General features: G+C 37.3%; 1 protein-coding gene, 1 long non-coding RNA gene and 1 pseudogene across 4 annotated transcripts; 2 read left to right on the forward strand and 1 right to left on the reverse strand.

Annotated features, from left to right (window-relative positions):
- Positions 1-3,150: 3,150 nt before the first annotated feature.
- On the reverse strand, positions 3,151-12,929 carry SETMAR (SET domain without mariner transposase fusion). Its single transcript, NM_001276488.1, is given in 2 exon segments — positions 3,151-3,939; positions 12,744-12,929. Coding segments are annotated over 2 exon segments (957 nt in total). The 5' UTR covers positions 12,912-12,929.
- Positions 12,716-120,828, forward strand: LOC102152638. 3 transcript variants are annotated; one of them, XR_005374675.1, is made up of 5 exons: positions 12,716-13,125; positions 56,946-57,037; positions 88,471-88,624; positions 94,277-94,379; positions 116,566-120,828. It is a non-coding gene; the product is annotated as an uncharacterized LOC102152638 (long non-coding RNA). The 3 variants fall into 3 exon arrangements; XR_005374676.1 differs by lacking the exon at positions 116,566-120,828 and adding an exon at positions 94,542-95,018; XR_005374674.1 differs by lacking the exons at positions 94,277-94,379; positions 116,566-120,828 and adding an exon at positions 89,809-89,869 and having other exon boundaries at positions 12,723-13,125.
- Positions 120,829-127,479: 6,651 nt separating this feature from the next.
- On the forward strand, positions 127,480-128,261 carry LOC476550 (annotated as a pseudogene).
- The last annotated feature ends 15,918 nt before the right edge of the window (positions 128,262-144,179 follow it).

A 144,179-nucleotide genomic window follows, 5' to 3' on the forward strand; every position in this document is an offset into this window, starting at 1 on the left:
GTGCCAGGTTTTTGGCTATTATGAATAATGCCACTAAGAACATTTGTGCACAAGCTCTTCTGTGGACATGTTTTCTTTTCTCTTGGGTCTACACCTAGGAATGGAGTTACTGGAACATGTGGTAACTTTATATCTCATATTTTAAGGAAGTAACCCAAAGGCTTTACAAAATAGTTGTGTAATTTTACAAGTCCCCCAGCAATATATGAAGGTTCCAAATGCTCCACATCTTTGTTAACACTTGTAATGATCTTAATGCTGCTGAGTAATTGTGCTAAATCCTTCACAAGTGTTAACTCATTTGATCTTCCCAATATTGCTCTATTCAGAAAAGGGAATTTAGACTTAGGGTAGTTCAGTGACTTGCTCAACACTAATAAATTTCAGTGCCAAAGCTGTAATTAGAAATATGCTACACAAATAAAACACTTTGAACACTCAAGGGAATGAAAACAATTTGGGCAAATTCCACCTCCCTCCCCTTTTTAAGAAGACTGTGTTTAAAATCTGTCTATCCAAGTTTGTCTATCAATGTCCTGAATCCACTCCTGCCTTATGCTGCCCAGCTAACTGGTACTGAGACCTCATATTGAGAACAAGAGGGAGAAAGAATCTTTTCGGTTAAAGAAAAATTTTTCATTTAGCCACTGATAATTTGTAAACATTAATGAGGAATTTTAAAAAATCATCAAAAAAAAAAAAAGAAATTTGGAAAGCTGTATTCTCCAAGTATGATCTTTATTATTCTTGGGCCAAAATCGTTTCCAAGATACACATTTCCACATTCTTTTTTTAAAGATTTTGTTTATTTATTCATGAGAGACACAGACAGAGAGAGAGAAGCAGAGACATAGGCAGAGGGAGAAGCAGGCTCCTTGCAGGGAGCTTGACGTGGGACACAATCCCGGGTCCCCAGGATCACACCCTGGGCCAAAGGCGGCGCTAAACCGCTGAGCCACCTGGGCTGCCCCCACATTTCCACATTCTTAATGAAGTCAGTGGAAATTGACTTCAAAGCCAATTTTTATGTTTTAATTTCATGAAGATATATGCCACCTTTTAAACTTCGAGTTTGCAGTACTTTTTAGTTGTAAAGTTTATATATATTTTAAGATAATAAAAAAATATATATCTTTTAATGTTTGTTCTCAAAAACAGAAGTGTCACCATTTGTAGAAACAAGGCAAGAAAGTAAATGCAGTTAACTCAGTGTTTAGAAAAGACCTGGAATAGACTATGTGGACTCTTATGTTAGGAATCTGATTTCCAGGGCTATGTGCTGTTTAAGAATAAACTTGTGCATGAGTACAGAAAATTCCCAGGGTCCGTGTTCAGTGAGTTCTGTCTCTGGCAGAGGCACCAAGAGAAAGATGCTGCTTATGTCTCTGAAGATTGTCCTCTGGGAGTATCTCTGATACTCAACAGAGAAAGGGCTAAAGGAAGTAGGAAAGAGTATCTATAGAATTAAACAGTGAGCCAAACATTTTCCTTCTATTTCCTTACTGCTTCTGAAGTACCTTGGTTATCAGAAGTGCTTATGGGGAGAAGAAAGTCCATCTTGAAATGAGTGATACAAGCTGCTTTGCCACAAGCAGGACTCCTTCAGAGAAAGCAAAGTTCTAGAGGAAGGTTTGCAGGGAGAAATGATTAGATTGGAGGAAAAATTTGTTCTGTGTTTGACATCACACATTTGTAGTGTAGGACATTTTATGAGCACTCTCTATTCTTTATTTGCACAGAACCATTTCTGAAAATAATATAATTCAAACATGCAAACCCTAATATACTTCTTATTTAATAGCTTATTGAGATAAAATTCCTATGCCATACATTTCACTCATTTAAAGTATATAACAACTGTCTTACTTATGATATCATATAAAAGTGATGTTATGTATAATGTGGATCCCTTTAACTTATAAAGTGTTAGGGCCTCCTGGTGGTAGGGTTTAAATGCAGTAGAGCAGAAATTAATGAACTTATTAAATACTATAGGACCCAAATAGTTATTTTAGCTTTCAAAATATCTGATAAATCTCCATATTGTTTTTCTAATATCCTTGCTTTAAGGAAGGAAGTTAAAGATGTTTGCCTCTCTAGAAGTTTAAATGGAACTATAAAACTTCCATCCCCTCTTGTAGTGTTGATAGGGTTATTTTTTTTGTTATTAATACATGGAGAAGGGAAGTTGTTTATAAAGTTTTGAAGCACAATTTCACAATATTTGGAATATAGCCAGTATAGAGTAAAAATTTTATAATGTGTTTCCTCTAAGACTTTTTTTGGTTAGGTATATGGAAGTTAGTGCCATGGTTATATTTTTCACTACTCATGGTAGTTATTAGGGTTTTAGCAGGTGATAGTCAACCATGCCCTTTTCCTTGATTTATGTCTCTAAGCAAATGAGAAATAAGATGCATGAGTCAGACAGAAATGAAAATATCAGCTTTATTACTGATAAAATTGATGGGAAAGCAAGGCTTCGGTATGTAGCCACAAGGGTTTCCTTGGATCATTAGAATGAGGTTTGGTGCTAGTGCTAGAAAACTGAAACTAACCGTGGCTTAAATGAGGGAGAGACTCTCACCTAAAAGTCCAGAGGAGTGAGAGAGTTTCAGAGTATCTGGCAGAAAAGGCTCCTTTCCTATTTGTTCATTAGCTATGTATGGCCTCCTTTTCTAGGGTCATTCCGGGGTCTAGGGTGGATGTCCCCGCTCCAGCTAAATGCATGCATTCTAGCCAACAGGAAGAAAGAGTGGGATAAGGAAAAACGTCTCCATTTAAAGACACATCTTTTTTTTGCTTCTATCTCACTAGCTAAAACGTAGTCATTTAGCCACATCTAACTAGCAAAAGTACCGAACTAAAAATTAAGAATGCTACTATAGAAGGGAAGAAGGAGTGTTGTTAGACAATTTATAGTCTTTGCCATTTTCCTGAGTTAAACTTCTGCAGCCAGACACAGGCAGAGCCAGACCACCACTGGTCTCCCCTGTAGCGAAGCACAAGTGCTTAGCACAGAGCAGACTTCCCCCCAGGCTAAACTGCTTCTGAGAGAGGATCAAGGAAGGGGCTGAGCTGGACATGCCCAGTTCCTTCTGATTCTTGCCCACTGAGAGAGATCTAACGTGTTTCTCCTGTTTTTTACTCCTAACTGATGTTTGGCTTTTCTAAGGGGCAGTACAGTGAACTGTCGTAAGGCAGGAAAGCCGCACATGATTTGGCACCACAATAACAACATTTTCTTATTTTCCCATGATCTAGCCTTTCTTTGTCTTCACTGTCCATTAGATTAAGAAATCTTCCTGAATAATCATAAGAGAGTTCTTCTTCTGGCAAAATATCTTTGGCTGCAAAAAGTGCCAACTTTGGTACCATTGAGTCAATTCGGACAGGAATCATCAACAGGTTTGGCTCGCAAGAATGGTTAAGAAATCTTCCAATATTTCCTATGCAGGAAGGATCAACAAATGTTTCTATTACCTGCCCATTGTAAACATGTTCTCTAATGGCTATAATGTAATTTGGGTCCTGTATTGTTTGTAACTGAATTCTTCTCTGTACTTCAGAATATCCCAAAACCTCACCAGCATATTCACAGACAAACCGTCCTTTTGGTATAAATTCCAAGGTACGAAGTCCCCAGCCTTTCTTATCCGTCTTGAACACCTGGAGTTGGAACTGCAGACCCTGCTGGACTACTCTGTTCCTGCAGTGATCACTGCACTGGCATAGGACGTTGCATTCAAAAACTGGCTTTGCACACTTTCCTTCTGATCCTATATCTATAAGGCACGAATTATCATCATAGTTCTCCCCATGACGGAGACAGGAGCAAGTACCAGGGAGGCAGGGAGTTTTGAGGCAAATGCATCCGGGAAAGGTTATTTGTGTAGGATCAACGTCTGTTCCAGGTCCAGCTACATGGTCAGGAGTATACTGCAAAAAATAGAAATGCTCTAAGTTAGCATGGCATGTCATGTATTTCATATATATCTTTCTCTTGTTTCTTTTAAAAGATTTTTATTTATTTATTTGACAGAGAGAGAGAGAGGAAGCACAAGCAGGAGGTGCAGCAGGCAGGAGAGGGAGAAGCAGACTCCCCACTGAACAGGGAACCTGACCCACCAGGGCTCAATCTTAGGACCCTGGGATAACGACCCAAGCCGAAGGCAGCTGCCTAACTTACTGAGTCACCCAGACACCCCACATTTCAAGCAGCTTTTGGATGAGACACTTCCCAATTCCAACATATAAAAAAATAGATTAAAACAAAACTGACAACATATACTAAGATATTGTTTGAAACATATCTCTTCAATTTAAAAAATAAGATTAATTTTTGGATTTAAAATTCTGTGGTTTCATTTTAGGTATGGAGTAACTAAAAGAAAAAATATATGTTTTTCTCTTATCAAAAATTGAAGGGTTTAGAACTCATTTTTTTCCCCTCTTAGCTTTGGATATCAGAAAGATCAGTGCTGAATTTAGTTTTTAAAGCAGTTAAGTATTTTATTCTTGGCACTTGATCTTTTTACATTTATCTGACAATATAAATGCATATATGTATTTTATTGTGAGTCACTGCAGATGCTTTTTGGGGAGAAGAAAGTCACGAATGATAAATAAATTAATGAAAAATGCTTTTGGAAGAGTCTTCCACTGATTTTTCTTAGGAATTCCCAATTTAATGATGGTCTAAATTCCTAAATACTCTTTGATGTTTAAAAAAGACACTATTACTTTATAGTTTTATTTGAGTCTTCATAAAATTAAAAATAGGCATTGGCCAAGAAATTGCATCCAAAAATCATATTTGTTATATAGATACTAATAAATGTAGATGTATTATATATATATATACAGAAATGTTTTTACTAAATGATAAAGAGATAATATAGAAAAGTTTCTCATATTACAGAAAAAGAAAGTCTCAAGTCCAAAATCTCTATGTAAGACCTGATCTCTAGTTATTTCCTTACTAGCATAATGAAGCATATTTCCAAACCTTGAAGATGAAAGTATCTCTTATGAGCCCAGCATATTTCTTTATGTATAGAATAATTCTTGCTTATATGGAATGTAACTCATTTATTTATAACTGCTATTAGTGTTCTTGGAACCAATTTCAGTGTGGTGGTGGTAGTGGTGGGAGTTTCCCCACACCTCTAACAAGCAATGCTTCAGACACCAGGTGGGTATCCTACAACTCAACTCCATTCTGCCACTATCCAATAGCATCACATTCCACAGTTCAAGGGGTCAGTCCTAAGACTGCTCCCCACCCCCTCAGACACCAGTTGTAAGCTCAGGTTGTCAACTGTGCTTCTGACTGAAGGGCTACATATCAAAGGTTCCCATGACCTCCTCCTTGGACTTCAGACACCAGTCATAAGTCCAGGTTATTATTTGAACTTGTGGCTGACAAGCTGTAAATCAGAGGTTCTTAAAATCCCCTCCTTGTATTTGATTAATTTGCTAGAATAGCTCACAGAACTCACAGAGAAAAATCCTATGTACTAGATACCAGTTTATTATAAAAGGAACTCAGGAACAGCCAGATGGGAGAGATGCTTAGAGCAAGGTATGGGGAAAGGGAGAAAAACTTTCATGGGTTCTCCAGGCAAGCCACCCTCCCAGCACCTTCAGGTGTTCACCAACCCAGAAGCTCTCCAAATTCTGTTTTCTTAGGTTTTTATGGAGGCTTCATAACATAACCATGATTGATCAAATCACTGGCTATTACTGGCAAATGATTCAACCTCTAGCCCCTCTCCCAGTTGGAGGTCAGGGGTGAGGGTACTGAAAGTTGCAACACTCTAATCATATGGTTGGCTCCACAGCCAACCAGCTGGTTGGCAGCCAGCTGTCATCTTCAGGTGTTTTTCCAAAACTCGCCTCATTAATATAACAACAGATACCTTTTTGAGGCTCTCATTACTTGGTAAATAACAAGGGTTTTAGGAGCTCTGTGCCAGAAATGGAGGCAAAGAGCAAATACATATTTTTTAAAAATCACAATATCACACCTGCTTTGTTCCAACAAGGATTTTTTTAAAAAAAGATTTTATTTATTTATTCAAGAGTGACACAGAGAGAGGCAGAGACATAGGCGGAGGGAGAAGCAGGCTGCCTGCAGGGAACATGATGCAGCACTGGATCCTAGGGCCCCTGGGATCACGACCTGAGCCTAAGGCAGATGTTCAACCATGGAGCCACCCAGGTACCCCTCCAAAAAGGATTTAATGAGACATACAAGGAATTAAGATAAATGAACAATACATAAATATAAGGTGAAGGGAAAAAGAAGAGCTAGTTGAGTGAGCTTTGACATACACAGTATGTAGCAGAAATAAACTGGACGTTTGGTTTTGCCTAAGCACAGCCTCTTCAAAGAGGGAAATACAAATAGATGTATGGCTTGCATTATCCATAAGAAATAATCTCACAGTTCAGAAGAAGCATTGACTTTTTCTGATATAGACTGGAGAGAAATTTCACAATGTGTCTGTCTATACCATTCTTTTCCAGAAAACAGTTTCATGGTCTGTTTTTCATTCTGACTCTCAATAAAGGCTTTTTGGCATGCTGCCACAGCACAATCAGTAGCAGTAGTACTGCAAGGGACCAGCCGCACAGGCCTTAATTCATGGATAGATTTTAGAGTATCTAGAAGGATATCTGGGCCGTGTATGTCAGTCAATCATGCACTAATATTGCGTCTCTGGGCCAAGCTTTGGAGAAAGTATTAAACAACATGTAGTTACACTACCTGTGGAGGCCTCGGTGGAGCTATCCAGTTAGGCTCAAAACCCTGTATTTTAAAAAAACGTTAAGCTGGGGTAAGGATTGACATCCTCTTGTGAAAGATGAGGAGGATGATGAGTGGGAGTACCTGCGGGGGAAGGCCAACACGCTGCTTAAAAAGTGATTTGGGGGTGGGAGAGCGGAAATAGCTTCTCTTGTTTGTGTCATTTCTTACAGCTTTAGCTTAGTGGAGATGTCCTAAAGGGATAAAGAATGGCTTAGAAAAAGATGCCCTATCAGTCAAATTCAATGACTGCTGTCTTATACAGAATCTACTTCCAGCTTTTAAGAGTCAAGGTTGAAATGTAAATGGTTACTGAGACATTTTAAAATGTACTTGTAAAATGAAGATTTTATCATCTCTTTGTTAAACTTTTCATGAAGAATTCTTTTAAACTGATTTCTTCTTAAAGGCGCACATATTTTTGATGTACTGTATAAATCACTATACTGTAAAGTGATTTTTTTTTTTTTTTGGACACAGATAACTCCTTTTGTAATCAAGCCTGACTTACTGTAGTCTTCTAACCAGAAGAACATATTATTCTTTGTTGAACTTATTTGGATATGGATAGGTTTGAAAAAATATTGTTATTTGCTTATTCTTATTAATATATTTTTAAAAGACCCTGGAGAATCTAGTGATACAGTTTTTTTAAAATTCGGGAATTTAAACTTGATGCACAATCTAAGGTCTTTTAGAAACACAGATTATAAAGGGCATCTAATTCCAAATGACACCTTCCAAAGGATAAGAGAGACCTTTGGATAAACTTCCTGTTTAAAGAGAATATTTGTTTTCCCTTGATGGATGTAATCCTTAACCCTGATACCGATACTTAATCACAAATCATTTTTTCTCCATAGATCTTCATTTTCTCCTCCATAAACAGTAAAATACTATTCCAAAAAGATATTTCAAAAAAAACAAAACAAAAACAAACCAAAACAAAACAAAAAAACAAAAAGATATTTCACCTGATTTAGAAAAATGGCTATACTAGAGAATAATCTTTTGAAACCTGTGTTCTACATTAACATACGATTATGTAATTATTCATCTTTTCAGGTATCTAACTATGTATAGGAAAACCGCTTTTAGAAATAATCTGATGTCATTGACCTGATACTCTATTCAAATATTTATGTGCCAGGGCGCCTAGGTGGCTCAGTGGTTGAGCATCCCTTTGGCTCGGGTCCTGATCCCGGGGTCCTGGGATAGAGTCCTGCATGGGGCTCCCGACAGAGAGCCTGCTTCTCTCTCTGTCTATGTCTCTGCCTCTTTCATGAATAAATAAATAAAATCTTAAAAAAATAATATGCCATGCAAATTGTTAACTTTTGAGAATCTGAAAGCTAATGTTAAGTATGTTACAAACTGGGAGTCAGCTGACATGAGCTTAAATGCTCCCAATTTGTAACTCTTTCCATAGTCTGTCCTCTACTTCCTGGAGCAAAGCCCAGGGCCAAATTGGTCCAAAAAAGGTTATTACCCTGAGGGTTTTTTGCTTACCCTAAACCCAGGAGAGATCAAAGCTTGGGGAATGAGACCATAAGAGGACATATTTTTACCTATCCAACATTCCTTTTCTTCTGATAAAAGCACCCTGACTCCTCCCAGGGGAACCGTTCCCACTCCTGTCTCATTGGTTTGGATGAGGATCCAGTTTGGGCTGGTACCGCGACTTGGCTAATCAGGTCATTTCTTGCTCCTTTCAACAGTGTTTGGTTCATGGGTCGGCACAGTACTTAAGACATATCAATGAAAAAAAAATTCTGAGACTTCTGCTCAAACTATCAGGAAGAGACATTCTCATTCCACATGTCCACCTGGCATTCTCCAGTTCTACCTCACACATAAGACCTACTGAGTAGTGTAGCCAACCAGAGGAAAGGGGAACAGGGGTGCGAAAGGTAGAGGTGGTAAAAGAAGTATCTGATGACACCACTAGAGTTCTTAGATCCAGATATTCCTATAGTTAGCACTCTTGGACTTTGCTGTTATGAGGCAATTCCTTCCCTTTTTTGCTTGACTTAGTTTGTGTTGGTCTATTTCTTACAAATGACTTGATTGATATGCCCACAGTGAAGGCTGACAGTGATTCCAGAAAATAGCTGGAAAACTGAGTCAAAGATATTCATGGCTAATGAGAATTCAGGTCTCCAGTTGGGAGATGAGGCTAAGGCAAAGTGTGCAGGAGGCCAGATAGGCCTGTGACAGGCCTGAACACCAGACAACCAATGGAGAACTTCTGAATGTAGAACATGGAATGTCCTAAAGGAAACACATACAGAACCAGGCTCTTATTAGCATTGTGACTTAGGGCAAGTTACCTTCTAAATTTTGGGTTTGCATCTATAAAACAGGAGTAATACCTGTATCTGCCCTTGTTCCCCAGGTATTATTAAATTTAAAAACTAACACTGTCCTCAATGCCAGGCACCTTATACTTTTAAAATAGTAGCTTCCTTAAATGCTTCTAGATACTATTTCTAGATTTTATATTTAAAACATCATATATTTCTGGCACATTATTTAACTGCTCTAAATATTTCCTTTCTATCTCACAGGTGGCTGTGAAGGAAAAAAATGAGACATTCCACGTAAAAAGCTTACTCTAGTGACTGGCCCATTAAGTGTTCAATATGAATTATGTAGGCTTTCTGGTAGGGTGGTGAAAACAAAGATTATGACGTTAAACTTTGCAGGTTCAAACATAGTTAAACCAAAATTTTGTCTAGGAGATAATTTTTTATATTTTTGTTTTCCATTACTTATCCATCTTAAGGAGGGGGAAACTTAGAATTGACCCAGCACAGACTTCTTTCATTCATCCACAAATACTGCCTCCTTTATTGCTTGTTAGATGCATGTGCTGGGATTTAGAAATAGTCAGAAAAATACAAAGAAGACACTGAGAGTGGGATTTTTATCTTTTTTTTTTTTTTTTTGTATAATAAAAATTTCTTCTTGGTATGTATCAAAATGCAAACACTGATCATGCAAGAGTTGGGAATAAATGCAAAATGACCAGTGACACACAATATAAGAGAAACCAGATCTTAGAAGAACTGGTCAGAGATTTTAAGTTTTTTGACAGAAAACTTATTTATTTTTTTTATTTTTTTTATTTTTTAAATAAACCATGGTCACTTGAGAAGCCAAAATGGAAACCAGGAGACAGCATGTTGAAAAGGAAAATGAGCTCTGTGGCTATTCTCATACACAGATTTTTTCTCTTTTGTGAACTAGACCTGCGCTTATTAATAGCATGAATTTTGGGATCTAAATTTTAGGTATAGACTGTATGGCTCTCTGGTTGATTACATGTGTAAGTCTTATCTAACAAATACATGTCTCAAGCAAATGGTCATGTGGTTTGGTTGGGACATGGTAATGAGGGTTGGGTTACTTTTCATAGTACTGGATACTGAGCAGCTGGCTTAGGAAATATCTTTTGATAGCTTGATTGCAGCTCTTGATAATTTCTTATTGAAAGTCTGACTTTTCTAAGTCACATTCTATATTGAAGTCCCAGAAACTTAAGTACGACACCACATAATATTTTGGGCTTAAAACCTAGGCCTTGATTCTGAATCTAAAGGAAGTGCTGTGAAAATCTTCATTCCTTTTTTGGTTGTTCTAAAACACCCGCTACATGAATCTTTGTACTTGGCCTCTACCCCATGGGTTTGTTTTTGCTCCAAGCAGCTATTAAGAGCCTGTGAGCCAGATAATTCTTGTCAAGGCCAAGTTGAAATCTTAAGATATATGTTTGAAACTGGTTTCAGAAACCTGAAAAAAGGCTAGATTCAACTCTCCGTTCAAGAAAATCAATTAGTTTATTTTCTACGTGGCTTTCAACACAGATGGCATTATGATAGGCTTGTTTCAGTGTGAACATGTGAATGTTCTTTTTGCCTTTTCACACAGTACTCAAAAGCAAACTAGACACAGAGTTATTTTTACCTTGAGTTTTGCAGGCCTTAATTCTTATGTGTGTACATGCCTGTGAAGGCAGAGCTTGGAGTAAGCAAGCAGTTTTGACCTTTCATAAGACAAGTTTTGTGCTCCATGAATATAGGAAAGCAAACTAGTTAAAGACACTTTTAGGTTTTTCATAAATGTTTCAAGTATGTTTTATCTTCTTGGTAAGACTATATAAACTCCTTGAGGAAGGACCTTAACTTCTTTCTGTAACTCTAACTCTACCCAGGGCTATGCATATAGCCACACAGCTAGAATACTGTGGGACTGAGGCTTGGTCTCCAGATTTTCATTTATGCCTATCAACTGTAGGTATAAGTATCAATCATACGGCTTCCTCTCTCCTTTCTTAACCCCCCCTCCCCCAGCCCCTGGCCATAGCAACCAAGTGCTTTCTATAGGATCCTGTAAGCTCAAAGGCACGGTTGTCACCATTTTATCTTCCAGGTCTAGCTTAATGCCTAGCACGTTATATACGCTCAATTACTTGCTGAATAAAGAAAACATTTACAGTGTTTCTGACCAGATATTCAGCAATGTTTGGTCTTGAATAAGCTTTTAGGGATTAGTGTTTAATAGGGTACTAGCCAATTGTATTATTAACCATAAAACTGCCCTAAAGTAGTTTGAGGAAAAATAACCTTTCCTGACATTAATATTCTGCTTTACTCTTTGAAAACTGCTACCGAGTCTACTTTTTATTTGATCTTCACAACAACCCTAGGAAGAAGGAGGGACATACAGGGCTTGGTATTGACCGTATATGTGACAAAGGTCATGCATTTTTAATTATTTTCATTTTGCAGATGAACAAACTCAGACTGCAAGAAATAGCCCGAGATGGCTCCACCCTGAACCTAGCTCTCCTACCTCCAAGCGCTTCTTCCACTCCAACATAATTGTTTTCTTGGTCATATTTCGAAGGCAAAGAGTAGGCCAAGGTCAGAGGGGTGGGAAAGGTAGAGCAGAAAGGGTGTTGATGTGGTAATAGTAGCGAACATTTATTGAGTTGTTTAGTAAACTAGGAAGTGTGTTTTACTTGTAATTCTCAAAGCAATCCAGGAGGTACTATTATTTTCACCATAGGCTGGGGGTGAGGGGTGGGGTGGGGTATGATTCCAAGGCTTAGCTGAGGCGAGTTTACATTTGGCCAAGACCTCACAGCATGAGGGAGACTCAGCAAAGTCTCACTCTAGGGACTAAGTTTATAAGCCTAGTGAATGGAGATGCATTAAGAGGGCCCACGCCTTATCTTCCACACGAGACCACAGAGGAAAATGATTTGCCCCCGACTCCTAGATGAGTTCAGGGGCCAGAGCCAAGAAGAAGAAGAAACAAAACAAAACAAAACAAAACAAACAAACAAAAAAAAGCCGGGTTCTCAGGGCTCTTTCCCAGGGTCCTCACAAAACACCGGGTTCTGCCCTTCAGGAAACTGCCAGTCTGTGGGGAGCAAAGAGGAATACTCTTGCTAAGGTCATTAGGGAGCGTTAAGAGAACAAGACTCAAATCTGTGCTTTGAAGAGAGCCATTCCTGCAGGTAACAGCTCTGCCAACAGAGTAAGAAAAAGAGGAAAAAAAAAAAAAAAAAAGTCGAGGAGCGCCTGGATGGCTCAGGCTGCCTTTGGCCCAGGGTATGGAGGGATCGAGTCCCGCATGGGGCTTCTCCCTCTGCCTGTGTCTCTGTCTCTCTTTGTGTCTCTCGTGAATAAATAAATCAAATCATTAAAAAAAAAAAAAAAGTCGAGAATAGGGAGACAACCTGAGGTATCAGAGGCGCCCACAGAACTACGGCCAGGCCGGGGAGCAACGCGCTCGAGCCCCCAGCTCCGCCCCCCACGTGGACCGGCGCCAGTCCCACCCCGCTGGCTGCGCGCGCAGCACGCGCGGCGGGTAAGGCTCGCCCCCTAGAGAAGGGCGCCGGCGCCGGCCGCGCCCCGCCCCCTACCTGGAAGGGCTCTGGCTCCGTCCCCGGGGGCCACGCGCTCACAGGCACGTTCTCCAAGCCGCGCGCGACATCCAGGCGCTCGCTCGGGGCCTCAGGCTCCTCCTCAGACGCTGCCATCCCGCATGGCATGGCCACCGCTCCACAGCTTTCGCGGGCATTTCGCGCCATCTCGACGCGCCTGCCACCCTGGGGCACGCGGAGGATGCTGGGAGCCGCGGTCCCGCAGCCCCGTCGCCTCATGGGAGTCGTAGTTTTTCTCTCACCTTTCCCGAGTGGCCTGTGAGGGTGTCTCCTCCTCCCTCGACCCTCAGCCTCCCTTGCCTTTTGGTCTGGCTCGCTCTCTTGGGCCAGATGCACAACAAATAACACAAAGCTTTGGAAGGTACGGACGTAGCTTTTGAAATACAAAATGAAGTGCGTTGATTTTTCTTGTGAGCCTCCCAGGGAGGGCTTGGGAGGGGGGAGGTCGCTTTGTCAGGTGTCTGAGGCCCGCGGAGACTGCTGGGGTGAGGGTGGGGGAGCAGGGTTCTGAAGTGCTGGGACTTGCGTGGAAGTTGGGTGGCGCGCGCTAGGGTTTGAGCTCAGGCGGCAGAGTGGCGGTGCAGGGCGCCCTGAGGCAGGTGTGGGGGCGCCCACTCCCGGTGTTCTCGGTTTCCCAGAAAAAAAAAACCCAAAAAACGGCGCCAACAAGGGATTCTGATAACCTCGAAATTGGTGAATCCGGGGAACATTTTCAAAGCTCTCTGACCCGATGGTCCTGCCGCCTCTGCCTGAGACGCCGCGTCCTTGAGCTTCGGCGGCGCCTGCCCGGCCCGCGCTGCCCCCTGGCGACCGTCCTGCGCCCTCCTGACTGCGGGGTCGCTGGGCGGCCCTCAGCTTTCTGCCCCAGGCCCTGTCCTCGCCTCACCTGGGCTTCCTCAGCAATCACCTCTCCCGCCGCGGCTTCCAGTACTGTTCCTACGTATCCAGGCTTCTGCTTCCTGCTCAGACGTTCGGGACATCCAGGAACCTGGCTCAGGTCGTGGAGATGCAACCGGTGACTGGACGTTTCTGCTTTCTGTCTTACAGACGCCGCGAGCTCGCAATGACCCGAGTTGACTAATTCTTCTGCAAGTCTTCCTTTTCTCCTTTAAAACAAACTGGGGGAGTAATTTGTCCATGATCGCCAGTTACTAGAGGAACAAACCAAAGCACTTCCCTATATTTCTTCCTCGCCCGAGACCTCCATAGCTATGAGTTTCCTGGCCAAACATTGATTCTACTTTGGTGGTGTTTCACGTTTTCATTTCTTTTTACTTAGTCTGAGGCTCTGGTTTCTTTCTTGGATTCTTTTTTTTTTTTCTTTCTTTTTTTTAAAAATTTATTTATTCATGAGAGACACACAGAGAGAGGCAGAGACACAGGCAGAGGGAGAAGCAGGCTCCATGCAGGGACTCGATCCCAGGTCTCCAGGGTCACGCCCTGAGCCAAAGGCAGACGCCCAACTGCTGAGCCACGCAGGCGTCCCTCTTTCTTGGATTCTTGAAGTTATTTTTTTCAAGTCTGACATTCTCCCAAATCACCTTTGTGCTGCTTCTGTAGTCTTTGAGGGTGCACATCCCATTGTTACATTTTGTTTAAAATCCCGTGTTTACATTGCGCAGTGTTATGTTTTCCAATTTGGGGAATGTGGCCATGAAGAAGACATGATGCCTCAGGAGAGCTCCTTTCCAGCGAACAAATAATTACATACACCTAGAAATTAGTAAGAACTATAAGAATGTTAGGAATAAAGAATTATAGGAGCAATAAGAACCACTCTCCTGTACTTGAGATTGTCATGCTGTTTTCTTTTTCTTTCTTGCTTGCTCTTTCTTGGTAGTTTTGTCTGCCTTTCGGAATGGTATTTTGAAGCATACATTTTATTTTTTTTCCTGAAGTTGTCAGTGAATGTGCTTCCCGAATAAGATACTCAGTTCATGTCAGCCCTTCAGTTTAATTTGTTTTTAATCTTGCTAGCAAAGGATCCAAAAGTATTTTATATAGTGTGAGATTAAAATAATGAGAGGATGTTTGCAGGCTGATATACCCAGTCTTGAGAGTGCCAAGCAGTCAGTCTTTCATCTTTTCCAGGTCTAAAAACTTATCTTATTTTCTCTAGACACCTGCTTTTCACTGCTAGGGACCTGGATCTTCAAAATTTGTTTTGAAAAATATTATAGCTAGATGGTGAAAAAAAATGTATTTCTGGACATTAATGAGTTGCCCACACATTGACTGCCATGAATAAGCCTTGGGCCTGAATATTACATTGATTATTCAAATTTCTTATGGCTTTTTTTTATTGGTAGAAGAATTAATCTAATCAGTAATAAAAATGTGCAATATGGTAAAACTCTAATATTCTGTAGGTTAAATGATCTTTGGCTAAAGTATGGCTATATGACCTTCCCATTTTTTTAAACAAAAATAGACTAATTGAGATGGTTCTCTCTCTCTCTCTCTCTCTCTCTCTCTCTGTTTTCCCCAGAGCTTTTATGAGGTTCTGCATGATTTTGTACTGAGAAGCCATTCCTTTATCACAGTGTTACTAGCATTATCTGAGCTTAATCTGGGATATACTTTATAGCTAGTGATCAAAGGCCTAAAGTAAGCAGAAGTTCTATATTTGTTGGTGCTTATGACAGCATGAATAGAATAGTTTGGAAATCTTGGCACAAGTTATAACTATCACTACTAGATTTTGAGTAGCACTGGATCTCATATCAAATAAGATTATGTGAATGAAATCATTTTGATGAGAACGAAGCATAGTAGTTGATACTTCTGGGGTTTCTGCCCAACTCATAGACTCCTCGCCTTCTGAGAAGATCCCTCCCAACCCTGCAAATAGCCCATCTCATGGGGTGGGCTTGCCGATAGTCATATTTATATTACACAACTCCTAAGCCTTGACTCATGCTTTTTTTTTTTTTTTAAGATTTTATTTGTTTATTCATGAGAGACACAGAGACAGCAGCAGAGACATAGGCAGAGGGAAAAGCAGGCTCCATGCAGGGAGCCCAATATGGGACTCAATCCCGGGTCTCCAGGATCACACCCTGGGCTGAAGGCAGACTGCTGAGTCACCCAGGCATCCCTGCTTTTCACTTCTTGGTGCATACTTGATTGAAGAAGGCCACTTAGATTTTCTTTATGAACGGTTGAGACCAAAACCCAGCTAACTCTATGTATAATTTGGGAACAAGAGGTAGCTTTATTTGGTATATTGATGGAGAGGCAGAGATAAGTCAGTCTTCCAAGACAAAAAAACAAGGCAGATAAGTGAGAAGGAGAGAGGACTTTTCAGTTCTTGACTCCTGGTCATTTCTGGTTCTGATTCCTTTTTAATTCACATAACATATTTGTATTCCTATAACAAATTCTTTTAGGTTTAGGTTAAGTCAGTGTCTGTTACTGTAGTCAAAGAATTTAGCCAGTGAAAATGGTGTATTATTATTACCATTATTATTCCTAGAAGGTGTGGGCTGGATGATCATCTACTCTGTTCTGTACAGCTGCTAGTTGGTATCTGAATTTTTGTTTATTTTATAAGTTGGTAAGTTGTGTCTTTTATTTTTAACACTTTGCCTTTCTGATGTGTTTTACACTAAAGAATGCCTCCCTAAGATAATATGAATAGAAATTTGCAGCAAACAATAGTAAAAAACCATAACATTTATATCTGGTAGGAGGGATAATAATAAGTGTCCAGTATTGTAAAAAGCAGAATAGAAAGAGATTTGTTCAGAAAATGTGTCTTTTTAGTAGCTGAAATTTTATGTCAAAAGTGGATGGCATGTGGACCATTTTGCAGTAAGAAAAAATATGACTATATTAAAATAACTTGAGAGTGGTAGTTTACAAAATTATGATCCTGTGATATCTGTGCCTTTTAAAAGACAGTAGCTTATGTTTTTGTGTTTATACTGCTAGTAAATATATGGCTTCAGCAGAATGAAAGTCTTGCATCATGTGCTATATTATCATTGCATTGTAGTATAATGAAATCCATAATTTACCTTGTTGATATGATAACAAAAAGCATCAAGATATAATCACAATCAGAATATTATTATTGTAAGTACTTTAGTTGTAAATACCCAGGATTGATGATTATAGAATAATAGCTCATAATAGTATACAATCAAGTGGGGATTGTTTGATAATATATAAAGAGGTGAAACAAGAGAATTATATATTTATTTAACCTGAAAGGTCACCAACAGGGAATTAATTTCAGTTGTCAAAGACATATGATCAAATTCATTACCAGCTGTATTCAAATACTTTTACCAAGGCTGTGAGAACAGACTTGCTGTGTTTGCATCTTATTTGCAATAACCTTTCAAGAAGTTGGGTTCACACATTTTCCTTTTGACTTGGGAAGGTAGCTTTACGTATTACCTAGGATACCACCCATAAGCAGGACGTCATGATTTTTAAAAAGTTCTAGATCTCCTTTCGGCTCATTTATAATAAGGTCCATTGGCCAGCTTCTTCTATATGCAGTTTTGAAAACAAAGATGTGGATCTTTTGAAGTAGTGCTGCAAATGTCTTGTTGCTAAGAAATCTATCTAGAATGTTTAGGCCCACGTTTACAAAGGTCTACAAGATAATTTCTACCAGTTACTCTCAAGTAACATCTGACACCAGGATTTTTCTTAGGAATTATGTTAAATTTCAGCTTATAATTCTACATTGCTGCAACTTTCTAAACCTCTTTCAGCATTTTCGCTCTGGTAGTTTCCCAGCTCTAGTTCTGGTTATTTGGAAGGAGAAGGGAAATGAAACCAAAGAAAGAAAAAGACAAATACAAGTAATTTTATTCAAATGCCCAAATTAACTTGATTAAAGTTACTCTGGAAAAATGTTGATAATTTATACTTATGTTTAGATATTCCAACTAGGAAAAAATTATTGTGAAATGAATTTTACAGAGGAAAAAGCTGTTTTCTTTTTCATTATCTTAGTAAATGTTAACGTGTTAAAATCAACGTCATTGCTGTGAGTAGTAGATTTTTAGGTATAAATTGAGGAATACTGTGGGTATTATTTTTCTCCAAAAAGACCTTCCTCAGTGTCTGCAAGGCCTGAAATCCTCATCATTAGTACTCCTATCTGTGGTAAGCACTGCCCTGCTGTGCTCTTGTAGAACTCCAGTATTCTTGGGAGTGAAAAAAAGTGACAAACACATATATAGTTTTAGCATATTGTTTTCCTTCCTGATATGGAGATATCTTGGGCATCCTGAGAACTTAGAAGAATTAGTGAGGAGAAGGAGAAAATGCCAGACAGATTAAATGAACATTTATTGAGCACTTACTACATTCTCTAACAATGTCGAAAAATTTCTGTGGTGATGAACATGTTCTGTAACTATGCTGTTCAGTATTGGAGACGCCATCCACATGTGACTACTGATTACTTGGAATAAGGCTAGTGTGATGGAAGTACTGAATTTTAAATTATTTATTTAGTTTTAATGATTTAAATTTGATTTAAATAGCCACATATAGTTAATGTCTACTGTATTGGACATCACATTTCTAGATTCTATACTACACATTATACATTTCTTTTTTAATCTTCACAATAACTCCATGATGTAGGCAATATTCACTCTCTTGAACAAAATCCGGGAACTGAAGTTCAAATAAATGAAGTGATTTTTTTTTGGTGTATCCTGTGTGTATGAGTGATACAGTAGGATTTGGGCCTGAGTCTGAAACTGCCTCTCTGAAAACAAAGTGTCTTATTATTTGTGTTGCCAAATCTTAGCCATCCTCAGAGACTGCCTTTCTTCCAGCTGCTGTGAAGGAAGTAAAAGATTATAAATCATGAAATTAAGAAATATGTACAGTATTTCATCTTATTAGAAAGTAAAGCTGACCCTTATACAACATGGGTCTGAATTGCACGGATCCACTTATATGTGGATCTTGTACAGTACAATGTACAGTAAAATGTAGTCTCATTTTTTCAATAGCATTTTCTTTTCTGTAGTTTGTTATAAGAATACAGGATAAAATACATATAACATACAAAATATGTTAATTGAATGTTTATGTTATCAGTAAGTCTTCCAGTCAACAGTAGGCTATTAGTAGTCAAGTTTTGGGGGAGTCACAAGTTATACGTGGATCTTCAGTTGTGTGAGGGGTCAGCACCCCTAGCCTCCACGTTAAGTGTCTCTGTAGTGAGGGGAACTATGTAACTTAGAGATTCTTTTATTAAGGGTTGAAAAAAGTTTTATTTTAAGGGCTGTTGCCCTTGGGCTTTGATAAATCAAATTAATTAGTCTGCCTCAAAAGAAATTTTGATCTTCCTGCTGCATATTCTAGTCCTGGACCCTGACTACTGAGAATAGTCTGTTGTGCCACTGAGGTCTCTGCCTTGTGACAGTCAACTGTTATTACCGCAAATTTACTAGCCTGAGTTGCCTGAGCGAAGGGGCTGAATAATAGAAATCTATTGCATATATGATTTTGTCTCTCTCTGGGTAATAATAAAAATGCAGAGAATATCATCACCTTATGAATGGCTGTAGAAGTGATTTCTAGTTCTATTTTCTTATCTTTTAGACATTTTTAATAGATTAATGGCAGCAACAGATTGCTCTATTCCTATGCCACTCAGCAGAAGCAAAATAGGTGGCTTTTTGAAGTTTTGAACTGTTTGGCTTCAGAAAGGAAGGCAAGAAGATTATTATTATTTAAACAATTTTTTGAAAAATCTATTCATGAGAGACACACACTCACACAGAGGCAGAGACACAGGCAGAGGGAGAAACAGGCTCCATGCAGGGAGCCCGATGAGGGACTCGATCCCCGGACCCTAGGATCATGCCCCAGGCCAAAGGCAGAAGCTAAACTGCTAAGCTACCCAGGGATCCCCAAGAAGATTATTTTTATGGGAGATCAAACTTTCTTTGTAAGTAAGAGGGTTTTTTCAGTGTCATTCTAATCCGAACTTTTCCACTCTCAGTAATTACACTATGGTTAATGAATGACTGGCCATTTCTTGCAGTTTTGAATTCCTGTCTTTAATCGTAATTCTAGCTTTAATACCTTCAGTTGGATAGTCTCACCTTCCACTTAGTTCCTTTATAATTTTAATTTGCAGTATTTTTTTTTTAAGTTAAATAATTTCACGTCTATTTGCCTTAGTGAAGTTTCAGCTTTGGAAGATTATATTTCATGTTCTAGAATTTATCTCTGAGCTCAGCTTAGAACATTGAACCTAATTTGTTTTTTTATAGAACCTGGAAATTATAGGGTTGATGACACAGGAACCACATCTCACTGAAGATGAAATATGTTAGTTTTCTCATCGCAATTTAGCAAATTAATTACAGTTTTTTCCCAAAGTGGGTTTTGTTGTTGTTGTTGTTACTTGGTAAAGTTCAGTGTATACTTTCCAGACTCTAGATTTTGTAGGTGTTTGTTGCTGGGACTTTTGTCTTAATGAAGTCTGGCAGTATCTCTCGAGGTAAGACAACCAATTCTACTTTTGCTCTGGCACTGAGTTTTGCCATCTGCTTTAGGTCTGACTTTCAAACACAAAGGGAAAACACAAAGCATAGCCAACTTGGTGGTGACAGCTGGTGAGAAAAAAGAATCATTGTGTTTGACAGTGTCCTTTGGTAACAGACTGGGAGGTGAGTCAAATACATTATTATCTCAAGTATGGATGTCTGCAGGTTAGTTGGAATTTTAATTTCTGATTCACTCACTTATTTCCACTTCTTAGAGGAAACCCCTATCACACATTGTCATATCCACATGTTCTTGGACAAGGGAATTATATAGACCAATATCAAAGTAGAGGGCATTTAGCCAGTGCCTTGTGGATATGCTATTTGTTTCAGCCTATGTGTATTTTTAAGCCAGAAGTGATCACAGACAGAATTTGTATATTTTAAAATGGGCAAATGGTCATCTTAGAGATACTACTTCAATACTTTAACTTTTTTCTCCATTAAAAATTTCATACTAGTTAATAATATCTAAATAAGTGGAAATTTAGATAATTAGTTAATTACTTTTAAAATTAAAATTAAATTAATTTATATAGAGTATATTATTAGTTTCAGAGGTAGAGTTTAGTGGTTCATCAGTTGCATATAACACCCAGGGCTCATTACATCAAGTGCCCTCCTTAATGCCCATCACCCAGTTACCCCAGCCCCTCACCTACCTGCCCTTCAGCAACACTCAGTTTGTTTCCTGTAGGTGAGAGTCTCTTGGGAAAATTTATTTTAGATGATTAAATTTACATTTGAACAATTGGAATTTTATTTCAAATCATCTGGAGTAAATCATATTCTATGATGGTTTTTACAACTAAGTAGTTTCAATTTTTTGGTCTTATTCTTTAGCAAGCAAATGAAGCTATGACAGGTCCTTGAACATGGTTAGTTATTGGAAGCTGCCTTATATCTAAAGAAACACCATATTAGGATTGGGGTGAGGTAGGTGTAGAGATAGGAGAGTGACCGAGACCTTAAAAGACAGGATCATTTCCTGCTTCCTGTTTTGGAAAGTGTCTAGAATTCACGGTAATTTGGTTTTCAACTCTGTACTTAGAAGCTTAGTTTTGTCTTTCCCCAAAGGTCGATATAGAGAACTCATTTTCTGCAGAGAAGGGCCAATTGAATAGGAGCATGGGATCAATGAAAGAGGCAGTTAAAAACCTACTTTGTTTTCTTCCCTTGGAGAAATATAAAATGCTTATTCACTAAACATGAAACCAAGTTATCTATTATTCACCATGAACCTTTTCTGGAACAAAGTACAGCATAAATGATTTATTTTGCATTATGAAATAGAGTTAAAAGAGAAATGAGAAAGGAAGGCACTTTGCAGTGAATGAAAATGGGAGAAGATGCAGAAAGGAGGTACAGAGACTGAGAGGACAAAGACGGAAAGAAGGAAAATGAAAAATTTATTTATTTGAAAGAGAGAACACATGTGCAGACAAGTGGGGGAGGGGCAAAGGGAGAGGGAGAAGCAGCCTCCCTGCCGAGCAGAGAACCTGATGCAGGACTTGATCCCAGGGTCCTGGGATCATGACCTGAGCTGAGGGTGGATGTTTAACTGACTGACCAACCCAGGTGCCCTATGGATAATTTATAAGTATGAACTTATGTCCCTGGTAATAGTTTGTTCTATTGTTAACCTGGGATTTTTATCAGTGTTAACTAACATCTCTTAAAATTTTCCATTGAAATTCTTTTTTTTTTTCTTTTCTTTCTTCTTTTTTTTTTTTTTTTTTTTTTTTTTAGCGAGAGGGTTCCCTTTTTTTTTTAGGCCTAATTTTTATTTATTTCTTTTTAATAATAAATTTATTTTTTTATTGGTGTTCAATTTGCCAACATACAGAATAACACTCAGTGCTCATCCCGTCAAGTGCCCCCCTCAGTGCCCGCCACCCAGTCACCCCCACCCCCCGCCCTCCTCCCCTTCCACCACCCCTAGTTCATTTCCCAGAGTTAGGAGTCTTCCATGTTCTGTCTCCCTTTCTGATATTTCCTACCCATTTCTTCTCCCTTCCCCTCTATTCCCTTTCACTATTATTTATATTCCCCAAATGAATGAGACCATATAATGTTTGTCCTTCTCCAATTGACTTATTTCACTCAACATTATACCCTCCAGTTCCATCCACATCGAAGCAAATGGTGGGTATTTGTCATTTCTAATGGCTGAGTAATATTCCATTGTATACATAAACCACATCTTCTTTATCCATTGAAATTCTTGATTTTGTCATTCAACAATTGAGTATTTACTGAAAATTTACTACTTGCAAGGCAATGTGATGGGGCATGGGGAATAATTATAATACTTGGTGAGCAAATACTATCTCACCTTTTAAAGAAAGGTGAGAAAAAGAAAAAAGAAAAGAAAGAAAGAAAGAAAGAAAGAAAAAGAAAGAAAGAAAGAAAGAAAAAAAGAAAAACATAAAAGAAAGCCTTTTATGTAGGATTTGTTTAATCTTTACAACAATCCTCTGAGGTAGGAGTTACTGCTTCTTCTCACTATATATTACATGTAGAAAAAATGGGATGTGGAGAAATTAGAGCTGATAAAATATTTTTTTCAAGTGTTCTGATTTGTAGTGTTTTCTGATTTCTGTTGTATAAGTATACCTATCATGGCTGATTTCACACTATCAACAGTTTAACAACCGGCTTGCAAAATTTCTGAATATTAAACTATTCCTTCAGAGCAGGTATGAGCTACCAAAGGTGATTGTCTACCTGTCCTCAAAATACTTTAAGTCCAGCAGGGAAGATAAGATTATGTAAGACAACTAGAAAATGAAAGGAACCAGATAAGGTGGTAAGGAAGTTTAGGACAGAGATACATTTTCACTCAGCTGTTTTTCTTGTAATTTTATTTTGTAGTTAGAGAAGGCTCTATGATGGGGACATTTAAACTGTGTTTTGAGGAATGGTTAAGATTTGATGATGTGGAATTAGGGACAACAACTGCAGGGATTGAGAAAGGCATGATCAACCGCTGTTCAATGTTCCCAAACTTCTTTCTTAAAATGTGCTTTTGGCTATGAAGTAGCAATACCCTAATAGTCCACAAGGTGGTGGAATAACTCTATCTTTTTCTCATTTTAAATGCAAACGACAGACTATCCATTTTACATAAACTGGACAAGAAGTTTTTCTCTGTTGAAAATAAGGAAAAGTTAAAAAATGATTATGGAAATCACGATGAGGAATTTCAGAGAAATGCTTTCTTTTGCAGTGTAGTGTTTACATTCGTATTTACATACAAACTAGGAGAATTTCATGTTCAAACATAACTTGACTAAGTATGAAATTCAGAGTGAATAAATTTGACAAAGATACAAAGAACTTTCCAGAGGTACTAGCTTGGGAATGCATTTTGTCTGAGAGCTCAGAATTGGTTATATCTAAGTTTTACTTAGAACTGACGTAACTTAAATTCATTCACCAGATTTGAATGGCTAAAGTATGCCAGTCATTATGCCACGTAGTTGTACCTGTCATGCTTTGTATCCGGATCTCATTATACCTAGATCTGCCAATAGTCACAAAAATACAATTTAACCAATTATAGTACAAGTCTTAAAATATGTTGTTTTTATCACTAACACAATTTATTTGGTGCTAGAGTTATTTATAATGAATATTCATTTTCAGCATTTGTTTATTTAGTTATTCAACACACATTTATTGAGCACCTATTGTGTGTTGTTCATTGTGCTGTGTGCTGTTTTAAATGGTCATTTAGTTCACAGAGTGCTGCAGCTGGAAGTTTTACAGCCAGGCATTTTAACCCCACATGGATGATAGCTCCAAAGGAAATGGGTTTAAATTAAGAAAGATGGTATAGCCATTCTACAGGAGCAGAAAAAATAGTGGAGTGGGTGCTGGAAGGAGGATTAATGTGGAGGGTGATGCTTCTGAGGAAATCTTCAAGAATAGAAGTGGTGTAATTGAAACATAGACTTGCTTGAAGGCAAGGACTTAAGCCCTGTGTCAGGTTCTCTCCAGTCTTATTTCAAGTTTCTAAATGTTGGAGCGGTGATGTGAGAACATGCCCTCAACACACCATCTGTGAATGACCAGTCTATACCAGTGTGGTGCAATATGGTCATTTCTCTCACAGAGCATTTTCTTAGCTTCCATAGGACAGGCCTGAAGATGTAACTAGGAAGGAAATGTGGGACATGGGCATTGGAAACTGCTTTTTAAGCACTAGGAGCTGAAGGAGATGTGTAGATTCCTGCCCCCATTCTCAAGTGAACCTGTCTCAGCCTTCAGCTATCCTGTCATCTTCACTTGGAGTTTCCCAGGATTTCCTTCTGTCATTAGCCTCCTCCCCATCTCTACCCCCAAACCCCTACTTGTTTTTAATTTGGCTCAGTTCTGGTTTAACTGAGATAAGGTGAAAATAGCCCTTACTATGAGTATAATGTCATTACATCCCACTGGGAGAAAATTATGCTATATACTGTAGCAGAAAAAGCTGGATAGCAATGACAAATGAGATAGAGTTGATAGAAAGAGCAGTAACATTCTGTGGGCCTGGGATCCTTCTTGATTCTCATGGATGAACAATAAGAAAGGAGCAAAATAAAGGGAAATTTGCAGTTTCAAAACCTTCTTTGGTAGGTGTAAATTAAATTTTATTTAGAAATAGAGGGCTGCATTGGGGTGCATCTGGATAGCTCAGTCAGTTAGGTGTCTGATTCTTGGTTTTGGCTCAGGTCATGTTCTCAGGGTCATGACATCAAGCTTCATCAAGCATTCAGTGTGGAGTTGGCTTGAGATTCTCTCTCCCTTTCCCTCTGTCCCTGTCTTCCTGTTCATGTGCACACGTGTGTGCTTGCTCTCTCTGTCTCCCAAATAAATATATAAATCTTTTTAAAAAATGGAGGGCTGCATAAATTGTAGTTTTTGAGTAAGGTGATTATCTTGTAATATTGAGCTAGGTTAGAGGGACTAACTAAAATGCTAACCTACAGAATAGCTAGGTGTTTTGGGAAGGAGGCCAATCATAGTAAATTCTTTCAGAATCCTTCCACAGACTCAGAAGCTTTAGAATATTTATTTTTTAAGTGGAAAAATGTGCAAAACAATAATTTCTGTTTCTTTTTTCTTTGCCTAAAGCTCATGATATTTTTGTGCTATGCCAAGAGGGAAATTCTCTCCATGCATACGTAGTTTTTTCACTTGTCAGTACTACTTACATACCGCTCACACAGATTCACTGGGATTGGGGATCTGGCATTATGCATCAACAATGAAGCATTTAAGAACGTGGTTTATATCATTGTATATTCCTCACCTTTCTTAGGTGTTTTTGGTGAGGTAGTTCTAAGTGGTCTTAGATCTGTACTGAATGTAGTAGGTGCCTGAACTCTCAGGGGTTGTTATTTTGCTTTTATATGGAATCATCTTTAAATTTTTCATACCACTGTTGAATTGGGAAAGGGACCTTAAAAAGTGAGAAGAAAAGAAAAACTGTACATCAGAACAGCTGCATGAATTATCCAACTCCACGAACTATCAAAAGTCTTCTAAAACATCCTATTTTCCTATACTAGATTTGCTAATTTAAGCTTTGCTTTGTTGATAATAATGGAATTTTCTCACCACAGTTGGCTCCTGCGAAACTAACCATGGTGACAAGGAAAAGCGCATTGAACTTGAAATCCATTGTTCTTAGAATACACCAATACCTGGGGGCGCTGAAGGCAACTCACAGGGGTACTGCAGGATATTTTAAATGTTCAAGGGAAACACAGTGATACAGAAATTATTGCTCTGGGATGGTTCACAGTTTCAACATTAAATTATATGACATTCCTTTTGATTAGGTAGCATTTTTGGGAAGCTGGATTTTTGGTGGTTACTGTCTTACCAAGCAGGTACCATTGACAATAATTGCGTGCCAGAAAATGAGAGTGCCAATTTTCAACTTGATTCCAAGGCGTGAGAAGTTGTGCAGGGACCAGAAGACATATATATCCCATTAGTAAGTAAATGTGGTCAATATTTAAATATATATAATTTTCTATTTGTGTGAATTGACCTTCCAAATGGTGTTAAGAGGATGGGACATAAGTAGTTATTAAGATGTTTGTACCTAGCAGAACTCTTATGTGTTTCTTCTGGCCTAGGGATGTCAGGAAAAAGTAAATCAGACACTAAAGGTTACCACGAACCAAAAGTATGGAAACCAGTAGTTTACTGTTTTTTTTTTTTTTTTAAAGTTGGTTTCGGTGGCCTTTTTTTCTTCTGAAAAGGTCTTATATTTTTTTCCCCATCATTTTATCTAAATGTACAAATGTAATCATCTGCTTTTTTTTTTTTTTTTTTTTAAAGTAGTTTCCATGCCCAGCATGGAGCCCAGTGCAGGGCTTGAACTCACAATCCTGAGATTAAGACCTGAGCTGAGATCAGGAGTCAGATGTTTAACTGACTGAATCACTCAGACACCCCTCACCTGCTTATTTTTAAAAGTATTTTATTCTGTTTCCCTAGCTTTCCTCTTCCTTCTTCTTCTACCTTCTCATTTCCCTACCAGGTAGCTTATTAGCAACCTAGTATATATCTTTTTATATTTGTCAAGATATGCTTCTTTAAGATACATATTAACTTATTTAAACATGCAAGGCTGGGAGGGATCACTGTTTTATGAAAATAAGAGCATGATAGTTACAAAAGGCGGGTGACATTGAGTATTATTATGAAAATGATTTTAACTTTGCAGATGCCTAGTAATGGTCTCAGAGATCCCAGCAACCCCTGGGCCACACTTCAAGAACATTTGCAATAGATATGTTTTTACAATAAGTGAAAATCTAAATCTGAATTGCAGTGATATACAATATCATTTTTTTAAAGTTCTGTGTGAATATTTCATGTAAAAATGCTTGATGATTTTTATCTATCATATAGTGTTATAAATAAATGTGCTTTGAGTGTTATGATACATGATGATTGATCTTGAGATTTTTTATTTGCTTTATTGACACTGATTCAGTATCTTTTGAACTTATAATTATTTTAGTGCTTTAGTGTGTAAAATTTATATGCAATGTTCTTTAATATTTTCCTCAATGACTGCATTTTCTCTTTTGGAACTTGATTATTTTTCTGATAAAAATGATTTATAAGCAACATTTTTGAGCATCATTTTTATTCAACATTTTGTTAAGAGAATAAGCCAATCGGGATCCCTGGGTGGCGCAGCGGTTTGGCGCCTGCCTTTGGCCCAGGGCGCGATCCTGGAGACCTGGGATCGAATCCCACGTCGGGCTCCCGGTGCATGGAGCCTGCTTCTCCCTCTGCCTGTGTCTCTGCCTCTCTCTCTCTCTCTCTCTCTCTCTCTGTCTCTCTGTGTGACTATCATAAATAAATAAAAAAAAAAGAAAGAAAATAAGCCAATCATATTTTTTTCCAAATAAGTCATTTTTCATTACAGAAGTAAAATTTGTTTCACTTTTTTTTTTTAGGTTTTATTTATTTATTCATGAGAGACACACAGAGAGAGAGAGAGAGAGACAGAGACAGAGACAGAGACACAGGGAGAGGGAGAAGCAGGCTCCATGCAGGGAGGCGGATGTGGGACTCGATCCCAGGCCCACAGGATCACACCCTGGGCTGCAGGCGGCGCTAAACCCCTGGGCCACAGGGGCTGCCCAAAATTTGTTTCACTTTGCACTGATTCCTGTTAAGCATCAAAAGATATTCTAGGCTGTTACCACTTGGTATATAGTATTAGAAGATGTTCTTTTTTTTTTTTTTGAAGATGTTCTTTTTAATATGGGTTTTGCTTTGTTTTCTTATGGATTTAAAAAATTCATGTTTATTATATTCAAGAGGAACATTGAGAAACTCTCCTAATTTTATAGTCTTTTAATCCTGAGTATTTGTTTTTAATACCTTATTATAAAGTCTTGCATTTATTAATACCAAGAAACTATACACTTATTATTTGAGAAATGTAATGCACTGACAGTAAAACCAAGGAAAAAAGCTAAACAATTTAAAAATAGATTTGGGAATATAATAAACTGATGATAGTCTTAAGGTATCTTATAAAGATTGTGCAGTGTATTCTTGGTGCATAGTGTGATGTGAGCCAAGTGGGTGGATACTGCATATATTTCTTATCTCTCACTAGTATGGGAGGCCCATTTAGTGTTTATTTTCATGATGTCCCCTGACAATTGTCTTGAATTAATTAAATTATAGTTTATATTTCTAGTAAATCTTTCTGCTTATTGCAGTACTATTATAGGATTTACTAATAAGTATAGAAGTGTTTTGACATTTTAACAGTCCTGGCAAATATCAGATGAATATATTAATTCTAACCTTTCGCATTCATGGAAGTATTATTCATTCCTCAAATAACTGCTGATCATTTGCCAAAAATGAGGCATTTTCGCTTACATGAGGCACAAATGTGTATGACATAGAATCTCTCCTCAGAAAGCTTGTAATCTATGGTATATCAATACAAGAAAATAGAATATATAGAAGAAAATGCTAAATACTAGAAAAGAAATATTAATAACGTAAAATTTGCATTCATGAAGAGAGACTAGTTTTGTTTGAGAAATTTCGTTGTCAAAGATTGAAATTAACCATATATATTTTTCTAGTTTTCTTATTACAATATATTCTAATTGTGAAAAATTCATAAACTCTGGGCAGTCACAAGACAAATTGCTTATGATTTTAAATTCCACAGAACAATTGCCATCATTAGTATTTGGGTATTTGGTTTTCGCCACTTCATTATTTTAAGTAGACTCTTGAAAAGTGCTTTGTAAAGATACGCATTCCAGGTGCATTTCTAGGAATAGTGCAAATATTACATATAGCCCTTGGTACTGATGATTTTGGAAGGTGAAATGCTATTAGGTCAAGTTACTTTAAGCACAAGTAGTTTTTTTTTTTAAAAAAGCACAAGTAGTTTTATGGAAAATAGTGATTTTCCATGAATATGGGTTTTACTTTACAGTTATGCCCAAGTCATCTCAAAGAGAGTGCAGCTGTCTCACATGCTGGCTTGGGGATAGGAGAATCTCATTCATGGTGTTCTAAGAATGTGGTAGGTTCTACTCAGAAACAAAAGTAAATCTTATCTTACCTGACAGCAGAGAAGGACTATCAGCTGATTCTTAGAGACAGTGAGAAGTGAAATCTTAACACATTTACTGTTAAAAGTAGGTCCAGGGATCCCTGGGTGACGCAGTGGTTTGGCACCTGCCTTTGGCCCAGGGTGCGATCCTGGAGACCGGGGATCGAATCTCATGTCGGGCTCCCGGTGCATGGAGCCTGCTTCTCTCTCTGCCTGTGTCTCTGCCTCTCTCTCTCTCTGTGTGACTGTCATAAATAAATAAAAAATTTAAAAAAAAAATAAAAGTAGGTCCATATAAAAATGATCAGTTAAATCTTTGTAATTTGAATTGGCATTTGCTTGTACTTTTTCCATTCATAGGAAAATATGAAAATTCATTTTTCTTTTTTCATTTAAAAGCATCATATCACAGATAACCTGAAATATCAAGTGATTTGTGCTTCTTTATATTTTGTGTTGGAATCTATTTTTTCCTTAGTAGATTTGTCTTCCTTCCCTGTTTACCTTTAATTAATTAATTAATTAATTAAGTAGGCTTCAAACCCAGCATGGTACCCAACTGGGGTTTGAACTCATGACCCTGATATCAAGACCTGAGCCGATATCAAGAGTTGAATGCTTAACCAAACTGAGCCACTCAGGTGCCTCACCACCCCCCCCCCCCCCCCCCCCCCCCCCCCGCTTACCTTTTAAGTAATTTTTGATACTAGTATGAATTCCTTGGAGGAACTAGGTTAAAAACATTTTTGGTATCAAGAATATATCACACTGGAATAATAGAGAGGTTAAAGATAGTATTTCAAGTAGATTATTCACATGTAGGTAATAGAAAGTTGATGGCAGGGCCACCAGTATGCAAAATGAAAAAACAGGGCAAACCCATTTTTTGTTGTTGTTGTTGTTCTTTCCCATCTTCTTTTAGCATTCATCATTCTTAGCTCCCCATTTGCTATTTTTCCTTTTGTCCCTTTCTGATGGGTAGCATCTTCTCCTCTGCTATTTATATTGTGGCTAATAATTAGATGTATGCTTTTTTCTTTTATTAAAGCTAAACACATACTGTTGGACATTTTTTCTTGGTTATTATGTTGGAAAATAAGCCAGTGGGCTGATTTCCCCAAAGATGTTAGTTTTTTTAGGATATTTAAATTTGTTAATCTTTTACTCCTATTTGAATTTTGACAAAGAGTTCCTAGAGAGCCAAAGCTTTAAACTAAGATGGAAAAATGTTTAATGCTCAATTTTCAGGTGGGCTGGAGAAAGTATTTGGAGACAAGTCTGACATTATAGATCTTTCAATTCATCCTCTAGACAGCCAGACAATTCCAGTTGAATACATACTTCTGTTTTGAAGAGAATAGAAAAGAGAAGTGCTATTTGTGTCTTTTAATGCAAATAGCCATGTGGAACTTTCTTTTCTTCAAGGTTTTATAGACTTTATTGTTGCCGCCAGAAGTTAAATGTGGGGACAATTTTCCTGAAGAGATTTAAACTAACAGGAACATACCTGTAGCAGATTTGCAAGCCTTCTCTCCTTAGTGATTTCTCTAAGACTCTAAAGATCCTCAAGGAAAAGGCACCAAATGCAGAGTATCAATTACTTTCACATCCACAGTTTGAGCTCCTAAAATGGCATAATGTGCAATCTGAGAAAGACAGTCATCTAATTCATTTTCTTCTCAGAGTAGAAAAGTGTGTGCATGATTACAGATTGAGCCTTTAGGAAGGCAATAAAGATAGCTCTGACAGCCATTTCCAATAAAAAAATAATTTTTCACTGGGCAGAGTATCCAATCAATAAAGACATTTTTGGAGTTCTTGTTTGGCAGTATGTTTGGAGATATTATGTCTCTAATAGCAGTTACAGGAGAAAGGAATACATGATTGATATAGGACAAAAACCAGATATTTTATTTTAAGAGAAGTGCCTTATGACCTTTAAGTTTTAAAATAAAATTTTCTTTAAAGATTTTTTTAAAAATAAGAATTGACTAAGCAACGGTTCTCTCACCTTCCACTCGTGTGGCTATCATTTTCACCAAAAGTGCCATTTAGTGTAAAAGGGTTGAAATTATAATAACTGTGGTCTGAGAGCCATTCATGTTGCTGTAAGGTTTTTCTTCCCACTCTAGTACCAACTAGTCATATTTCTTTGCTCTGATAAAACAAGAATTGTAGAGAAATTGTGGAAGATTTGTGTGAATCAATTTTTAATTTTAATTAATGACTATGGAAATTAAATAGAAATAGAAGTGTACTAATTCTACATCCTTTCCCCCTGTATGTTTCTTCATTTTAAACAGCAAGGTTTTAAATTCTTAGTATTGTATTTTATTAATGGCCAGGTATTATTTCTGGTATAACTGCAATAAAACTCTCTCCCTATGACTCCACTCGTTTGCATGTGATTTCTTTCTATGGCTAAATAAGTTCATTGATTTTATGTTTCACGGGGATTAGTGGTTTAACAAAATAAGAGATTATTGATTCTAATTTTTCTACATTGTTATTGGATTTACTTGTCTTTTTAACTGACACAGAGTCTTTAAATATGTTTTCTCTTTACCCTAAACAACATTAAATAAAATGTATGGTGATAATGACAAATCAGGCATGTTAAGTAAACACGATTAACATTGTGGGATTTTGCCAAAAGGCCAAAGCCAGTTTCTAAGTACCTGTATAATCTTCTGTATTCTGGCTATATTTGATTATCCTTTCTTTATAGAATGTTTATTGCTGTCTTTTGAAAGGAAGTATTTTTTAAAAAAATATTTTATTTATTTACTCATGAGACTGAGAGAGAAAGAGAGAGAGAGAGAGAGAGAGAGAGAGAGAGAGAGAGAGAGGCAGAGACACAGGCAGAGGGAGAAGCAGGCTCCATGCAGGGAGCCTGACGTGGGACTCGATCCTGGGTCTCCAGGATCATGCCCTGGGCTGAAGGTGGCGCTAAACCGCTGTGCCACCGGGGCTACCCAGGAAGTGTGTTCACATGGGCAAAAAATCAAAACAATATAACAGTATGTGGTAATGGTTCTCTTCCTACTCCTCTTCTTACTTTTCTTCTTTCTCTGCTCCCTACATTCTAACTTCCACGTAACAACTTTTACCATTTTCTTGTAAATCTTTAAATTATTTTTTATGTAAATATTTATTCTCTCCAGCCCAGTTTCCCCCCTAATATAGACTGTTCTGAATCTTGTAATTATTTTTCTCACTTCTGAACTGCAAACATTTTCACTAGATTTTTGGCTTTTTAGTTAGACAAGCTTTTTTTGAGGGCCAGCTCTCCTGTTTACAAAGTGTGCGACCTTGGGTTACACGTGAGATTCTCAGTGACTTATTAAAATGGAAGAATCAGTACCTAATGACATAGGGTTGTTGTGAGATTTAAATGAAGTAATGCACAGCCAACAGCCTCTGGTGGCAATCAATATATGTCCCTTTACTCTGGCCTTTTCTCTTTCCCAAAGTGCAGTCACCCTTTTCCATCATCTATTCCCTGAATTAAGACTATAGTAACCTCACAAATAGTTTCCCTGTCTTGAGTATAGCCCCTGTCCATCCATCCTTCATGCTGCAAGTAAAGTGGTCTTCCAGTGGCTTCTATCCCCTGTGTAGAGAATATACTTCAAAGAGCATGTGTACTTTTCATGATCTAGGTTCTTCTTACTGGTTCACCCTTGTTATATGCATTTCCTCTTTCCTGCTCTACTCTATATGTTTTTTTTCCCTGCCCAGAATTCTTAGTCCCTGTTTGTCCACTTGACAAGCCATTGTAGGTTGAACTGTGCCTGTCCTGCACCCCACTACCCCCCAAAAAAGATTGTTGAAGTCCTAACCTGTGAATGTGTCTGTGATTTTATTTAGAAATAGGGTCAAGTTAAAATGAGGTTATTAGGATGGGTCCTAATTCAATATGTCCTTATAAAAGAGGTAATTTGAACACAAAGACAGATACACACAGAAAGAATGCCATTTTAAGATTGGAATTATGCTGCCATAAGCCAAGGAACTACCAGGAGGTGGGAGAGGGGTCTGGAACAAATTCTTCCTTAACACTTCAGTGAGACTGTGGTCCTGCTAACATTTTGATCTTGGCTGGCTTCCTTCCTTCCTTCCTTCCTTCCTTCCTTCCTTCCTTCCTTCCTTCCTTTTTCTTTTCTTTCTTTTTCCTCCCTCCCTCCCTTCCTCCTTTCCTCTTTCAATTTTCTCTTTCTTTCTTTCTTTTCTTTCTTCTTTCTTTCTTTCTTTTCTTTCTTTCTTTCTTTCTTTCTTTCTTTCTTTCTTTCTTTCTTTTCTTTTGTTTCTTTCTTCTCTTTCTCTCCTTCTCTCTTTCTCTTTCTCTCTTTCTCCCTCCATCCCCCCTCCCTCCCTCTTTCAATCTTTCTTTTCTCTTCTTTTCTTTCTCAATAAATTTTCAACATTTAAGCCAGCCATATTGTGGTGTATTATAAAGCAACCTAGGGAAACTAATACACAACCTTTAAAATTTTCATCCCAAATGTCACCTTCTAGGTAAAGCCTCCTGGCCTTCCTCCCATAAAAAGGATTCCTGCCTCTGTGTTCTTTGTTCTTTTCACTATTAGATTATCTTGTTTTATTAAAAATTTTAAGTTAAGGTACTTTATGTTAAGTACTTCCAGACCTTGAGCTACTTGAGGACAGGTACCATGTGTTTTCATCTTTGAAATCCCTATGGTCCATAACACATAGTATGAATTAAATAAACCTAAGTTAAAGCTTTTCTAAAAACGCTAAGGTGTTCTTGTCAGATCCTTGGTTCCATTAGCAATGCATTTTTAAAATACTTCTTGGAATTGTTCTTTTTTAAATTGTTCTTTTTTATAGATGGATTTTGTCACCTGTTACTGTATATGTTTTTACTGCAGTTGAATCAAACCCTTTAAAGAATATAGCTTTCAGGATTCTTTAAAGTTATCTTTAAGATTTTGTCCAAATTCCCTTTAAAATCCTTAAAAAATCTCATAAAGTATAGTATATGCAGTTTTTTGGTGTATACCATCTGGTACACTAGTTTGTATGCATACTAAAGTTGAGAATCTTAGGAATTAGACTCCCTGAATACAGCTGAGAGCTGGGAAAAAGTGGTCCCATTAAAAAAGTTATCTTCCAGCCTGCAGAAGTGGCATATGTAATTTGGCTCATATTATGAGCATCCTCTTAAAGTATAAACACAAAATGGTTAAAAAATTTTTTTTGCATTTGCATTTGCTGCTCTCAACTTTGCTATGATGAGCCTGCACCTCCCACAGAAAATATAGTCACAGCTCAATCGTATAACTTTTCATGCACTCTGTTGCTAGAATAGATTCATTCCCTTTCTTTAAAGCTCAGTCCTTTACTTGTAAAAACTTCAATATCATATCTAATTTACAGCCTTTTAGCCTTAACATTTTTGGTTAGTGAATACTATGGAAGTATAGTGACTTCAACAGGTTTTTCTGACAAGTCTGACTCTCAAGTATGTTCAAGTCTCATGGCCCCTAGACAATAATAACTCCTTTCAGGACTTGACTACATTCCCTGGCTGAAACCAGTTGGCAGCTTCATATCACATTCTGTTTGTCCTATGCTGTGAAGGTCCTCCGTAAGAATGTAACCCCTAGTTTCATATGCTTTGTCTGGCTCTTGGACTTGCAGGCATGAATGGCACCCATCATTCATACTTATCAGGAGCTCGTTACTTTAGATTAGGAGTGGAATTGGTTGTTTCTGGACCATATCTGTCTAATGCTGTTTCCCCCTTAGCTAATAGTATTGGAAAAGTCAGCAAGTTCATTGACTAGTCTGATGTCCACCTAGGATACAAAACACCATTATTATTGTTGTTGTTATTATTATTATTATTATCTCAACCAAAGGCCTATTCCTGATCCATCATCCATCCATCTACCTCCCTACCTCCCTACAGCTTAACTACCTATGCATTTTATTGAACTATAATTCACATACTATAAAATTCACCCCTTTACAGGGTACGATCTGATGGTTTTGCCAGGTTGTACAACCATTACCACTATCTAACTGCAGAACATTTTCATTACCCCCAAAAAAGAAATTCTATGCTATTAGTAGTCACTCTCCATACCTCCTTCCCCCAGCCCTTGGCAACTACTAACCTATGTTCTGTCTCTTCAGATTTACCTATCTTGGACATTTCATATAAATGGAATCACACATCGTGTGGCCTTTCATATCTATTATCTTTCCTTAACATAATGTTTTCAAGGTTCACTTATGTTTAGCATGAATCGGTACTTAATGCCTTTTTTATGAAATAAAGTCCACTGTGGATACCAATTTTTGCTTCTCTGTTCACCAGCTGATGTATATTTGGGTTGTTTCTACTTTTTGACTATTATAAGTAATGCTACTGTAGATATTTGTGTAAAGTTTTTGTGTAAACATAGGTTTTCAATTCCAGGAGTGGAATTGCTTGCTCATATGGAAATACAATGCTTAACTTTTTGAGGAATTGTCAAACTGTTTTCCCAAGCAACTGCACTGTTTTGTATTTCCACGGGCCATGGGTATTTATTTTTTCTTCCATATTCGTGTCAAAAGTTGTTATTTTCTGTCCTTTTTATTATAGCCATCCTAGTGAGTATGCAGTGGTATCCCATTATGGCTTTGATTTGTGTTTTCTTAATGACAAATAATCCTGAGCATCTTCATGTGCTTACTGGCCGTTTGTCTTTTTTGGAGGTGTCTATTCAAATCCTTTGCCTATTTTAAAACTGGGTTATTTGTCTTTTTATTGTTGTTGAGTTGCAATAATTCTTTATTCTTGATACTAGACTCTTATTTATATGATTTATAAATATTTTCTTCTGTGGCTTGTCATTTTACTTTCTTGATAGTGTCTTTTACTACACAAAAGTTATGAATTTTTATGCTATACAGTTTATCTATTTTTCATTTGCCCTCGTGTGCTTTAGTTTCTTAGATATCTAAGAAACTGTTGCCTAATCCAGAATTGCAAAGATTACCATCTAAGTAGTAGTATATCTTTCAGCCAGTAAATATGGGATGTCATTCCATTTATTTAGGTCTTTAATCTCTTTGAACATTTTGTAGTTTTTAGTGTATTAGGTTTATGCTTCTTTTGTTAGATATATCCCTAAATATTATATCCTTTTGGGTGCTGTTTTAAATAAAATTGTTTTATTAATTTCATCTTCAAATGGTTCACTGTTAGATATAGAAAAAGCTATTTTTTTATATGTTGATCTTTGTACCCTGCAGCCTTACTGAACTACTTTTATTAGTTCTAATAGTTTTTTGTGTGTGAATGGATGCTTTAGGGTTTTTTTTTTTTTTTTTGATTTTTTTAAATTGAAGTATGGTTGACATATAATATGATATTAGCTTCAAGTGTATCACATCAAATATGATTTGATATTTGTGTATGTTGCAAAATGATCAGCAGAATATATCTAATTAGTATGTGTAAACATAAAGGTACAAATTTTTTTTCTTGTGCTTAGAAGTTTTAAGATCTATTTCTTAGTAACTTTCAAATAAATATGCAATAAAGTGTTACCTGTAGTCACCATGCTGTATATTATATCCCCATGACTTACTTATTTTATAACTGGATATTTGTTCATTTTGACCTCTTTTACCCATTTTGGCTTTTCATTTTGTTGATGGTTTCCTTTGTAGTGCAGAATCTTTTTAGTTTGATGTAGTTCTACGTTTTCATTTTTGCTTTTGTTGTCTTCACTTTTGGTGTCAAATGCAAAAAGTCATCACCAAGATCAATGTCAAGGACCTTACTGCTTATGTTTTATTCTAGAAGTTTTACAGTTTCTGGTTTTACATTCAAGCCTTTAATAATCCATTTTGAGTTGATTTTTGTGTATAGTGTAAGAAAGTGGCCCAGTTTTATTCTTTTGCTTTTGGTAGTCCAGTTGTCCCAACGCCATTTGTTGAAGACCCTGTCAATTCCCCATTGTATATTTTTGGCTCCTTAATCGTAAATTAATTGACCCTATATTTCTGGGCTCCTTTGGTCTTCCATTGAGACATGTGTCTGTTTTTATGACCATACCATGTGTTTTTGATTACTGTAGCTATCTAATATAGTTTCAAATCAGAATGTGTGATGCCTTCAGGTTTTTTTTTCTTTCTCAAGATCGCTTTGGCTATTTAGGGTCTTTTTGTAGTTCCTGTATTTTAGGAACTACAAAAAGTAGTTTGTAATAGTAGTAGTAATAGTAGTAGTATTTTTTTTTTCACTCAAGAATGTGTCTTTATTGAAGAAAATGTAAGAAAAAAAAGGATGGACCCTCTGTAAAAAGAGAAGATATTGCCTCCAAACAGCAGGGAGGAACGAGACTTGTGTGGCTTCCCAGTAGTCAGTGTTCCCGGCATGACTCCTCCTTCCGGGCAAGCACGAGAGTGTCACATTTCTGTGTTATGCCATTGGACTTTTCATAGAGAGTATATTGTTCTGTAGATTGCTCTGGGTCATATGGACATTTTAACAATATTAATTCTTCCAATCCATGAGCATGAAATATCTTTCTACTTATTTGTGTCTTCTTCAATTTCTTTCATCAGTGATTTATAGTTTTTAGGGTATGGATCTTTCACTTCCTTGATTAAATTTATTTCTGAGTATTTTATTCCTTTTTAAAAAAGATTTTATTTATTTATTTGAGAGGGAGAAAGAACACGAGAGAGAGAGAGAGAGAAAAAAATCACAAGCAGGAGTTAGGAGTTAGAAGGAGAAGCAAACTCCGCGCTGAGCAGGGAGCCCGTTGCAGGACTTGATCACAGGACCCTGGGACCATGACCTGAACCGAAGGCAGATGCTTAACTGACTGAGCCACACAGGTGCCTAAGTATTTCATTTTTCTGAATACAATTGTAAATGGGATTGTTTTCTTAATTTATTGTTAGTATATAGAAATACAACAGATTTTTGTATATTGACTTTGTATCCTGAAACTTTACTAATTTTGTGTATTAGTTGTAACAGGTTTTTGGTGGAATCTTATGCTGCTTTATATATGTCATCTGGAAATAGTAATAGTTTTACTTCTTTCTTTCTAGTTTGTATGCCTTTTATTTCTTTTCTTGCCTAATTGCTCTGGCTTCCAATACTATGTTGAATAAAAATGGTCAGAATGGGTATCTTTGTCTTGTTTATGATCTTAGAGGAAAATCTTTACATTTTTCACCAATGAATATATTAGCTATAGGTTTATCATATATGGCCTTTATTATGTTGAAGTACAATCCCTCTACATCCATTTTGTTGAGAGTTTTTTTTTTAATTGTAAATGAATGTTGAATTTTGTCAAATGCCTTTTCTGTATATTACATTGACTGATTTATGGATGTTGAACTGTCCTTGCTTCCCTGAAATAAATCCCACTTGATCATGGCATATAATCTTTTAAATATATTATTGAATTTGGTTTGCTAGTAATTTGCTGAGAATTTTTGCATCTATATTTATCAGGGTTATTGGTTGGTATTTTTTTTTGTGGTGTCTTTGTCTGGTTTTGGTATAAGGTTAGTGCTGGTTTTGTAGAATGCACTTGGAAGCATTCCTTCCTCTTCTATTTTTTGGAATAGTTTGAGAAGGAGAAGTATTAATTTTTCTTTAAAAGTTTGGCAGAATTCACACATGAAGTCACCTGGCCCTGGATATTTGTTTGTTGGTTTTTTGATTACCAATTCAATTTCATTACTAGCTCTTGGTCTGCTCAGATTTTTAATATTTTCTGATTTACTCTTGGAAGATTATATGTTTCTAGGAATTTATGCATTTTTTTTCTAGGTTGTCCAAATGTTGGCATGTAATTTTCACATTAGTTTTCTTCTTTTTCTTTTTTTTTTAAGATTTTTTTTTTGGGATGCCTGGGTGGCTCAGGAGTTTAGTGCCTGCCTTCGGCCCAGGGTATGATCCCAGGATCGAGTCCTGCATCAGGCTCCCTGCATGGAGCCTGCTTCTCTCTCTCTGTTTATGTCTCTACCTCTCTTTCTGTGTGTCTCTCATGAATAAATAAATAAAATCTCTTAAGAAAAAGATTTTATTTATTTGACCTAGAGAGAGCAAGAGAGCACAAGCAGGGGGAGCAGCAGAGGGAGAGAGAGAAGGAGACTCCCAGCTGAGCAGGGAGCCTGATGTGGGGCTCCATGCCAGGATCCTGGGATCATGATCTGAGCCGAAGGCAGAGACACTTAACAGACTGAACCACCCAGGTACCCTTTACAGTAGTTTCTTATGATCCTTTGCATTTCTGTAGTGTTGATTGTAACTTATTTTTCTTATTTATTTGAGTCCTCTCTCTTTTCCTTGGTAAGTGTAGCTAAAGGTTTGCCAATTTAGTCTATCTTTTCAAAGAACCAGCTGTAGTTTTCACTAATCTTTTCTGTTCATTATTCCCTACTATCAAGGCTAATGTCTCATGATGCATTTAGTTGTCATATATCTTTGGTCTCCTTCAATCTGGAACAGTTCCTTAGTTTTTTAACTTCTATGACATTGATACTTTTGAAGTTTCAAGATCAATTATTTAGTGGAATGTCCTTCAATTGGATTTGTATGATGTTTTTTCATGGTTATGTTCAGGTTTTGCATACGGTCAGGAATATTAACAGAAATGATGCCATGTTCTTGCTTCATCCATCAGGTGGTACATGACTTGATTTTGCTGGTTATTGGTGACACTAACCTTGGTCATTTCATTAAAGTAGTATTTGCCAAGTGTCTTCATTGGAAAGATATTCATTTTCCATTTCTAATCAGTAAATATTTGTGGGGAGGTACTTTGAGAACATGTAAATCTTTTTTCCTTAGCGTTCTTTTTTTATTGAAGTATAGTTGACACAAAATGTTATATTGATTGCACATGGAAAACATAGTGATTAAGACAGCCTTATATGCTATGCTGTGCTCTATATAAGTGTAGTTTACTATTGTCGCCAGATAACACTATTACAATACCATTGACTATATTCCCTATGCTATACTTTTCACCGCCATGACTTATTCCTTCCAGTACTGGAAGCCCATACTTCCCACTCCCCTTCATCCGTTTCCACTGGAGATCATCTTTCCTCTGGAAACTACCAGTTTTGTCTTGGTATTTCCTCTGGAAACCACCAGTTTGGTCTCTGTGTTTTTGGGTCTGCTTTGTTTGTTTTGTTTTTTTAGATTCCACATATAAGTGAAATTGTGTAGTATTTGTCTTTCTCTGTCTGACTGTTTTATTTAGTATAACACCCTCTATGGCCATCCATGTTGTTGCAAATAGCAAGATCTCATTATTTTTTTATGGCTGAGTAGTATTCCATTATATGCCTCTGCATGCCATGCATGTCCACACACATACACACACACATACCCTACATCTTCTTTATCTGTTTATTGATGGACACTTAGGTTGCTTCCATATCTTGGCTATTATAAATAATGTTTCAGAAAACATAGAGGTGCCTATATATTTTTCAATTAATGTTTTAATTTTCTTTGGGTAAATACCCAGTAGTATAATTACTAGGTTGTATGGTATTTCTATTTTTAATTTTTTGAGGAACCTCCACATTGTTTTCCATAGTGGTTGCACCAATTTACATTCCTTCCAATAGTGCACGAAAGTTCCCCTTTCTCCACATCCTCACCAACACTTGTTATTTCTTGTCTTTTTGATACTACCCATTCTTACAGCTGTGAAGTGATATCTCATGGTGGTTTTGATTTGCATTTCCCTGATAATTAGTGATGTTGAGCATCTTTTCATGTGTTTCCCATCCATATGTCTTCTTTGGAAAAATATCTATTTGGGTCTTCTGCCCATTTTTAATCAGATTATTTTTTGACCTTGAGATGCTCATATTATCTCAGTGGGAACCCTCTTCAAGCTTGCTCTGAGTTCACATCCTTAACATCCTTTGAGCCTTTACTTATTTTATAGTATAAAAAAGATGTTGACAGTTTATGTTGGATTTTTCCTACTATAGCCCTGTTATTAGCCATTTTTTCAAGGAATCTTGGTACCTTTTAGTGGAGGAGGATATTTAGAAGCCAAGATATGGGCTCTAGGTGTGATCATTGCTTTTGGGATACCGCTGCTCCCAGGGCTTCTCAGCGGACAGAGATAAGAAATCTATTTATGAATATATTTATGTGTACACTCATTGATAATCTTGAAAAACATGAGTTTATACTGGTGAAACCAATTCATCTGAGGAGTTTCACTGTTCTTCTGTTTTTCCATATTTATAACTCCATTCTTCAACAATGAAAATCTGACTCCCATTATCTTCCATATATTTATTTATGAACAATCCCACTTGTTTGTAGCCAATATCCCAGTGCTGCTGCCTTCTCCCACTCATGGAGATTTCCCCCTTACCTCTTTTGGGATCCATACCTTTTGCTGGACCATTGTTACCTCTCTCCTCTCTAACACCTTATGACCCAATGAAACAGACACCTGATTGCTCAGTGAGTTCCATCTAACGGTTTTTATACTGAGTTGTGAAGGATGGAAGGAAAGCTCTCTTGTTTTACCAAGTCTTTATTTTGAAAAATTTCAAGCTTTCTGTAAAGTTTCAAGGATACTATAATGAAAAATCATTTATCTTTACCCAGATTAAATAATTATTAACATTTTTGCCACATTAGTTTCACTTCTCTTTTTCTCATATATAAGTACATATTTATATATATGTATGTCTAATACCTACATATCGTTTTTTTAATTTTAAATGAATCATTTGAGACAGTTTAGATATTATCATGTTACTCCTAAAAACTTGCCTTAAATATTTCATCTCCTAGGAACAAGGACTCTTCCATATACCACTGTATAGTTACCACACTTAGGAAATTTAACATTGATGCAGTGCTTTTATCAAATACACTGTTCATATGCAATTTTTTTCAGTTCTACTAACACTGTTCTTAAGGATTATTTTTTAAATCCAGGACTGAATCAAGGATCATACATTACCTTTAGTTGTTATATCTCTTTATTTAGTGCAGTTATCCAACTTTGAGAATAGTGTCTGACACACGAAGTCCTGAGTAGATATTAATACTTTCATTAAGGGGCCCTTAATTTAGCTGCATTTTCTCTCAATTTCTAATTTGACTTCTGTGTTTTTTTTTAAGGTTAGGCAATTTAGGGCAGCTGGGGTGGCTTAGTGGTTTAGCGCCGCCTTCAGCCCAGGGCGTGGTCCTGGAGACTCGGGATCAAGTCCTACGTCGGGCTCCCTGCATGGAGCCTGTTTCTCCCTCTGCCTCTGCCTGTCTCTCTCTCTTTCTCTCTCTCTGTCTATCATGAATAAATAAATAAAATCTTTTTAAAAAAGGTTAGGCAATATATTATAAAATTAATATTATAAAATTAATTAGCTTTTAAAAAAAATCAAATGCATATGCTAAATATATAGAACAAATGAACATACAATAGAATTCCCATTCTAAAGCCTAACTCCCTAGCCTTTCAGAAGCCAACCACGTTTTCCAGGTTCTTGTGAATCCTTCCAGATAGATCTCTGCTGAAATTGCATATACACATCCTTCAGCAGTTGTTCATCAGCATACATGCAACTACTTTATTCTTCATGACTCTGTACTATTCTGTCATATGGATGTGCCATAATTTACTTAATTATTGATGGACATGAAAGTTGTTGCCATTCTTTTAGCTATTGAAAACACATATTTGATCTCTTAATGGAACTAGATTTTTTAACTTTGGCATTCTGAAACAGAGTAAAAGGTTAAGAGCATTTAAATGATTTTCTTCACATACCTGGTTTTTAATGAGCTACTCAGTCATCATGGCTTTCATGTAGTACTTCAGTGTAATACTAATAAACTTCATCTGTCAAATGAAATGGCTGATGAATTATTCAGTATTAAAATAGAAATGTCTAACTTAGTCATGCAGAGTTGAATTAGAGCAATTCTTCTCAAACTATCTGTGGTGAAAGGCCCAGATTTTAAAAAAATTTCCAATCCTTTGCAGACTGATAGATTTGTAAAATGCAGTAAAATAAATTATCAGCAAAACAAAATTTTTAAAAAGCATACAGAATAAAACATCTACATGATAATATAGAGCAGTGGCTTTTAAAGTGTGGTCCAGTGATTTTTCAGATATAAAGAGACCAAAAATTTTAAGAACAACTGACACAGAATTTCTATTACAAGTTTTTGCTTCTCCCCATTATAACTGCATAGAATGTTATAAGTGAAGCAGTGTCACCTTGTATTAAATGTCTGTATGCCCACTTTAAAAGAATACTATGTATCTCAAAATTTAAAAGTTTCAATGTGATAAATCTATGATATTGAAACTCAATGTGGCTTGTGTTTCTTAATTTATTTACTCTTTGTTAGATTGCTGATAGGCTATTCATAGGAAATAATGTATATCTAAACTGTATCTATGGTTTGTTTTAATAACACTCTAGTATAGAAACCAGTCTCACAACAGTACTTGATGGTATATAAGAGATTTTAAAACAAGTTTGGCAAGCTCAGGGTACTAATTTTTAAAAATTTACTCAAAATTAAGCAAGTGATTCTATATTTTCAAAATTCATCTTCAGTTTTTCATCAGTTTCACAAATTCTAACAATTTTGTCATTTAAAGTTATACCCAAATCAATTAAATTAATAGATCCCTGGTACATGAATTTCTTATGAATAGATCTCCTTTGAATGAAAACTAAAACTCAGAAATGTTATCAGATTAGACTAGTGTTTGGTACATCAAAACTACCTATTTCCTTGATAGGAATTTCCTTGATAAATTATAGAAAGTCTTAATATGTACTTCTAAGCTTTTAAAATCATTTTGTCTTTTTCTATTATCTGCCTTTAAAAAATGTTGTACTCCTTTCAATAGAAATATTATGGAAGTTTAAAATGCCAAAATATGAGACAAATAAATAAGTCTGTTCATTTAATTTATATCCTTGAGATCTGATTTTTAAAAAATATTATGCAGCATGAGTTCATTTTTGAGTTCAAACACTCTTTACAGACTTTCTCCAGTTGATAAGCACTGTACTTACATTTACAAGCATTTTTATTATTTATTTATTTATTTATTAAAAAAAATTTTTTTTTATTAATTATTTATGATAGTCACAGAGAGAGAGAGAGAGAGAGAGGCAGAGACACAGGCAGAGGGAGAAGCAGGCTCCATGCACCGGGAGCCCGACGTGGGATTCGATCCTGGGTCTCCAGGATCGCGCCCTGGGCCAAAGGCAGGCGCCAAACCGCTGTGCCACCCAGGGATCCCTACAAGTATTTTTAATAGCAACTTTTATATCATTACATAAAAAGCAGAATTTTATAAGATTTAAGTGAATTAGTTTTTATTATGACACCATTTTTGCTATGTCACCTAGCACAGTATTTAATTCTGTTGATTTTTTTTTTTTTTTGCAATAACAGGGCCTTGTCATTGAAGGAGGTAGTGTGATGATTTTCATTTTAGATCAAACTCTTTAATCTGAGTTGCTATTCCAAAAACATTTCCTATCATTGGAGCCATGTCATCTGAACACATTCATATACAAAATTTATTTTAAATTCCAAATTACATATATTGACAATGTTGACAACTTAGGATATTATATAGTTCAGAACTTATCAGCAGTGAATCTGGAAAAAATTATATAGTTTTAAAATAGCTATATTAATAATGCAAAATACTAGACTGTCTTTATTTGCTGTACGAGTTGGTCTTCTGTATCATTAGCCAGTGCCTAGCTATGCTGGGCTATCGTAACCTTGAAAAATGGTATTTAAGCTGCTTTCTTCACCTTGGATTCATTTACCTGTATTTCTAAGCAAACATTTTTGTCTGTGGTCTTTTAGTAGTAGCAGCCTGAAGTGGTACCTAAAAAAGGGCTGAGAATTACTAATATTTATATGTGCTTCTGCATATGAGCATATGCTTCTGTTAGCTTTTTAACTGAGTCCCCTTTCTTTAGAAGAATTCTTTGATTTTGAGCTTATTTATTTATGGTTTATATGTAAGATCTATGTAAGTTTTGATTAGTCAGCACATCTCCACAAATATCACATTTTTATGTTAATATTTCACCCTCGATTATGGCTATACAACTAAAGTCAATATACAAAATATCATATTCCTAAGAGAATTCATACAAACTGTTTTGGTCCTCATTTATTTGGAATTACTTCCATCATTATCATTTGATTTACTACCACTGCTGCATTCAGAAAAATGAATATCTATTCTTGACAGATGTTCAATGAGGCTTATCTCAGCATATGTAAATTAGAGTTAAAAATAAAATAACTTTATTTTCCTAATTTAGCTTACAAAAATTAGAAAGTAAGCTTGACCTAAAATCATAATGATTATATAAACCATACATTTTAAAGATAAAACATATACCTATGCTTTATCAGATTTTTATTCATTTATGGTTTACAGGTGATAAACTAACCTGAAATATCACGTTTAAACAATCTCATTGTGTGTAACTAGCATATTATGCTCCATGCTGCTCACTGCTTGAGTTTGACAGCATCCAAACTTGTTTATACCTTGTTTATCAAAATGAGTCCACTGGTCCCATGTTTAGATGTTGTATCAATGTCAAATTGCTAAAGACGTTTCTAAACATTACTGTCATATTCCATAGTTACCCTGTCAAGGACTATAACAGTCTGTGAACCAGTGGTGGTTTCAGGTATTAATATACCATAGTAATAATAACCAATGTGTATTGAATTTATATTGTATGCCTGGCTCTTTGGCAAGGAATTTACACATTTTATCTACACATTAATCTTCACCACCATCTAGTAAAATATAGGAGGTGTTATCATCCCCAATTTACAGATAAAAAAATAAGGCTTGGGAAAATTCAGTAAATTTCCAAGGTCTATGGACTTCAGAACCTGAACTCTCAACTTCTAAATTCAAATGCCATAAAATACCATCTTGCAACTTAATGGAAAAAGCAAATAAGTTGGTTCTATTTTTAGTTTTGTCATAACCTAGTTACGTGACCCTTTTATCCCTCTCTCTCTTTTTTTTAACTGCAGGTGATATGGGGAGAATAGAGGCATTGGTTCTATGGTCTTTAAGCAGTGAGGGGCTGAGGCCAGCTCATTCCAGTTCATAAGAAACAGCTATTAAATTTATAGTTTTTTTTTGTTGTTTTGTTTTGTTTTGTTTTGTTTTTTTTTTTAGCTGGCTGATGTCATCCTCATAGCATGAAACTGACAGTAATGGAAGCATTTACACCATGGAAATTGACAAACACTTTAAGTCAGGGCTTTCCCCTGGTTTTTCAACATTTACCAGCATACCACTGCTTCTAGGTCTCTTAGGGCTGATTCTGTGCTTTTCAACCTTGCCTACCCAACTGGAAGAAACTTTATGTCCCTTTATCTCTAGCACCTAGCAGAGTGTGAATCTAGTACATATTTGATGATGGTGGTGGTGATGAGGATGATGAGGAGGATGATAGTGATGATTAAATCATCCCATTAGTACCTTAAATCTTTGAATGGGCTCTGCTTAAAGTTAATTACCTGGAAATGATGGAAGCTCAAGGGAAGCTTTTCCTATGTCCCCAGTGACCTGGGGATTGACCTATTTTTTAATGGGGATGCTCTCACACAGCTTAAGATATCTCTTTGCAGTTTGACTATCCTTTCTCAGATTATTATACTGAATGAGAAAGTATAACACAAAAAGAGGGATCCCTGGGTGGCGCAGCGGTTTGACGCCTGCCTTTGGCCTGGGGCACGATCCTGGAGACCCGGGATCGAATCCCACGTCGGGCTCCCGGTGCATGGAGCCTGCTTCTCCTTCTGCCTGTGTCTCTGCCTCTCTCTCTCTCTCTCTCTCTCTGTGACTATCATAAATAAATTAAAATTAAAAAAAAAAAAAAAGAGTACATATGAAGTCATTCTTATATACACTAGTTCTGTCCAGCTTTTCTGGAGCTAAAGAATTCAAATGTTTTTCATTTTTAGTTCGATTCAGAATCCTATTTTGTCTCTTCTTCTCTGCTAACCTGGATAGCATCCTAACTTTCCTGTCTCCTACTTCTTTCCCTCCAGTTCCCTCTTTCTTTTTATTAGATCAAAATTGCTCTATATGCTTTACCTCATTACTCTAATTCTTATTTTCATGCTCTTTCTTGGGTAGTCTTTCTTCCTGGATCTGAAGAATTCCAGTTAGTTCTTAATTTAATGTTGAACATACTCTTTGTATATAATTAAGTTGTATATTGACGAGGTAATAGAAAGAACCCTTGACTTCTGGTGAAGGAGGCCTGGATAATTTGGTTTTGCTTTTATTCTTTAACTATTTGAATTTTAGTTTTCTCATTTATTAAATAATGCAGCTGGATTCTCTTATTGGTTTCCAAACCTGCCTATGCTTCAGTATCACTCAAGGAATTTGATAAAAATACAAATGGCCAGACTTGCTCTAATTCAAAACTAATGAGTCTCTTTTGAAGATGAGGGAACTAGGAATGGCTGGTGGGGGAGAATTTTATTTTAGTCCAGTTCTGCATGTCACTAGATTGAGTAAGATTTCCAACCACTGGAATAGATTACCTCCAAGGTGTTCTACAGTCCTGAAATTATGTATCTGATGTTTTACCTCATCTTTCTTTGCCTTCCATCTTCCCCACTTTCTATCAGAAAGTATTGAAGGCTATAAGTGTGAGCCAATTTAAGGCACTGGGGGATTATTGTTCTGTCCAGATTTATATAATTATTTTGTTAAGGTTTCTGAACACTACTGTGTTCATGTTGTGTTTTATACAATGATTTGGTTTAATTCAATGGCTAATAATAAAATGTACAGTATTGCAATTAATCCTAGGAAATATAAAACCACTAATGAAAGACATGCATTATCACATGATAGCCTATGAAACCATATTTAGTAAATAAGAAAACAAAAAGAAATAGCTTGTTGCTTCCAAGAACCATACAAAACTTATGACATAGCGTAGTACTACTGGTTCCTGGAACTAATTATATTTTATAGTCCTAGATTGATATGCTTAGAAGGAACCTAGAAATCATCTGCTTTATACAAATGAAAAAAATGAGAAGACCCTCAAGAGCTTAAGACCTGTATTCAGTGAGGGGCAGAATTGGAGTTACAAATCATTTCACAGGGATAGAATTTCTTCTTTTATTTTCTTTTTATAATGAAAACAAATAGGGCTATTTCTATAATGAAGCATTGGTGAAATGTGCTACTTATTTTTAATTATGCTTGTAAGTTCTCATTTCTCATAATGAAAGACATAGTTATATTTTTTCATGTATTAATAGTATTTAGGGAGATGAATTAGACATTTATTGTTGGTGAGTCACACACTACCTTTTCAAGCTATTTGCTCATTTAAATTAACTTACATATTCATGCTGTGCTGCTATCTAGCCTCAGTTTTAGGAAGTATAATAAGTATTTTCTGTCTATTCCTATGGCAGTTAAGCCTAAGCACCTCTATTGTCTCTTATATAGAAGATCCTTTTAAATTTCTTGTCAGAGCACAATGTTGGGTCTGGTCACTAAATTCCCTCAAGGGAGTTGGGATCTGAGAAAAATTTGCACCCTGTACTTGAACACACAAACTTGAGAGCCAGACAGGTCAGAGTTCATATATTTTAATTGTCATGTATAAAGTAACTGGAACCACAGTAAAATGAAATTGATTAGGAAATGAGCCTCCTGGGAGATGTTTTTAGGATACATATTCTTTTAGGATGCTGTAAGCCAAGCAGAAACAAGTCAATATGATTTTTTTCTGTTCTTGTTCTAAAGCTGTTGCTTCTGCAACTTCTGACCCTTGCAGCATAGTTGCTTGGCTGGGTGATATTTGCTGATTTCAGCAGTAGAGCTCTTATGTAGGGAACAGTGTTGGTTGTATGCCCAACCAATATTTTGCTTTTCCCTTCTCCTAAGAGAATTCTGATTTTGTCCAAGTATCTACCCTCCTCTTAGAGCTATATGCTTTAGGAGAAGTGGACCTCATTTGTAGTATAGCAGGTAGATCCTGAATTGAGTGAACCAGTCATGGTGATTTAAATGAATCACTTGTCAGTGATTGGTTTATAGATGACATGTGATTTGTTCTGGCCAATAAGATAGGAGAGGACTGCTGGGGTGGAAGTAGCAGATACTGGGAAAAGTTTTTGTTTTGCTTTTATGAAGGCTATATCAGAAGAGACCATCCTTCTGCTTCTTGACATTGTCTTGTTTTATGTTTTTGGAGCTTTTATTTTACCCCTGGCCTACAGATAAAGCCAACATAGAGGAGAAGAGAAGCAAGATAATTATAGGGGTGTGGAGCTGGAGCCCTGAGCGCACAAACTTTGGAATTGCTCTACTTCTGAAATTCCTTGTATAGGAGACAATACATACCATTATTTCAACACACTGAAACAGTCTGTACTTGCAGCTAAGTCATTCTCTTGGCTATATTTCTATATAGTACGTCTATTATTCTAGCCTGGTCACAGGTTCTTTTTCTAATTGCTCTCATCACAAATTGAGACTAGACTATAATGAAATGGATGTGCAGCATAGAGAATAATTTTCAACCACTCATAAAGCCAAACCAACCTTAGGGTGTCTTCCTAGATGCGGTACACCCAGATGCTGCACAGGACAAATGTGATGGGCAATACCTGCTCCAGAGATTCCCACCAGGTTGGTTAGGGGTTTATTAGGCCTGCATTCGAACTTCTTCCTCTACCCAGTCCTGCCTCTTCATTCTTCCTTTCACTGGTGGTGTTCCCTAATAAACATCTTGCATCCTAAACACCATCTTGGCATCCACTTCTAGAGAACCCACCTGCAGCTCCAGATTAGCTTCCTGTTTAACTTCTGTCCAATTCAGTCTCCCAGTGTCCAGAAGCAGCTCATATCCTATGATCATTCCATATCTTTGTGAACTTTGCTGTCTTAGGCAAATTGACTATGCAGAAGCTTTTTAAAAAATTTTTTTTCAGAGATTAATTCCAAGTACAGGAAAAACTTCTTCCCAGGATATTTTGCTATAGGGTACTCAGTATTTTTTTCCCAAGGGAGCCCCCATCCCTTTTCATAGGGGCAGCATCTTGCTGTATAAATACCTCCAAAAAGACAATCACAAAGAAGTCTGATATTTGTGTGTTGTCTGGTTTATATATTCTTATTCACAGTTGTTTTATTGCCATGCTGGGTGACCTCAGGTGAATTGCTTAATCCTCTGAGCCTCAACTTTCTCTTTCATTAAATAAAAATAATCACTCCCCTCACAAAATTGTAGTTAAACTTAATCGTATATGAAGAATACCATGGGCAGTGTTGAATGTAGTAAGTTCTTACTTGTGGTTAGATTCCTTTTTCTTCTTTCTCACCATTCTCACTCCTGTTTTAGCCCCATATAAATTCTGTATCTTGTTGAAATAAAATTACAGTGAACATCAAGGGCAATCATGAAGGAAGAAATAAGTCAAACATGGTATTATTAAGTATATATGTATACCTATAAATATATATTTATATGTATATTTTATAAATTAGTATAGTATATATTATAAATATAAGTATACATACCTATGTGTAAGTATTTATTATTAAACAATATTTTAGATTAATAATTATTAAGTAATAATTACTATTAAATAATTTTAATTATACTTAAATATATTATTAATTATATAGATACACACATACACATAAATACACACACACTTATATATCAGTGAGGAAGAGCCATCCTATTTGTCAGTCTGGGTGAGGTTGGAAATTTTAGAGGTACATTGAACATATGAACTTTAGAGTTGTTTGTTACTTTGTTTGTTTGCTTTTAGCATGATCTATAGGCTGGTATCCTACCAGCTGCCTTAGGGAGGTGTCTGTCAGACTGTTTATGAGTCCTGGTCTATGCTGACCCTTACTCAAAATGAATTCATTTATTAACATTAGGGTTCAAGGACTTGCTGATCTGACATATTCTGACAGATGCAGACTAGGCTGTTCTTTTAACCCTATGGTCTTATGTTTGGAGAAGAAGGCCATTTATCCAGTCATGCCATCTAGTGCATGATGCATGATGCCTCTCTTCCTGTCTGCCATTCTTCCCTCCCTTTCCTTCAGTATATTTACTATAAAATTTACTCACTTCATGTATATAGTTTAAGGATTTTTTAGTAAACTTACACAGTGTTATCATCACCACAATCCAATTTTAGAACATTTCCATTGCTTCTAAAATATTGCTCGTGCCCATGATTAGTCACTTCCTGTTCCCACCTCATTCTACTTTCTTTCTATAGATTTGCCTTTTCTAGACATTTTGTATAAAGGGAATCAGAAATATGTAATCTTTTGCTTTTGTCTTCTTTCGCTTACCATAATCTTTTTGAGGTTCATCCACATTGTATGTATCAGTATTTTGTTCATTCTTATTGCTGGATATGAATCTGGTTTTTGGATATAACACATTATATTTACCCACTTAACCGTGAATTGTTGTTTTCATTTTCTGTCTATTAGAGATAATGCTCTCATGAACTTTTTCTGCATAGGTCTTTGTGTGGACATATATTTTCATTTCTCTTCCACCTAGAAGTGGAATACCGGATACCATTAGTAAATTATATTTGCTTTTAAAAGGAAGTACCAAACTGCTTTCCAAAGTGTCTGTACCATTTCCTGTATTTATTTATGGTATGATTAGTTATTTGGTGTTTATTAAGAAACAGAAAGTTATTAATGAGAGTATATAGTGATAGATACTGTGATGTGACACCTCCAATGCTTCTGCAGGACTGAAGGTCTTCTGTTGCTCCAGCTTCCAGAAGCACTAAGTGTTAGCTCTCTCCAGAAATTGCCCCCAACTGAAGAGTCACCTCTCCCATGGTGAGAGCCCCTTCTCAGGACAGTCAGTATCCAATAACTGGTTGAAATGAGGCTTATGAAATCCTTAGGTCTTGCCCCAACTCAGGACTGCTCCAAAGGGCTATCTAGCTTCAGAGCTTTGAGGTCCACTAAAGCCCTTTGAGGAACTGCAGCCCAGCTGCTGACTTCTTTCTTCCCTTTCTCCAGAAGAAGGCGGATCCCCAGGGCACTCCCTAATAAACTTTCTGCATGTTACTCTCTAAATTGGCTACTGGAAGAAACTAGTTTTGAAAGTAACAAATTGGTACCTTTTATATATTACAGATTACATTGACACTAGTCTTATTAAGTAGATCCTTCGACTGGCAAGAATTAGCCTACTTTCTTGAAGCTTGAAACCAAATTTCAATCCCTGCAAAGAATCAGCTTCTGTTATTTTAATCTACCAAGAGAGGGCAGTGAGATGATAGTTAAACTCGCAGCCCCGTGGTAAGAATAAAGGAGAATTTAATTATTTCTGAAATTTCCAGCACTTTGTTTTCTAGAATAATTACTTTTATTAGCTCTTCCTATATCATCCAGAGATCTGTAGAATATGCAGGAATGAACTTTATTTAGTAAACTCTAAAAACAGCAGAATTCCAAGAACTCCTTTTTTAAGGACACTTTTCAGCACAGGCTGTGCTTTTAATTTTTAATTAATTAGTATTTCCATTGATAGTATAGAAGCATTTGAACAAAGTGGATTTTTAAAAATTTAGTCAAGGATGACTTACAAAATCAGAGAATGTTAGACTCCTGAGTTTATCTAGTTTGTGCTCCTTATAGGTGGAAATACATGATGTATAAGAGTTGGAATGCTTGGTTTAAGATACCAAGGAGAGGGCAGCCTCGGTGGCTCAGCAGTTTAGTGCTGCCTTCAGTCCAGGGTGTGAATCTGAGGACCTGGGATTGAGTCCTGTGTTGGGCTCCCTGCAGGCCTGTGTCTCTGCCTCATTCTCATGTGTGTCTCTCGTGTGTCTCTCATGAATAAATAAATAAAATCTTAAAAAAAAAAAAATACCAGGAGAATAAGTCCTAAAATTTGGTCAAATTTCTTTCTTTCTTTCTTTCTTTCTTTCTTTCTTTCTTTCTTTCTTTCTTTCTTTCTTTCTTTCTTTCTTTCTTTCTTCTTTCCTTTCTTTCTTTCTTTCTTTCTTTCTTTCTTTCTTTCTTTCTTTCTTTCTTTCTTTCTCTCCCCCCCCCTCTTTGTCTCTCTTTCTTTCTTTTAATTAAACCTTGCTTTCCTTTATTCTATTATAGGACTTTGGTTATTTTCAGTTTTCCAGGGAGTTAAAAACTTTTATTTATTAAGAAAAACACAATAAATCCTCACAAAAGGATCTGATGATCTACCAATCATTTACCTGATTGGAAACAGGTATTAGCATTGGAAAATCAGTCTAAAAATGATATTTTCAGTGACTGACTTGGCATATTCCAGGATTTGTTTTCTTTCCTTTGCATTTCCAGTCATTTTTAATACTACTGTTTTTGATGCATGTGACTATTCATATTTAACATTATTTTCTATTTACTGTCTTAAAAATGTGCATAATTAGTGGAGTCAGATGTAGTTGACCAATTTCCATCTTGCATGATCTGGCTTTATTTTGTGGTATCTAAAACTCTTCTGGATAAAATGCTATTGTTTAAGAATATAAAACCCTCTAGGGAAATTCTTAACAAAATGAAATTCCAATAACCACTCCCTTCATCTTTGTTAATATCAATATTAATTATCTAACATCTTTGCTTGGCAAAACCAGGAAATATCCTGCTATCAGACCTGATTACGTTTTAATACCAGTTATATTTATGGAGCTTCCCACATGCTGGTTGTCCTTTGTTCAAACTGAGGCAAAGTTCAGTGCCATTTATTTTTTGATGACCTTCTTCTTGCCATGAATTAAAATTCCTCTTACACCCAATTCCCTTTGTCTCTGTAAATATGTACCCTTGTTGTATCGGAATCCTAAAGAATTAGGAAGTGTAATTATAAATGCATTGCTTATTGGGCAGTTTAAATTTTCTATCTCTTTATCGGTGTGCTTTGAATTTAAGTGGTGTATGTGAGAGAGAGAAAGGTGTGGGGGAAGGAGGAAGGGAGAAAGGTGGGGTATGGGGGAGAAAAGCGAAGAGAAGAGAGAGACATTTTCTTTATTGGTTTTCCTGCTTATTTTCTTCTAGATTCAGACCTGGGGCCACTTTATCACTTAAAGAGTCAATCATGCTTCAGTGTTAATTCTTTCAGTACTGAGGTTTCTTTTTAAGGAACCCAAAGTCATTGGCTTAGTATCAGTGTAGTGTCAGTTTATCTTTCCTAATGGTCCAACTCTGACCCTAGGTTCTTATTTGTTCCTCTGGAGCCTTCAGTAAATTCATCTAACTTTTCTGAGCCTTGGTTTCCTTGTATATAAAATGTGGTTAAGAATACCTAACTCAGAGCATTGATGTGAGAATTAAATGAGATGGTAGCTATAAAATGCTTAGCACATAACTCTTAGTGTGGGATCATGATCCATCTTCATCAATTCCTCACATTCAAAATTCTCCCTGTTTTAGATTGGCACTTACACAGAGTATGGATAACCAAGGGCAGCTTGTATTATATACCCTACATTTCCCACTACATCCTAAAAGGAATGGAAATATAACAGGGCCAAATCCTCAAACAAAAGTAATGCATTTCTGGTGGAATTTCAAGCATTAGTTAGCCAAATGGAAGGATCTGATGAAGTGTTTGTTAGCTTCTTCATGGCTTCCAAAATTATTCCACATAAGGAATTTACCTGTTTTGTGTTTGGGCATGACTGTTGGGCTTTGGGAAACTTGAATTTTTGATTATCAGGATGACTACTTTACCCAGTCATTCTTTCTTTCCCCTACTTCTGGCCTTTATTAATGTTCTTTCCTGTTAGTGCTGCTGTATCTTCTGCATATACCAAATAATTTCCAGTACGGTGCTTTTGTAAAGTTGCCTTGTATTTATTTGCAAGTATCTACTAAAAATCCTTAATTATAATTTATGAGTAAACTAAATTAAAGTTATATTTCTGCTAAGGTTTTGAAATTTTGGAATGCCATAGTTCTAATGTATTGTATTATATACTTTCATATGCTTTCATATGTGTTGCTAAAAATGAACTAAAGCACTCACATTTCTGAAATGTGATCTTTTTATAATTCTTTCCTTCTTTTAAAAAAATCATATTTTGGGGCACTTGGGTAGCTCAGTGGTTGAGCTTCTGCCTTTGGCTCAGATCATGATCCCGTGGTCCTGGGATCAAGTCCTGCATCAGGCTCCCTGTAGGGTTCCTGCTTCTCCCTCTGCCTATGTCTCTGTCTCTCTCTGTGTCTCTCATGAATAAATAAATAAAATCTTTAAAAAATTCATATTTTACTATGTAAAAATAAATTGGAAAAATTTGGAATATTTGTTTTTTTATGAAATACTACAATTTGGGGAGTGGTTAAATAAGCTTAGGGCAATTAACAGAGATACCACTGTGAGAATTTAGATAGTATCTCATTTGTGAAAAAATGTTTTGTAAGCTACAAAGTGTTATTTATATATGAGGAATCATAATCATTATTGCCAAAAAAGTTGATAAGCTACAGTTGCAGTCAGTTATAAAAATGACTACAGGAATTTTAAAGGAATAATTATGTGTTCAAGTTTAATGGTCTTTGGATTCAAGGTTTGACAGGATTATCTTTAAGGTAATCAACCTTGAGATTCTCTGAAAACACAAGCAATAATTCAAAAATAACAAAAATGTTAACACAACCATGGCTGTCCCTGCTCTCACCAATATGCAGAGGACAGTTTTGTCCTATTAACTGATGAGAGTTGGTTCAGATGTGTTAGACATTACTGCTGTAATGACATCTAATATTGGTGGTTAAGTATCACTTTTATAATCTGAGAAAGTCAAGGCTGTCTTTTCCTAACATCTCTCTACTGTTTATAAGGAGCTTCCTTTCCAGTGATGTACTTTGTAATCTGTTTTATCTTTGATCTGTTTTATCATTCAAGTTAATACTTCATGGAAAACCTAAATGAGATGCTATTTCTCTCAGGAAAAAAACAAAACAGAACAATGGAAAGAGTCAAAGAGCAACTGAGTTAGATGTTTACAACTCATACCTATGGAAGAATAATATGTGTACCTTTCCCTTCTGTTTTTTCTTTAAAGAAAGGATTCTGGGACGACTGGGTGGCTCAGGGGTTAAGCGTCTGCCTTCGGCTCAGGGCGTGATCCTGGGTCCCAGGAGCGAGTCCCGCATTGGGCTCCCTGCGAAGAGTCTGTTTCTCTCTCCGCCTGTGTCTCTGCCTCTCTCTCTGTGTCTCTCATGAATAAATAAGTAAAATCTTTAAAGAAAAAAGAAAAAGAATTCTGGTGCTGCAGATCACAGAAGCATTTATGGCTCACAGAATTATTGTCACCCCAAACTCCTCTTTCCTCTGTTTATTAGTGTGGTGATGCTTGATGGTGAGAAAAGGATTGGCATTTTGAAGAGGCATAATACCAATGAAGTGGCTTGTGGTGGTTCTTTTATTAAAAATCTCTGTGTTCCTTTCCAGAGACTCCCTAATTAGCTCAGGCTCTGGCCCAGAGGACTGCATGGCTGTATTTAACCACCTGGGAAGTGGCACTGGAAAGATGCTGGCTCAGCGTAAGTAACTGGGTTGTATCCTGGCTGCCTTTTGGGTGAGAGCTTTATTTTTAACTCGCCTCCTTCTTTCAGATGATTGCTGAGGTCTGATCATAGTGAGGGAGAGCTCCCTTTCATTCTTAGATCTTTTTTTCCTATTTAGTAGAGTTCATAACTCTTTTCTTCTTGTATTTTGCCACTAGGTGAAGGGAATTAAATGTTAGGCTTCTCTGGAAAATGTTATGTGCCTAATACTAATACTCTTCTTTTCTTTGGGTCTTCTATTACTCAATGATATAATAAATAAAATAAAATAAAATAAAATAAATAAAATAAAATAAAATAGGCAGTTTATTTGCAATCTTCAGTGTGGTAAAGGTTATAAATATGTAGAAAATTATACAGCCTTGCCCACTTAGAGCGATAACTATAATATAAGGCAGACTAAAAGATCAGAGAGGAATATTCATAGGGTCCTTTGAGAGCTCAAAATACTTTAAGGGGATAAGGGAATGCTTCCTAGAAAATGTGGTATTTATATAGGGCTTTAAAGCTGGGAAGGCTTTATAGGCAAGGAGGAGGCTGAGGGCATTTCCCAGTCAGTGAACTGAGTGGAAAAAAGCAAGAGTCTTAAGAATGCTTGATGATTGCTGGAGTACAAACAAACCATTATTGATGAGTGTTGGGTACATGGTTGGGTGTACTAGGAGACTAAACTAGAGAGACATGTTGGAGCAGGATCCAGGAGGGGCTTGAATCTGTGAGGCTAGGGAATTGTACAGTTCTAGATCTCTTCCCATAGACTTTGGAGCCAGTTGAAATATTTTTTTCTTTGCTTTTAAAAAAATCCTACACCTTTTCCTTGAATTATTTTGGAGTCATGCACTTGGTGTGAGAGCAATACATTTTATGAAGTAGAAATCATTTGGAAGACAAGTTCATGATGCCATTTCTTTTATTTAATCATCTTTGGAAGGAGTGAATTTATTATATATTTATTTTGAGAGAGACAGAGACAGAAAGAGACAAAGATAGAGCAGGTGGTGTTGGGGGTGGGGGGAAGAGAGAATCCTAAGCAGGCTCCACACTCATTGTGGAGCCAGGCATATAGCCTGATACAGGCCCAACTCCGGGCCCCACATGGTCAGACATGGGGCCTGATGTGAGGCTTGATATAGTGATTGACATGGGGCTCAACACAAGGGATTGATCTCATGACCCTGAGATCATGACTTGAGCCGAAATCAAGAGATGCTTAACCGACTGAGCCACCCAGGCGCCCTTAGAAGGAGTGACTTTTAAACCTGATCACATGAACTAATATACAAGGAGAGAGTTTGAAAAGGGTGATATCTTTTACAAATGGGAGATTCTTCTATTCTGAAGAAAATCCTTGACCCTTTCATTATCGTATCTACATTTATTTAAAACTTCACATTGCTTTTCTTTCCTTTTATTACCTGCCTTCCACCTTTGTTTAAAAAATAGACAATATAATAACATTACAGAAAGTTTGGAAACAGAGAAAAACATATCCATGAGTTCCCTTCTTTTGTAGAACTACTGCTGTTACTCTGGCTAGGGATTAGGGAAAATTTGGACTTTTGTGGTTTTTGCCAGCCTGGCATTCATTATTTTTATTCCTTATGTAGCACTCTGATTTTCTCTGGAGAAACAAACTACTCTTGGGCCATGTGGTCAGTATTGAACTGACCTATTGTTACATCTTAGAGGGATCCTGGCATAGCCAAATTAACAGTTGCATTGTCTTACCTGATGAGTGGTTTAGAGATGGGCATGTGTTTAAGCCAGGGCATTCAGAACCACCGACTCAATTCTGTGACTTTTGCTGGAACTTTTAGAAAAGAAGCATGCTTTTCTACTGGGGTTGATGAAAAAATAGAATATATGTCCAAAGCTATTGGTAACCATCTTCCTATCACTTAGGTAAGAATGAAGCCAACTGGCAGAAAAGCAGAACCAAGAGCCAGGGATCCCTGGCTCAGCGGTTTGGCGCCTGCCTTTGGCCCAGGGCGAGATCCTGGAGTCCCGGGATCGAGTCCCATGTTGGGCTCCCTGCATGGAGCCTGCTTCTCCCTCTGCCTGTGTTCTGCCTCTCTCTCTCTCTATGTCTATCATGAATGAATAAATAAATAAATAAATAAATAAATAAATAAATAAATAAACCAAGAGCCGGAGAGAGGGAGATTACCAATACCTTGCTTAATTACCAGCCATGCTAGAAACTGGCATTATACTCTTTTTTTTTTTTTTTTTTTAGTTAACATCTGCCCAAAAGCATATATATTTTGCTTATGTCTGCCCCTCCCTGCAAATATATACATATATTTATTTTGACTACTTTGAACTGTTACTGATAAGTGCACATAGGGAAATACTCTGGGTGTTAGGGTTTGAACTCAAAGAAGAAGCCTATTAATGGGAACTGAAAAAAGAGGGAACTGAAATGGTTTGGGAAGTCTTAATGTTGGACGTGGAATTTTTAATGAACTTTGAAGGATTGGCTAGGATTGGGCTCAGCTTTCTCCATCATGCACTGGGGGTTCTGCTGAGCAGTTTGCTTTCCCCTACCTGGCCAAGGAAAGGGCATTTCTGGGTACCCTCAAGGTCAGTTTTTAGGAAAAGAGGGGCAGCCACTATGCCTTTCAACTGTATGCCTGGGATGAGACATGGCATAGATATACTTTTGCTTATAGCAGCTCTGAGTGTACAGACAGGATTGGAGATGTGGTCAGTTTTGGCCATTTTGAGACAAAGAGTGGCAGATCATGTCATATGGTTTTCTTGGTTTTCTTCCTTTTGTTCTTATCCCAGAATATTTTTCCTAGTGGAATCTGTCTAAAATAAACAACGACAGCCTTATTTGTAGACTTACTGTGTACTTTTAGAACCAGAGGACAGAAGCATTTCCTGTCCCTACCAGCTGTCTCTCTATATGAGTGCTCAGGTGCCAGCAGCACAGACACTAATTGTAGGACCTTTGGGAGAAGTCTGTATGTGGTACCAAGGCTGTTCTTCTACTACACACTGGAAGGGGGAACAGAAGTGAAAGTGGACAGATTTTCCAAGCAGGCTTGAGCTCTGATGTCCTTCACGCTGCTGACTCTGGCATTGCTCTTGCCGTTGAGCTGTGATTGCAATCATGATCTCGGCAGGCATATCACAGCTCCCGTTATATTGCAGATGGTTGACACCCAAGCCAACAGAAAATGTGCATAATCTTGGGCTAACAGATCCTTACAAATCCTTCACAGACAGCAGGACTTGCAACCCATGCCCAGGCTGTTTAAATTTCTGCAAATTCCAAACTGGTTAGACAGCTAAGGATTAGAGGCAGACATTTAAGTGACAATAAAAAGGTAGACTGATTATATATTGAAGCAGCTTTGCATTTTTAATCTTAATACATCTCTTCCCTCCACTTATTTTTCCTCTTATCTAGCTGTGAGTCCCAAACCAAATGTTATTACTCTAATAAGTCCTAGTTAAACAGAGTATTTCTCCTCCATGTCCCTCCCCCCTCTCCTCTCTCTTTCGCTGTCTGTCCTTCTCTCTCCCCCTCCCTTCCCCCCTTTTTCAAGTTAATCACTTTTCCCTTATGGGAAAAATCACTTAAAGACGAACACAAAAGCAATCAACCTGGGCAGGTACACTGGGAAGATCACTGGCCTGGGAATCTTGAAATGCATATTTCTACAAGGTTTGTCTTTATACTCTGGACCTTAGTTTCCTAATCTATAAAAACATCAAGCTAGGATCACTGTATTAGTTTCCTATTGCTGCTATTAACAAATGATCATAAACCTAGTTGCCTAAACAATATGAATGTGTTATCTTATGTTTTGTAAGTCAGAAGCCTAATATGAGTCTAACTCGGCTAAAATCAAGCTGTCAGCAGGGCCGTGTTTTTTTGTTTGTTTTGCTTTTTTGTTTCCTATAGGCTCCAGGGGAGAATCTGTTACCTTGACTTTCTAGAGGCCACTTTGTTTCCTGGCTTATGGCTCCTTTCTTCCGTCTTCAGAGCCAGCAATGGTAGGTCAAGTCCTCATAGCATATCTCTTTGACCTACTCTTCTGCCTTGCTCTTCTATTTTTAAGGACAGGTGTGATTAGATTGATCCCACCAGGATGATCCAGGATAATCTTTCATCTCAGGGTCCCTAACCATAAGCACAACTGCAAAGTCCATTTTGTCATGTAAGGTAACATATTCACAGATTCGGAGGGCACCTGGGCGACTCAGTTAAGCACCTGCGTTTGGCTCAGGTCATAATCTCAGGGTCCTGGGATCAGCCCTGCATCAGGCTTCCTGCTCAGTGGGGAGTCTGCTTCTCCCTCTCTCTCTCTCTCCCCCGCTTGTGCTCCCTCTCTCACTTTCTCTCTCTCTCTCTCTCTTAAATAAATAAAATATCTTTTAAAAAACCCAAAGAACAAAGCATATTCACCAGTTCTGGGAATTAGGGTGTGGATGTCTTTGAGGGGCAGTAGGTTATTCATTTGCCTACTAGTTAGTGAAGCCTAGAGTTCTTTTCAATATTGAATTTTGTTTTGGAAGTTTACTTTCTTTCCAGCAATGTCCCAGAAATCAAGAATATGGTCTAGATTTGACCTAGATTCTACTTAGTCTTTGATAAGAAGGGCTACAAACTAATAATTGACAGGTCAAGTTAGGCTTATAGGCATGCAGATTGGCTGACATGTTTTAAAAATCTTTAATTGAAAAATTTTAAATTGGAAGATGTCATATAAAGATACGAATATCTGGTTTCTCTTGAAGGAACAACAAAAATAACAAATGTGGGGGAATTTGATAACACTAGGGTTTATTTTTTCCTTTTTTCTTTTTTTTTGGCATGGTAGCAATTAGCCAGAATTGAATAGTAAGTGTCAATTGGTTGCCTTCTATAGACAGGATTTTTGTACTTGCTTATTTATATTATCTGCTTGGTCCTTGTATAGACATTTGAATTTTCAAATGCTGTTCTATCCCTTCTATAACTTCACCCCTACTATAAAATTGACCTTTACCCTCATGACCGATGAGTACTGAGAGTTCTTGAGTCATTAATTATGCTTTATTCATTAATTATTGAGCTGGACAGATTAATATATTTTATTTCTTTACGGTTTCAAAAACAATACATATATTATGGGATTCGAGAAAATTTTCTAACTCACCACAACTATACCTTTTCCCTTGATCATGACAGCTAATTGAAGTTTTCAATATTTTTGACTTCCTTCTGTTTGTAAAAAGAAAAATAAAAAATAAGGGGTAGTTCTTTGTTCCTAGGTAGTAATTTATGGGTTATTGTGATAAACTTCTTTTTGAAAATGTGTTTCTAGCTATCCTAAGTGCAAGTGATACTTTTATAATCTGAAAAAAATGAATGGAAAGTATTTATTTTAAGAACATCCTTTTACCACTAGGCTTTGTGCTACCACTATTGAGCTCTAATAAAAAGAATTGAATGGAAAATTATTCATTGCTTGGTATTTTGAGACTTATAATTCCTTTCCTAGATTATTCAGAGCCATTTATAACTAAAAGGCAAGGTGTTGAGATTTATTGATAACAAAAAACAAAATAAACAAAAGCTAATACATATTTATATATCCAAAAAAGTAATATATCCCACATCTAATCCATATGTTACTTTGTTGAAAAGGTAGAAACATGTAAATAGCTCACATCTGGGATTTTCACCTTATGTTTGAATGATCATACCATTTTAAACAATTGCAGACTCCCAGAAAGCTGTCTTTTTGCTTTATGTACAATATAGGTCAAGTAGGGTGATACTAATCTAAATTAAGATCGCAATAGCCAAGGGTACCTGGTGGCTCAGTTGGTTAAGCGTCTGCCTTTGGCTCAGGTCATGATCCCAGGGTCCTGGGATTGGGTTCTGCATCAGGCTCATGGCTCAGCGGGGATTGGGTTCTGCATCAGGCTCATGGCTCAGCGGGGAGCCTAGTTTTCCCTCTCCCTTTGCCTGCTTTCCCCCTGCTGGTGCTCTTTCTCTGTCTGTTAAATAAATAAATGAAAATCTTAAAAAAAATATTGCAGTAGCCATGAAAATATAGGAACAAGAGAAAGAAAGTTTGCTAGAGATAGACAAGATTCATACTCAGCTTATGATTTCATTTTGAAAGGAATGCAAAAGACGGAAAAATGAATAAAAAATTAGTTACATAAATTGAGCTATGTCTTAAAAGCTTTTTAATAGTTCCTTTTTTCCTTTTTTTTTTTTTATACACAGCAACTCATTGGACATATAAAAGTTAGCTTGATTTTTACAAAATTGGGAAACCTTTGTAGAAAAGCACAAATAAACTCTTATTGATACTGAATTACATTGAAAGTCAGATGATCCAAAATCAAATGGTTCCCAATTCTGGTTTCAGAAGTACAATGAATTAGTAGAGAAGTTGATATTTTAGATAAGATTACACCAGGAACACTTTTATTTTAGGGTGCATTTTTGTGTTAAAACATAAAGATACAGAAGTACAATTTCAGATTGTCTGTTGACTGCCTGAATATTCACCAAGTCAGGCAATTTGTAGTTTTTCCTCTTGGAAGTATGCTTCCTCGCTTTGCTATGATTTCCCACTGTATCCGATGAAAAAACAGATTTTCTCCTTCATTGAAGAGGTTGGCTGGGTGCATATAACAAATTGGGAAGAAAGTGGTTTGATGGAAACTGCTTGAAGTTGTAACTTTCAATTTTCCTAGTTTTCATTCTCTCCCTGAGACCTTTGAGTTCATTGTACCTGTAAAAAAAGCCAAAAAGGTAGGCTCATAACGAGCTTGGCTGTGTTCATTCCCTACTCTTGCCACTCAGGGTTTCATTTTTCAATATTTGAAAGTTCAGCAGTTCCATAAGGGTGAATCTATTAAGAGGTTATCTTATTATTATTTTTTATTTTAGGATAAAGATAATGTGGGCAGGTTGTACAAATGTTTTTAAATAGCTCATGGTGTGTGTGTGTCTGTGTGTTTGTGTGTGTGAGTGTGCGCACATGCCATGTGCATGCACATTTGAAAGAGAATTCAAAACCTCTTGTATAACTATTATTTTCTACATTTTGATTGACTTTTCAGGGGATTTGGTTGTCTCAGAGGTGACACTTAATGTAGTCCAAGGAGAAGAAAAGAACATAGTTCAGACATTTAATTCTATCTTCATTTTTGTAGATACTGTATTTTTTGTAGGAGATTAGGATCTTCCTCATAAACTGAATATTTTTTTCAAGTAAAATAGCCTAAATTACACATTTCTCTATATAATTAGGTCATTGTTGTAAGGACAAAGAAATTAGGATAGAAACTACAACTGTATATATTATATTCGTTTTGTGGGCTTAGTAGAATGCATAGTTCATAGCCAACTAAAATTCCCTTGCTAAATGTCAAAGATAAATGGCACTCAACTCTGCTAGAGAACACAGCTTATATTTATTGCTAATTTTGTATGCCATTCCAAGACACTTCATAAGTTAGGGGCAGTAGACCCCCTCTGTCGTGTGAGCTAGGTGGTTCTAGGCACATGAGCAGATTCCTCTCAGTAAGAAAAGTAGAAGGGGACAAAAGCTAATGCAAATGTCTCAACCCAATGTCGTCTCTTCAGATCCCCATATTTCCTTCCCAAGTCTGCAGGCCCCAGTGGGGCAATTGGGTATATCTGGTTTTCCTCTAGCCTCTGCCTTCTCCCCCGCTGTCTGTAACCGTCTTTCTCTACAATGCCTTAGTATTGGTGGACTATATTCTGAAAGATTGCATTCTCCTGGGAGTCTAGATGGCAGCAGGAAAAAAGTCCCTTCTATTCTTACATCCTCAAGGTATAGCTGAAGGGGAGGATGCTTCTACTACCCATTCTTTCAATCCAGAAATGAAACCCCACGCCTGTGGGGGACGTATGGGAAGACCTGAAAGAAGCCCTCACTTAAATAGAATTCTCTTTTGTTTCTCTCACCTTCTTAATCCAGCCTAGGAATGGTTTTGAAGGCTTTCCTTTGTAATGGGAAATTGGTCTTGCATTATGTCCTATATATTTCTTATTCTTTTGCTTATAGGAAAAAAACAGATGCCTTGAATTAGTTAATCACTGGTTTTTAATATTAAAGAGAAGCTTCTGTGACTTAGAAAACCTCATTTCTCCTTCTTTATTCTATGGCTTTTACAATTAAGACCAATTGCATTCATGACTATCACAGTTTTTATGACTGAAAAAAGTAAAGGTTGAGCAATGACTTCCTTATTTTCTGCCTTCCAGTAGCAGATGCTTTAGCCTCAGTGACTAGAGGGTCACAAGGTCAATAAGACTTAGGCAGGACGAAAATGTATCAGACAATATTTGAAATGTTATTCCATCAAGTCAATACTGCTAAAATCAAGCTCCATAATAATGCCATCACCACAACTTTTACATTTGTGTGTCGGTTTACATCTTACAAACCATTTTCTGATGAATACCTAATACCTTCCACAACTTTGCAAGGTACCTTTTAAAAATTTCCTTTTTGTGTAAGGGGATTAAGACTCAGAGGGATCAAGAGGCTATCCTAAGGTCACCTGTGTCATGAATTTTCAATTCCAGACTGAAATTGAGGCATTCTGTTTCCAAGTACTCTTTATACTTTATCAGAGACTTGGTTTCTGGATCAATAGGTCTTGTGGCAACTTGTCTGGGTCATTAAATTCAGCTTGATGTTTTTCAAGGCCTATTGGGCCATTGCTCTTCGGTTCTTGATGTGCTCCTTCCATGTTGAAACCTGCTCTTCTAATTTTAGTCTGATGGTCGACTGCTCTTTCCAACTCATGACTTGCTTAGGCTACAATAAATCTAAACCATTTCCCTGCCCCTGCTAGTATTCCAGATCTCTAGCTGGGTTTCTCACTCATCTAATCCTCCTCTGCCTATTTAATGTAGTAGATTATAATCAGATTTCCTGGATGATTAATGTAGTATGTAGTGAACATTGCCACTTTACAAAATCCTGAATTCTAATTTTGCATCCTAACATCACTTTTAGTATAGCTTTATGTTGAAATCTTTATTGGTGTTTTGGGGCCTGTTGATTTCGGTCTAACATAGAGTTGAAGAGTTGAATTAATGGATTTTGCCATTCTTGGGAATAGCAAGGACACATTAGCTCAGAGTAGACTAGGCAAAATGTGGAATTGTAGAACACATGTTCCTAAGTATTGTATCTTTCATGCAATGAATGTTGCACAGTGAGTTAATTAGTTGGCTTGATTCTGGTCCCACTACTGCTGCTGACTCACTGTTTTCACCATCTGGGCAAGGGGGTAGTGCAGAATAATGCCTTTTTTGCCATGTATTTTTGTATTGTTTTACTATTTGCATAGAATCAACTTAAGTAGCAGGATGGAAGTAAAGATACAAAATCATTTCATAGATATGGCTTGAAAGCAATTGCACATGATATATGCTTAAAGCTTATTAGCTGGTAGGGGCTAATTAATCTTGAAAAAAATTGGTTGAACTTAACCAAAAAATGAATTGTGTGTTAAAAAAATAGTTGATCTGTGACCTACAGAATTAGTGCTGTATTCCTCTGATTACTGTTGTATTTGTCCTTATACTTATGTCATAGGAAATCATGAAATGTTGAGATTTGGAGGATGCTTGTCTAAAGCTGACAACTTAACTACTTCTCTTGGTGACTTGTAAAGTATCTTCAATTAAAAGATGATGGGAGATAGAAAAATCGAAAGCTTAGATGACAATGGCAACTAGAAAGGAGTGATGAGTGACTGCGGGAGTTTCTAATGAACCCCTCTATCAGAAGGTCATATACCAAGGCCACAATTGTATTGGGAACAGCACAATACAAATTGTGGCCAAAGATAGGGAAATATAATTGCATCAGTGGACAAAGCAACAAAAAGTTGTGGGGTTTGAAGGAAGCATCATTATTATTTCTTTATTTGAGAGAGAGAGAGCCAGCTAAGGGGAGAAGGAGAAAGAGTCTTAAGCAGACTCTTCACTGAGCTGAGCAGGGAGCCCCTACTCACAATGCTAGTATCAACAACTTAATTACAATCCCACAATCCTGAGATCATGACCTGAGCTGAAATCAAGAGTTGGATGCTCAACTGACTGAGCCACCCAGGTGCCCCTGGAGGAAGTATTTTAAGTGTTCTCTATCAAAGAAAGGTAGTTGTATTCAACAGAAATAATGCAAATCAGGAACTTGTTCCCATTCTGAGGCAGAATAGAAGAGATCCTAATAATTACCTCAGAAAGATAGAAACAACTCTGCTAAGAACAGAATCATGCTTTTAGTAAATTGGTTATCAGAATTATTTAACTTTTTTATTTAACTGCAAGTATGCAGTTATGTTATCTTATGCCTTGTAGTTTTATATCTGCTATGATTGCTGGTTACCTTGTCAGGCTTATGGCAAAAATTGAGGTCAGGAAGCTTACAGAGCTGATTTTAGGATTTGATGTTTCAGCATGATAGTATAAAGAGAAAGGGTTGTGTTTACTATTAAAACATATAGGTGACTAGCTACCTAAACAACTTTATAGTTAACCTTTCCTTTTTTGTTTTTTGTTTTTTGTTTTTAGTCCTTCATCTTCTGTTTCTCTGAAACCTTCTGCTCCCAACAGGACCAGTTTAGTCAGTGCTGTCATTAACCTGAAATTTTCAGTGAGTTATGCTTACCTGCATTTGAAGGTCTTTATACAAAAATGGAGCAGTTTAATTTTGTTTAGAAGCATCAAGGATTTTGCATTGTTATAATCCAGTTATTTCTTTTGCCTGTCATTCGAATGAAAGGTATGATTTTGGTAAAAACGACTCCAAGAGCCAATTAGCTACTTTGAACATTGAAGCTCCCTTGGTGAAAATAATTGCAGACCAGTGAATCTTTTCCATTATTCCCTATATAACACACTGTTCAGCTAGTAACCAGATTATTTCAAGTAAAAGGGATTCATTTCTAAGACTAAGAATATTGTTCAGTCATGACAACAGATGTAGAAAGGAAGGAAACATCACATAATGTCAAGGGGGCAGGGAGTAACAAATACATGTAGAAAAGGCCTTGTAATATTCACATGGAACAGAAATCAGCAATACTGCCCTATTGATGAAAGGTAATAGATATTGGTAGATGTAAGGGATAAGGTACAGAAATGAGTATTTATTTTGCCAGGATCCATGTTCTTTCATGTGTATGCTCTCATTTAATCTCTTTAACAGTTTTGAAAAGTGGGAATTATTATACCTATTTATCTTGTTTAAATGAAAGGAAGCTGAAGCACATAGAAATTGGAAGAATTGACCTAAAATTTAGCTGTTATTAAGAAAGACAGGATTTGAACCCAGGGCTGATTCCTCATCCCTCCATCTGAAGCATCTCACACAATGGATTTTTTCCCAGTTGATGCTCTTTGTAGGTTTCCCCTGACTTTTCTTGAGTCTTTAGGTCAGATTTCCCTGGAAGAATAAACTCTCCAGTTGCAAGAAGTATATGCTCCTCCTTGGCTACCGGATACACCCTTGTCCATCTGCCCTGAGTCAAACAAGATTGCAGTCAGGGTCATCACTTTTCTGCTCCTCCTGTCAGTTTTTTCAATCTCTGCCTTCCAGCTCCTGCTGAAGTCCTGCTCCCTGCACTCTCAAGCTTTGGTCTCTGGCTCCTATTATTAGTTTCTTTGAGCCTGAATTCTGCTTCTTGTTAGTCTCAGTGTCTGAGTCACTGCTTCCATGCTCTCTGTGTTCTAATTGAAGTTCTTGCTCCTTGTTCCCTGCACCCTCACTCTATGCTTCTACTATCCACCCTGTGCTAGAAGCCATACCCTGTGAGACTCTTTGATGTCTACCTTCTCCTTCCCACATGTGCTAATCTCTTGTCTTTCTCTTTTGGGCTGCCTACTTCACTTTCTCTTGCCAAGATCCCCCAGACATCAGACATCTCCTGATGTGATGCACAGGATGAGTGTTATTCCCATGCATATCACCATTCCACAAGTATACCCGGAATTGGATAAAATCCAAAGTACATAAGCAGATACTACCACCAATTTGTATTCATATCACACAGGATTCATTAAGATATTTTTTCTGGTATGTCAGTAATACAGTTTACCAATTTTATAATCTCAAAATTATAATTCATGTAGGAAAATCAGTTAACATGACTAATCTGATTTTTATCTTTGCTTTTAGGAGTTATGCTCTACTAGGTGATGAAACAAGCAAGTGTATATCATCAAAGAATAAACATAAAATGTTTTTATTTTATTGTGATTATTATAAGACTTATAATTTCCAGATTTTAACTATGTTATCTGTGTGACTAGCATTACTACAAAGTTCACTTGTACTCTCACATAGTTTTTGACCTAGAAATTGTAATTGTTGTGCCATTATTAGTAGTAATGTTCTTGGCATCCTTTTCATGTTTGCCCTACGTAAATGTGCATGTACCATTTATGCTTTCTTAATCTGTGCTTGCTTTATTATTAAATATTTATGCCTGTATGAGAGAAAATTAAAATTAAAATTAAATTAAGTTGTTGATAGCATGTAGTACAACAATTTTTAAAGTAGTTTCAATTTCCAGTTAGGAAATGATCTTATTCAGTTAGTGATGAGAGGACAGTGAATTTTTAACACAAATGAGGGGTTGTATGTAATGTCCCAGGCTGTGGTAGCTCCTTTCTCTTTAATTCAAGAAAACATTTCATAAGGGACATGAATAACAGTGAAGTTATTATAGGGGTGTCCACAAACAGGTTGATCATCTACTGACTTCAGTGTATTAGTACTTGTGCTATTATTGGAATTCAGTTTCTTTTGATGCCTCACTGTTGATTGACACATTAGTACATCTTAATACTGTGGATAAATACTCCATTCTAGATGTTGATGTTTAAACTCACAGTGCTTGTGGGGGCACCTGAGTTGCTCAGTCAGTTGAACATCTAACTCTTGGTTTTGGCTGAGGTTGTGATCTCAGGGTTGTGAGATTGGGCCTTGCATGGGGCTCCAAGCTCTGCCAGGGAGTCTGCTGTAGATTCTCTCTCTCTGCCCCTCCCCTGCTTGTTGTCTCTCTCTCTTTTTCTCTCTAAAATAATAAATAAAATAGAAATCTTTTTAAAAAACCTCATAGTGCTTGCTAGAATATCCCAGTGTTTTCAGACTTTGGCCCTTGCCTCTTTTAATCAGTTTCTTTTTTTTTAAAACCAAAACCTGTTGGTATGCCATGTTGGAAAAAGGTGAGAAACATAAGGCTAAGAACTCATTACATTTTATTAATTCCTCCTAGGCAGTATTGATCAAGCTAGGAATCATCAAGAATCTCGTGTGTGGTTATTAATATTGTCTTGTAGAGATAGAGTCAAAGAAATACAGAGGTCTTTTGAAGTGGACTTTAATAGAAAATTTTCAACTGTAGGACCCTGAATGTAACTCTCTGTGTAAAAAAACTTATATATAAATCTCATACACAGTGACCTGATATCCTGATATATTATGGCCAAAGCAGTCTTTCAAAACACAAAATGGATTTTGTCACTTCTCTGCTCAGTAGCTTTCAGTGGTTCTCATTGCTCTTAGAATAAAAGCAGAAATCCTTAACACACCTACCTGTTTACACTCATACCTCATTAATTTTCATCCTCTGTGTTCTGGGCATACTGTCCTATTTTCACTGTCTTGGATGTTATTGTCTAGGGTCACAGGAGCCTTACTAATGTTAATTCCTCTACTTGATCCTTTGACTCTTCTCTCCCCATGGAGTCATCTCACATCTCAGCTCAGGAATGATGTTTCTGGACTCCTCAATCCACATCAGCCCCTCTAACTAAATTCTTTTCTTTTCTTTTCTTTTTTCTTTTCTTTCTTTCTTTCTTCTTTCGATTGTATTTATTTATTCATGAGAGACACAGAGACATAGACAGAGGGAGAGGCAGGCTGCCTGTGGGGAACCTTATGTGGGACTTGATCCCAGAACCCCAGGATCACACCTTGAGTTGAAGGCAGAGGCTCAACCTCTGAGCCACCCAGGTGTCCCTAAATATCCTTTCTTTTTATTGTCATCACAGTTTTCATGATACATTGTGTGATTCTGTGATTAATATATGAGCTCTAAGTAGGCAAGGCTTTGTCTGATTTCTGTTCTCATTGTTTGTTTCCAGTGCCTGGCACATAATCTGTTCTCAGTGAATAAATGAATGGACAGATCAAGTAAAACAATATGAGTGGCTGGTGGTACATTTTAAAACTTGTTTCATAGTCTACCTTGGAAGGACAGCTACACAGGAACTTTAGCCAAAGAATGTTCTTTGTCTACCTGAGAAGGTCATCTGCTTTTTGGGTCCAGATTCATTTGTACTGCACATAGAGTAGCAACCAGATCCATCTGTCAATTGCCCTTTCAACCAAGGATTTAATTTTTTATCTTTGAATTTCTATTGGAGGGCAAATAATTATTAACAAAGTAAGAATTATTTTATTATAAAACATATTCTGTTTGTGTAGTACTTCTTATCTCTCATTTATATGATCTCATTTGGTCATTGTAACAGCTCTACTGTGGAGACAGAGTTGGTACCATTAACAAATGTGGTAACTATCCCCTATTGGTTTTGTTACTTACCCAAATCATGCCCTAAATAAGCAGTTGAGCTGGGACTTAAAATTAGGCCTTAGACATCAATCCATTACCTAGCCTACCAGTGCCAACCTTTCCTCTCTAAGTGGACATATTATTTGGAAACAAGGGATCAGTGAATTTCATTTGGTAGCTCCTTACCCCACAATAAAGGTAAATGACAGATATCAGGATAGGCTGGATGTAGTTTATATCATAGGTTTCAGAAGTTGAAGATCTTTTGCTCTCTGTTGAGATTCAATGTGCACAGATATACTTGAAGAGCCCTTTCTGGTTCCTGACTATAATTCTGTCATTTATCCTTCTTTACCCCCAATACCTCCTCCTAATTATCAAAATTCTCCCCCTAATAAACCAAATTCATTTACTACATTCCACTGATTTTTGCTTTGGAGTTTTATGTGTGTTTTGGATGCTTAAATCTATTGCATGATAACAATGGGAAGGGACATCGTATCTTTATTTTGGTCCAGTATTCTGAAAAATATGTCATTTGTCAGTGTAAATCTTATTTTGAGGGCTTTTATGAACATCTTAATTCTTTTCTGATTATAAACCTAACACATATCTTATAAAAAAGCATAAAGAATAAATAAAATAATCCATATCCCATATTCTTTTTTTTTAATTATTCATGAGAGGCACAGAATGAGAGAGAGAGAGAGAGGAACAGATACAGGCTGAGGGAGAAGCAGGCTCCATGCAGGGAGCCTGACGTGGGACTCCATCCCAGGTCTCCAGGATCACAACCTGGGCTGAAGGCAGTTCTAAACCTCTGAGCCACCCAGGCTGCCTCATATCCCATATTCTAATGATAACATTTGGCATAATCCCTCTCAGGAAAGTAAAAATTATTTAAAAATACTATTTTAAATAGCCTTATGACACTATTATTTGAGTATAATTATCTAACCATCCTTGCAGTTTTTTGATATTTAAATTGTTTCTGATATCTCACTATCATAAACAGTGTTGAGTGAACATCTCTTTCCAAACCCATGACTATCTTCTTAGGATAATAGCTTAGAAGTTAAACCACCAAGTTCATAGGTAACTGGCTGATATGGTTTTAGATGCCCAGATCTGCTGTCTGTAAGGTGGAGAACTAAGAAATGGTGTAACTCAGGCTATGTGTAAGGGCAACGAGAATCAGAAGACTGCTAGTCTAAGTCTCTGAATCCAAAAGCCCAAGAACCAGGAGCACTGATGAATCAGTGCAGAAGAAGATCAATGTCTCAGCTCAAGGAGAAAACATGAATTTGTCCTTTTTCCATGTTTTTGTTCTATTCAGACCCTCAATAGTTTGAATTATGCCCACCTGCATTGGTAAGAGCCATCTGCCTTACTCGGTTTAATGATTCAAATGCTGATTTCTTTCATAACTACCCTCAGAGACACCCTTAGAAATAATGTTTTTACCAGCTAACTGGACATCCCTTAGCCCAGTCAAGTTGACTTGTAAAATTATGGAGATGCCTAATATCTTTATCATCTATATCTATACACTATCTGTCTGCCCATCTACCTATCCATCTACCTATCTAGACACACACACACACACACACACACACACACACACACACATGCCCTTGATGACATATGCCTACAGATCTCATTAGTCTCCTCTTGCTAGAAGACTTTCTCTCCTTTTTAAATTTCATTTATTTAAAAAAAATATTTTTATTAATTTATTTGAAAGAGGGAGGGAGCATGAGTGGTGAGAAGGGGCAGAGAAAGAGGAAAAAGCAGACTTCCTGCTGAGCAGGGACATAAGAGCTCAATCCCCGAACCCTGAGATCATGACCTTAGATGAAGGTAAGCACTTAGCCAACTGAGCCACCCAGGTGCCCCAGAAGAATTTCTTTCTTTTCCTTGACTGTGCCATGCTCTCTTGTGTTTCTGGAGTGTCACACACTTTATTTCTTATGCCTATACTGTTCATCCTACCTTTCTTTAATTGTGTACCTTTTGTGTCTTGACTTGCCGCACATATCTTTTTCTCCTTGAATACTTCTTTTATTGCTGACATCTGGGATAGGTATCATTCCTAGGTACTCCCAGGGAAATGTTTCTGGAAGCATCAGGTATATTATCATGATGTACAGTAATTCTTGTTTGCATATTTGATGCCAGCAGGCTGAGTTCTATACATATATGAATATACACAAGCATTTATATGAATGTTTATTGAATGAATATGTGGGTGAACATGAGAAATGGGAAGATTCTATCTAGCATCTACATAGAACTTTGATATTAAAAAGAAGACTATGAAAGGCAAAAAAAATAAAAGCAAGAACATGAAAGGAAACATTTAACAACAGAAGGTAAAGTTTCCAATCACTGCTTCTACTTGAAGTGAGAAAGACATGGAATAATTTATATTCCCTTTGATCTTTGATAAATTGGTTCTTTTCCCTGAATGTTAATTCATAAAATAGAAATATTTAATCATAAAAATTATTCATTTTTAGTCTGACTCATGATTTTTATTTTTTTTTTGCATTCATTCAATAACTACTTATTGGTGCCTACCTTATTCCAGGAGCCATTCTAGCAATTGGGCCACTTTCAGGAAGAAGTAAAGAAATCCATAACATGTTGAAAAAAACGAGTAGTGCAACCAGGATTGACATATTTTCTCTTAAGAAAAATGAGTAGTGGGGCAGCCCTGGTGGCTCAGCGGTTTAGCACTGCCTTCAGCCCAGGGTGGGATCCTGGAGACCTGGGATCGAGTCCCGCATCGGGCTCCCTGCATGGGGCCTGCTTCTCCCTCTGCCTGTGACTCTGCCTATCTCTCTCTGTGTGTCTCTCATGAATGAATAAATAAAATCTTAAAAAAAAAGAAAAATGAATAGTGGAAATAGGATTGAAATATTTTGTTTTCCTTTTTAAAACAAAATTAACAGATTAGTTTCAGATATACAAAATAATGATTCAATATTTGTATACATTGTGAAGTGCTCATCTGAACAAGTCTAGTTATTATTTGTCCTCAGAGAAGTTACAAAAAATTTTTTTTCTGGTGATAAGAACTTTAAAGATCTACTTTCTTAGCAAATTTCAAATATGCAAAGCAATATTATGAACTGTAACTATCATACTGACTTATTCCCATGACTTATTATTTTATAACTGGAATCTTGTACCTCTTGGTCTCCTTCATCCATTTTGCCCATCGCCCCAAATCACCTCCCCTTTGGCAACCACCTGTTTTCTTTGTGTATTAGTTTTGTTTGTTCATTTGATTTGTTTTTTAGATTCTACATATAAATGAAATTATACAGTATTTGTTTATCTCTGATTAATTTAGCATAATACCCTCAAAGTCTATTCATGTTGTCACAAATGGCAAAATTTCATTCTTTTTTAATGATTGAATAGTATTCCATTGTGTATATGTATGTGTGTGTGTATATATATGTGTGTGTGTGTGTATGTGTGTTTCTATATCTTGGCTATTGTAAGTAATGCTGCACAGAACACAAGGATATATGTATCTTTTTAAATTAGTATTTTCATTTTCTTAGGATAAATACCCAGAAGTATAATTGCTGAATTTTATGGTATTGGTATTTTTAACTTTTTTTTTTTGTTTGTTTTTGTTTTTGTTTTTGTTTTTGGTATTTTTAACTTTTTGAGGAAGTTCCATTACTGTTTTTCCACAGTGGCTGCACCAGTTTACATTCCCACCAATAGTGCAGGAGGGTTCCCTTTTCTCCACATCCTTGCGAACACTTGTTCTTTCCTGTCTTTTTTTTAATATTAAATTTATTTTTTATTGATGTTCAATTTACCAACATACAGAATAACACCCAGTGCTCATCCCGTCAAGTGCCCCTCTCAGTGCCCATCACCCATTCACCCCCACCCCCCGCCCTCCTCCCCTTCCAATAGGATCCAACAGTACAATAAGAAAATTATTCACCATGACCAAGTAGGATTTATCCCTGGGACACAAGGCTGGTTCAACACTCGTAAAACAGTCAATGTGATTCATCATATCAGCAAGAGAAAAACCAAGAACATATGATCCTCTCATTAGATGCAGAGAAAGCATTTGACAAAATACAGCATCCATTCCTGATCAAAACTCTTAAGAGTGTAGGGATAGAGGGAACATTCCTCAACATCTTAAAAGCCATCTACAAAAAGCCCACAGCAAATATCATTCTCAATGGGGAAGCACTGGGAGCCTTTCCCCTAAGATCAGGAACAAGACAGGGATGTCCACTCTCACCACTGCTATTCAACATAGTACTGGAAGTCCTAGCCTCAGCAATCAGGCAACAAAAAGACATTAAAGGCATTCAAATTGGCAAAGAAGAAGTCAAACTCTCCCTCTTCGCCGATGACATGATACTCTACATAGAAAACCCAAAAGCCTCCACCCCAAGATTGCTAGAACTCATACAGCAATTTGGTAGCATGGCAGGATACAAAATCAATGCCCAGAAATCAGTGGCATTTCTATACACTAACAATGAGACTGAAGAAAGAGAAATTAAGGAGTCCATCCCATTTACAATTACACCCAAAAGCATAAGATACCTAGGAATAAACCTAACCAAAGAAGTAAAGGATCTATACCCTAAAAACTATAGAACACTTCTGAGAGAAATTGAGGAAGACACAAAGAGATGGAAAAATATTCCATGCTCATGGATTAGCAGAATTAATATTGTGAAAATGTCAATGTTACCCAGGGCAATTTACACGTTTAATGCAATCCCTATCAAAATACCATGGACTTTCTTAAGAGAGTTGGAACAAATTATTTTAAGATTTGTGTGGAATCAGAAAAGACCCCGAATAGCCAGGGGAATTTTAAAAAAGAAAACCATATCTGGGGGCATCACAATGCCAGATTTCAGGTTGTACTACAAAGCTGTGGTCATCAAGACAGTGTGGTACTGGCACAAAAACAGACCCATAGATCAATGGAACAGAATAGAGAACCCAGAAGCGGACCCTGAACTTTATGGTCAACTAATATTTGATAAAGGAGGAAAGACTATCCATTGGAAGAAAGACAGTCTCTTCAATGAATGGTGCTGGGAAAATTGGACATCCACATGCAGAAGAATGAAACTAGACCACTCTCTTGCACCATACACAAAGATAAACTCAAAATGGATGAAAGATCTAAATGTGAGACAAGAATCCATCAAAATCCTAGAGGAGAACACAGGCAACACCCTTTTTGAACTTGGCCACAGTAACTTCTTGCAAGATACATTCACGAAGGCAAAAGAAACAAAAGCAAAAATGAACTATTGGGACTTCATCAAGATAAGAAGCTTCTGCACAGCAAAGGATACAGTCAACAAAACTAAAAGACAACCTACAGAATGGGAGAAGATATTTGCAAATGACATATCAGATAAAGGGCTAGTTTCCAAGATCTATAAAGAACTTCTTAAACTCAACAGCAAAGAAACAAACAATCCAATCATGAAATGGGCAAAAGACATGAAGAGAAATCTCACAGAGGAAGACATAGACATGGCCAACATGCATATGAGAAAATGCTCTACATCACTTGCCATTAGGGAAATACAAATCAAAACCACAATGAGGTACCACCTCACACCAGTGAGAATGGGGAAAATTAACAAGGCAGGAAACCACAAATGTTGGAGAGGATGCGGAGAAAAGGGAACCCTCTTACACTGTTGGTGGGAATGTGAACTTGTGCAGCCACTCTGGAAAACTGTGTGGAGGTTCCTCAAAGAGTTAAAAATAGACCTGCCCTACGACCCAGCAATTGCACTGTTGGGGATTTACCCCAAAGATACAGATGCAATGAAACACCGGGACACCTGCACCCCGATGTTTATAGCAGCAATGTCCACAATAGCCAAACTGTGGAAGGAGTCTCAGTGTCCATCGCAAGATGAATGGATAAAGAAGATGTGGTTTATGTATACAATGGAATATTACTCAGCCATTAGAAACGACAAATACCCCCCATTTGCTTCAACGTGGATGGAACTGGAGGGTATTATGCTGAGTGAAGTAAGTCAGTCGGAGAAGGACAAACATTATATGTTCTCATTCATTTGGGGAATATAAATAACCCTGTGTTTTTAATAATAGTTTTTCTGACAGTTGTGAGATATCTTGTTGTGATTTTGATCATGATTTTTCATTTCTCCTTTGATTAGTGATGTTGAGCATCTTTTCATGTTTCTATTGGCCATCTGTATGTCTTCTTTGGAAAATATCCATTCAGATCTGGCCATTTAAAGTCAGATTATAAAAAAATAAAAATAAAATAAAAGTCAGATTATTTGTTTTTTATCTTAAATTGTGTAAGCTATTTATATATTTAGATATTAATCCCTTATTGTATCTGTGATTTGCAAATAATCTCCCATTTACTAGGATGCCTTTTTATTTTGTTGATAGTTTAGTTTCCCTCATTGCACAGAAGCTTTTTAGTTTGATGTAGTCTCATTTGTTTAGTGTTACTTTTTTTTTTACCATTTCCTTTGGAGTCGGATCCAAAAAAATATCACCAAGAGTAATGTCAAGGAGTTCTTTTAGGAGTTTTATGATTTTGGGTCTTACATTCAGGTCTTTAATCTATTTTGAGTTAATTTTTGTGTATGGTGAAAGGCAATATTCCAGTTTCATTCTTTTGCATGTGGCTGCCCAGCTTTCCCATCATCTTCTATTGAAAAGATTATCCTTTTTCATTGTATATTCTTGCCTCCTTTGTCATAAATGAATCAGCCATATATTCATGGATTTATTTCTGGGGTCTCTATTCTGTTGTATTGATCTATATGTGTGTTTTTATGCCAATATCATCCTGTTTTGATTACTATGGCTTTGTCATGTAGTTTGAATCTGGGAGTGCGGTGCTTCCAGCTTTGTTCTTCTTTCTCAAGATTGCTTTGGCTATTCAGGTCTTTTGTGGTTCTAGAATTTTAGAATTGTATGATATATTCATGAGAAAGATGCCTTAATTTTGATAGAGATTGCATTGAATTTGTACGTTACCTTGGATAATATGAACATTTTAACTACATTGATTCTTGCAGTTCATGAGCATGGAATAAATACCTTTTCATTTATTTGTTTCTCCTTCAATTTCTTTCATCAGTGTCTTACAGTTTTCAATGTAGATGTCTTTCATCTGCTTGGTTAAATTTTATCCTAGGTATTTTATTCTTTTGGATGCAATTGTAATTGGGATTGTTTTTTTAATTCCTCTTTCTGAGAGTTTGTATATAAAAACACAACAGATTTTTGTATATTGATTTTATACTCTGCATCATTACCAAATTTGTTTATTAGTTCTAACAGTTTTTTTTTTGTGGAGTCTTCAGGGCTTCCTATATCCAAAATCATAAATACAAATAGACAGTTCCACTTCTTTCTTTCCAATCTGAATGTCTTTTATTTCTTTTTCCTTGCTCTTGATAGGATTTTCAATACTGTGTTGAATTAAAGTCATGAGAGTGGGCATCCTTGTCTTGTTGCTGGTCTTAAAGGACGAGCTTTCAGCTTTATACTAGCTGTAGCCTTCTCATATATGGCCTTTCTTATACATACCTTGTTGAGAGTTTTTATCATAAATGGATGTTGAACTTTGTCAGTTGGTTTTCTGCATCTGTTGAGGTGATCATATGATTTTTGTCCTCCATTTCGTTTGTGTGGTATAGCACATTAACAGATTTGTGGATGTTGAACCATCTTACATCTCTGGAATAGATACCACTTAATCATGATGTATGATACTTTTAATGTATTGTTGAATTCAGTTTGTTAATAATTTGTTGATGATTTTTGCATCCATGTTCATCAGGGATATTGGTCTGTAATTTTTTTTGTTCTTGTTGTGTCCTTGTCTGGTTTTGGTAGTAGAGTAATGTTGGCCTCATAAAAGGAGTTCGGAAGCATTCTCTCCTCTTCTGTTTTTTATAGGACTTTGAGAAGGATAGATATTAAATATTCTTCGAATGTCTGGTAAAATTCATCATTGAAGCCATCTGGTTCTGGGCTTTTGTTTGTTAGGTTTTTAATTATTGACTTGATTGCCTTACTAGTAATTGATCTGATCAGATTTTCTGTTTCTTCCCAATTCATTCTTGGAGGATTATATTTTTCTAATAATTTATCTACTTCTCCTGAGTTGTCCTATTTGTTGTGTCATTGTTCATAGTAGTCTCTTATTATCCTTTGTATTTCTTTGGTTTCAGTTTTAGTTCTCTCTCTCTCTCTCTCTCTCTCTTTTTTTTTTTAACGATTTTGTTTATTTATTCATAGAGACACAGAGAGAGAGAGAGAGAAAGAGGCAGAGACACAGGCAGAGGGAGAAGCAGGCTCCATACAGGAAGCCTGACGTGGGACTCAATCCTGAGTGTCCAGGATCACATCCCAGCTGCAGGCGCGCTAAACCGCTGCCCCACTGGGGCTGCCCTTAGTTCTCTTTCATTTCTGATTTTACTTATTAGGGTTCTCTCTTTTTTTTTCTTATTTGGTCCAGCTAAAGGGTTATCAAATTTCGTTATCTTTTCAAAAAAAAAAAAAAAAAGCTCTTAATTTAATAAAATTTGAAATTTGATATTTTCTGTTATTTTTAGTCTTTGTTTTGTTTATTCATATGTGCTCTCATATTTATTATATCCTTCCTTTTACTAGTTTTGGGATATATTTGTTCTTTTTCTATTTCTTTAGGTGTAAAGTAGGTTGTTTTTTGAAAAATTTTCTTGTTTGTTGAGGTAGGTCCATATCACGAAAATATTTCTGTGTAGAACTGCTGCTGTATTCCATAGATTTTGATATGTTATATTTCCATTGTTACTTGTCTTAAGGTATTTTTTGATTTCTCCTTTGTTTTCTTCATTGACTCATTGCCATTCTGTAACATGTTGTTTTATTTCTACAAATTGGTAATTTTTCCAGTTTTCTTCTTTTAATTGATTTCTAGTTTCATACTATTGTAGTTAAAAAGAATACTTGATATGATTTCAGTCTGCTTGAATTTATTAAGATTTGTTTTGTGGTATAACATATGATCTGTTCTGGAGAATGTTCCATGTGCACTAGAGAATGGCTATTCTACTGCTTTTACATGAAATGTTCTCTATATATCTATTATGTTCATTTGATCTGATGTTATGTTCAAGAACAATATTTTCTTGTTGATTTTCTGTCTGGATGTTCTACCCATTGATGTAAGTGAGGTATTAATGTCCCTGACTACTATTGTATTTTTGCCAGTTTCTCCCTTATAAAGAGTTGCTTTATATATTTAGGTGCTCCTATATTGGGTGCATAAATATTTACAAATGTTTTATCTTTTTGTTGGGTTGACCCATTTATTATTATGTAGTGCCTAATTTTGCCTTTTATTACCCTTTTTGTTTTAAAGTCAATTTTGTCTGATGTAAGTATGGCTACCCCAGCCAATCTATGTCTTTTGATCGGAGAAGTTAGCCTATTTACAGTTAAAGTAATTATTAATAAGTATGTACCTATTGCCATTTTGGAGAAAGAATCTGAACCAGGCTCTGTACTGAGCACAGAGGTCAACAGTCTCAGTCTCACAACTGTGAGATCATGACCTGAGCTGAAACCAAGAAGCTTAACCTATTGAGCTACCAAGTGCCTCTAGGTAGAGTATAACTGATTGGGATTTTTTTCCTTTCAGCACTTTGAATATATCATGCCACTCTCTTCTGGCTTACAAAGTTTCTGCTGAAAAATCGACTCATAGCCTTATGGAGGTTTCTTTGTGTGTGAAAAGTTGTTTTCTCTTGCTGCTTTTAAGATTCTCTGTTTATCTTTAGCTTTTGACATTTTAATTATAACATGTCTTGGTGTGGGTCTCTTTGTGTACATGTTGTTTAGAATTATCTGGGTTTTCCTGATCTTGAAATTGATTCTTTCCCCAGGTCAAGGAAACTTTCCACCATTTCTTCAAATATGTTTTCTGCTCCTTTGTGTCTTTTTTCTTTCTGGGACCCCTATAACATGAATGTTATTCCACTTGTTCAAGTTTTTCAGTTAATTTATTGTATTCCTCTGTTCCTCTGTTTTTGCTTGACTCTCTGTGTTTGTTTCTATATATTTGGTTAAACAGCTATCACTTCCAGTCTTGAAGGAAGGACCTTGTATAGGGGATGAACCTTTCTTTTAACTTTGTCCTAGCTCTTGATTGTCTCCTGAACTGTCTCTCTCATTTTTTTAGGCCTGTAGGGCCCAGAAATAAAATTCCCCCTGGCCACTAGAACCAAGCATTCAATAGGTGTCCCCTGTGTGGGTTGCACTTATGTGCTAGGTCTGGCAGCAGTTGTAGGAATAGTACAGGGGGTCAGGGTACTCACTTGCCAGTCCTAGTGAGCTAGAGTGAAAATGATACCTGCCTATGCCAGTGCCAGAAAGTTAGAGGGAGAGTGTGAAGATGGTACCTTGACAGCACGAGCAAGATAGAGGCAGAATGCCAAAAATAGTCCTTGTCTGCTCCTCTGTCTTCAGAGAAGGTCCCAAAAGGTTTCTGCCTTTTTGGTAGATGCCTTAAGATTAGCAAATGAATCTCCTTGACATATGGTATGAGCACTTTTAAATCTGTTGCTTTTGTACTGGGTCCTGGAGTGAACAAGTTTGCTCTTGAGCTCTGTAAGAGTGGAATATCCCTTCTCCACAACTGTATATTTCTCCTAGATTTAAGCTGATGATTTTCCAAGTCAAATGTTTTGGGTGCTCCTCTCTCTAATACAGGTCCCAGTGGTTGGGGTACCTGATGGTGGCTAAAAACCCCTCACACCTCAGGGAGAAGCTTTATATTTCTGTTGATCCCTCCTGATTCCTCCTGCTGTGGGTTGCTGTGTCAGGAATATGGTTTTTGTAAGACTGTATCTTTGTTTCTTCTTCCTGTCTTAATGTGGCTTTGTATTGAAGGATCTGTTCAGCTAGTTGTTTTGTTTTGTTTTGTTTTATAGAGGGAATTGTTTCATATGTAGCTATGGATTTGTTATGTCTATGGGAGTAGCTGAGTCCAGGATCCTCCTATGCTGCCATCTTGAACTACCTCTTCTTAATTTGTTGATTTTAAAAGTAAGAAAACACAAATCACAGAGGCTAAGTGACTTGTTCTAGAAGTAGTCAGGGCCAGATGCCATATATCTTTATTCTTAGGCACTGTGCATACATTAAACACCCATAAAACAGCATTGTGTTTCTTATAGAAAATTATCCAAGTTCCCAGTTTAGACACTTGAGAAAAATGGCAGTAACTTTTTTAGGTTAGGATGTAATCAGCTCAGTATATATGGGACACTGATGAATAAGGACTTAATGACTAATTAGGCAGGGGTGATCTGGTTAGTTCTTGGGAGAATCTGGTAATTGTTGAGGCACTTGTGGGCACATTGAAATATTTATTGATATATTAGTGGAAACACTGATACTTTTATTTTGAGGAAAGGAATAGCAATACCTTGTTTTTCTCATTTACCCTTATTTCTGGGGCTCATTTAATATTGACTTCAGTTTATGACTCATATTCTCACCCAATTCACCCAGGTTCAGGGACTGCCTTGAGTAACTTCTATAACAGCATTTCATGTCTGTACCTAAACAATTTTTCATGACTTAGTCATTTTGAAACTGCAGTGTGATAGTTTAAGGCCTTATTGAATTGCATAACAATTCAAAGTGGTAATGTGTTCTGTTAGTAGAGCAGGGTAGTCTTTTGTGGATGTTAAAAAACAACTACCAAATTAAAGTGGTACTTTCTACAGTTTAGTAATCACTGACTGAAATGATCTAGGTTGACTACTTCCTCATGGAATAGGAAGAACAGCTTGTGATAATTAAGTTAAAAAATGAAAATGGGTTATAAAAGATGAGAAAATTGCCCACTGTAGGTAAAAAACCCCTACAAGGAGTTTTATTGCTATAACTCACACCTCATTGTTCAGCAGAGTAGGAAGATTTGATGTAGATGGTTTTTGAAGCACATCAACTCACATTGACATGATAGGCCATAATGACATCCCTCATGATACCATCTGCAGATCTCAGTATAAACACTGGCCAAGCTCCCAAAGAAAGTGTAGTGTTTACCCATTGATCTACAAAGGGTATGCTGCTGCCAAACACCCCATTTGTGCCTGGATCTGAGGATGTCTTTGTAAGTCCAGATCATTTGTTCGGGATTCACTATTGAAAGCCTAGCTTAGCAGAGGGTACAGATATTTGCCTTACTTAAATCCACAGGCTTTTGTTAACTGCAGCTGCATAAATGAAATTACTAAATTTGAGAGTAGGGACTCCTGGTAAAACCTGTGCAATCTCCTGAATTTTTTATGCTTTTTTAGATAAGGGAGGAAAGGAAAGAAAATAACCCACTGACCTTGTGGGGACTGGTCTAGCCATCAAATGCTTGAACATTCTTGTTTTGAGTACAGGCATAGCAACCACACCAGAATCCTTTTTCTTTCTTAATGCACAACAGTTTGGGATATCTAAGGTAGTGAGAGTATATTAGAGATTATACTCTTTGGCTGGTGAGATCTGTGCCCTGGGGATTGTCTTTATAATATCATATGATCTTGAAAGTTTTATTGAGTGATCAAATAACAAATATGCATACAGGTTGTTGTTTATAGCTTTCTTTTTCCTTCTTTTTTCTTTTGGCTGCAAGCAAGCATAAATTCTTCCTCCTATATAGTACCTTGATTTCCTTTGGGAGAACTGACCTCCATCATTTCATTTAATGTTGCTGGGGCAGTAAATTTCCAGGTGCCTGTCTCCCTCCATGGAATCAGACAGAGCCTTCTGCTCTGTGTTCCCAGGGGGCTGATATGTGACCTAGCTGTGGCAATCAGATTCTTTTTCTCTCTTGAGTGAGTGATTTAAGGACACAAACTACAGTTGGAAGTTATTAATCCTAGGGAGCAGCTGCAGTAGTTTCCTGCTCCACCCACAAGTGTTCTTGCTATGCTCCTTGCTTCTTGGTTTTCTGGGGTTTGCTTCGTTGCTGCATGGTGCTAAGCGTGCTCCTCCAGGCTCCTGTTGGTTCTAGGCTATTCTATCCAATATATTTGCTTTTGATTGTTAGTCAGCCTCAATTGTGTTGCTTCTGATCAAAACCTCTGATGCCTGTGTCCAAGTCTAGTGGCCTAAAATGAACTCCTTTTACATTTATCAATGAGGCACTAGGGTTAATTTGCATTGGACACTCACTAGTTGTAGCTACTTGTTCTGATCTTCCCATTTAATTTTCACCTACAGTCTTTGCCACTTGATAGATTAAGAAATACTTGTTTTCCCTAGGCTTAATAAAACATGGAATGAATTCCTCTAACGTGAGGTCACTCTTGAGAGTCAATATAGTATTGAAATCATGGTGTAAAGGTAGTATATTTTTATATCCCAGATTACCATGTGGCATATATTTACCTCCTATTGTCAGAATCCTCTCTTGCCAGGATGATAACATGCACTGTTGACCTACTCCTCAGATAAATGCCATGATTTTCTCACATAAAGAGCTATCTATTATTAAAGTATAGTGGTTTTTTAAAGGAAGGCTGTTACACCTGCATCTAACTGCTTATTAATATTTCTCTTTCCCAGAACTTATCGATAAAACTGGAAAGAAGAAAGATGTCTCTTCTTTGCATGTATAAGCAGTAAAGGGCATATCAGTGGGGCTATCAGGTTGGCAAACACCTCTGTGACCTGATCCTTGAAATCATCAGTTCGTTTTATTTCTTGGAGATAAAATTGTTACCTAGTTTGGGTAACAACAAGGGACAGGGTGAGAGGTTGAAATAAAACAGCATGCTTTCCACTTAAAGAGTTGTATTATTTGAGACAAGTTCTCTGTATTATTTTCCCCAGGCAATGAGTGATTACATTTGAAAGCAAAAAGGGGCCTGAAAAATCAACCATTTATAATTATTTCATTTAATTAGTGAGGAAACTGAAGTTCATAAAGATTATGTGATTTAGCTAAGATTATATGGTTGGTTGCACCACACTCTTCTTCCTCAATTTCTTGTAATAAACTCATTCTCACCTCTCAAAACTGTGTGGCACCCAGCTATTAACAAGCCAGCTCTCTAGCTGATTCCAGGGTAGCAGGTTTTGTTTTCTGTTCTCTTGCACAAAAAATTATTTGGGAATATCCGCTAGCTGGTTTGAATCCTCTAGAAATGAGAATATCATTTGGATGATATTCTTTTCCTTGCTAGAAATCTTTTGTGAACATAGAGTTATTAAGTTCTGTAATTCAAATGTTGCAGTAAGTAAGCTTTTGGGTACCCAAATGTGGACATAATAAGAAGTATATAGCTCCTAAAACCCTGTAATCCTTAGAGTGATCAGAGTGATCATCTCATCCTAATGCGATGACTGGTGGCTGAGGACCCCCAGATAGCTTTAGAATGAACATTGGTCACTAGAAAGACAAAGGCATGATTAGAAGATTGGAACTTTCAGTCCAATCCCTGACCTTCAGCATTCATTGGTGCTTATCACCAATGGCAAATGATTTAATCAATCATGCCTACATGGTGAAACTTCCATAAAAAGTCCTAAATGATAGAGTTTGGAGAGCTTCTGGGGGGTGGTGAACACATTGCAGAGTTGGGAGGATAGCATACTCAGAAGGGGATGGGAGATGTGAACCTCCTCCCTGCCTTCCCCCGTGCGTCTCCTTCATCTGGCTGTTCCTGGGCAGTATCCTTTATGATAAACCAGTAAATGTAAGTAGAGTCTTTCCCTGAGTTCTTTGAGTTATTCTAGCAAATTATCAAACCTGAAAGGGAGTGTCTTGGGAACCCTAGACTTTGTAGCCATGTCATACAGAAGTGTGGGTGACACAGGCACCAAGTATTTGGAACTGGCATCTGAAATGAGGTCAGTCTTGTGGGACTGAGCTCTTACACTTATGGCATCTGACGCCAACTCTGTTAGTGTCAGGATTGAAATGGATTGTAGGCCACCCAGTTGATATTTCGAGAATTGGAGAATTGGTTGGGGGTGAGTAAAAAAACCCACCCATCTGGTGTCAGAAGTGTTGTGAATAGAAATACCCAGACCAACTCTCATTGGTAATGCTCTAGGGAAGTTTTGATCTAAAAAAAAGAAAGAAAGAAAGAAAAATCCCATGAGAAATCTTTATAAAATGAAGATTCTTTTAATATTGTTAATCACCTTTAACTAACTGGTACACCTGGGTAGTTCAGTGGGCTGAGCCTCTGACTGTTGATTTCAGCTCAGGTCTCTCAGGGTGGTGAGATGGAGCTCCATGTTGGGCTCTGCACTGATGTGAAGTCTGCTTATGATTCTCTCTCTCCCTCTGCCCCTCCCCTCTACCTGGTACTTTCTCTCTCTCAAAAAACAAATGAACAAACAGACAAAGCCCCAAAACACTTTAATTTTAAACCAGTTCTGATTTTCATGTTACATTTCCTTAGAGCATATCATACATAATATCATGGATAATAATAGCTGGAATTTATTAAATATTTAGTATGTGCTAGGCACAATGCCAAATGCCAAATGCTGACTGAATTATTTCACGTAATCTTCACAGCAACTCTGTAAGGAAGGTAATTTCACAGATGAAAAGCTAAGGCTCAGAGAGGTTAAATAATTTGCCCCAGATTACCCAGTTAGAAGAGTGGAGCTGAAACTCTTAGGAGAAATAACTCGAGTAAGACAAGCTCCAGTGGTTTCTCATCTTGGCTTTTAAGGCCGTAGATATTTAACTGAAAGGTGGCTTGTCATTAAAGGCTCATCAGAGGATTTCACAGGAATAAAATGTCTGTGGCCAGATGTTGGGTTATTGGTGGGGTGGGCAACGTATGCATGTGACAACTAGAGAAGAATGCAGGAATAGGCCCTTGGCCTGAGCCCTAAATTTAGGCCAGCCGGGGAGAAACTGACCATGCAGTGTGTGTTTATTTGTCTAGCATTTTATTTATTTCTCTGTATACCCTTTACTGTTTTTTTTTTAATTTATTTATTTAGAGTTTATGTTCCTAGTAGTAGTTGTTGTCTTGATCTTGATTGCTTTATAAACCAGTCAGGGGATCCCTGGGTGGCACAGCGGTTTAGCGCCTGCCTTTGGCCCAGGGCGCGATCCTGGAGGCCCAGGGCACGATCCTGGAGACCCAGGATCGAATCCCACGTCGGGCTCCCGGTGCATGGAGCCTGCTTCTCCCTCTGCCTGTGTCTCTGCCTCTCTCTCTCACTGTGTGCCTATCATAAATAAATAATAAAAAAAAAAATTAAAAAAAAAATAAACCAGTCAGTACTCTTTCTTGATGGTGAACTTTACAAAACAGAGTGGTTATGAGCATACTCTTTGCATCCAAATTTGATTCTTATTTCTTATCTTTACTTACTAGACATCCTTAGTCATAATAATTCCCCCTCGGCGGGGGGAAGGGGGCGCTAAATTTCTCTTTTGTAATTTGGGAAAAACTACAACAATCACCTTATGGGTTTATGAGACAAAGCATGTAGAGGCTTCTCTCAGTGCCTGACATCTGGTAGTGGATCTAAGAAATATCTAGTGCAGCTGCCATAAGTACTTCTGTTATTAACTAAAGAGATCAATTTAAAATAATTGAAAAAAAAAAAGAGTTGATATGCCAGGGTTCTAATAATTTACACTGTATTTTTTTTCCTTTTTCTTTTCTTTTCTTTTCTTTTCTTTTCTTTTCTTTCTTTTCTTTTTTTCTTTTCTTTTCTTTTCTTTTCTTTTCTTTTCTTTCTATCTATCTTTCTTTCTTTCTTTCTTTTAGGATTTTGAACCTTAGAAAGCTGGAGCAAAGAATACTGAATGTTCTTTACTCAGAAGGAGCAGGTGTTTGAACTTCTCTGTAACCACATTTTCCACCATCCTTAAATTCCTCTTACATCTGATCAAGAGAAGCAGTGAAGCAGAGCTGCATAAAGGTGAGAACCATGGCTCTGCTATTAGTTGAAGTTGGGTATTGGCTCTAATTGGGCCCATGGGGGCCACTTTCCATGAACTTAGTTATTGGAACAGCAGTGTTATCCTGAGTATTCTGTCCCCTGCCATCTGCTACCAAAGGATGTGTGCTTTGTTCTAGTATTGGATGAGGGATATTTGGACTCAGCCAGCTGAATGTGGTAGGAAATATGCATGTTGAAAGAGTCAGGTGATAGAGTGGCTTGGTGTGGGGATAGTAGTGATTTGAGTTAGAGCAGATGTCTAGGAAAATCTAATAAGTCGACTTCGACTAATAAGTCGAAGTAATTTTAGTTTAAATCATGCTATTAAACATAGATTTTTAGTCATGGACAATATTTTAAAAATGAGTTACAAAGTCTTCTGCACGGCCTGTAGGATCTGACCCCATGTACCTCTCCTATCTCCTCTCCCACTGCACTCACCCCCCATGCCACTCCCACTTTTAATTCCTTCTGAAAGCTCTTTCCCATTGCAGGGCCTTTGCATATTTGTTATCTCTGCCTGGAACCTTAAACTCCAACTCTTTCCTTGGCTACTTCTCTTTCTCATTCTTTAGGTCTCAACTCAAATATTACTTCCTCAAAGAAACATTACTCTCAGATACAATGAAGGTTTCTATATTCGTAATAGTTATGTCTAATAAGATGATAAAAATTTGGTAGAAAGAGGCATTCATTGGTGTCTGAAACAGGGAGCCCAAGGATGGAGCTAGCTTCAGGCATGAGTGGATCTGGGGACTCAAGAACAATACCTTCTGGGTTCTGGCTGTCTTCTGTCTTTCCCATCTCTTAGCTTGGCGATTCATTTTCTGTCTAGAGACTTATTCTGTTATGTGGTAGGGGAGGGAGGAGGCATGTCTAAAGACCACTTTATATCCCTCTTTTCTGAGCCTGGCTACGCCTGGGTTGGGGTGGACATGGAGCCTTTTTTTTGAGATATTCTCCTAATGTTGTATGGGGAACATATATGTGTGTGCTTTGAGTAGAGAGGAGTGAGGAGCATGGAAGGGAGACAGGGAAGAATGTATACTGAATGGACAAAAAACCAACAAAGCTCCACTGTAGTCTCCCTCATGGCTTTCCCTTGTAGAATACAGTTGTTGTTGTTGTTGTTGTTGTTTTTTAAAGACTTATTTATTTTACAGAGAGAGAGGAGAGAGAGAGAGCTGGAGAGGAAAAGCAGAGGGAGGGAATCCTTAAGCAGACTCCCTGCTGAGCACAGAGCCTGACCAGGAGCTCGATCTCACCACCCATGGGATCATGACCTAAGCTGAAACCAAAGGTTAGAGACTTAACCACCTGAGCCACCCAGGTGCCCCTACAGTTGTTTTTCTTCCTAGCACTTGTCCAATTTGAAATTTAGTGTATTTTGTGTGTTCATTTGGTTAATATCTTCTGTGTCCTTCTCTAGATTGGCAGTCAATTATACAGTGTTAGTAGTGGTATTCTAGTACCTGTGGTTGGCATATAGGAGCTTGGTAATTATGTGTGGAATAAATGAATTAAATTGTCAAGGAAATCAAAGCATGGGAGAAGAAAGGAGATAGAAGTGCTGTGATCATCTTTTTTTTTTTTTTAAAGATTTTATTCATTTTTTCATGAGAGAGAGAGAAAGAGAGAGAGAGAGAGAGGCAGAGACACAGGCAGAGGGAGAAGCAGGCTCCATGCAAGGAGCCCAATATGGGACTCAATCCCGGGACTCCAGGATCACACCCTGGGCCGAAGGCAGGTGCCAAACCGCTGAGCCACCCAGGGATCCCCAACTGTGATCATAGCTTTACACCTAAAGTAGCTCTGGAGTATTTCTTGGGGAATTTAGTCATTTCAGCGATTAGTAGAGACAAGAGTTGAGGGCAAGAATAGGGCAGTGATTGCTAAAGTATGTTGCCTAGGGCAGCAGCAGCATCACCAGGGGACTTGCTAGAAATGCGAGTTCTCAGGCCCTATTCCACAAAGACCCTGATTTAGTAACTCTGGCGATGGGGCCCAGAAACCTGGGTTTTAGCAAGCTCTCTGAGTGATTTTGATGCATAGAAATGTTTGGAGCCACTGGAATGGAGGAGAGAAAGGAGTAGATTTTGCTTATACAGCTGTGTTATATAAGCATTATTGACAGGGGCTGCTGCCTGGATTTTGAAAACTCCTTTTTGAGCTAAAGGATACTAGTAGAGTATAAAGTTTAAGAGGTCTTGAACCAGGTTTTCTGGTTTAGAATCCTGGCTCCTCTGTTAACAGAGTAAGTTTGTACAGCTCACTCAATGTCCCTAAGTCTCAAATTCCTGACTTATAAACTAACCATAGCAAATAAGTACTAACTCATGGAAGTACTGTGAAGATTAAAAATGATGATAATTATAGTAACTGACATTTTTTTAGCCCTTGCTAAGTGATGCAAAGCTTTTTCCACTTGTCCACTTGATGCTAACAAAGTGCTTTAGCACAGGCCTAGCACATAGCTAGCCTTTATTGAATGCTTACTACTATTGCTTATAAATGGAGAATTAATGGACCTTGTGTATTTGAAGCAGGTCAAAAATATCTCCAGTCAAGGGACCATTGGTCAAGGTTGATCAGACATCTGTATGACTTGGAAATAGTGGATGTAATGTCCAACCTCCTATTCTGTGTCTGCTCCCACTCTCCTGCTTTCTGCTGAGTCATTTCTCCTATATGTTCCTGTCATACTGTCCTTGATGCATAGCATTACAGTAAGCCACAGCACTTGGAAACCTAGTGATCTCTAACTGAGGTCATCCAACCATTATAATGAACTTTTATAGGTGAATTAACTGAAGGTGTTTATTGTATAGGCTTTTCCTGTGCTCTGCATTTTTGAATATTTGCATTTCAGGGATTTTCTTAAAATTTACGGAGGCTTTTCTGACTTCAGCTAACCTTTCCCTAGTTACTGCTCAAGGTCGCCTAGATTTGGATCTGACAAGCCCATCATCAGTTTTGGTCATTTGAGCTCTGGTCCCCAGGGATTTGGACTATTTAGTGCTGTGTGCCTGCATGCATGTGAGCTGGGCCTATACATGTAGACTGAGGTACACAGAGGGGCACCCTGAGGCCTCTGGGGCATAATTAACAGCAGACACTTATCTATGGTTAACTATCAAAGTATCACCAGTGGCCAAATATGCCGTAGGTGGAGATTTTTTTTTCACCTGAGAGCAAATATCCAGATTCAGGACCTTTCCTTCTAATGGTTCCTTGTCTTTCTTCTGTAATTAGTTTGGTAGATGGTCATTTCTTGTACAAGCTAAGGTTGGCCACCGGGAGCAGAAAGGTTTTAGTTAGAAACCTTGATTGTGACAAATCCAATTTGAACAAACTTAGGGACAAATCCACTTTATTGGCTCAGATAACTGGAAAGTATGATGGTGCAGACCACAGAATTAAAGAAAGAACCATAGGACCCAGGGACTTGAGTATCAGGACACAATTTCACCAGGGTTTTCTTTCTGATTATCTCTCATTTCTCCCTGTCTTTGATGGCTTTAATTTTATTGTCTTATCTCAGACTTTATGTCTTAGCTACAACAATGTAAAGGGCTTTGCTTCTTTTTCCCAAGGTCCTTTTGTCATCATCAGAAAAGGATCCATTTGGCCCTACTTTGTCATGGATCCATTGCTGGATTCATCATGTGCCCAGGGAAGTAGGCAGGGCCAACATTCAGCCAGTGTGTACAGGTATAGTCATAATGGTTATACATGGCAGGAACCTATCCTGACTGTTGATGCCCATGCTGTCCTGGTTGAAGCATTTTAAGTAGCATTTTTATTTTTTTTTTTATCTATTTTTTTAAAAAAGATTTTATTCATTTAATCATCACACACACACACACACACACACACACACACAGGTAGAGAGAGAAGCAGAGGGAGAAGTAGGCTCCATGCAGGAAGCCTGATATGGGACTCAATCCTGGGACTCCGGGATCACATCCTGAGTCAAAGGCAGATGCTCAACCGCTGAGCCACCCAAGCGACTCTAAGTAGCATTTTTAGAAATGAAGTATTCTGATTGACCAGATCTGGTCATGTGTCTACCTTAGTGAGCCCAGGGTTGGGGTTACACACGGCATGGATTTTTGTAAAAGATAAGAGGGGAAAGTGGGTTAGGGAGCTAAAAATTAGTACAGTATCATTATATGCCTCAAACATTATATGCTGAATTCAATATAAAACAAACACTAGTTACATAGCTTGTATCTAAGCATCCCAACTAGGCTGTTGATTGATACTTGTCAAGCTAAGTTCTTACCTCTTCCTTCCCTTTCGAGGTCTTTTCCTAAACTGATACCAAGGTCACCTGCTTTGCTTTCTGATAGAAATGATTATCTTCACCAATCTGGAAATATGAGGCCCCTCTGACTCTACTTGTAGGAATCATAGCTGCTTTTTCTCCTAAGGATGGGCATTCTCCCAACACTGTTCCCCTTAGCTAAGCTCTGTCCATCATCATCAGCCCTCACACCCTCCTTGCCTGTGGTTTTCCCCCCCACCACCCTTGATTCTTCTATTTTTCTTCCTGTTCTTTTTTGCCTGCTCTTATCCTTAATGCTTTTCTATATCAGGCTGTTCCTGACAGAAGAAATGGCTGGAAGGATTATGAAACTTATTTAAGAGATTGAAGAAATGAAGGGTCAAAGAATTTAAGGCGATTTGTTCCAGGTCACACAGCTGGTAGTTGGCAGATTAGCGATTTTAGTCTTCTAACTCGGAAGCTCAGGGTCTTTCCTCTGCCCCACATTCTCTTACTGTGTTTGCTCATTATATTTAAATATATGGCCACCCTCCCAATAAGTAGTCACCATTCGAAGAAGGGAATTTTTTGTGACAGTGATTTGGGGATAATTTTGGAGGGATGAATCTTGAGTTGAGCTTGGAAGAAAATGCAGACTTTTGATGGATAGAAAGGAGAGAGGAGGCCATTCTAGGGAACAAGAGCAATCTGAATAAAGCAGCTGAGTGAGAAGTGGTTTCAATCTTGTGTCACAAAACCAGCCTGGGAGTGGTGATAGTAAGAACAGTAGCCTCAAGGAATGTGATGATGAAAAACAAGTAGGCAAAATGAGCAGCTGCTCTGCTCCAGGCACTGTTTTGAGCACTTTCATGCGTCATCTTTTTAAATTCTTACCCAGTGAGCTATGTAATATTATTATCTCCATTTTCCTGCTAAGGAAACAGAGGCACAAAGAGGTTAATTAACTTGACCGAGTCATACAGCTAAAGTAAGAAGCAAAGTTTATATACAAAATTGAACCTGTTTGATCCTAAAGTCCATTCCCTTAACCACAACTCTGTTGCTGGAGGATGCTGTGTGAATTTGATAAGAAGCCCAACAAACAGTCCCAGAAATCTGTCTAGAGAGCCAAAGTTATTAGTAAAAATCAGTTTGTCAGGTATTTTTATTTTAAGAAGGTATATCTTTATTAGATTTGAACATTAATAACCACTTTAGAAATATTGTTGTTTCCTTGTAAAAGATTAAACAGTAAGAGTCAGAGGCAAATGTTAACAGTTTTCCATTTCCATTATTGTTCTTTCATTCCGTGCAGTTTGTTGTGGGTTGGTTTTGTTTTGTTTTGTTTTGTTTTTGTATTTTAGTTTATCTCTCAGCCTGCTGCAGTGGGAGAAGCAACTCTGCCACCAATTTGTTGTGGGACCCAGAGTACATCACTTAGTATCTTTGTACCCTGTTTCTTCATTGGTAAGCATGAGCTTCACACTTGCCTCCCTTCAAGGTTCAAGATTCTCTGAATCTATTCCCCTGCCCAGAGGCAGTGACTCAGGAATCCTGTGGGTAATAAATTATGTTCTATAATAATGAACCCTTTCCTTCTGTTCTGTCTGCTGGTTCTCCTTTTTACAGTGAACCTTGATGGGCTGAGACAGAAAAGCTCACAGTTTAGAAATGAGTTTCTACCCCTTGGAGGTGCCCTCTGTGTGAGAAGATGAAGGTGACAGGCATTCTGCAGCAAAGCTTGGAATAAAGTATGAGAACTCTTGGGGAGTGCTACTGCCTGCATAACTCAAAATCCAACCCTAAACACTGGTGGCAATGTGTCCTAGTAGGATATGAGAGTAATCAGTTAAGCTCCTAGTATTTACTGACCATGATCAAGTACTAGTGTGGGTGAAAGAAATCAAACACTTGATACTTCTCTTACAAGAAAAATAATTAATAGTTTTCACTGTATTAAAATGGCAACAGATTCATAAGTTTTGTAGGCATTTAGCTAAGGGAGAGCATGTGGGTTAAGGGTGCTTATGGGGGTGCCTGGATGGCTCAGTCAGTTAAGCATCTGCCTTCAGCTCAGGTCATGATCCCAGGGTCCTGGGATCAAGTCCCACATCAGGCTTTCTGCTTCTCCCTCTCCCTCTGCCCCTCCCCCCTGCTTATGTACTCTCTCTTTCTCTCTCTTTCAAATAAATAAAATCTTAAAAAAAAAATTTTAACAAAGGATGCTTATGGTCAGAGAATGCTCCCCAGAGGAGGTAAGATTCCAAGGATAAAATAAATAAAAAGTTAATACATGCACAATGTAGAAAGTTTGGGTAATTTTTAAAAAGCATAATAAACAAAATGATCTCATCGCACCAGAGGTAATTGCTTTTAGTATTTTGATATATATCTTTCTAGTTTGTTTTTATTATTGCATTATATAATCAAAATGAAATCTTATATATACTGTTTTGCAACTTTAATTTTTAGCAATCTATGACATTTCTCTATGTTGATAAATCTTCAAAAGCATGAAATATTTACACTGGCTTTTTTTTTTTTTTCCCTCAAAAGTGTAATGCTTGCAAAAAAAAAAAAAAAAAAAAAAGAAGAATCAGAGGAAGAGTGACTGCTCCCAGGCAGTTAGGCATCTGACCCTTTTTTTTTTTTTTTTTTTTTTGGCATCTGACTCTTGATTTCAGCTCAGGTCATAATCTCAGGTTTGTGGGATCAAACCCTGAGTCAGGCTCCACACTCAGTGGAGAGTCTGCTTCTCTCCCTCTCCCTGCTCTCTCTTTTTTTCTCAAATAAATAAATAAATCTTAAAAAAATCAGAGGATATTTAAGACATCATAAGAAAGACAAGGAAAAAAATATATATAATCTTCCCTGTTGGCAGTTACTACCTTTAACAGATGAATGTATATACTTCCTGACTTTTTTCTAAATATGTGTATGTGTATATGTAAAATACATCTGTATAATACATATTACATTTTATTCCTGTAGATGTTTGATTAATATTTTTCATCCACCCGCATCATGAATTTAACTATCACGAAGGCAGATTATGTCTGTCCCATTCACCAGAGTATTCCCAGCTCCTTGTATAGTGCCTGGCACATAATAGGCATTTAATAAATATTTGTCAAGTGAAAGATGAGTGAATGGTATGTCCATATTGTGGTGGATCTTAAATTAGGATATAATAAGAGTGCTGTTTAATCAGTGGGAAATGGGACAGGACATTCAGAAGTCCTGTTAGACTTAGATAGACGTTAGGTTATAGCTTTTTACTTATGTATGGTTAGCAAGAGTGCTTTAAAAAAAAAAAAAAGCCAGAGAAAAAATCAATCAAACAAAAAAATGCTAAGCCAAACACAAACTTTATGCTGCCTTTAATTTGATGAGAAGGTGCATTTTGAATACTAAGATTCATGACAACTTAAACTACTTCCTGCTTTCACTGTCCCTATCATGCTAGCTAGCTCTGGGATAGCAGGACACATGTTCGTCTTAGTACTGCTAATGCGGTGCCATATGTGTCCTTGCATCAGCACACGTTTCTTGGTGAGTATGCTGGTGGGAGGGGAAAAGATGATGGAAAATTATCCATAGAGAGGCCTTGTGCTGAATAAAAGGCATGTGATGCTTCTCTGATGTGACCAGATGCTAGGATGACTGTTTATTTAATTAAGATTCCTTTCTCTTACCTAGTTTCACTAGACCTGATTAAAGAAGTTACCGTGAGAAATATGTGTAGGCAGACAGTTAAGTAGCTAAACCAACTTTATTATAGCTCCGCTGCTGTAGCACAAGACTCTAGTGCACACTCTTACAGACATTTTAAATGCTCTGAACTCAAATGAACCAGAGAGTAATTTGGATCTAGAGATTTTAAACTTACATGTTGTTGGAAGAGATCCAGAGAAGTCAACTTGGAATTGTAGAACATTTGTATTGGAGGAACCTTGAATACCCACTAGTATCTTATCTGTAAAATGAGATAAGAGAACAGCTCCAGAAGAGAGGGTTGAATTACTCAAGCTCCTATAGCAAGTCAGTGGTAGAATGAACTAGAACTCAGGATATCTGAGTAATTTCTGACTTTCCGAGAAATATAACAATTTAAATAATCCGAGAAAAACACTTGACACTATTTGAATGTGTTTTATATATGCAAAGAGAGAGAAAGGAAGCAGAGAAGACAGAAGAGGGGAAGTGAGAACAAAGGGAAACAAAGGAAAATGAGAGCTTTCCTGGGCCACGCATTCTGGGAACAAAATGTGAGTCACACAGAATGATTTGAAAAGTGATGCTCTCATCAACTACTCTAACACACATGAAAAGTCTGGAAAGTTATAGTTTTTATTTTTTTTATTTTTTTATTTTTTTTTTTAATTTTTTTTAATTTTTATTTATTTATGATAGTCACAGAGAGAGAGAGAGGCGCAGAGACACAGGCAGAGGGAGAAGCAGGCTCCATGCACCGGGAGCCCGATGTGGGATTCGATCCCGGGTCTCCAGGATCGCGCCCTGGGCCAAAGGCAGGCGCCAAACCGCTACGCCACCCAGGGATCCCCTGGAAAGTTATAGTTTTTAAAAATGAATTTGAAATACTTTGGACATCACTATTGGCAACTCACTACCTTTTCTTCTAATCTAAATGAGTTTAGCAAAGGAGCTCAATTTTAGTCACAGGAGACTAATTAAACCATCTTGCATGAATGGTAGCTAAATCCCCTTCTATGAAGCATAGCACACATGCAGGGAGAGGAGCTGAACTATAGCACCCATGAAATATGCTCACAGAAATCAACTTGGCCTCTTAGTAATGGGTAATGGAGCTTCGGTAAAATGAAAGAAATAATATGCAGTAAGTATAGACTTTTTGTAGAAGACAAAGGGAGGAAATTATAGTGACTTGCATAATACCCTTTACAGTTTCTCTTTCTATTCCCATATTTATCCTTCTTACCCATCCTGCTTCTCAGGTTGTGCTACTGCTATAATGTCAGACCAGCTCTCCAGTCTGTTTCTTCCAGCACATGTTAAAAATTGCCTCCAGTTATGTTTGTTTGTTTGTTTATTTTTATTTTTTTAAAAGATTTTATTTATTTATTCATGAGAGACAGAGAGAGAGAGGCAGAGACACAGGCAGAGGGAGAAGCAGGCTCCATGCAGGGAGCCTGATGTGGGACACGATCCCAGGACCCCTGGATCACCCCTGAGCCAAAGGCAGATGCTCAACCACTGAGCCACCTGGGCATCCCTAGTTATGTTTTTTAAAAATAATCTTTTGATAATTCTAGTCTTTGGCTCAAAACATCTTGGGCTTTTCATTGCTGAGAGCAGTGGTTCTTAACTTTAAAACTATTAACAGTACATGGGAAGAGCTTGTTAAAAATGCTCACTCCTGAACAACCCCCCCCCCCAACTCCCAATAGAATACCATTCCATGGATCTAGGATGATGCACAGGAATTTATTTATTTAATTTTTTAAGATTATTTCTTTATTTCTTTATTCTTTATTCGTGAGAGACACAGAGAGACAGGCAGAGACATAGGTAGAGGGAGAAGCATGCTCCCCCTCCTAGGACCCCGAGATCACGACCTGAGCCAAAGGCAGATGCTCAACCACTGAGCCACTGAGGTGCCCCTATATTTTTAATATATTCCCAGTTTATTTCTGATGCATATACCTCAGGAAAATTACTGAAAAAAATTGGCTAATGTGGTGAAGTCCAGCTTTTTAGCTGGAGGAATGACCTTTAATGTTGAAAATTTAGATTTACGGCAGGCCAAAGAGGGAAAAGAGAGATTTGGGTAAAGATTGATCTCCAAAACATCTAGGAACTGGATATACTGAGAACCATGACTGTGTGGAATTTGCATCTTATGGGTGGAAAGAATTTATAATTTATTCTTCTATCGTTCACTTTTTTGGCTTGAGCCTGCTATACGTTGGGCAAAGTGGAAAGAACTCTGGAATAGGGCCAGAAGATATGAGTGTGGGTTCCAGCCACTTATGAGCTGTATAACTTTTTGTCTAGCCACTTGATTTCCATGTACCTTAGCTTTCCTCATCTGTAAAATGGGAATGCAAAATGCCCTGCTTCCTTAACGAGTTATAAGGATCAAATATGTGCAAGTGCTCTGGAATTTGGAATACCATAAGGCAAATAACTTGAATCATATAAAATATTACATATTCATTTATATTAAGAATCTATTCTCTTCACCCTCTGTTCTCTTCACCTTTACCAAATGGCAAAAAGAATCTTACTCAGGAAACTAATTGCAGTTAACAGGCTAAACATGTAGGGGTATGTGTGTTGACCTGAATCCTGCTACAGCCATTTGCAGGAGGAAATAAAAAAGTCATATAGCAGCAGACAGAATGTTTTTGATTACCCCATGGTTTTGAGTAGCTTGGAGATCTGTAGAGCTGCATGCTGGAATCTGACTTCCTCTGAGTATGAATTTGGCTGATTTAATAGTGAGAAAAGCTTAAGAAAATCCACACATGCTGAAACCCAAAAGGCTAATGAGGAGAATAAACAGCTTGTGTAATTAGACCTTGTGCATTTCCCTAAAAAGAAATCATGAAATATGTACAAAATGTTGTCTCTGAAGGTTTCATGGTTACTTGGTCTAGTTTTCAATTTGGAAACCATGTTCATTGCCTATAGGAATTTACAAGAAAAATAGGCTTCTGGTTGTTTATAAATTGATGCCCTCACATGAAGTCTGACATTTGATGTTCTGGTCTTGGCCGCACTCTTAGCAGCAGGGTACTCGTGCAGGCTGTTTTGCTCTGTTCTGAACACTCACCCCTTAGCATCCTTAGATGCCTTTTTTGTGACTTCTTGATGAGCCAAACTCTTCTGTGTTTTTTATTGTTGTTGTTGTTTTGTTTTGGCTTCAGACATGTTTATTATTCCCTGCTTGTCCAGAATAAACATTGAAAAGTTTTGTCTTAAATAGATCTATTGCTTTTTTTTCAGAGGCCCCTGGTGTCTTCATTGTAAATAATGCAATTGAACTTTTTCTTCCCCTCACCACCCAGGTTTGTCAGATCTTTCCATGCTGTCATTTTTAGTTCAGGCTCTTGTGAAATTCTCCCTACCCCATCCTGGTTTCCCTCCTTCATTTCCCAGAAGTGACCACTACGCTGAATGCAGCAAGCAACACAATATTCAACAGAACGTTTTGACTAAGGTGACAAGATTTCAAAGTGTAGTTCTCATCCACTTTGGAAATGTGAAAGTAGGTGTTAAGTCAGGCCATACCCATCTTTCAAAAAACCGTATAAAGTTCTGTTTCTCCTATAAATCATTTCTCAGCTAATATCAACCTTCTTTTTTTATTCCCTGCTGAATTTCAGTAGCCACATTTAAATGTACCTCATTTTTTTTTCACGTTCTTTTTAAATAGTTCAAGTTCTTTTTAAAAAGTAGTTAAGAGGGACGCCTTGGTGGTTCAGCGGTTGAGCGTCTGCCTTTGGCTCAGGGAGTGATCCCGGTGTCCTGGGATCGAGTCCCACATCGGGCTCCCTGCATGGAGCCTGCTTCTCCCTCTGCCTGTATCTCTGCCTCTCTCTGTGTGTCTCTTATGAATAAATAAATAAAATCTTAAAAAAAAAGTAGTTAAATTTACATGGTTCGAAAGTCAAAATCATTTCCAAACAGTATCTATATTTTGTTTGTTACTCTCCCCACCATCCTGTGGTTAACAATTTTTATTGGTTTCTTGTTTGTACTTTTATTGTTTTATTATGCACATGATAATGTAAATATATATTTTCATTTTCTTCCCTTTTTATTCAACACATTGTATTCTGTATTCATTGTTCTATACCATATTTTCCATTTAGTAATGTATCTTGGAGATCTCTGAATTTGGCACACAGGCATCTCCCTCTTTTTTAAAAAAGTAATTACATATTTCTTACAGTCTTACAGTTTCTTTTTTTAAAATTAAAAAAATACTTTTTTAGGGCAGCCCAGGTGGCACAGTGGTTTGGCGCTGCCTGCAGCCTGGGGTGTGATCCTGGAGACCCGGGATTGAGTCCCACATCGGGCTCCCTGTGTGGAGCCTGCTTCTCCCTTTGTCTGTGTCTCTGCTTTTCTCTCTCTCTGTGTCTATGAATAAATAAATAAAATCTTAAAAAAAAAACTTTTTTACTATATTTTACACAGCACATGGTATTACATAGGACATGGTTTTTTTTTTTTTTTTTGACAGTTTTGTAAAAAACTGTCAGTTTTTTTGACAGTTATATACTATTCCATTGCATGGATATAAGATACTTTTTCAACAATCCCCTCTTGCTGAACTCTTGGGCCATTTAAAATTTTTTCCTGTTTCAGACAAGGTTATGAAGATTAACCTTATATATATGTCACTTAATATGGGTACAGGTTCCAGAATGAGATTGTCAAAAGGTAGATGCAGTCAGTGCTTCATATAGATTGCAGCATTTTGCATTCCCATTAACAATGTTAGTCTGTGTTTCCCCACAGTTTTGCTAAGAGAGCACATCAAATAAGTTTTGGATTTTCTTCTTTTTGCTATTTATAGGCAATAAATGGTACCTCAAGGTAGTTTTAATTTACATTTATCTTAAGTGATTTTGAACATCCTTAGCATTTTTTAAAGTAAAATACATAGGGATGCCTGGGTGGCTCAGTGGTTGAGCGCCTGCCTTTGGCTCAGGGTGTGATCCCCAGTCCAAGGATCGAGTCCCTCATCAGGCTCCCTGCATGGAGCCTGCTTCTCCCTCTGCCTGTGTCTCTGCCTCTCTCTCTCTGTGTCTCTCATGAATAAATAAATAAATCTTTAAAAGAAAGAAAGAAAGAAAGAAAGAAAGAAAGAAAGAAAGAAAGAAAGAAAGAAAGAAAGAAAGAAAGAAAGAAAAAAGTATACAGTAAAGTATAGAAATATTGAATTTACATCTTGATGAATTTTTGAATATGTGGAAACCCATGCAACTATCACTGAGATAAGATATAAAACATTTCCAGTACCCTCCTGCCCCCTTTGCTCAATACTAACCATCATGCAGAATTCCATCATACAGATTAGTAGTTATTTTTTTGTAACTGATATAGTGTATGTTTTATTATGTCTGACTTCCTCCCTAAACTTCATGTCTAAGATATTTGTCTATATTCTTGCATGTAAACATTAGTTCATTTTTTATTGCTTTATATTTCTTTGTATTAAATATACAACAATTTATACTAATTTTCCAGGAGATGGACATTTTAGATGTCTCTAGATTTAGGCTATTATGAATAAAGCCGTACTAAAAAATTTTAGTATGTGTTTCAGAAGATATAATGTATATGTTTTCTTTGGGGATAAACCCAAGATTAAAGTTGCTGGTGTATTTAGCTTTAGTAGATACACTAGTTTTCCAAAGTGATTGTATCAATTTACACTGCCTACAGCAATTTATGAGAGTTTGAGTTGCTCCATAGCCTTGCTAAGAGTTGGTGTGTTATCAGTTTTTATAATTTTTAGCCAATCTTGTAAAGGTGTAGTGCTATTTAATTGTAGTTTTAATTTATATTTTTCTGATGACTAATGATGTTGAGTACCTATTCATATGTTACTGATCTTTTGGACATTCTTATTTATCCATTTATTGAGAGAGAGAGAAAAAGAGAGAAGAGCCACGTGGCAAGAGTGAGAGGGGCAGAGGGAGAATGAGAGACAGAGAGTCTCCAACAGACTCCACATTGAGCGTGGAGCCTGATGTGGGGCTCAGTCTCATGACTCTGAGATCATGACCTGAGCCAAAACCAAAAGCCAGAGGCTTAACCAACTGAGCCACCCAAGTGCCCGGATATTCTTTTTTTATGAGTGTGTTTCAAACCTTTTGTTCATTTTATTTGGGTTTCTATTCTGCCTTCACTCTCTTAATGCTATCTTTTTTTTTTTAATTTTTATTTATTTATGATAGTCACAGAGAGAGAGAGAGAGGCAGAGACACAGGCAGAGGGAGAAGCAGGCTCCATGCACCGGGAGCCCGACGTGGGATTCGATCCCGGGTCTCCAGGATCGCGCCCTGGGCCAAAGGCAGGTGCCAAACCGCTGCGCCACCCAGGGATCCCTTAATGCTATCTTTTGGAGTACTAAGGGTCTTAATTAATATGAACTTATCAATCTTTTTTTAAAGGTTGGTGTTTTCCATATCCTGTTAAGAAGTCTTTACTTATCCCAAGGTCATGAAGATGTTCTCTTAAATGTTTTCTTTCAGAAACTGTATTGTTTTATCTTTCACATTTAGTCTATAACACTTTTCAAATTAATTTTTGTGCATTGTATACTTTAAGATACATCTTTTTTTTCTATTACATATCCAATGATCCAGCACCATTTACAGAGTAAAAGACGGATCATCTTTTCCTTTCTGAACTCAGTGGTGTGTTTTCTGTAAACTGGTGACCATGTATGTCTGCGTCTATTTCTGGGTTCTTTATTCTGTTCCATCAGTACACAGAGCACATTGCCTTAATTATTGCAGTTTTTTTTCCTAAGTAGTGATATGTGGTTATATAAATCCACCAGTTTTATTCTTCCTTGATACTATATTTGCTCTTCTAGTTCCTTTGCATTTCCATAAAATTTTAGAATAAGTGTGGAAAATCCCAGCTGAAAATTGGGATTCCATTGAACTTACAGATAAATTTTGGGGGAAATTGACCTCCCCTTTTTTTAACCCATAAGTATTATTTAAGCCTTCCTTAATTTCTCTGAGCAATGTCTTATAGTTTTCAATGGAGAACTCTTACACAAAATTTATTAGATGAATTAAAAGATATTTGATGTCTTATTGCTATTAAATGTTTATATTTTTCAGTCTACATTTTCTAGTTGGTTGTTCTTAGTGTACAGTTGGTGTGATATGTTGAACAACTTTTCATTGTTTAAGGACCATTTGCATTTCTTTTTTGGCATCTATTTTTTTATTTTTCTATTGCACTGTGAATTTCTTCTTTATTCCTAGGATCTCATTATAAATTAAGAATACCATTTTGTCTCTAGTATGAGTTATAATAAAAGTTTTTCTCACATTACCATTTGAGGTAAAATTAATTTTTGTGCTTTCACCATAGACCAAATTATTTAAATACAGATCTTATAGATCTTCTAGTGTAATTCTGCATTTACAGTGAAGAAACTGTGGCTTAGAATGTTTGAGTGATTAAGGCCAAACTACCTGGTAGTAACAGAGGCTGAATTTGAATGCAAGCCTTAGTATAATGCTTTTTTACCATGGTATCTATAGCAAATAGTGCTATGTATTAAGGCATGATTGACTTGTGATGTGGAATTTTTTCTTTATATTAGATTGTAAACTCCATAAAAATAGGAAATTGTACTTCCTCAAAGAGAGCTACAAAACTGCACATATCATAGGTATCCAATAAAGATTTACTAAATTGAATAACTGAAAGAATAATATCCTACAAAGAAGAGCCCAGGTCTAGGTGGTTTAATTGGGGGATTCTATAAAATATTTAAGGAAAATATAATACTAATTTTATACAAACTCGTTCAGAAAATAGATCCAACAAAACTTCTTCCCAACTCAATTCACAAAGCCACTGTTACCCTGATACCAAAGCCAGACCAAAGACATCACAGAAAAAGAAAACTATGGACCAATATCTTTTATGAACATGGAAACAATGCTCCTTAACAAAATATTAGTAACTGAGTCTAGCAACATATAAAAAGGATTATCACCTTGACTAAATCATGTTTATAATAGGGAATGCAAGGTTGATTTAATATTTTCTTCTCCTTCAGTTATTTCCTTATGTGAATGTTATACTTCTTATAGTTGCCCTATAGTTCTTGGATATTCTGTTTTGTTCCAGTCTTTTTTTCTCTTTGCTGCTCAGTTTTGGAGGTTTCTTTTGTCCTATTTTTAAGCTGAGAGATTTTTCAGCTGTGTCAAGCATTTATTTCTGTTACAGTGTTCTTTGATCTTTAGCATTCCTTTTTTTCTTCTTTCTTAGAATTTCCATCTCTTTGCTTTCATTATCCATCTATTCTTGCATTTGCCTCCTTTTTTCATTAAAGCCTTTAGTATGTTAATCATAGTTAAAAAAAATCTTGGTCTGATAATCCCAATGTTCTTGCTATATCTGACCTCTGGTTTTGGTGCTTTTTCAATATATTCAAACTATGCTTTTTGCCTTTTAACATGCCTTTTAATTTTTTGTGAAAGTGGACATGATCTATTGGGTAAAAGGAACTGTGATAAGAAAGGTTTTAATAATATAGTGATCAGATGTGGGGACAGGGAAATTGTTCACCATCCACAGATTAGGTCTCAGTATGTTGTGAGTGTGAACTTCTCCAGAGCTTCTTAGTGTCCCCCCCCCGCCCCCCGCCCACTCCTTGGGTGGGACAGGATGGCTAGAAGGAACTAGAGTTTGGTACTATCCTTCCCTGGGTAGGTGAGACTCTGGTTCATCCTCAGCAGGTTAGATTCTGGTAAAATTGTTTCTCCTGAGGACAAGTTTTGTTAATAAGAACAGAATGACTTGTATTTCAAAATGGTTCCTTTTCCTCTCCCCCTGCCAGAAGCATAGGTGATTTTTCTCCAATATTCATAGTGAGAACCTGGAACTTCTGGAGGGAAAATTCATAATATGTGGGGCCCATGATGACTGGGTCCCTCTGGAGTTTTTAATCTCTCAGATTTGTCTATATTGAATTTACAACAGTTATCAGCTATTGTACAGGTTTTCCTATATCATCACTGGTCCCTGCAGAATTTTCTTGTATTTCTGCGTTAGTAAGCCATGATTCTTTGTTTCCCCCTCACTGTCTCTCCAACTTTTGGGGTGGCAGTTTGTCCTGTGGCTTCACTTCTCTGATAAATCTAAGAAGAGTTTTTACCTTTCAGGGTTTTTTTTTCTTCAGCATTTTAGTGCTTGTCATTAGAATAGAGTGGTGATTTCTAAGTTCTTTGCATTATAAGGTTGACTTATAATCAAAAATCAATTTGTGGGGATCCCTGGGTGGCGCAGCGGTTTGGCGCCTGCCTTTGGCCCAGGGCGTGATCCTGGAGACCCAGGATCAAATCCCACATCGGGCTCCCGGTACATGGAGCCTGCTTCTCCCTCTGCCTATGTCTCTGCCTCTCTCTCTCTCTCTCTCTGTGACTATCATAAATAAATAAAAATTTAAAAAAATCAATTTGTGCAATACACTCTATTAATAGAATAAAGGATAGGGATCCCTGGGTGGCCCAGTGATTTAGCACCTGCCTTTGGCCCGGCGCGTGATCCTGGAGTCCCAGGGTCGAGTCCCATATCAGATGGAGCCTGCTTCTCCCTCTGCCTGTGTCTCCGCCTCTCTCTCTCTTTGTGTCTCTCATGAATAAATAAATAAAATAAAATAAAAATATGTAAAAAATTGAAAATAAGCAACATACATTTATTGTGAAAGTTCTCAACGAATTAAAAATAGATGAGAATTTACTCATCTTGATAAAGGGCTATAGCTAACATTATGCTTAATATTAAAAGCTTGAATGCTTTCTGTCCCTAAGGTTTGAAAGGAGACAGGAATGTCTATTCTTAGCAATTTTATTCAACATTGCACTGGAGATTCTACTCAATGCAATAAGCTGAGAATTAGAAATTAAAGACATATAGAAGGTAAAAAGTAGGATTATATTTATTCACAGACAATATGACTTGTATGAAGGACATCTTAAAGAATCTGTCAAGAAGCTGTTAGATTAATAGTCAAGTTTGACAATGTAACAAAGTATAAGATCACTATACAAAAATCAATTATTTTTTATCTATTAGCAATTAGTAATCAAAAAATTAAAAACAATATTGTTAATTATGGAACAAAAAGAAATAAAATAATTATGCATAGATTCAACAAAAAAGTTAAAAATTCTGCTGAAGACTACAAAACATTACTGAGAGAAATTAATGAAGACCTAAGTAAGTGGAGAGATATACTATGTTCATGGATTAGAAAACTTAGTTTAGTTAAATTGGCAATTCTTCTCAAATTGATCTATAGATTCATCAGAATCCCTATGAAATTCCTGGCAGTATTTTTATAGAAATTTACACATGGATCCTAAAATTTAAATGGAAATGCAAAGTAAAACAATTTTGAAAAGAAGGACAATGTTGAAGACATATGGTATCTAATTTTCAAAGCTTACTATAAAGCTACAGTAATCCAGACATTGTGATATTGGTATTATAAACTACAGATCAGTGAATAGAACAAAAGATCCAGAAATAGATTTCTATTTATAGTCACTTCATTTTTGACAAACTTGCAAGGTAACTAGTGGAAGGGCACCTGAGTGGCTCAGTGGTTGAATGTCTGCCTTTGGCTTAGGTCATGATCCTGGGGTCCTGAGGGGAGTCCTGAGGCCCCGAGGGGAGCCTACTTCTGCCTATGTCTCTGCCTCTCTGTGTCTCTTATGAATAAATAAATACAATCTTAAAAAAATAATTTAGTGGAATAAATGAGTTTTTTCCAACAAATAGTGCTGGAACAACTGGGTATCCATATGCAAATTAATAAACAAACAAGTGTCAGCTGTTACTTACACCATACACATAGTTCTCAAAATGGATCATAGATCTAAATATCAGAGCTGAAAGTATCATACTTCTAGAATTAAACAGGGAAGAAAATAATTGTGATCTTGGATTTCTTAGAAAACTCAAAATACAAACATAAAAGATAAAATTCTACAAATGACGGCATTAATAAAATAAAGAGAAAAAGACCAAAAAATGGGAGTAAATATTTGCAGATTATATATCTGGTAAAAGACTTCCAGAATATGAAAAAAGTCTCTTATTTCTGAAGGCATACAACCCAATTTAAAAAATGGGTAAGATTTTGAATAGATCACCAAAAAAGATCTATGAATAATAAATAAACACATGAAAAGATGTTCAACATTTTTAGTCGTTAGGGAAATGCAAATTAAAGCCCAAATGAGAAACCACTACACACTTATTAGAACATATGCAATCAAAAAAGACTGAGAATACTAAGTGTTACTGAGGTTACAAAGAAACTGGAACTCTCATACCTTACTGATAAAAATGGAAAATGATACAACTACTTTAAAAAACTGCCTGACCATTTCTTGAAAAGGTGAACAGATATGAACCATGTGACCCAGCAATTTATTTTCTAGATACAGTATCTGCCCATGATAATTGAAATAAGTCCACACAAAGACTTCTATCTGAATGTTCATGTTACTCTAATATCTCTAAGTATTTGGAAACAAATGTCCACCAGCTGTGGATTAGATAAACAAAATACCTAATACAATGGAATACTACTCAGCAATAAAAAGAAGTGAACTACTTATACAACATGAATTAACTTTGAAAACATGGTAAGTGAAAGAAGTCACACAAACCAAAAAATATATGTTGTATGGTTGCATTCATATGAAATTTAGAGAATAGGCAAAACTATAGAAATAGAAAGCAGGTTGCCTAGAGCTGGGAGTATGAACAGAGTAATGAATTATTTTATTCATTAAATAATAATAATAATAATAAATAATAAAGGCTTCTTACTCAGAGCCTTTTTGATGCCATGTTTTAATTTAAATATTACTCTGTTCATTGTAAGAATTATTTATGGCAAATGGTTACAAGGGAATTTTTGGAGGTGCTGAAAGTGTTCTCAGCCTTGAGTCTGATGATAGTTACAGAAGTGTATGAATTTATTAATCTGATCTGCATGTTCCAAATGGGTGAATTTTATAGTATTATAAATTATACTTTAAAAAACTTCTAAAGAAGGGGAAATCTCTAAAGAGGAAGTTGCAAGTAGCATATGCAAGTAGCTTAGGAAGAATCTTTCTTAAGTGATTGTTGCTCGTTTCTTCCTTTTAAAGTGAGTAGGGTTTTAATTTTTGGCTTTTTGAATAGGCTACTTCCTGGTGGTTCTCAGGAGGGATTATTCCTCAGAGCAGATGTACATTACAAATCATGCCAAGTCTCTTCCTCAGTGGAGACAGTTGCCAACATAGAGTGAGACTCAGCTGGAAGGGGCTGAGTGAGGCTTCTGGGGAAGCTCCCTTCAGGTTTTCCTCTGATTACTCCAGCTGAGCACACAAGAAGAAAGGCAAAGCCACAGGGAAGTGTATTAATTAAAATGTCTCCTTTTTTTTTGAGGCATTGTCCTCTTGACTTTTAGAAGGTTACAGTTTTAGAAGACTTTACAGTTTGTTATCTCCTTCCATGTCCAGCATAGTTGCATGATCATACAATCCCACATTTTAATATTCAGGAACAGTCAGATAGATTAATAAGCAGCAATATAATTACCAATTGGGGTCAGGGAAGAAAAAGTATCTACTTTCAAAATGGGACTATTGGGAACTATTTTGAAGGAGAGCTTTCACTACAGATTTCTTTCTGGTGTTGCTCACTTGGACATAACAGGAAAGATCTTGGTCCTGGAGCTTTTCAGTGTCCAACTGTCTGTTACTCCATAGGAGGTATAACAAGAGACATGAAAGAACCCAACTTGCTGGTTTTATTTCCACTGTTTGTTTAGACCGTCACTGCCAATTAACAAGGAACAGGAGAAACATGCCTCTTAGGGAATATAGAGAAAATATTGCTTTGATCTTATCTGCTGCAATTATTGAATATGTTTTCCATTTGACCAGTGCCCTCATCTCTCTTTCCACACAAAAAGCCTATATAAATGGAAAGAAACCGTGGACTTAAACTGGTTGTTATTCAGAGGCTTTTTGATGCCATGTTTTAATTTAAAGATTACTCTGTTCATTGTAAGAACAGGGGCTTATATTTTCAGGGCCATATGCTTCATATCCATGAATGGATACCCTGTGGATCTCAGTGGGAGTTAAAAGCAGAGATGGTTGCAGAATTGTGCTTTCTTCCTTTTGTTGCACAAGGCACTTTTTACTTGCTTTCTCTGGAGAGTATAATCTGTGTGTATTAAGGTGATTTGTTTGTCACCAATACTTATTGACATGTTTGGATAGACAATAGCATATTTTTAATAGACATTTCGTAGTTTACTTGCCAGCACTAGACGTTAAAGATTCTCCCATTAGAGTGGCATGCTCCTCATCATTTTGGGAAGTAAGTGTGTTCTATCTCCTGAATCAAGAAATTCTTTCTCCATTCATTCCTTTTCAGAAGAATAGGATGTTCCTTTCTCTGTCCCAGGCATGCTTTCCTGCCTTAAAACCTTTCCTTATTAGATTTATTCCATCTGTCATGCCTTCTCATCTACAAATCTTCTCTTTCAGAGCACAGTTTAATCTTTTATGAAACCATCTCCTTCTTGCTCAGAGCACACATCTCTTTTATGAGCTCCTTAACCTGTATTTTCCTCACAGAGCTAATTTCTAAATTGTAACAGGCACTGATGGTTGGGTGAGCAACCCCTTTCTCTTTGTATACATTGTTCACCTAAGAACAGCCATGTGTATCTCCGTGAAGGTCAATAAGAGGTTGAAATCTGCTGTATGGTCTCTGGGCAGGTTTGTTTCCCTGATGTAGATGTTGAGCTGCTTGGTGTTAAGGTTGGTCAGTCAGGAATGTGAGTCAAACTGAAAGTTACAATCAAACCTTTATTTATTTATTGTGACACTGCAAGCAAGAGGGAAAAAGTGTCACCAGTTCCCTAGTGTTTCTTTTTCTTTTTTTTTTTCCCTCATGGAGCAGCACCAGGCAAGGGTCATGTGGATGTAGCACAAATGAGGGAAATGTTTTATTGCTGTGAAGCCTGAAATAAAAGGTTCTTGACTTTTTAATGGATCTGAGGGGTCTGGTAGAGAGAGAGCGGAAAAGATAAAGAGCAGAGAAGTACTGAGCCAGAGTGGAGCAAATGTTTTAGTAAGGCCCCGGGGTAATGAAGTCTTGCCTCAGAAGTGCCTTATCAAAGGCTGCTGATATGTGTATGCAGATATGGATCAGTATGGTAGCCCAGGTGGGGTGGGGTGGAGATTGGGCGAATCCTTGGCTGTAACTCTCTTCAGAGAATCACAGTGCATTGGCTATGTACCATGTCTGGGAAGGGGAAGGCAGCTTCAAGCTGTGAGGCCCATCAAGCAAAGTCTTATAATGCCTGTAGTCAGGCCTGAGTGATCACATACAGGATTTTAGTCTAGAGTTGGACTCTTCAATAGGTGCCACCTCTTCCTTTTATTTTCTTTAGGCTGGAATGTGACCTGAACAGGCAGGCAACCTGGGTGCATAAGGGAAATATCAAGAGAATTCAGAGGCCCTGGAGCTAACTACATCAGAACCAACAACTGCATGCCTCTTGACTTAAGAGGAAAAATCAGTTCCTAATATTTAAGCCACCATCTTAACTGCTGCAATTATTGAATATGTTTTCCATTTGACCAGTGCCCTCATCTCTCTCTTTCCACACAAAAAGCCTATATAAACAAACAAACAAACAAAAAAACTTAAACTGGTTGTTATTCATAGTCTTTTTGATGCCATAATTTAATTTAAAGATTACTCTGTTCATTGTAAGAATTTAATTTATTTAAATTCTAGTTAGTTAACACACAGTGTGATATTGGTTTTAGAAGTAGAATTCAGGGGCACCTGAATTCAGTGGCTCAATTGGTTAGGCATCTGCCTTTGGCTCAGGTCATTAAGAAATGTCTATAAAGTTTTTAAGAAAACATAGTCATGTTTTCTTCTTGTAGCCTAAAATATTCCTAATTGATACCCGTTTGATCTTGTAGTGTCTTTTACTGTTGCATAACCAATTTATTTAAATTATTATGTATAGTTTGTGGTATGCAAAGGGACCAATTTCAGCCATCCTCTGCTATTGTACTATTTCCCTTTAATCTTACTGTAATTCCAGAACTAGTGTAAGCATACTTTGAAGCCGCCAGTATTTCCTTTTAGTAGCTAAGTCACCAGAGATGAAAATCATACGATTTTTACTTTATTTTTTAGTGTTCATAGAAGAGTGATGCTGGGCAAAATTGCCAGCATCAACTGCCTTGAAATTGAAGACCTAAGTCTGGTTCTCAATAATAATTTCTCATTAAATAAAGCACCAGGTAAAGGCCATTTGGCCTTTGAATATTCAGCACTGCTCTCCATGATGGCCTTAGATCATTGTCTATTTGTTATTTCTGTTACCTATGAGTAAACAAATACATAGAATTATACATAGGGTGATATAAAAAATGCATTCTTTTCCCTCTAAATTATTCCATTTAAAGGTAAGCCTATTTCCTTTTTGGTAAATTGCAACTCTAGATTTCTCAGGACAATATCTTTTTTGAGGAGTATTGGGTTTTAGGCATAGCTCTTGCCTTATTGACCAACATTATAAGAGCTTCATCAGTTTGTGAATAAGTTTCTCAGGAACTGTGAAAATGCTGAATTTATTGGCCTTCCATCAGCCTTTGGCTTATGTACAAGAATTGGTTCCTGGCTACTGATACTTATATGAGACTTGCAACACTACTTTCCAGATTCCAGATCATTAGAGACAGTTTCTTGACAGATTAGATAATTTCAAGGGAGACAATTATAATATGTTTTAGATTCTCCTCCTTAATGTGTATATTAATGACTTGATATTATTCCTGGATAAGTTAAATCCATGCTTCCCTGCTATAGAGAACAGACAGATAAGCCTTTGCCTAAATGCTGATGATGCTCCTTAGATTTATAGTATCATCTATAGGCATTGCTCTTTGGATACAATTACTTTACTTTAAATTAGTTACTTCAAAACCCAAGCCATCAGTTTTGGCAGAGGTTCTGCAGCATTTAATTGGTCAAAATCGAAAAGCCTGGTAATAACTTGTTTGCTTATTACTAGCTTATCTTGAAGGGCTCATCAGTAATTAACACTTTTTGCAATTCAATATTATAAGGGCCCTATGCCGAGATTATTAATACTCCTTATATAATTTTCAAGTTGCAGTTATTACAGACATATTTTGTGACATAGAACAATTCTGATGATGATGATAAAACTAAAATTGATTAAACAGTTGCTGTGCAAGGCAATGTGCCAAGCTGCTATATATCTTTTCTCTTTTAATTCTCAATACAACCTGATAAAGTAGGTAGACCTTTGAGGACTCTTCTTATTATATAAATTGTAGTGAACTCTGGATTGTTATATGAGGAAAATCTTATTCTTGCAAATATTACCTTGGCCCATCTCCATGTGGAGTCAGTGGGCTTTTCTCTGGCTCTGACTTGATGGGTAGGCTTCTTGACTTTATTTTGATTTGATTTGATTATTTTTCTTCAAATTTTTATTTAAATTCTAGTTAGTTAACACAGTGTGATATTGGTTTTAGAAGTAGAATTCAGGGGCACCTGGTTGGCTCATCTGCCTTTGGCTTAGGTCATGATCCCAGGATCCTGGGATAGAGCCCGGCATCAGGCTCCTTGCTCAGCCCAGAGTCTGCTTTTCCCTCTCTCTCTGCCTGCCACTCCCCTGCTTGTGCTCTCTCTCTCCCTATTAAATAAACACATAAATACATAAATACATAAATAAACAAAATAAAATCTTTTTAAAAAAAAGTAGAATTCAGTGATTCATCACATACAGCACCCAGTACTCATCATAAACAACTGCCCTCCTTAATACCAATCATCCATCTAGTGCAGCCCCCACCCACCCTCCTCCATCAACCCTCAATTTGTTCTCTAACAGTCTCTTATGGTTTGTTTCTTTCTCCTACCCCACCATATGTTCATCTGTTTTATTTCTTAAATTCTACATAGTAATTCAGTAAAATCAGTAAATCAGTAAATTCAGTAATTCAGTAAATCAGTAATTCTACTGATCATATAGTGCTTGTCTTTCTCTAACTTATTTCACTTAGCATCATAACTCTCACTCCATCCACGTTATTGCAAATGGCAAGATTTCATTCTTTTTGATGGCTGGGTAATATTCTATTGTGTATAGATAGCACATCTTCTTTATCCATTCATCAGTTAATGGACATCTGGGCTCTTTCCATAGTTTGGTTATTGTTGATAGGCTTCTTGATTTAATAACAAAATGTTAAACCTACTTTTTTCTTTGATGCACATTGAACACATGATTCTTGCTTTAACTTGTAACTTAGAATTAAACGGACTTGAACTCTCACCTTCCCAGTCCTTGCCCAAAGTTTGACTGTGAGGAGCATTGTTCATGAAAGAGCACTTGAAGGGCATGTGGCCAGTCCAATATATCCTTGTCTTCTCTGTTGTACAATACATGGCAGCCACTAGTTTCATGTGGCTATTTAAATAAGTTAAAAGTTAAATAAAATAAAAATTCAGTTTCTCAGTCAAAATGCCCATATTTTAAGTGATAAATAGCCACATGTGTCTAGTTATTTTTGTATTGGACAACATTAGATATAGAACATTATGATCACTGCTGAAGTTTAATTGGACAGTGCTGTGATAGACTGTTAGATAGTTTCACATCTGGACTGCATATTTTTAAAGAAAATAATCAGTTTCATTCAATTGTACTTTGATGTGTTGACAGTGACCTGTACTAATCATGTGTATCTTATATGTCAGATACTGTCTTCAATACCTTTTATGCACTGACTGACTTAATTTCTACAACAATTCCATGATATAGGCTTTATTTTTATCTCCATTTTACAGATAAAGAAATAGAGGCTCATAGACTTGCCTGTGGTCACTCAGATGATAGACAGTACAGAAGGGATGTGAGTCCTCTAAGGGTGGCTTTAAACTCATTTTCTTAGTATCATACCATGCTAAGTCTGAAATCCCTATGAATAGGCCTTGGAATTCATTCTTAGGATATGAGTAATAATTTTTGTCACTTTAATTTTTGTACCCTTATTTCTCCTGGCTGTAACATATATTTATTTCATTTCTGTTATTGCATTGCTATGGTGCAATTCTGATGCCAACTGCATGGAGTTAGCACAGGCTTTACAAGTTAAGGACGTAATTCCCAAAAAAACTACTCTCACTTCTGATGCCAGTGACAGTTTCAGAAGTCCACAGACCACCCATATTTTTGACTAACTGGTTACAAATTTGGGGATTTCTATGACTGTCTCAGGTCTGATAATTTGCTATAATGACTTACAGAATTTAGGAAAGTACTGTACTTATGATTGGTTTGTTATAAAGTCTATCAATCAGGACCAGACAAATGATGAGACAATTAGGATGAGGTCTGGGGTGGAAGCAGAGTGCATCACCTGCCCTACACATTGATGTGCTCACCAACCAGGAAACTTATCTGAGAGTCGGTGTTCAGAGTTTTTATTGGAGTTTCATGACATAGGCATGATTAATTGCATCACTGGCCATATGTTTGAACTTAATTTTTAGGCCCCCTCTCCTCCTTGGAGGTTGGGCTGGTTCAGAGACCCAATTCTCTAATCCTTTGTTCGGTGTTTCCAGTGACTAACCCCTTTCCTGAGTTATCTTAGTACACATCAGATATGACACAAGGGATACGTAAATAACAAAGTCACTGCCATCACCCAGGAAATTCCAAGGATTTTGAGATTATTTCCTAGAAACCAGGGTCCAAGATGAGACAAATTCTTTATTATACAACAGTATGTGTTTCTTTAGGTTGTCTCAAATACTTTTTGAAATGAAGATGATTTATTTATATTTGTATGTGTATATAAATAAAAATATAAACATTTTATTTATATATGTATAAATATGTGTTTGTAATGTAAGTACAAGAGGACTACTAACCATAGTTTTATAGATTTCCAGAATGAAGATTGCCTTAGGAATAACTTACCTTTATGGTCTTACTTTACTGATGAAACATAAGCCCAGAGAAGTGAAATAGCTTGCCTGACTTCTTAGTGGCAGAGTTGGGTCTGGAACTCAGGGTTTCTAATTATATATTGAATATTCTCCTTGTCTTCTCAATCTCAGTCTCCTCCTCTAACATGGTCATGTATTTACTGCTGCATATTTTTCTCACTACCTTACTGTGCCTTAGAAACCTCAGGCTGACCTCAAAGATAGCTTTGGAGCAGTGGATGAAGCTTGCTACAAACCGTATTTTTGTACCTCCTGCCTTTGCACATGTGCTGTTCCTTCTGCCTCAAATGTCATTCTCACCTATTGGCCATTTCTTCATTGTTTTTAGATACACAAGCTAAACTTCACATCCTCTCTGAAACTTTAGCTGCCCTTCTTTCCTCTCACAGATTTAGTCTCTCCTTACTCTGTGTTTTCACATTTTTTAGAATATACCCTGATCTTAGTGGTACTTAGCACAAGTATATTTTTAATTCTTTTTTCACATCTCAAACCTTAACAGAATTCTTGATTTTACCCTTGTTGCCACTAAAACTTTTTATCTCTTGGTCTTCCCAGCCCTGATAGCAGCATCAATGACTCAACTGCTCCATCCAAAAATCTAGGCATCACCTTGATTTTCCTCTTGTTCTCATCTTGTTCATCTAATTAACAGCCTATTAGTTTTGTAGCCTAAATATATCCCAAAACTTTTCTCTCTCACCTCTAAACTGGTGTGTCTGCTTTTACTCTGGCTTTCTTTCAATCCATTTTCCATACAGTGGCCACAGTTCTTTCATAACGTAAAACAGGCTCTCTGCTCTTCCCCATTTGACAGACAGCCACATCTTCTGGTGCAGGGCCAACCGCTTTCCCAAGATGTGATGGTGGAGGTGAGAGTAAATGGATTTGACTGTATTGGGGTACCTGGTCCTCAGGGCTGCTTTTAACTCTAGCAAGTGGCCATCAACGACTGTTTTCTTTGGCCTCAACTACATGGTCTACATGTTTTAGTGTGATTCCACCCACAGCAAATTCCATGGCATAGTCAAGGCTGAGAATGGGAAACTTATCATCATTGGAAATCCCATCTCCATCTTTCGGGGGCAAGATTCTGCCAACATCAAATGGAATGATGCTGGTGCTGAGTATGTTGTGAAGTACACTGGAGTCTTTACCACAATGAAGAAGGCTGGGGCTCACTTGAAGCATGGGGCAAAGAGGGTCATCATCTCTGCCCCTTCTCCTGATGCCCCCATGTTTGTGATGGATGTGAACCATAAGTATGACAATTCCCTTAAGATTGTCAGCAGTGCCTCCTGCACCACCAACTGCTTGACCCCTCTGGCCTAGGTCATCCATGACAGCTTTGGCCTCATGGAGGGACTCAGGACCACAGTGTCTGCCATCACGGCCTCTCAGAACACCACGAGCAGCCCCTCTGGAAAGCTGTGATATGATGGCTGAGGGGCTGCTCAGAACATTATCCTTGCTTCTACTGTGAGCGTCCAAGGCTGTGAATAAGATCTTCCCTGAGCTGAATAGGAAGCTTACTGGCATGGCCTTCCATGTCCCCACCACTGATGTGTCAGTTGTGAATCCGACCTGCCACCTGGAGAAAGCTGCCAAATATGATGACATCAAGAAGATGGTGAAGTAGGCATCAGAGGGCCCCGTCAAGGGCATCCTGGACTACACTAAGGACCAGGTTGTCTCCTGTAACTTTAACAGTGACACTCTTCTACCTTCGATGATGGGGCTGGCATTGCTGTCAATGACCACTTTGTCAATGACCACTTTCCTGATATGACAATGAATTTGACTATAGCAACAGGTGGTAGACCTTATGATCCACATGGGCTCCAAGGAGTGAGATACCCTCGACCACCAGCTCCAGCTAGATCAAGAGAAAGAGAGAGGCCCTCACCTGCTGGGGAGTTCTCTTGCTGTAACTCATCCTCCAACATACTCCACAATTTCCACCTAGTCCCCCTGAAGAAGGGGAGGGGTTTGAGGAACCTTACCTTATCATGTACCATCAATAAAGTATACTGTACCCAGCCAAAAAAAAAAAAAAAAAAAAAAAGTCAAACAGATACTGTCACTTCTAGCTGAAAATCCTCCATTAACTTTTCCTTTCAGTGAAATAAAATCCAAACTTCTTATTGTGCCAGTCAAGGACCTACATGATATAGCTGGTTCCTCTGTCATTTTGTACCAGATTCCCTCAATTCCATAGATTTCTATTTGTTTCTCAAACACACACAGTTTATTTCTTTTTCAAGGCTGCTCCAAAATGTGGCTTGCTTCTGAATTCCCCTGTATTCTCCATTAGCTTCCCCCAAAGCCACTCTGAATAAATGTAAAATCTAAGTGAAAAGAGATGGCTTGCTATACAAGTCCAGCCTCAGGATGAGAAGTAAGTTCCCTGGGTTCTCCCAACCAATCAATTGCTGCCATGATGTTTAGTTTTTTTTCACTTTAAGCCTCTGTTAAAATGTCATCTCCTCAGAGAGGCCTTCTTTGATCCATTATAGCACCCTCTTGGCTCTGTGATATCACTTCATTTTATTGAGTTTGGTTACACTCAATAAATTGCCTTGTTTAGTTAATTAATTTAAATAATAGTCTTTATTTTTTTAGAGTAGTTTCAGATTTATATGAAATTGAGATAATACAGAGAGGCCCATATACCCCTTTTCCCTCCTATCACCCAGTTTCTCTTACTGTTAGTGTTTTGCATTAGTATACAAGTTACAGTTCAACCAATATTGATACATTAGCTAAATTTCTTAGTTTACATTAGGGTTCACTGTTTGTCTTGTACAGCAATATAGGTTTTGATATATATGTAATGTCATATATCCACCAATACAGTATTATACAGAATATTTTCACTGACCTAAAAATCCTCTTTTCATCCCTCCCTTCCTTATTTTCCTCCAAACTCCTGGCAACAAGTGATTTTTAAAAAATTTCTCTATAGTTTTGTCTTTTCCAGAATATCCCATAGTTGGAGTCATAGAATATGTAACCTTTGTGTTGTTTATTTTAACTCACTTTTCTGGCTTTAGTAAAATGCACCCTCCAGGGTAGCAGGAACCTTGTCTCTTTTGTGCGTTGCTCATTTCTCAGTACTCCAATCATACTAGACACATAGAAGACCCTCAACAATTGGAAGTTGCTGAGTGAATGAATAACCACCTGTTGTCTGCAGCAGGTTCTTCATTCCCTGAAAGCAGGTACTGTGACTTATTTTCTGGTGTCCTCAGTGCTTAGCACAGAGTTGCACAGGGAGGGAAGTCAATAAAAGTTCATTGAGTAATATTAAATAAAATTTGACCTCTATCATTTATTACCTGTGCAACCTTGGCAGGTCCCTTACCAATCTCTTTGAACCTCATTTATAATGCCCATTTCTTAGGTTTGTTGTCAAGATTAAAGGAGGTTGATAGATAATCATACAAATGTATGGAATTGCTATTGCTATCATTGGTCACTGATCTGCTAAACATGCCAACAAGGTTTATATCAGTGAATTCCTCAGTAATGCCAAAGCTACTCCTTACTGGCCTTCACAGGCTTGAAATGTCTCATACGGTAAATTCTCAAGAGGCTGAAAAGATGTTATAATAACTCTTTTGCTTCTGTATTGTTTATAGTAACACAGGCCTACTTGGTAACTTGGAGCTACCTACAGATACAATGCTGTTGCCAACACACAGTTCTTATTTCTCCCATGTCCCCCTACTGTTTCCATTAGCCATGTAATATAGTTTTCACCAGCTAATGATTAGCAACCAACTGTTTCTGTGTTAATGCTTGTGTTCAGTTCATTAAAAACAAAAACAAAAACAAAACAAAACACAACTCCCAATAAGGATTCAGTTCATTTAAAACTGTTTAAAGTTCAAAGAATACTTGTTTCTTATTTTTTTTTTTTTAAGTGACTATTCAACTCAGGGACTCTATTTAAGATGGGACTAAGAATCCTTACAGATATCGATGGTTATTTGAAAAAGTTAAATTGGAGTGCAATTCACTGATGTTGTTAAGCACAACAGCTACTGGAGCTATATTTAAACATGCATTCCAAAGTGAAGGGTGAGGAAAATTGATTTTGCAGATGCTCAGATGAAAGCAGTCACTTTATATTAGGCAGAAAAAGGCAGTTTGAGATAATCTCAGTTTGAGGAAAGCCTGATTTTAGACCAGCCAAAGAATAGGAGCACAGTGGGAGGGCAGGAAGTGTGGAAGGTGTTATCACTGATCCGTAGTATAGAGGATTAGGGAGAGCGTGGGGAGATACTGTTAAACCAGGTATGTTAGGATCATTTATTTTTAGTTTTCTTCCCCACTTTAGTTCTTAGACATCCTGAGTCTTTAATCCAAGCCTCCTGCTCTCTTGCTCCACTGTGTGTATTTTAACCTTTTCCATCACTTGCCTCATCACAACACATGTATTCTCTCACCTATTCCATCAGCAGTCTGTTAATTAAGCCGAGACCCTATTTAGTGGGTACTAAATGAGCTAAGCATGAGCTCATTCAGGTAATATGTTTGCAAATTTGTTAGGAATTCTCTGGGACTATCATTTCTGACCCCAAGATGATGATAAATTCTGCTTTGGATTTTGGGCATTTTAAGATACTTATCTTTTCAAAATTTCCCTGAAATCACTTCCCATAGACATCCACCGACTCTGCCCAAATAGACAAAGTTAGCCTTGAGCGTGAACAGTGGGCAGTTAGATGTGGGTGGAGAATCAGAAAAGTGTAGAAAAAATGTGCTGGGGTGGAGTATTCAGGTTTCTTCCTTTCCTAATTTCAGCTCTTCCAAATTGCCTTTCCTGCTTGTGTCCTGAAACCAGGGATGCAAATATACTATAAAGCCCAGCTTATAACACGCAGAGATTATTACTAATGGAGTAATATTTTTAGATTTGATTGTACAAATAGTTTACCCACTTCTCCTATTTTATGATTTAACAGACTGATTTGACCAAATTGTTTATGTGTATTAAGTTCATAGAATATATCAGATCACACCACTGAATTGTTGCTTTTGCAGGTCAAAATGATGAAATATTGGTAATTTTATACACCCAACCTAATAAAAATAGCTAATAATAGCTATCATTTATTATGTGTAACATTAATTGTTGTGTTTGTTCAAATTAATATAAGCAAAACACTTACAGCAGCCCCTAGCATAATAGGGTCCCATCATGTGCTTTATTTGAAGTGCTCTACATGGACGATCCCACTTAATCCTCACACATACTTTTTGTGTATTATCTTTTATACATGAGGAAAATGAATCTCAGAGAGGTTAAGTTAAGCAAATTACCAATTTTGGTGCTAAGAGATGACCCGGGTTCTGATTCTGAAAAGTTTATCTTCCAGCCTGCTCTCTTACCCATTATGCACATAGTCCCAGGCCATGCCCATTGTATTTTCATTAAACAAATGTTTTGTTAAAGACCTACTGCCCAGAATTCTGTCCTAAGTAAGGTTTCCTGGAGGGATAAAACATGTGTGTAAAACATTTTTATTATCAGTGGTCAAGATCAATGACAATACAAGACAGCTACATTAGAATGTCACAAGGCGGTACACGTTAAGGTTCAGGTGCATGTTCAGGAAACAAAGTTAAATTAAAAAATTATTTTGGTAATATGAAGTCCAGAGGAAGTTTAAGACAAACTACCTTTAGTGTCAGAGGACACTAAATTCAAAACTAGAAGAATTTATTAATCATTGTTTCGATTTTTGTTGTCACATCATCACTTTTGTACACATGTACTATATTATCAATGATTGGTGAGTATACATAGGTGATTACTTCCATCTGCTGCAATGGAAGCAACTTTGATTTTCATTAATTAAGAATTACCCCCAAAAAAATTCTTTTTCAATTTTTAGTCCATAATTCTGTTCATTCATTCATTACATACTTACGGAACATTTATAATGTACCAGGAACTGGGAAATAAATATCAGTAAACAAGATATAGTCCCTGGCCTTAAGAAGCTCACAGTCTTTAAACAGTCTTCCAAATGAAAAAAAAAAAAAACAAAAAACAATCAAATATTTGAATAAGAACTCCAATGTCTGAATAGGAAAATCAATGTTTCAGTACAGCACTAGACTTAGAATGAACAAAGGTTTACTCAGGTACTTCCTGACATTAAAGATACATAGTCTGTGTTGCATCATAACTTAAAATTCTTCTGGCAGTTCAGAAGATACATGGTGTCTCATCCTATTGTATAGTCACAACATGTCAGGTCCCCTGGAAGGTGCTATTAACATATTAGTTTGTATCTTTTGCCTGCAGGGTGACTTTAAGTAATGTTTAATTTTGTAGTAAATCTAAATAAACTTCTACTAGCATTAGGTAAACTTAGACTAATGTAATAAAGAAAAGTAGGAAGGGCCTGGCTCACTACATCTTCGGAAACTGCTTAACCTCATGGCATCATGGGGACAGACAATTTACCTTTTCACATTTTCTTCAAGGAGGAAATTTTGGTTAATGTATAAATAGTGGATAAAGTATCTTACACAGAGTTTGCCTTCTGTAGTCAGAGCGTAAGACAAAATTTCGGCATAGTAAAAATTACTCTTGAACACTCAGTAAAATTGGCCTTAATCATAGGGGCATTCTTATTTTTTTTTGGAACAATGGAACTGGGATTGGTTGAAAATATTAGATTTATGCATTTCACTTCCCTCTGACTCTTGGCTGGATACTCATTGAGTGAAGTAATTCACTCTTCCAGTTCAGCTCTCCCCCCATTACTATAACAACCCATTTGAGTCAAGTCTTCTTGAAAGAATGGGAAGATTGAAACTCTAAACACAAAATTGATCCCTAATTTGGAGATACTGGCTTTCAAGTTCTGATCATCTTCTTGTGGGATCTTGGTATCTTTTGGCATTGCATTTGCCCATTAGCATTAGCCTCCAAGTCAATCCAGAACATCCTAATGTCTTGGTGCCAAGAATATAAACTACCCCAGGGTTCTGTAAACATAGAATTTATAATTTCTTGGGTGTCTTTAAACTTGCTCCATCACATATGATAATTGAACACACAATTGGTCATATTATAGGTACTGTTCATAAGGAAAGACAAAGGATAAAGGATCTTTTTTTTTTTTAAAGAATTTATTTATTCATGAGAGGCACACAGAGAGAGGCAGAGACACAGGCAGAAGGAGAAGCAGGTTCCCTGCGGGGAGCCTGATGTGGGACTTGATCCTGGGACCCCTGGATCACACCCTGAACTGAAGACAAATGCTCAACCAGTGAGCCATAAAGGTGTCCCAAGGATAAAGGATCTATGGTCAGGGTGGATTTGAGATATCCAGGACAAAACATTTTCTTCTGGTGTGTCAGTGTGGGTCCCTCCAGGGTAAATTTGATTTAGATTTAAATTTGATTTGGTCCTACCCACCGTAAACATTTTTCTCCTTGGAGACACATTCCTAAATAAACGAGAAAATCCTATTTAAATCGGTATAGTTGATAATTCTGGCACTTCACACATATCTATAGTTACTGATATATGTATAAACACTTTTACTTCTCTTTCTTTAATACTCTTAACATAAAGTTATGCTCTAACTTACTATTGAACCATTTATTACAATTTATCAATTTATAATCCTTATAACCATTATTGCAGTTATTAACTGTGGCATCTCGTTATTATTGTTATTCTTTCCAAATATTAACTTTTAACTGCTGCAGTGCTCATTATTATTAACTTTGGAGTGAACCTCAGTGTGCACTCTCCCAGTTCAGAGAAATGAAACATTTCTGTCTGCTAGGCCTAAGGCTTAGAACATTGAGGACTCTCAGTAGATATCTCTTGAGCACAGAAGATATGGGAGCTTTTATGGCAGTTACTGGGCTGGAATAGGATAATGTATCTTGCATTAAGTAATTCGCCAGCATCTTTAGTTGTTGTTAGGTTCAAAGAAACAATGAAAAATAAAATAAGCCTATCATCACCTCCTGCAGCTGAAAATCATTATTCACTCATTATTGGTTATTTTGAATGTACATGTGAACATTGTGAACATATAAAAGTCTGTCTTTATATTAGGATGGGGTTATATATGAGGTTCAGATGATCTCTTTGAAGCTTCAGTTGTGGGTTGTTCAGTAAGCAAGGACTATGCCTTCTGAAGTTTGCATACAATATGATTTCTCTGGGGACCCTCATAAAAGGAACATGATATGTAAAACTCCTAGCTCCTTGCTTCATGAGACTGACAGCTTCTTAGCTCTAACCATCTCTTACCAAAATTTTATCAACAAAATTTCCTTGTATGTGATACAAGATACCTTATTCTAAGTCAGAGAGTTTATAGAGTATTTCTAATATGTTTTTTTAAAGCATATGGGAAAATGTCTAGCATGTTTCAAGCCAGGTAAGACTACTTTTTTCGTAAATACCTACAGAGGTGGAATTGGATTTAATAGATTATGATCTGAGTCTGAGATCACAGAACATTAAAGTTGAAGTGACCTTCAAAACTATGTAGAGACCAAGTCTTTCCCTCAGTGTAAGAATCTGCCTTCTTGCCTTTTTTCTTTAATGCCTTTTTTGATGGGGTATTTACTACTTATAACAAAGCTCATAACATTGTGGACTAAGTCCATACTCCTTGAATTAATTAATGAGAATCCTATTTGCTTTTCACATCCTCGCATTGGTTTTGGATATTCAGAGTTATATACGCAAGCTTAAAGAGAATAGGAAAATTGTATTGATACTGATTTTCAGCGTGGACACTGATTTTCCCTTGAATCTTTTTTTGTCTTTAACACCACGAGGACTTTAGGTGCAGTTCCTGCCAAAGAAGTGAGCCTGTGACTCTTTTCCCTCTAGTTAACTCAAACTAAATTAGGCCTGAATCAGCAATCTGCAATAAACCCATTAAGATTATTAGCTGATGAGTACTATCAATTTTCCTGCTGTCCTTGAATTATTGTCTCATATTTGTTTATATTGCAAGTTCAGTAGTAGTAATTATGTAATAAGAAAGTGATACTGTCACTTTAAATAAACTGCTCAGCAACTGAAACATCAGGACTATAATTAAAAGCATCACTCACAGCTTTCATCTTAATACATAAAGGAGAAGGACATGATTAGTTTTTAATGAACTTGCTTTTGTTTTAACTATAGTATTATTATTTTTAAAATCTGGATGTGGTGATTTCACCACTATATGTTACTAAGCATCCTTAATTTCATACATTGAGGATGTAGTAAATTTAATGGTCTTTGCCTCTGACATCATGCTTTCAGTTTCTAATCTGTTCCTTAGATATAAGTACAATTCCTTCTAGTACTCAGAATGGAGCAGTTCTCCAAAGTGGTTTAGAAAAATCCCCAGGCCAGTAAACTGCCTTATTCCCAGTTGATCAATGGCAAAAAGTGTAAGGTCACACACTAAGACTTCAAGCAAATGCCCCCTTGTCCAGTGCAGCCCTTAGTCCAACATAAGCCCCTTGGTTGGGTTACCCTAAGGGGTAACTGAAGGAGTGCTTGGAGGCTTACAACTTGGGTTGAGTGTCTCCGTTGCTGAGTCATCTTCTTTAAGCCTCAGTTTTTTCTCGTGTAAAATGGAAAAAAAATATAATCTACCTGTAGGGTTGTTGTGAGTAGTGTCTTAGATTAAGAATCTGAGCCTATTTTGATAAGTATAAAGCATGGAACTGATGTTGACTAAGATTACTCTCTTCTTGTGTAATTCAAAGTGTCTGAAATGATACCTGAAGGCCGCACACAATCTTCCCATTGTTTTCTCCTGTGCTTGAAATTTGGACTACAAAAATTCCTTTGTAATAAGTTGCATTTCTCAGTGTGCCCTATGTAAATCACATCAGGTGCTTTTTAGCGCTTGAATACTCTTGGATGTGACCCCCACTGGTTTATATAATTAACATTTCTGGGGAATGCAATTCAGGGATCAGGGAACTGGGAGATAGGCCAGGAAAAATAAAAAAGAAATACTGGTGACGGGGTGGTGGACATGGTTGGGGAGAACAAGGCTGAGAGTTACTAAAGGAAAGATTCTTGAGTAGCTAGTGTGTAGAGGGCCAGCATCCGGTGTAGAGACCAATTAGCATTAAGGAGTTTCAAAGAGGAACTCTATGTAGAAAAGAGTATAAAAGCAAGAAAGAGTGTGAGAATGAGAGCGAGAGCAAGCAAGCTGGAAAGAGAACATGAACTTGAGCATTTGGTGGAGTTAGGTTGGATACGTGGCACAAAAAAGCCCACCGAATTTATTTTAGCTCCTGGAGACCCTTAAGATTCCCTGTGGTTTAATGGAAGCATATGTCTGCAGTCCCAGATTTCACCCTCTAAACTCTGTTTTCTCTTTGTCTGTGCCAAAGGAGGAAAAAGGGGAAAATTATATAACTAGACTTTCAATATTAATTAATGGTTATTAATGGTTATTGTTTTAAAGTTAGATTTATGATGTTCAAATAACTGATTTATGGTGGCCTATAAGTGCCAATACAATAATTGAGGGACCTTAAAGCATTTAAGAATAGGCCTAATCTTTTATTTTTGAGAGAAGGAAAATGGCAATTCATTTTAAACTCCAAATTAATGTACATATGTCCCATCCAAACCATTCTCAGCCATATCTTGTGTCATTATTTATACCTGTTTTAACTGAAACTTATAGAGCTTGAAGAGTTAGACTCCTGAAGGTGAATCTCTAGGGCAATCTTTAATATTTTCAGGGCACAGGACAACAGTACAAATTATATTGCACCCAGCATATATCTAAATATTTAAAAGTTGTAATCAGACTAATAAACTATTAAGTTTCATCCTCCTACATTAACTGATTAATATTATAATGACTTGGAAGGCCAGGTTGTGGACTCCTCAGAATTTGGTGCCAGCTTGTGGTAGGAGAGATAGCCAGTTAGCAGCTTGTACCCCCTCTCACCTGCCCTATATCCATCCAAGCAAGTGGATACTTCAGCTTGCATTGACAAGCTCAGATCTCAGCTTCTGCAACGGCAGCCCCTGGAAGCTGGCTCAGTGCCAACTGCACAGAGAATTCTGATGTCCTAGTTGCTTGGTACACGGCTAGGCTCATCCACTTAGTCTTAGGGACTCTCTAAAGTATGGGTGCCATGACAGGGGCTCCTTTGCCTGGACATAAGGAAGTTACTTGGAATCTTGCAAAATCATGGAGTTATAAAACTGAAAGGGAACTTGGAGATCATTTGATCCAAGGCCTTCAATTTGCAAATAAAGCAGATGCAGAGAGGTTGTGTGATTAGTCCAAGTCATACCCCTAGTTAAGGGCAGAACTAAGACTAGGGCTCAGGTCTTCTTTCACCCATTCCTCTCTGTCCAAACTTTTTATACAGAGTAAAATCCTCAACTAGGTGTAATTTCTATTGATTCTTCAGTTTGAAAATGACATTCAGGCTATCTTTTAAAAAACCATCTTCCCCAGGTAACTGTTGACTTAGGCTGGGAGCCTTGGTGGCAGTGGGTCCATCCTGGCATCATAGTAACCTGGAAGGAGAAGGGGATGTAGCTGGGTAGATGGGGTCTCCCTTGAGCAAAAGCTGTAATGGACAATAAAGCTAAGGAAAAAACTGAATGAACTAAAAACTGGTACTTTTACCAAAATAAGTCAGAGATGGGGAGGTGAGAGTCGTCATGGTGTCTGTGTGATTTGCGGAGGCTGTCGCACTAGACCTTGGTCAACGTGTGCCGCGGGAGTGTAGCAGCATAAAAGATGACAACAGCAGCTAGGCCAACTTTTGAACCTGCAAGAGGTTGGAGAGGAAAAGGAGAAGGTGATTTGAGCCAACTCTCAAAGCAGTATTCAAGTAGAGACCTATCTTCTCATACAAAGATAAAATATAGACAAACTACTCAGGATGCCCCTGAAGAGGTTCGCAACTGTGACTTCAGGAGGGAGCTGGAAGAGAGAGAGAGAGCTGCTGCAAGAGAAAAAAACAGAGACCGTCCAACAAGAGAACATACAACCTCCTCGTCGGTGTCAAAGAAGACTTGGGTAGACCAGATTCCTGCTGCCAACCTTGATGCAGATGACCCTCTAACAGATGAGGAAGATGAGGATGAAGATTTTGAAGAGGAGAGCGATGACGATGACACTGCAGCACTTCTTGCAGAACTAGAAAAAATTAAAAAAGAAAGAGCTGAAGAGCAGGCCAGGAAGGAACAAGAACAGAAAGCTGAAGAAGAAAGAATACGTATGGAAAACATTTTGAGTGGAAACCCTCTCCTTAATCTCACTGGTCCATCCCAGCCTCAGGCCAACTTCAAAGTTAAAAGAAGGTGGGATGATGATGTTGTTTTCAAGAACTGTGCAAAAGGTGTAGATGATCAGAAGAAAGACAAAAGATTTGTAAATGATACACTGCGATCTGAATTTCACAAAAAGTTCATGGGGAAATATATTAAATAGTACAGTTTTATGTGCTTAATTAAAGACTGTAAGGTGTAAACGATCATTTTCACTTTGTTATGTTTTTCTCTTTCCCCATCTAAATTGTGTATAGGCCTCCCTAATTTTAAGTTCCAAACTATCTTTTCCTTTATTGATAACTTTATTTGATGAGGACTTGGGAATTGAATTAACCTAGTTTCCATCCTCTGAATATTTTCAGTAATATGCTTTCCTTTTAATATGGGAAAGGGAATCTTCTTGTAATAAATATTTTCAAAACTCGAAATATCTAAATCTGTGCCCCCAACTTTTTTTGTTGAAATGTATACAGCTTATAAAACGTTGCACATTTTCTTTTGTGAATTGTATTTCTTTATGCATCAACTTCTTGTTTCTTTGACATTGATTTAAGGTCAGTTAATGTGTGATACCTTCTCTGTGTTTTTGCCGATGGTGTTTTTAAGAGTGTGATGGAGGATGAAAGGCATTCTATTTTGGCCTACATGTTGGTATGGAAGAGGATCATCGAGCTCTCAGCATCCTGAGTGCATGTCTGAGGGTGCATGGAGCATCTTTCCCTTCTGCAAGCTCTCCTTTTTTTTCCTATTGGCCCAAAACTGCTCCGTAAGCATGCCCAGGGAACATGTGGCTCTCCTGCGTTCTCCTGGATACTCAACGGCCATGTGCCTTGAGTGAGGTAGTTTGCCACTGGCATACTTGAGATGCAGAGCCTAGGGAAGTTTAACCTCAAACCAAAATAAAACTTTGGGAAATAGGAAAAAAAAAAAGTCAGAGGTCCACATATGGTAGCACAATGTGACACACTCTTGGTGGCACACCAGTCTTTTCTTTCCTTCTCTGTGTAAAAAGAAAGACTAATGGCATCTTCTCATATGGATATGTATAGTAGTTACATAGAATACATTTTCACTCTTTTTACTTGATTCCCTAACCTCTAAAGCTAATCAAATGTATTATTTTAATTTTTGTTGGGAATTATGAGTTTGTTTTTCACTGAATACTCAAAGGGAAGTGTATTTTAAAAGTAGAATTCTTACTAATTACATAGGGGACCTACATTTAATTTCCAGACTACCAAAATTAATTCTAGCTAATACTAGATAGTTATCTGACTTTGGATTAATCACAATTACTCACTAGAAGAGTGAAGGAGTTTGGCTAGATATCTTAGAGATTAAGAAAATGGGCTCTGAAACCCACTTTTGCTCTGTGACCTCAGGCATGTCACTTAACCTCTCTGAAACTCACTTTCTCATCTGCAAAATAGAAGTAATAATAGTGTCTTTTATAGAGTTGTTATAAGAGTAAATGAATTGTATAAGGAAAGTACTTGGAAGAATGCCTGGGATTTAATAAAGTTTACTCTTATTATTGGCCCTATTTTTGAATGTATACCGAGAAAACACACATGTAAATAGTACAGACATCATAAACTACACATGACCAAAGTCAGCCTATCATCTTTTTTCTAAAGCCCACTTCCCCACCTTGTGTTTTTATTATTGACCCTGACACTACCATTCACTTAATTTTCCCACACCAGAAATTTGAGGATCATCTTAAAAACCTCTTTGTTCCCTTGTTCCTTAAATCTAATCAATCACTTAACATTGTGGACTGAAGTTTTTCAAATAATTCAAATCAAATGAATATTTAGATTTAAGTACTTAAAAAAAGTTTTTTTTTGAGAGAGAGAGAGAAGGAGAGACAGGAGAGTCCCTGCATGTGTGGGGAGGAGGAGGGTCAGAGGAAGAGAGAGAATCTCAAGCAGGCTCCACACCCAGCATGGAGCCCAACATGGGGCTTGATCTCATGACCCTGATTGTGATCTGAGCTGAAATCAAGAGTCAGACACTTAACTGACTGAGTCACCTGGGTGCCCCCAGATTTAAGTACTTTTTATTCTTTCCCCCTTTCTTGCATTGCCACTGTCCTATCTAAAGTCTCATTTCTTACAGAAACCTTTTAACTTGTTTCCCTGCCTCCATTTTTGCCACATCAAACCTCTCATAGTGCCTTTGACATGATCTTTCTAAAACATACGTTTGATAACATCACTCCTCTAGGTAAAAGTGCCTACATGGGTGAAGTGTGCTTGCCTCAGTCTGGAACAAAAGGAGATCGTGGTCTGATCATAGTCCTGTTTCCCACCACACCCTCTGGTACCTCATGTTTCCAATACAGAAGTTGCTTCCTCTTGAAATTACCCTGTGCTTTGTCTCACCTCTGAACACGTTCTTGTCTAACATACCCTGCCCATTCCACAGCTCCATCTCCTCTCTCACAAGTGCCTCTAATAGGAATACCAGTCATTCTTTCAGTTCAAGTGTGGAGTCTTCTTTGGCAAGCAGACCTGGGTTCTCCCTCTTTGTGTTTCCTTGCTCCAGGGTTATCTATTTTACCATCTCTCTCTACTCATATTTCCCTTAGACCAGGCAAATAAAGAGTTAGTTAACTTATTTTCAGCATAATTGTCTGGTCTAATTTAGATGAAATCATGTGGCCTGGATTATTCAGGTGACTTTTGGATTTGTTTGTCCCTCATATATATAGTTGTCAAACTCAAGTCCAACTATCTTTTTTTTTTTTTTTTTAAGTCCAACTATCTTTTAACCAACACCTCAAAGCCAATTAATTAACTCTTTCCTTTTAGCTTTTTCTCCTGTTCTGGGTACATAGTTCATAGAGTCCTGTGTGCTGCCAACATTTTGACAAATGCATGATGAGGGGGATTTCTCTGTATATTAGAGAATCCTGGAATAGATTTCAGAGCATTGGCAAATACACTTTGCGGCTGATGGTGGCAAAATCCTTAGTAGTTGGCAAAATTCTACATGGTGGTGGGGCGGTGTTGGGGTGGCTGAGTCACATGGAGTAAGGTATTCATTCAGCAATACTTGAAAATAGAGTATCTTCTCTCTCTTTTTAAAGATTTTATTTATTTATTCATGAGAGAGAGAAACAGAGAGAGACAGGCAGAGGGAGAAGCAGGCTCCATGCTGGGAGCCCGATGTGGGACTCGATCCCGGGACTCCAGGACCACACCCTGGACTGAAGGCAGACGCCAAACCGATGAGCCATCCAGGGATCCCAGTATCTTCTCTCTTTAAGGATTTTGAATAGTTTCTTTTGCTAAAGTGTTAACTGAAAGTTACAATTTGTTTTCTCACCTTTAGGCTGAGTACTCTTCATGAAAGAGCCTCAGCAATTTTTTTCCTGATACTAATACAGAGTTTGAGTGGATGGCATAGAGCACTGTATTATCACATCCGTCAAATTTCTTTTTTAATGTTCTTTCTTGTATAAACATTGAGGTGTAGTTCATGCAGCAGTGTCTGACCTAATCTGCTTCTGAGTTTATCTTTCCTACAAGTCATGAAGAAAAACCTGCTGTTCTCCTTTTTGATGTAGGTGTGAAGAGTGAACTGAAGTTTATTTATTTATTTTTTGCTTACGGACATCAAAATGTTCCAACACCATTTGTTGAGAAGACAATATTTTCTTCATTGTGTTACCTTTTTATCTTTGTCAAAAATCAGTTAACTGTATATGTGATGGCTTACTTTTTGACTATGCTGTTCTGTTAATCTGGTAGTTTATCATTATGACAGTACCACACTGTCTCGATTATTTACTTTATAGTAAATTTGAAATCAGGTAGTATAAGTTGCCCAAATGTGTTCTTCTTTTTCAACTCAAACGATTTTTTAATCAACTCCTCCTCCTCTCCCCTCTCCTTAAATCACTCTTACTAGGTTCATCATTTCAATATAAACTTAAAGCATGGTTCTCAAAGTGTGGTCATTGAAACTTGTTAGAAATGCAGATGGTCAGGCCCTAGTCCAGATATTTTGAGTCAGAAAATCTAGGGGACTCAGCAATCTGAGTTTTAACAAGGCCTTCGGGTGATTCTGATACCTGCTGAAGTTTGAGAACCTTTAATATAGAACACTCCAGAGTTCAGCAAACTTTTTCTTTGAATAGCTAGGTAGTAAATATATTAGGCCTTACAGGCCATGTGATCTCTGTTGCAACCATTCAATTCTGCTGTTGTAGCATGAAAGCAGCCATACACAATATGTAGTAAGTGAGCATAGCTGTGTTCCAATAGAACTTTATGTACAAAAATGGGTGATGGACAGATTTTGTCTGGAGGCCATAGTTTGCTAACTATGTAGTCTGTTCTTACTTATCCCACATCTGACACCTCAGCATTTGTCCCATTCTTCTTGAAAATCAGTATTCTCCTTCATTTTAGACCTCTTTATTTTAAAGCCCCTCAAGAAAGACTTTCTTTTTTTTATTTTATTTTTATTTTTATTTATTTATGATAGTCACAGAGAGAGAGAGAGAGAGAGAGAGAGAGAGAGAGAGAGAGGCAGAGACACAGGCAGAAGAAGAAGCAGGCTCCATGCACCGGGAGCCCGATGTGGGATTCGATCCCGGGTCTCCAGGATCGCGCCCTGGGCCAAAGGCAGGCGCCAAACCGCTGCGCCACCCAGGATCCCAAGAAAGACTTTCTAAGGATTACTTAACATATGAAACTATGTTAAGTATTTTTTTTTCCACAGGGCTTTCTCAGTGCTGAGGTCAGACATTTCACTTTACTCTAGCTAGCATTTAATGCTATTATGTATCTACTCTTGATGTTAAAAACAAGAAATTTGTCATTTAGCCTCACTCTTGAGCATGCCACTTGCATGAGCCCTACATGCTGGCTATATGCTTTGGAGCTTTTAATTTTCTGTAAATCACCAGCCCCCCAAAAAGGTTTTGGTAATAGTGATTGTTTTGGTTTGCTAGGGCTGCTTTAACGAAGTGCCTAAAACTGGATGGCTTAAAACAACAAAAATTTGTCTCACAGTTCTGGGCTGGAAGTCCAAAATGTCTGCAGGTCCATGTTTTCTTTGATGGCTTTAGGGGATAGTCCTTTTTCCTTCTTCTAAGCTTCTGGTGTTTGTCAGTAGACCTTGGTGTTCCTTGTATTATAGATGCATCACTTTAATCACTCTAATCTTCTTCCTATAAAGAAGGGGCCAATGTGTGTCTTCACATCGTCTTTCTCCTGAGCATGTCTGTCTTTGTGTCAAAATTTCCCCTTTTTATAAAGATACTGATTTAGACCCACCCCAATAACATCATTATAACTTGATCATATACAAACTTCTATTTCCAAATAAAGTCCCTTCACAGGTACTGAGAGGTTAGAACTTCAGGATCTTTTAGGGGGACACAATTCAACCCCTAACAGTGATAAAGGTGGGAACTGAGGTTTAATAGCAACTGTTCTAGAAAGAATCTTTGCACAAGAATTTGCAGGCTTTATCTGTTCCACTTGTTACAAAATGTAATATTTACCTTTGGGAAAGGTGCAGAGATTGCTTTGCCTTATTTTAGTAAAAGAGACAATAGTACAAAAGAGAAAAAATTTGATACCAATTTAGCAAATATGAGGAAGGCTTGAAGGTATGAACAAGAATTTGACCAACAAGTTCCTAGAACAACATCTAGCATATTTCCTGACACGCAGCATGTACTCAGTAAGTCACAGAAGTGTCCAGAGTTGAGATGGAGATTAACATTCATTCATCCATATTAACTGCAGTGGCTGCATTTGTTAAGTTCTTCCTGTGTGTTCTGCACTATGCTAAGTACTTGGCATGCATCTCAGCGAATCCTTACCATGACACTGGGTACTATAATACCTCCTTCTTAGAGATGAAGCTTAGAGAGATGAAATATGAAGTGACTTGCTCAATGTCATGACCAGAAACTGTCAAAGCAGGGACTTTAATCCATTAAGACTAGTTTGAGAGCTCATTAAAAACAAAATTAAACTAAACTTTTTCTTTGAATGTAATATCCACACAGAAGTGTACATATTGTAAGTGGAGAGAAAGCCCATGTTTTTAAGCACTGTGCTATTTTTATCTTTCTGTAACTCATTTGCATAAAACTTTTATTGAGTATCTACTATATAGCAATTTAATGATTAGATCAACCTTGCTGCTGAACAGAGCTGGTGCTTGGTGGTGGGAGGGGGGATAAGAGGGAAGGTCTTCTTGTCTGTTTGCCACCATTTTTCTTCCAGTAGGATTGCCAGGATTTCTGGGTCATTGCACTTAGGTCATCAAACAGAAGACAAACAAAAATACTCAAACCACCAATTCTCCTTGTTTTCATCGTACCCAAAAGCAATGTCAATCTTCTTTTGGACTTCTTTTAGTATTCCTTTTTTTTTTTAATTTTTATTTATTTATGATAGTCACACAGAGAGAGAGGCAGAGACATAGGCAGAGGGAGAAGCAGGCTCCATGCACCGAGAGCCCGACGTGGGATTCGATCCCGGGTCTCCAGGATCGCGCCCTGGGCCAAAGGCAGGCGCCAAACCGCTGTGCCACCCAGGGATCCCTTAGTATTCCTTTTTATGCAGATTCTCAATATCAGAAAGAAAAAATGAAATGAAGGAAAAAAGAAAGGAAATGAGAAGAAAAGAAGAGAAAATTATGGGCTAATATCCTTGATGAACAGAGATGGAAAAATCCTCAATAAATATTAGCAAACTGAATTCAACATTACATTAAAAAGATCATATACAATGATCAAGTGGGATTTGTTACTACCTAAAGCAATCTATGTATTCAGTGCAATTCCCAAGAAAATACCAAAGGCATTTTTCACAGAACTAGAACAATGGATCCTAAAATTTGTATAGAACCACAAAAGACACCAAACAGACAAAGCAATCTTGAGAGAGAAGAACAACCCTGGAAGTATCATGCTCCTGGATTTCAAACATTAGTACAAAATGATAGTCATCAAAACAGTATAGCACTGGCATTAAAATAGACACATGGATCAATAGGATAGATTAAAGAACCCAGAAATAAACCCACACTTATATGATCAATTAATCTATGACAAAGGAGATAAGAGGCACGCTGTGAATTTTTCTAGGCTGCTGCTTAGTTCAATATCTGGTGACTTTGTATAAGACATTTATACGTTTTTGATCCATCTGGGCATTCTTCCTCCTTTGGTTGGCCCATTTGGACTAACTAATAACTACATTTTTAGAGTGCCAGCAGTGGGCTCCAAAAAGATGAGTTTGTGGTAGGATGCCTGGGTGGCTCAGTGTTTGAGTATCTGCCTTTGGCTCACAGCATGATCCTGGGATCAAGTCCCATATCGAGCTTACCACAGGGAGCCTCTTCTCCCTCTGCCTATGTCTCTGTCTCTCTCTGTGTGTCTCTCATGAATAAATAAATAAAATCTTTTAAAAAATGATGAGTTTGTGGCTTTTTGAAACATTCTATGTTTTTCAGTTTTCCTCCCCTAACTCTCAAAATCTCTATTTAGTTTTCATTGTAATTTGCAACATTCTGCCTTGGTTACTTATATAAACTTACTTATATAAACATCTAGACCATGAAAGCAAAGACTGTGTTTTTGGCCTTTGGTAATTGTAAAGGATGCCTAGTGTGATGATGCCTTGGGACAGTGTAGATATTCCTTGAATTGAATCTCCCTGGGTTGTCTAGCAATGAGGGCACTAGGTTAAAATGAAATCAATGCTTTCTTGTAATCTCTTCAGCTTCCCTATCCCAGGTATTGGGAAGGGCTAACAGACCCAGACGCTGCAAATGCAGAATGCAATATGCAATGCATGACTTAAGCATAGAAATATTAGGGATCCCTGGGTGGCGCAGCGGTTTGGTGCCTGCCTTTGGCTCAAGGCTCGATCCTGGAGACCCCGGATCAAATCCCATGTCGGGCTCCCGGTGCATGGAGCCTGCTTCTCCCTCTGCCTGTGTCTCTGCCTCTCTCTCTCTGTGTGACTATCATAAAAAAAAAAGCATAGAAATATTATTCTTAGGGGCTCAGTGTCCAGAAAGATAAATAGTTTTTAGCTTGGAGACAAGGTGGAAGTGGTCAATTCCAGAGTCTAGGTCTGTACTAATAGATGCCTCTCTGTCTCACTTGTGCAGAATGGACTTAAAATCTTGATGGCTTCATTCTGGAAAAGGGTACAAATAGAGAAATGTATGGAGATAAGCAGAATGATAAGGGTAACAGAACATAAATCATCCTGGTGATTAGAGGGGAGATCAATAGGCAGAGACCATTCATGGGCCAATTATACCAGCGTGTTCCAGAAGTCAACTCATGCCCTTTGGTTCATACTTTGCCAATGATACAAGTGATTCTGAGAAAGTGACCCTGAAGGTAAAATATTATCACATAAAACAGAAATATTGATTTGAAAATATTTTGGGGACAGAGCAAATTACTTCTTCCTGTATGAAAGGTACAGAGGACGATGACTGGGTGTTGATAAATACTCCATCATAATCTCACAGATAATTAATAGCCTACTTGGAAAACAGCCTCCACTGACTGCCGTGTCAGCTGTCTTTACTAAATGGAGTTGGGGGAAAGGTACAGAAAGGCTCCTTCAATGAAGTGCTACTAACTCCAACAATATGATGACCATACCCAAGGAGTTGGCCTAGTGGTGAGCTAGAGAAGTGAGAATATGGAGTTGGAGATGTTTTTGATGCTAAAAGACCTATTATTTCTATAAATATAAATTATCTCTGTGGTAAGACCAAACACCGACAAGTAAATGGGTGGGAACACCTGAGAGTGAGGGAATTATTGATTAATTTCATAGCCAGTAGGATGAGATGTAAAAATTTGGTCTTCAGACACTGGAGGATGCTTTAGGTACCCAAAGATGCAGGTTTACTGTTCCAAGCCTTCTTTCTGGATCAACACTGAAAAATATAAAAGGTCCTGAACATGTTTTTTAGTGGTAGCATGTATTTGCATGTGGAAATACATGCATTTAATAATCAGTGGTGTCAATCACTCACATTTGCACTTAGCTAATTGGGAACTAGGAAAAACTTATTAATTTATTTAAGAAAAAAATAATTTATTTAAGAATATGTATTCGGCATCTGCTCTATGCTCCATGCTGTTCTATGCACTGAAGATGCAGTGGAGACTTAAACCTGCCCTTGTCTAGCCTCCTCCAGTAAATACTTATAGTCGAGGTACTAATTAGTCCTATGAGGTATGGTAGGGAATAGAGGGAGGGTGTCAAATGTTGATAAGTGGTGGAGAAAATTTGCATTCTGGTTTCTAAGAGCTGTATAGCCTTGTGCAACTCTCTTCCCCTCTCTGGGCCTAAAGTTCTTTATTTGTTAGATGATAGGGAACTTAAACTACCTATGACTTTTTTCTTTCATTCTGTCGGAGCCCTTGTATGAGCTGTACTGAACCAGGTTACTTTAGGCTGGTAAGAAGGCAATGGCACTTACCATTTTACATTTCACAAACTGAGTTACTCTTGCTCTCTGGTATACAAGTATTCCTTCTTAGTTTCAGATAAAAACCAAAATGCCAGGTCAAACTGTTGGACCCAGATTACATTACGTGCCTTACCTGGATGAGTTACTGTATTCAGGGGAACAGGATACATTGATTAGCGTGGTATTCAATGGTAAAGAGTATTTGTGGCAGGGAAGGATGGGGGGCCTCTGTGATGGACAAACTGATTTTTTTATTGTGTCATTATTAAAAGAAAAGGCTAAATTAGGATGCTGAGCAGACCAAATCTGCAAATGTCCACTGTATCAGAGTTCTTATCTGCAAGAGACAGAGACTGACTTTAGCTGGATTAGCATAAAAGAATTTGTTAAATGAATGTTAGGGAACACAGATTTTTTGTGAAGTCTGGGGACCAGGTTTGAAGCCATCCCCCAAATCCTGACATTGGATTGTTCTGAAGAGAAAACTGCTCTCACCACCACTAAATCTTGGAAGTCACAGTTTGTATGAGTGCTATTTCTTCACCATGAACATGGCCTTTGTGTGACTAATTGCTGCCAGGAGGGAAGGAATGGTCTCTTCTTCCCTTCCCCTTTGCTTCAAAAGCTCCTAAGTCAATGTCTAGCATGGAAAGGTCACATGGAAGGACTTTCTCTCTCTGTGAGCCTTGACATAGTGCATTACTCAGCATAGATGTCAGCTTCTAGAGAAGTAAGGAAAAAGCCAGGTTTCCATCACAAAAGCATGCTTCAGTCAGGAGTTACAGAAAGTAAGTTGAGGTCTTAACAAGGTGAAAGGGGTCTAATGTTTTCCTAGACAAACTCTGTCACCCCTTTGAATGAATGTCATCTGTGTTCTTTTCAAATAGCCTTTTGAAGTTTGCCTACATAAAACTGAAAGGTCCATCTCCCCTTCTCTGCTGAGGGTCATAGGTCTTTCACCTACCTGGGTTCACAATGATTTTCCTTCCCTGCTGACCCCAAGGTAATTTTCAGAGAGGGTCTTACTTAAGTTGTACTCATGTATAAAAGAAAGTAGTAATTTTGATGTGTTCTGGAATAGGAATATGGTGGTTGCTCAGCTATTGGTAGGTGAGTAACCTTGTCTTTGCTTTCTACAATGAAGTTCTTAGAAATTCCCTATTTTAAAATTCTGAGTCTGTGGACCTGTTTTCCATAGCAGAGAGCACATAGTAGGTAATGAGTAAATATTTTGTTGAGTAGAGGAATGAGGCAGTTGTGAAATCCTGGAAAGAGCCCAGGTTTGTGGGACAGATAGAGTGAAAGGTTGAATTCTGATTCAGTTACTTTGTAGTTGTATGACCTTCAACAATTAACTTAATGGCAATGAGCCTCATTTATTCATTGTAAAATGGAGATTTAAAAAATGGAGATAGTCCCTACCTTGTTATATACAAGATAAAATGAAATATAACAAGATAAAATGAAATAATGTGTATAAAATGACTGGCACATAGTAGATACTCAATACATCTTATCTATTTTATTATTTCTATTTTATTATTTATATTAGAGTGGTAATTCATTAAGTGTTTAATGAATGAAAGAAGAAATGAATGGATGTCATGAGAAATTCCACTGATGAGTGGAGAGCTTCCTAGTGGGTTCTTGGTGGGGTGAGTATCACAGGGATTAGGATCATTTTATGTGATGACTTGTGAAGGAGAATAGAAACATTTAAATTCAGGCCCAGAATCTGCCATCAGTCTTCACATGATGTCACTTCCCTCTAGAATATCCTTGCCCCACTTCTTCACCTTGATACCTCTATACCTTCAGTAGCATCCTAGCTCAGGAGTCACTTCTTACTTTGAGAAACCTTTTTTAACTCCTCAGATAAGGTTCAGTGCCATGCTATGTTTACTTTTGCCGTAGCACTTGTCATAGTGCTTAACTATCACTAGCATCTAATGTACTACTTGATTTTTTGAAGTTAAAGGGAGGAGTTTTATCTAATATCCAAATTGTAGAATTGGATCTAAGGCTTTAAGGAAGTCTGACCTAAGCTCCACTTTCCTTGGTAGTAAAATGAGGAAGAAACTATGACCTCAAAGCCTCCCACCAGGATTGTGAGGATCAACTATGATTATAAATATAACCTAGCAGAGGCTGAACAGCTTGCTTGGAATACTCAGAAGACCAAGATTTAGTTAAGAACCAGTTTTTGCTTAGCTTATACAATACAGCTAGCTTTTATTGTACTAGGTAGGCATTGCAAGCTAACAAGGTTTTAAGTATCTCTGGGGAAAAAATAAGTTGGAGAAACGGGCAATTGTCCGAGAGAGAGACTAGGGTTATGGAGAGAATTCTACAGTTATTTCTTCTGTCTATCCACGAATCCATTAGTAGCAGTTATGTTACTCAACAGTACTTTTGGAGTTGAGTTTCCAGAGTTTTGTTTGAGGGGGTGGGGTATGGACAGCAGATAGAATCTCTGATCATTCTTACTGCCCTCAGGATGGCCATAGGCCACAACGAAGCATTTGTCCCTCAAGGTGTAGGCAGTTTGATTTAAAGATGTAAAGGTGGTTTGTGTTGAAATTGATCTATATGTGGGTTATTAAGGGGATTCATATACTGTCACTTCTGTTTTAGAAGCTGGACTACCCTTTTAGACCAATCCAACAAATGGCCAAATGCCTTCTTGGATCTATCTTTTTCTTCCTTTTCTATGTCTCATTGCTTTGCCCCAGGCAAATTTGTTAATGAGTCTAAGTTTATTTTAAGCATTCATATTTTTCCAGTTCTGTTTTCTTCATACTGCCCTCTGCCCCGATTTAGGGCTTCAGTATTATCCTAATCTTTGCTCAGTTTTACGGCCTGCAGGCTAGTCTCAGGAATTATATCAGCTATTTATATATAAATATATATAAACTTAGATCATGAATGCTTGCATTTTAATCATGCTAATCCTTGAATTAGGGAACAAAAGGCATTATTTCCCATTAGCAGGGTTTCAGAAACCACCTACCAAGTAGAGGAAAACTTTCAAGCATGGATGATATATAATAGAAATAGTTACCATGCTTACGTGAGAAGGTCATTTATGCCTGGAGTTGTCTAATTCTAGTTGCAGTGCATCTTTTAATAGGGCATAGAGGATTTAGGTATCACTGTTGCTTCTTTTTCTTATTAAAAATAAAGTTAAGATAATTATAAGAGCACTTCTGTAGACACTTGTTCAGCAGTGGGATGCACAGGAGTCTTTTGTTTTTAAAATTATAAATCTGCAAACCAAATCTCCAGAGGCTAAATGTTAAATGTCTAAGACATCCAAATGAAATCCACTGTTATAAATATGAGCCTATTGAAGTGATGAGTTTCCCATAGGCAGAGAAGATAAATAAATGGTTCAGACACAGCATCTATTGAAGCAAGCACTTTATTGGCGTCTATCTACTACCCACTCTGTTTTACTCTTTGGCACTAAGTAGGACCGAAATTTCATAGGCAAGGGAGGAACCCCATATGTGGGAAACTTCTAAAATTCCTTACACAAAATTTCAACATTAATAAATTTTGAAAATGATAGTATATGGCTATGGATTTCAGTGGTAGCATGTGGCAGGTGGTTACTTTCTATTTTGGGATTATCCATAGTATACACAAAGCTTTGGGAAGACAGATATTTTAGCTTAATCTGAAGAAGAAATTCCTAATACAGTGGTTCAAAGAGGAAATACATCATTTCCAAAAGTCATGAGTTTCCTATTATGGTACTTATTTCATCACTGACTGTCTCAGTGAACTGTGTGGGGATGTAACAGAGAGGCCTCAAGCATTGAATAGGGCTGGCCTAGTGTACTGGCATTCTGTCCTGTCCTGAGGTAAGATTTTAAGGTCAGCAGTTACAACTACCCTTGAAAATCTGTCATACAGTTAACATTATGGAGAGTGCAAACTCTGTCACTAGGTTAAATGCTCCTCCTTTGTCTTCTCGCCTTGGAGATGATTGCTGTGTCTTTAATTGGGCACTGAATTAAGTAACTTATGAGTGCCATAGTAAGAAAGCGATATAGAGTCTTCAAACACTACAACTAGAACATCACTCTGTAGGGCAAAGCACTCATGGGATGAGAGTTCTAGAATGTTCCAGAGTTCCTGAGGCATTCCAGAGGGGCAAGAACTAGGAAAGGTTAGTGACTAAAGAAACATGAGATTTCTTGCCTCTTACCTTAGGTCTTTCTTTCATAGCTGGCATTAATTTGACTGAGTGCAATGGTAAGTTAATGTTCTACACTATTTTAAAATAATTTTTTTCTCTTCTCTCTTTTTGAAATTAAAGCATGTAGAGTTCAATTTGGGTAACTAAATGGACAGTTGATCTGATTCTTGCATAAGAGTCTTTCTAAACATGAGATTTAAAAAAAAAAAAATAAATAAACATGAGATTTTGTATTTTCTACTCAATGGGTTTTTAGAGATCTAGTTTAAGAAGTTGTTAACCCTTTAGCCCGGAGTTGGCAAACTATCACCCAAGGCCACAGACAAAATTCAGCTATCACTTGTTTTTGTAAAGATTTATTAGAACACAGCCATGCCCATTTTATATACATTGTGGGTGCTTTCAAGCTACAATGGAAGAATTAAGCAGTCAAAATAACAAGTGTGTGGCCCACAAAGGCTAAAATATTTACTATCTTGCCCTTTACAGGAAAGTTTGCTCACTCCTGCTCTAACCTTTTTTTTTTTTTGTTCTTGTGGATAAGGAAACATGCATATACTTATGGACTTATACATAAAATGGCTTCCTGTAAGACAGACGTTTTCTACGATTCTGGGAAATAGCTCACCTGCCTAACCACTCTGACCCAGAATAGCATTAGTGCTGCTTTTTCCACTCACTAAACTGAAACAAAGAACTTCTATAAAAATAACCCATGAAACACTGCTTATCACTACATCAAAACTGTCAATAAAAATGAACCCCATCTCTTGGGTGAGAAATTCTGCAAATGATTATGGCTTAAGAGAAAGATATTTATCTCATCTCTTGTCTCAACAGCCTTTCTCTGCCTGATTAGCTTGGGTGGAATTTAATTCTGCATTTGAAGATTTCAGATCAGATTAAAAGAAATGTTTGTTCAGAGGAGTGGGTAGGAGCTATACCTGTGTGTGGAAATGCTGATATTAAACCTTGTGATTAAACTTAGCTTAAAAATGCGTTGTTTTTTTAATGGGCCAAGGGAGGCTTATATTTCATCCGACCTCAATTTCCCTGAATAGAGCTGAGTGAGATTTCCGAGCATAGTGCAGAGCTGCTTATCTTGAGGTGGAAAAAAAGTGTCATTAACTGATTTCTGCTGAGACATCATATTTAGAAGTCCTAATGGGTAGCTGGCTAACTTAAGATCAGAGAAGGGGAAATTATTGCTTATTATAGGACTATTTCCCCCTATGATTTGGGTCCTTATTTGATGTGATCATTCTGCTGGCTTTGGCACATAGTAAAAGGAGATAGTGGTGCTAGTTCTTTTCATCTCTATCCTATAGCACAACTGTTATAGGAAGCATCTGCTTCCACACAGCAATAAGTTAGTCATTATATGTGGCCATCGTTTATTTCCTAAAAAAAATATATATATATTTAAAGATTTTATTTATTTATTCATGAGAGACACACACACACATAGAGAGAGAGAGAGGCAGAGACACAGGCAGAGGGAGAAGCAGGCTCCATGCAGGGAGCCCGATGCGGGATCCCTGGACTGAGGATCAGGCCCTGGACCGAAGGCGGTGCTAAATTACTGAGCCACCTGGGGCTGCCCTCCTAAAATATTTTTTTATGCAGGCTTGGCACATTGCTTTTGTTATTTTCAAAAAGGTTAGAAAAAGACTGTAAATTTTGTTAACAAACAACTTTTTAGGTAAGACATTTATTATCTTAATTCTGGTACCAATCAACTCCTAGCTGAATTAAGAAACTGCCATTCTCTAGGTCTCAGATTACTCACCTATAATATGAAAGAATAGATAGATGATTGATGTGGGTCTTGATTTCTGATCTTCCAAGAGTTGGTGCTATCCATAACTACCAACTTTGCTTTTCTGGTTTCTCATATGCTAATGGTGTTGATTACACATAGAAGATTGGAATATGGTACTGACTTCTCCATTTGCCTTTTCCCTCTCCAGTCTCCATTGGAGGCACCATCACTTTCCATCTTTCCGTAGAGTGTAACTTCCCATCTCACTGTTTTTCCTTCACCTCTTCTTAGTCTCTGAGAACTCTCTCCTTTTGCTCCTTCCTCCACCATTCCATTATCTCTTTATTTCTGCATGTTCTCACCACTGCCCTCCTCCCTGGCTTATTTCTTTCCCCTCTTTAGAGGGGATAGAATGGAGATTATTCTATCCCCCCTTTTCTGCAGGTTTGTTTTGAAATCCCCCTGGAGCACACTTGTGAATCTGCTTTCTCTCACAGTGCTGAGGTCCTCAGGTGAAATGCCTTTGCTGGAGGTGTTAGGCAGAATGCTAAGCATTCTAAGGACCTGCGAAGGTCAAGTACCTGTCTGCTGGAATAAATGGAGCTTCATAGTGAGACCAAGCGGACACCATGGGAAGACCCAGTGGATTTTCCTTCTCTGTTAGCCCATGGTGAA

The sequence above is a fragment of the Canis lupus genome, chromosome 20 (genome assembly GCF_011100685.1).
Source record: "Canis lupus familiaris isolate Mischka breed German Shepherd chromosome 20, alternate assembly UU_Cfam_GSD_1.0, whole genome shotgun sequence".
Classification (NCBI taxonomy): Eukaryota; Metazoa; Chordata; class Mammalia; order Carnivora; family Canidae; genus Canis; species Canis lupus.